Raw genomic sequence first — 144,179 nt, 5'->3', positions numbered from 1 at the left:
ATAAAATGAAGAATAAAAATCACATGATCATCTCAATAGATGCAGAGAAAGCATTTGACAAGATACAGCATCCATTTATGATAAAAACTCTGAGTAAAATGGGTATAGAAGGAAAGTACCTCAACATAATAAAGACCATATATGAGAAACCCACAGCTAATATCATCCTCAATGGTGAAAAACTGAAAGCCATCCCTCTAAGAACAGGAACCAGACAAGGATGCCCACTGTTACCACTCCAATTTAACATAGTACTGGAAGTCCTAGCCAGAGCAATCAGGCAAGAGAAAGAAATAAAAGGGATCCAAATTGGAAAGGAAGAAGTGAAACTGTCACTATTTGCAGATGACATGATTTTATATATAGAAAACCCCAAAGAATCCACCAGAAAACTTTTAGAAGCAATAAACGAATATGGTAAAGTTGCAGGATACAAAATCAACATACAAAAATCAGTTGCATTTCTGTACACTAACAACGAAGTAGCAGAAAGAGAAATTAAGAATACCATCCCATTTACAATTGCAACAAAAAGAATAAAATACCTAGGAATAAACTTAACCAAAGAGGTGAAAGATCTGTACACCGAAAACTATAAAACATTTCTGAAAGAAATTGAAGAAGACACAAAGAAATGGAAAGATATTCCGTGCTCTTGGATTGGAAGAATTAACATAGTTAAGATGTCCATACTTCCTAAAGCCATCTATAGATTCAATGCAGTCCCTATCAAAGTTCCAACAACATTTTTCACAGAAACCTTGTTTTGAGCTGGTATCAAAATTATACCACAAAAGTGGTCCCAAGGAGACAGCATTTTTGCTGCTCCTGGGTTCAGACACTACAGCTCACCCCCATCAACATCCCCAGCATGGGGCACTGGATGCTGCTCTGGGAACCTTGTCTACACTACCTAGAAAGTGGACGGGGCTGCTGCCACTCTCATTTGAATTGGGTTCACATAGCATTTACTCCTTCCATAATCAATTTCAGAATCTGCGGGTGTGTCTGACTCGCTGAGCCTGGCTCAAATGCTGGCTCCCTGGCAGCAAGGGAGGCTGGGAAAGCAAGTATGAATCTTTTCCTGTGGGAGGTGTGTCCTCAGAAGATGGGGTCGGGCACTCCTCAAATTCCGAATGATCAACAAACTATGACAAATGTCTACCTCATTGATATACTTAGGTCTCCCAACTAAATACCCTCTTACTAGCACCTTACTCCAACGTTAATTTCTAAGGGTGAAATCATACAATCCCATTTTCACAGGAGAAGATGGACACAGAGAGGTTAACAGACTTGTCCAAGGTCACAGAGCTCAATAAACATCAGATTAGGTATTCAAACTCCCAGGCCCCACTGACTCCACTGCCTTCTCCTACTCGTTGCCTCTGCTTTCCTATTCTTTATTATCTATGTCCTCATGTATATTTCCTTTTTGGTCCCATCTTCCCTGTTAGGTGATAAATTCCTGAAAGGGCTGTATGTTCCACTTACTTTATAATGCCATCCTTATCCTTGTTCTTCCTTCCATCTCCCCTCAGCCCACTGGAAGGGACCCAGAAGTCTGCAATAGATGCTGGTAGTTATCCACCCAACAACCATTTTCCCCTTCTCCCTTGCTAACAGAACTCTGTCCAGGTGACAATAGGCTGAGCCTCGGGAGTGAATGGTGATTAGTCTAAGCCAATCATGATAATCCCTTTCCCCTCTAGGAGTGAGTGGTCTAAGGGTAAGCATGGGACCCAGCTCTGGCTAATGAGATGTAAGAAGTGTGCCAAGGGCTTCTGGGAAAGCTATTCCTCCTGCATAAGAGAAAACATCCCCTTTCTAATCCTTTTCTTCCTGCTTGAAAGTGCATCCTGTAAGGAAAAGATGGCTGCCACACCAACTTGCCAATTGAGTAGCCTGGAGCAAGGCTGGACCAACTCGGCAAGGGTGTGTTGTGCACATGTGCTGCTCCCTGTATGCTTGACCCTCAGGAAACCTGGTCCTTCTCCCCACCTATCCACGAGTTCCAGCAGCTATTTGTCTCGGCCCTCACCACTCCAGCCTCCAGTGTGCATCTCCTTTGAGCTTCCATCACCCCTGATTCCCTGACCACCTTACCACCCCCTGCCACCTGATACCCACTCTGCTCTCACTTGCTTCATTCCACTCCTCTCTGGCCCCTGGCATCATACTTCACCCTTGGCTGTCCCAAGAACTCTTCTCAAGGAACCTTGACTCCAAAGTGGGCAAAGTTCCCTTCACACTTAGACAGAGGTGGTGGTTGTACAACATTGTGAATGCAATAAATGCCACTGAATTGTATACTTTACAATAGTTTATTGTATTTATGTGAATTTGATCCTCAAAGAGGGCTGTGAACTCCCTGAAAATATTTGCAAAATTTTAATCATTGTACATAGCGTTAAAAATATTTTAAAGGGGTCCGTGATCTCCAAAAATATTAATGTAGAACATTTATGTAAAAAAGAGGAGGAAATTGATATGTATTTGTATACATATGCATAGAATATCTAGGGCAGTGGTTCTCAAATTTCAGCATGCACCAGAATCACCAGGAGGGCTTGTTAAAACAGATTTCTGGGCCCCGCCCCCAAAGTTTCTTCTTCTGTAAATTTGGAGTGGGCCCTGAGAATTTGCATTTCTAACAAGTTCCCAGGTGATTATTTTGCTGTTAGTCCTGCTAGTCCAGGCTCTTCTGAGATACAGGAAAACTGTTAATATGATTGCCTCCAGGGAAGGGGGACCTTGGTGGCTGGGAGCAAGGGTGGAAGGAGTTTTCATTGTGCCCTCTCTTGTATTTTTTGAATGTCTGTCTATATGAATACATTACCTACTCAGAAACAAACTTGAAATTGGAAAAAAAAAAAGAAAAGAAAAATATCACTACCTTAAACCTGCCCCCCTCACTCACCCACATGAGAAGGGAGGGAGACAAGCTTTCTTTACATTTCTAGGGACTCTTCTAGAAGGTCACTAGCCTCTCTCTCTTTGTTTCTCATTTGTATGCTGTGTATCCGCTCTATGTTCTTTATTCAAATAACCCCTGCTGAGAGAACTCCTACTCGTGTTCACACTTTTCTCTCAGGCCTACCAGGGTTCATTGTTCTCAGAGGTTTTTAGCAGTTATCAAACTCATCTCTGAACCCAGTGTCCTCAACCTTGGGGAACTTCAGAAATTTCTCTTTTCCACAGCAGCCCCAGACCACCAAGGACTTATCTCATTGCTACTCTTCCAATCACAGCTGGCCGCCCAGTGTCTCCATTCTGTTAGCCCCCTGTGGCCTCGCTCAAATCCTTGTGGGATACCAGTGCCATGGACAGTCACTTCACTCTGCCCTAATGCCTAGACTCCCTTGTCCCTTACTCTTGTCCTATGCTAATGTCCTATCTGGGACTCCCCCCACCCATCGCCACACACACTTATTCTCTAGTCTCTGCTCCCAGACTGAAGAGGACAGCCAGAGAAAACCACAGAACCTACATGTGCATGCCCATTTCAGACAAGTACTCAATTCTGCCCCACAACCCTGTTTATCTCTTGTTGGATCCAAGGCTGCTGCCCATGACAGTTTCCTGCATCTTCTCCAGCTTTCCTAAGCCCCAGTCTTTCCTGCTCTCCCACCCTGCCTCCCCTCCAACTTTGCCAGGAAAGTCAACGCCATTAGGCACACTGCTTGTCTCCTCTCCTCTCCAACATCTCTCTCGCCTCCTAAGCAGCCTCCTTCCCTTCTTGCTCCCAGAAGCAGAGTCTCCCCAGCCTCCAGGCCACGTCATCCCCGGGATTCCTGCTGCCCTCCCCACCTGCTTGCATCTGGCCATCACTGTCGGGCCAATGATCCTCAAGGGCTCTCCAGTGTCTTCAGTTTCTCACATATTCCTCATTCTTTCCCCATTGCCAAGAAATGTACACAGGGGCCGGCCCCGTGGCGTAGCTGGTGGCCCCGGTTTGGATCCTGGGTGTGCACCAATGCACCGCTTGTCAGGCCATGCTGTGGCAGCGCCCCACATAAAGCCGAAAGAAGATCAGCCGGATGTTAGCTCAGGGCCAGTCTTTCTCAGCAAAACACGAGGAGGGTTGGCACAGATGTTAGCTCAGGGATGATCTTCCTCACAAAAAAAAAAAAAAGAAAGAAAGAAACATACACAGATGTTCATCTTAAAAACTCTTCACTTGACCTTGCTGCCCACATATTCCAGTTACTTTTCACATTTACAAAGAAACTTCTCAAAAAAGCACCTTCACTTTCTCAACTCTCAGTCTTGCCGCAACTGCCTGCTCTCTGGCTGTTACTCTTATCACCCTACAAAAGGACTTTTTCAAAGGTCTCCAATGACTTTGTAATCGCCATATCCCAAGGCCTTTTCTCAGTTTCTGTAAACTTCTGTCCCATTTTTTCCTCTGTTAACACGTCTGCCCCCTCTGACTTGCACTGCCCATCCTGGTTCCCCTCACCTTTCTGACTGATCCAGCTTTGGCCTCCGCTTGCTCCCCACCCTCCTCTCTACATACTTGCTCTTGTGACCATCCACTCTCAGTGCTTTAAGATTTATGCACACGGTTTTGAAATCTCTATCTCCAGCTTCTGTGTGACCTGGGGCAAATTATCTCACTAAGCCTCAGTTTCATTATATAAGTCACCTGTCTGACACCCCCATTAAGGTATTCAAATGCCACATCATAATCATTCTGTTTCATACTGAATCATCCCCTTTTCCCCAAACAACTCCTCCTTTTCCTAATGTTTCTATTTCTCCCCATGGTACCTAGATCAGTTAGCTTGGGCTAAATTAATCTGCTATAACAAAGAAGCCGCAAATCTCAGTGGTTTACAATAACAAAGCTTTACTTTCTTATATATCCACGTGGATCAGCAGGGGGACCAGAGAGAAGGTAATGGACCATTCTATGGTTCTTAAAACTTCTAAGAAGTGGCCACCTAACTTCTACTCACATTCCATTGGTCAAAGAAATCTGACATAAATGAGGTGGATATATAATCTTCCTAAGGGAGGAACCCATAGAAAAGGACAGCAAATGTTTTTAAACAATGATAAAATTTAGGCTTCATACACACCTCTGACTCCTACCTCTCCCTTGATTCCCACACTACTTCCTTACCAGGTATTATTAATTCTTGTCTCACAGCATCTCTTGAATTTAGCATTGATCGTGGCATTTTATATATGCTATAACTTTCATCATGATTATATTTTTTCAGTTGATTTCCCCAATTCCAGTCTCTGTCATATTAGCACTCAATGTACTTTTTTTTTCAATGTACTTTTGATTGTATTATTCCACTACTCAAAAATTTTCAATAGCTCCCCATCGCCTTAGGAGCAAAATACAAATTCATAAGCTTGGATTTCAAAGTTCCTTCACAGTATAAGCCCTAATCTATATTTCCAGGCTTATCTGTTATGAAGCACCCACTAGAGTCAGTTTAATCTACTTGCCACTCTGCAAACACACTGGATGCCTTCTTACCTCTGCCACCACCTCTCACTGGAATTCTTCCCACTCTGTCAAAATTCTACCCATCTTAACGAAGTCTGTGTCAAATATTTGGGTCTATTTTATTGCCCTTATTGCATTGTATGTTTCTTAAAGACAAATATCTTGAACATTTTTGTATTCCTCACAGCACCTTCCCCATGGTAGGGGAAGGGAAAGAAGTAAACATTTATTGAGCACCTCCTGTGTGCCAGAGACTGGAAATCATTTTACATATGTTATATCATTAAATCCTAATAGCGAGTCTTTCCAGTGGAAATTATTATTCTAATCCATCAATAATGAAATGGAGGCTCAGTGGAGTAATTTACACAAGGTCACAAAGCTCGCAATTGGTAGAGCCAAAATTTGAACCTAAGATATGCCTAATAAATCCATTTGAGGAAGGAATGAGCAAAGAATTATGTATGCTCACAAAAGGTAAATCACAAAAGAAACGCAAATGGCTAAAAAACACACAGAAAAATTCAGCCTTATCAGTTGTCTGTCTAAGAAAATAAAACAGTAAGGAAATACTGTTTACCACCAATCAAATTAAAAGTTGCTACAGGGGTGGGCCCGGTGGAGCAAGTGCGCGCGTTCCACTGCGATGGCCCAGGGTTCGCCGGTTCGGATTCTGGGCGTGCACCGACGCACCGCTTGTCAAGCCATGCTGTGGCAGCGTCCCATATAAAGTGGAGGAAGATGAGCATGGATGTTAGCACAGGGCCAGTCTTCCTCAGCAAAAAGAGGAGGATTGGCAGATGTTAGCTCAGGGCCGATCTTCCTCACCAAAAAAAAAAAAAGTTATTACATATCCAATAATATGTCGGCAAGGTTTGGGGAACAGGGACTTTTTGCAGTACTGGTAGAAGCAAAAATTGGATCATCTCTGGAAGGCAATCTGGCCTTTAAAACGTGCAGAGCCTTGACCTAATTCCACTTCTAGAAATATATCCTAAGGAAGCAGCAAGAGAGGCATAAAACATTTATAATTAAAGATGTTCACCTTGGCATGAAAAACCAGAAACAAACTCCATGTCCGACAATCAGCATTTATTAAATGTACTGTGCCCACATCCGCCACAGAACTCAGTATAGCAATAAAAAATCATACTATAAAAAGATACTTAATGACATGGGAATGTGCTCATGATGTATTAAGTAAAACACAAATCAGGTGACAAAACAGCATTGCAATATCATGAAATATGTTTAGAAGATTGTGAATATAAGATGACTCCAAGGATCTGTTCTAAAATGTTTAATAGTGGTCATCTCAGTACACTGACTACCGGTGGATTTTATTTTCATTGTGCTTATCAGTATTTTCAAACTTTCCACACTGAGTGTATATTACTTTTATAATAAAAAATTGGGGAGGATGGTTTGTGTTGATACTAACTTTGCTTGTATGAGAACAAACAAGACCCATCAGATATGAGGCCTTTGAAGGAGAGTCCTCAGGGAGCGCTGTCAACTGTCCACCCCTGAGACACCACACCCTTGGGCTGAGCGCACTTCTGGCAACAGTGGGAATTCCGGGGGCGAGAGCTCCTCACTCCAGTCTCCATTTCTGCTGCTGCTTGTCAGGACAGCACCCAGCGGCCTGTGGGAGACACCATGGTGATGCCCAGCCAGTGGCCAAGGCCCCAGCCCAGCCCTCCAGAGCGTTCAGTATAAGAATCCACTTGAACCGGTGGCTGGTGGAGAAACACAGGTGCAGATTCCAAGAGGCAGAGCGTGCATCCTGACCTGCATCCTAGAATGCTGGGTGGTTTGTGGTTAACCGCACTTCCAGAGCAGCAGGGCAGGCTTGAGGCCAAGTGAGAACAGAGGGTGGGAGTGAGTCATAGGAGTGAAAAAAAAAAGTGTAGTAATCAAGACCGAGACTTAAGTTGAAACAGAGTGTGGGAGTTGAGAGAGAAGGGGGTGGAGATAGACTGACTTCAGCTAACTTTGAAGGCGAACTAGTTTTTCTTTCACCAGGGAACTGGATTTTTCTAGGTCTTATGTATCCTCCAGCTCACATAGAGCTATTGTTTGAAAAAAACAAACAACTAATTTTGATTTTAAGAAAATGCCCAACCTGAAGAATATTCACATAATTCAGCCCTCATGGCAACTTTATAATATCTGCAAAGTCCCTAACATCTTTCTTTGCAGCCATCTTCCAAGGTAGACTAGCAATGGCATGATCTCCAGATTAAAAAAAAAACACACATACACACACAGGAGCCAGCCCTGTGGCCGAGTGGTTAAAGTTCTGCCGATCCACCTCGGTGGCCCGGGTTCACTGGTTTGGATTCTGGGCGCAGACCTATACCACTTGTCACCCATGCTGTGGCAGCGACCCACATACAAAACACAGGAAGATTGGCACAGTTGTTAGCTCAGGGGAAATGTTCCTCAGCAAAAAAAAAAAAAAAAAAAAAAGTCAAGTTTCCATAGCTCGACCATGTTGAAAGGTGATGCTATAGAATCTATGGAGTTGCTTGGTTCCCTGCTCAAGTGAAGTTCCCAATCCCAAACTCTGTGAACTTCCATGTAGCAATATCTTTTCTGCAAAGGCTGAAACTGTGATTTGGTAGAAGGAGCACAGGATTTGGAAGAACTACCAACTATCCAACTCTGCAGCCATCCAACTACCACCCAAGTTTGTGTTCTAGCCCCACAGCTGAGAGAGTCAATGAACCCCTTGAGCCATGGCTTCCTTGTGTGGAACGTGGAGAAGTTAACTCCTCCAACAAACATCGACTGGGCACCTGCATGTCAGACGCTGTGCTGGGCACTAGGGACACAACGATGGGCGGTTCCTGTCCTCGTGGGGATTGGCAAACCATAGCCACAGTCTGTCTTTGTACTCTGCAAGTTAAAAATGGTTTCTACATTTTTGAATTGGTGCAAAAGTAAAAAAGAAGAATATTTTGTAACTTGTGAAAAATTATATAAATTTCCAATCACCATGCCCACAAGCAAAATTTTCTTGGAACACAGTCCCATTCATTAGTTGATGTAGTGTCTGTGGCTGCTTCCGTGCTCCAGCGGCAGAGCTGAGCAGTTTGACAGAGACTATAGGGCCCACAGAGCCAAGAATATTTATTATCTGGCTCTTTACAGAAAAAAATTTGCTGACCCTTGGACTAAAAGAAGAAAAACAAGATAATTACAGACTCAGTAAAGTTCTCTGAAATTAAAAGGTTAGGGTGGAATTTTTCAGGGTTGTTATGAAGGTGAAGAGTATAGTGCCCTACTGCTCTGTCTAGCACTTTGTTAACTCCCATCACTCGAGTGTTTCCAGGTCTCTTGGGCTGTGGGTACCAACCCAGTGAAACCAACAGGTGTATCCAGAACTTCACTGGCTCCTGCCCCCACCTACGTGATGCAGGCCTTCCAGCCCCACTCAAGTCCTGCCAAGGTTCCCGGAGTCCGAGAAGGAGGCTCCTGTGCTCTCAGGCTGCCCTCTGGGAATATACCTGTATTCTTGCCAAGGGTGCTGTTTCTACTACGCCAAAGGTGTGGAGGCTAACATGGAGATACACTCCCCACTATCCTCACGTTCAGAGAGATGCTTTGCTGCACAAGGGCGTGAGGACAATGCCCCTCCTCCACTCAGTGTCCCTGGGAGTTACTTTGGAACCAAAGCAGACAGCTGTGGCCTCCGTCTCCCTGAGGCCCTGTGAAAACGGCTCCTTCAGTCTCTTCCTGCTGCCCCCTCCCCCTGGCCTGAGAGACAAGGTCAGAGATGGCACTGCCTTGTATCTATGCAAAACTCTCCCCCCTCTTCCTCTTCCCCCTCCCCTGCCTTCCCCCTCCCCTTCCCCTGTGCAAATGACTTATGCAAACGGGTGCCCGTATCAACTAACGAGTAAACAAGATGTGTATTTTGGTTTTGTAAAATCTGCCATATAATCTGTATGGTGTCCAGATGGCATTTCCTAATCCACCTCCCAGGTGGCCACCCAACCCTTTGTCTTTCTCCTACTACAACTGTCTCAAACACAAATACACAGTAAAGTATTCATTAATTTGATTTGATGGAACTTGGAGCCCGGCAGTTCAAGTAGTCAGCCCTAGACTCCCTAGGTCCCTTGCGGTCTCTAGACAGACTGGCAGGTCTGTTAGTGCCTCAGCTCCATGCCTGTCTTCAGGCCCAGTGTGCCGGGAGAGGCACCATGCAACAGGATCACAGCCTGCAAAGGAGGCTCCTGTCTCTGGTTGCCTGTGGGGCACACTGGCCTGCCCAGACTATCAGGTTGTGGCCCTGAAATCCTGCCTGGCTCTAGCCTGCCCCACCCCGTAGGCTGAACCCAGTCCCCTGCCTCCTCACCCCAGCAACTCCCACCTGCACGGACTCTGACTGGGACATCCTGCTGGGAAGGGTCCAGTTCTCCAGTTCTATGCCTCTCCTGCCACAAGGCCGTGTCCTCCCAACCAGGACTCATCACAACCATCACTAAACCTTGCCTGAGCTTCCCTTGCCTGCTGGGCCTTGCATACTGCATATTCAGGCTGGATCAGCACATTTCATCATTCTCTCCCCACCCAGGCTTGGGCTTCCTGACTCCCATTTGTGAAAAGCATCTTCAGCTACACTCTTTAGCCCAGAAACTCTCCCCAGCTTCCATGAGAGAGAGGATTAGGCATGGAACAACCCTGCTGCTCTGATGGGTTAACTTTGGTCTTTCCCATGCTGGCTTTCTTCCCTCACCCTGAAGGACCTGTGCCACCGAGGCTCCAGCAAGGCTCAGGGCCCAAACCCGCTTAACTATCATAGCAGCTGGGGTCATGGCTTCCAAGCTCTAACAGAGCAGAACAAAAGGGGGAGACAGGTGGAAAAGGCAGCTGTTAATACACATCCCACCGTCTCTGGGTAGGATCAGACACTGGGTGGGGCCAGGCTAATGGGAAAAGGCAGCCAGCGAGCGCCCCAGGAGGTGGGGAAGGCAGAGGCTGGAGGAGGAATGGCAAACCAGTCCTGCTTCCTTCAGCCAGGGCTAGTGGTGAGTTGCATTTTTGAAGTGAGGCAATGTCTACGTTCATTTCTGTACCTTTAAGTAGGCAAGAAAGCAGAGACAAAGGGGCAGAGGGAAGTGTGCACATGGGACAAGTGCACAAATGTCCCAAGTGATTAGCCAAATGTCCCTGGCTTCTCTGCCCCTACTTCCAAGTGTGTGGATGAGCCTAACTCCTCTGTTGTCTCTCTGCTCCTCCTAATCCAGGATATGATTATATTAAGTAGATTAAAGGAGTCTTTGACTATGTAAGTCCTGCTGCACTTCTAGAACTGGTTTTGCAAGAGTCCGTGTTCATTTTAATTCAATTAGCAAACTTCAATTGTTCACACTGATTTCTGAATCTCGAAGACAAAATGAAAATCAATGGAAAATTTTACAGGGAGTTTGTAACCTATGAAACTCTTTGTCCCTACAGCAATGCCCTTAAAAAGCAAGCTATCAGAGGCTGGTGACCAGGCATGTTTTAGGAAAAATCTTCCACTGGGTGAGAAGTTGGACAGGCGCCCTCCAAAGTCCCTTCTAACTCTACGCTTTTATGACTCTAAGGTTAATGAACACCAAATTACAGGGCAAGAAAAACCATCCAAGAAGAGGGGTTTAAAAAAGACTTGACAACGCGTTTTACCCAGAGCAAAGTGAGCCCAAACATTTCAAACTAGAGCTGTCAACGAAGAATGTGTTTGCAAACCACAGAGAATTTAAAATAAACTTCAGCTAGCAAATGATAAACCTTCCCTAAAAAGGTAATCAGATGGTGAGTGACCAAACTTTGGAAGTGATATTAGGGAAGATTTCTACACTGTCCAAAATGCTTTCACACTTTTAACTGCAAATGAGCCAGTGCACTTGTGTTGGGGGTCGAAAAATTGAAAAGTTAGGATTATTGCTTCCCATTCAGCAGGCAGCTGTGAGAAAGCAGAAGAAATGCAGTATGTGGTGGCTGCTCTGAAAAGGAAAGCAAAACAGGCTAAATCTTGAGGCTGGTGGTGCAGGAAGAAAGGGGCACAGAAGAGGCAAGCTGTGGTCCGAGGTCCATGAGAGCAGGAGGTCCTGGGGACACCAGGACACACCGCAGTCCAGCTGCTGCTGCCCAGGGCCTGGAGAGGGGGGACAGTTTGCCATTCTCCGTTCTCCCTGGTGCCATTCCAGACCATTGAGCCACCACGTTGAGCCCCATACCCTTTACCCACACTAACTTCTGCCTTTCTTTGGCATGGAAGGTGCTTTGGCTTTGGTTAAATTTTTTTTTATTGTGAAATAGATCATACTTACAAAATAATGTACATAACACTTATGATACAGTTTAAGAATGATAATAAAAACCAAGCATCCACGCACACACGACCCAGCTTAAGGAATAAAATATGACTGATACCTTGAAGCTCCCTCTGTGCCCACCCCTTCCCAATTGTCTCTCTCTCCCCTCCTACCCGTGCCAATCCACTGACCTAACTACATGTTCTTCACTCCTTGCTTTTCCTTACAGTTTCAATCCATTTGTAGTTGATCCCTAACTACTATATTGTTTAATGGTGCTGGGTTTTGAACTTCATATAATGAATCCATACTAATTGTAGTCTTATCAATTTGTCTTTTATGTTCAACAGTATTTTTGAAATTCGTCCATGTTGATGTGTGTAGCTGTAGTTTATTCATTTTCTCTGCTCTTCAGGATTCCAATGTATGATTATACCAGCAGACTTCTCTATTCTGTTGCTTATGGACATCTGGATTATTTCCTTTTTTAGTCATTATAAACAAAGCTATTATGAACATTCTTGTATGTATCTCCTCTAGAACATGAGCAAGAATTTTGTAGGGCAGAACTACTCAGAGTGAGGTCTGCAAATCCACTGCTGGTGCCCAAACTGCCACAGCTCTACGAGATAAGGAACTTGGGTCAGAACTGAAAGCGGCGGGGCTGTCACGTGGCTTAGCGGTTAAGTGCGGGCGCTCCGATACTGGTGGCCCGGGTTCGGACCCCGGGCGTGCACCGACGCACCACTTGTCCGGCCATGCTGGGGCGGCGTCCCACATACAGCAACTAGAAGGATGTGCAACTATGACATACAACTATCTATTGGGGCTTTGGGGAAAAAAAAAAGGAGGAGGATTGGCAGTAGATGTTAGCTCAGAGCCGGTCTTCCTCAGCAACAAAAAAAAAAAGAACATAAAGTAGTGATGTTAGTAAGTACGTCGCGTCGTTCAACTGGCATTTTTTCCATAGCAGGACTCCGTTGCGAAGGAGTAGTTGATTTCCATTCTGGCACAAGCTCCTCATTTCTTCGTACGTCTGGCGCTTTGGGGTGCACTTGGTGTCCTCTGCCTTTCTTCTTCCCTTTCATCTATCTACCCTTGGGTCACCTCTCCCTAGTGAGTGAAGACTTTGGCCCCTCAGTTTTGCTCAATAAAAATCTGTCGAATGGATGTATAAATGGTTTGCCCTTCCCCACCCACACATGCACCTCAGGAGCTTCAGTGTGCTTCCATGAACCCCGCCTCCCAGCTGATTTGCCCAGCGGGTGGGGAAGCACTGACACACAGCTGGGAGAATCAAAGTCCTTCCCAGCATTTTTCACCTGGAACCAAGAAAGGAAGTCAATATATCTCCAATGCAAAATCTAAGATGTCATTCACCAGGGCCGTCAGCAACCCTCTTTACCACCGTGGGAGGAAGCTGGTCTGCAGTGACAAAGAGTCAAGTGGAGGCACAGAGAAGAAGAGCAGAAACATGAGCAGGAACAAGAATCTGGCAGCACTTCAGTCCCTGATTCCCAGGTTCCTGGGCCTGGCTGCATCCTGCCCTTTCCACAGGGTCATTCAGCCCCGTCCTTGGCTCCTCCTTTTTGCCCAAGCTGGTTGGGATTGTGTTTCCACATCTGGAAAGAAAATGAGTTCTCCATACTTTAGCCCTAGTAAGCTGTCAAAAGCTGGAATCAAGATTGACTTTTGGACTGCAAAGTTGGTTTTTATGGACGTTTTTAAAGAATGATTATCAGTCCTTCGGATTAGCTTTGGTACAAACACCAAACCAAACAAAATGTCACAAGCAAATGGGAGATCTGAGGTCACCACATCGTAGTAAGGGTCATTCCCACCTTTCCCAACACAGCTCAGGTATCAGCTCGATGGTTTTGATGAGTGTACCCGTGACCACACGTATCTCAACTCTGATCTCACTAAGGCCTGCCGAGGCCTCTTTATCCAAGGTTTCCACTGTGGTACATCATGCGGAGTGCTATGTGATACCACCGGGAAGACTATTTTCCCACATCCAAATATAACCCACGTATATGTGGGAGCGAGGGGGGACTGCTAGACAGCACAACTCCAAGAATTTTTGACAGCAGCTGGGACAGCTGGAGACATGCTTGATAAAAGGAGATGGGAAGAAGCATTAAGCGAAGGGCTCTAAGAAATGGCAAAAGTCTCCCAAGGAACATTCTACAATCTAGAAATAATTACTTTAAAAGCCAGAAGGGGCTTTTAAAGCGTTAACCGCGGAAATCGAAAGCCCTTCGGGCATTTCCTCTGTCCCTGTTCAGCCTAAAGGTGGACTCCAAGCAGGATTACAGTCACTATTGTGGTGCCTGGAAGGGATAGAACAGAGCAGCAGGCCGCCCCACCCCACTCCTAGGGGCACATCCCAAGTGTTCTTGGGTCACATGGTTACAGCATGTGTTAGGATCTGCCCAACTCGGGCATGCCCCTGTAGTAGATAATCGTGGTTCTCCTCCCAGATTCTCTCAGATCTCTTTTGATGGGTTCTTGCTCTCCTTTCAGGGTGCTTTCTCTCTGTTTTAGAGGCTGCTTTTTGGCTACTGAAACCCCGCAACCAGAATAGCTGAAAGTGGCTGGCAATTTAACCCCCCACCCTATGGCCTTTAGCCAATGAATGGGAGTAGGGGAATATGAAAGCCCCTCTCTCCTAACTCAGGTTGGCACAACTCTGCCTCTCTCACTGAATGTATCAGGCAGGTAGTTGAGAACTCTAAAAAGTAGACAGTAGCAGGTAAACTGGGGAAAAGACCAGAATTCAAATCACCACCAAACTGGTGGGGAGTTTGTCGTTAGTTTTCCTCCAATATCTCCCTGCCTGAACTCAAAGCAGCTCACAACCCAGAAGTGGATGGTGGGGCACGGACTGTGAGAACTCCAGGGGAAGTGCTCTAGGAAGTATTCAAGTTCCGGCTCACAACAGAAAAGGGAACTCCTAATGATCAGAGAGTGGGCGAAATCTCCCATTTTAATGTTTTTATTTTTTTCCTTTCTGCTTCTCTCATGCTCCAGCCTGCAAGCAATCCCATGGCTACAGTGCCTGGTACATAGTACTGAGCTCAAGGAGTACTGCTAATTAATATTGATGAATGAATGATATTTATTGAATATTTATTGGCTCAAGACTTGTCATCCCGGGGAGGGGGGGAATGAATGACGTCAAAGCTGGAAGATAGAAGTTGGAAGGGAAATTCTACTTCTATGGGGAGTTTTAGTTCCCAACTCCCACTTGAGAGCATACCACATTATTTTCATTCCTCCTTCTTCTCCCTTAACCAAAAGAAAACGCGAGAGCCAGCCCTGATGGCCTAGCGGTTCAAGTTTGGCGCACTCCACTTCAGCGGCCCAGTTTGGTTGCTGGGCGCAGAACCATGCCACTTGTCTGTCAGTAGCCATGCTGTGGCAGTGGCTCACATAGAAGATCTAGAAGGACTTACAACTAGAATATACAACTATGTACTGGGGCTTCGGGGAGGGGAAAAAAAAAAAGAGGGAGGAAAATTGGCAACAGACATACAGACATTAGCTCAGGGTGACTCTCTCCAGCAAAAAAAGAAAAGAAAAGACAAGCATGTATCTGAGAGGACATGTTTTGTAGGAGTTGAGGAAGAATAAGACCCATTTCCTTACTGTCAGCTTCAAGCCCAGACTGAGAACACTATTAAATAAGTCACAGTTAACAAAAGCTGAAGGTTAATAGAAACAGCGCTAGGCTTGGAATCAGAAGACCTGGATTCAAACCACAGTGTGTCTCTCATTAATTAAATGACAATGAGCAACAATCTTATACTCCATGGCCTTCAGTATGACCTTAAATTGGGGATAATAGTATGTGCTTGAGGATTCATATGTTGACATCTGTGAAAATACCTGGTACATATTAGGTATAAATATTGTGGGACTTGGTATTAATTTTTATCCTCTAGGTGCTCAAAATTTAAGCTAGACAAAATGAAGGAAATTCTTAAAATATCAAATGGAATTTCAAAGCTGGAGTTGACGTGACCTCCCAACTCTGTGAGTAGAAAACTGGGGTCCAGAGAGGTTAACTTACCTAAAGTCACCTAGTTAGTTTTGAAGCTGGGACTAGAATCTGGTCCTCGCACACCTGATTCTCAGTGTCTTTCTATTACCACATGTCCTACTGCTGTGAATGAGTTTGGCATGGTGGCCACCTTCATGCCAGAGAGGCAGGTCTCACACACATGAACCAGGCCAAGTGTAACTAAAGCTGCAATATGTCATACAGCCCCAGCCTGCAGGCCATACAAGTTAAAAGGGTTCAGGCTCCGTGAGGACTGGAAGGGTTGAGAAGACTCCATGTGGACTGGAAGGCTTTATAATGAGCCTTACAGACAATTTGACTAGGAAGAAAAGATACTAAATACGTGTTGTAACTGATTTATTAGATGAGCTAGGCTCCTTAGGGTACAAGGAGAAAACAACTTCATTCCTTCTCACTATGGTCTTTTAAACCCTCTCTGTGAACCCCTTTCCCAGCCCTGAATGACAGCTCAAGCAAATCTATTAGTTTTCCAGTCATTTTCACAATTAAGTAATTGTCTTATTTTCAGATATTGAAAGAGCACAGTCAAACCTAAACCAAAACTTCCATCTCACATTCAGTTTAAAGCATACCCTATCTCCAGCTCCGTCCTGAACCTCAAACTCTGCAGACCAGCAGTAGAGGAGGAGACTATGGTTGCTCTGCATTCTTTTTGTACCTTTCTCTTACTCCACTCCCCCCACTCACCATAACGTCTCTGCCTTCTCCAGGGTAGTGTGGAGGGGGTTTTGGGTGGAGGGAGAGATAAGTGGGCCAAAAGGTCTTATTTAGCTGATGCTGTTCTAATCTGCGCTTGGTGAGCTCTGTGTGGCGAGTGCCCAAATGCTGGGTCTTTCTCAGAGAAAGAGCTCTGTGGGTTCTTCAGAGACCTTGCCCTTTGATTTACTCTCCAGTCCCTCTTCACTCCTCCGCCAAAGGCACACTGACAGAATCTCTTTCTGTTGGAGTCACCTTGTCCTTATAGGTCATCTTCTTGGGCTGTACCTTTCAAGGCAGCTCAAGCCAGATCCTCTTCCATTGGTGTCCACCATACTCCGGAATTGCAAGCTGCCCCCAAGAACTTTTTCAAGGTCTCTCCAGTAGCAGCCCCTTGCCACATCTCAGTCGAGCTGCAGGAGAAGAGCAGCTGGAGATGTCAGTTTCCCCTTATAGTGGTACCCTCTTCTGTGTTAATGGTTTTCCCGAATCCTCTTCACTTGGCTTGGGTGACATGGGAGAGAAGGAGAAGCACTCAGCACACTACCCACTGGGCCAACAGTTCTTATCCATCTCTCTGTCACTTTCTCCTTCTTCTGTATATGGGATGAAGGTGGATGCTAGACTAGGATTTTTGAAGATATCTTTTAGCAAGTCTTAGCATCTCTCTTTAGGATATAACAGTATATGATACTCCTCGTTCACCTGGGGGCCTTGCTAAGACCAAGAGTATCTTTAACATTCTGCCACACCAGATTTTTTACATCATGGAATAAGTGTAATTTGTGGGGATATAAAAAAAATCTGAAATTCTACTTCATCTGCCTGCTCCTTTCTTACTCACTGGAAAGGAAGGAATCACTGTGGATTATTTTAATTGGTTCAGTTAGCAGAAACTTTGACAGCCCTCCATGAGGAGGATCCTCTCTGATCATGAAACGTCTGGTCATAACAGGGTGGAGATTACAGGCAGTGTCTGTTAGAAATCTGTCCCCTTCTGCCTGAGCACAGAGTCAAGGCGCAAAGGACCTTGCCCACAACAGGGAGGCCGGGAGGGTCCATGTGCTGATCAATGAGCCACCTGCTCGCTTTCTTATTCCCAGTCACACACTAGGTTTAATACCTCAAGTTTGGTCTTTGTAAAAGAATCATAATGCAGATGCCCTTCTTGATATTCTTTTTTGAGGAAAGAAGGAATTAGGTTTATGAGATAATAATCTCTCACAATCTAAAGACAGGAAGGAAGGGGGGGAGGGAAAGACGAAAGGAATCTAAGATATAACAAGGACATAGAGAAATTAGCATGAGAAGAAAATAAACCTCATGAAGAGTAATAGTACTATTATCTCAATATGCAATGCAACGTTATACACTAGCTCCTCAAATCTTAACCAAAAAACCCAGCTTCACCTGATTTTTAATCTATTTCAGATATACACTTAAAATTCTCACTTAAGGGCTGGCCCCGCGGCTTAGTGGTTAAGTGCGCGCACTCTGCTGCTGGCGGTCCGGGTTCGGATCCCAGGTGGGCACTGACGCACGGCTTCTCCGGCCATGCTGAGGCCGCGTCCCACATACAGCAACTAGAAAGGTGTGCAGCTATGACACACAACTATCTACTGGGGCTTTGGGGGAAAAGTAAATAAAATTATAAAAAAAAAAGTTCTCACTTAAGAGCCAAGAGACTATTATTAACAATATTCTATTTTTATCATACTTTCTACTTTTTGAAGTGTTTTATCACTTTCCACTCTCACCCTGTGGGTAGTTAGCGCAGGCTGTCTCATGTTTGAAGGTAGTCAAGGCTCCGAGAGGTTAAATGAGTTATCCAAGATCACACAGCCAGGTAGTAACAGAACCTTGATTGGAAGTCAGAAATTCTCATGTCTGGTCCCGCGTTCTTTTCTCGCCACTGTGCTGCCTAGGTTCACTTCTCAGGAAATGCCAAAGATGACTCAAATGGTGCGAATTAGAATGTGAAAACAGTCACCCTTGATGTCAGTGTTGTGGGACAGCTATCAAAATGACAGCCCCAGGACTTGGGTGTTTTGTTACCAGCAGACACCCAAAAAGCTCCATGAGGGGCGGGGAGAGGCCTCTAGAACCTTAAGGCTGAGCTTTTCAAATTGGGGGTCATGAAATTAATTAGTGTGTTGACTAGCATTTCTGAATAGAATAGAAAATATCACACTGCATCATACGGTAAGATTCAGTATCGTTTTGCAAAACTTTTATTACTGTGTGTGTGACGTAAAGCTTTATTTTTTTTAACCATGGATTACTGTCAAAAATGTTTGAAAATTCTGCTTTAAGCAATAACTTCTAGCCAAACCTCTAGCTGTTACAGGTAAATGCTCTTACATTCCCCACAGATGTAAAATAATGCAAAAAATACTTTGTTTTTCTTTTTAATGCAGTCAATAAAATTTGGGGCTATTTTAGTAAAGATCCAATTAACCAGAATGCTCAGGGAATTTAATGTCCTGGTTAATTGAATCTCTGCATTAATGAGGACAAATCGAAAACACTTGTCAAAACACAGAATTATAGAAATTTATAGGTGAAAGAGACCTTGGAAATCAGTTTCACCAACTCCCTCACTCTCCCACTGGCAGAAGCTGAAGCCTAGTAGGAGGAGCTGGCAGCCCTGGGCCCTGGGCTGGCTGGGGTAAAGCCAGGACCCAGGCCCACAATTCGCCTGCTCAAAGCTCCTGTGAATTGAGCTGAATCTCAGTGAAATCGTCCTTAATCCTTGGAGCTGCTTCTTATAATATAATCCCAGCTGTAAGCCCGTCTTTGCCATTGGCTTTTTCTCATAGGTCAATGCAGTTGGTTTTTTTTTTTTAAAGATTTTATTTATTTATTTTTCCCCCAAAGCCCCAGTACATAGTTGTATGCACATCCTTTTAGTTGCTGTATGTGGGACGCGGCCTCAGCACGGCCAGAGAAGCGGTGTGTCGGTGCGCGCCCGGGACCCGAACCCCGGGCCGCCAGCAGCGGAGCGCGCGCGCTTAACCACTAAGCCACGGGGCCGGCCCTCAGTGCAGTTCGTTTTACAGAATTTAGCACAAACACCAAAGATCTGCTGGTAGCGTCAAGAGGTTGGAGTGGTCGAGCATCTCTCTGTCTTTTTCTCTCTCTCTGATTTATTAGAATTCATTTTTCTTTGTTTGCTCTTATCTTGTTTCTTCACATACTTTATTAGCATTCCACACACAGAGTGAGAACCATTTTTTTAAATATATTTTCTCTATTACCTGAGGCTGAGAGAGGTATTTTCATTCTTGGAACTCTCTAAACCATCCCTATGTCCACAGTTGGCTATTGTTCCTGCATACACGCTGTGATTTAATTCATTCTAGCATATTGAAAATGAAATGCATAGCACTGTCCTCCAATGACACACACTGTTCTCTGTGCACATTCATTCATTCAACACATGACTACAAGCACCTACTGTATACTCCAGACACTAGGGATGCAGCAGGGAACAAAAATGGAAAAATCCTTGCCTTTACAGGGCTTACATTCTAATGATAACAAATAAACAGATAGCAAACAAATACACAAGGAAGTATATAGTATGTCAGATGGTAATAAGTACGAAGGAGGGAAAAAAAGCAGGATGTCGGAGAATAGGGATTGCTGGGGGTGGGTCGTTACTACTTTATAGGGACTGATCAAGGAAGGCCTTGCTAATCAGGATACAGAGACTTGAAGGAAGTAAGGGAGTGAGGCATGTCACTCCCTGGGAGAAGGGAAATCCTGGAAGAGAAAAAACAATAAGTGAACAGCATTTATAAGTGTCAGACTACAAATGCCTTTCATCAAGTACCAATGATTTCTGACTTATTAAATCCTCCTCACCAATGACACAGCCCTAGAGGTTTTTAGATGTTGATTTAGGAATTAGACAAGTTGCATTAGTTCATTCCATCCACAAACATAAGTGCTGAGCGCAGGGACAATGAAAGATATAGATGATTCCTGCCCTCAGGATTGGTGACCAATCAAACAATTACTATCCACAATGGTCAGGGCTATGATGGTAGTTAAGTGTTGCAAAGGAGGGAGGTAACAACACGAAAGTCTTCCTGGAATAGGAAAGAAGGGGGAATTTCAAGCAGAGGAAGTAGCAGACATGAGGCACAGAGGTAGGAGAGCAGATGGTGCACTCAGGGGTCCTCTAGTTCTTTGCTGTGATTGGAAGATGAGTCTCAGGAAATTGGGACAGAATTGGGCAGAAATGTGGATGCCACTCTACTCTCTGTAACATTATTAAAATCTTTCCTGGTCACAGCCGAAAAAGCAGGATGCGTTGGAGGAGGTGGGGGTTGTAGGAGAGGAGGCTCTAGAGAGGTAGATAGGAGCCACATCATACGGTCACAGATTTTAATATTTGAAGCAGAGCAATGATATGATCGGATTTGCCTTTTATAAAGATGCCATTGATACACAGAGGATGAAAAGAGGGAAAGACTGAAAGCAAGAGAATTGATGAAGAGGCTGACTGGTCCAGAGTAATCCAGATGAGAAATGCAGACGACCTGCCCTAAGAGACTGATGGAAGACGAGGAAAGAATGCGGTGAAACTGAGGGCTGTTGAGAAGATAGGACTGACACGAATTGGTGATGGATTGGATAGTGGAGCACAAGAAAGGAGTTTAGGAGGAAAGGGAGTTATTCCCTCACAGAAGACAGAGCAAGGAGATAAAAACTTTTGTAGGCTTTTTGTAGGCTATTTGGAAGGCTTCAAATGTCATCATTATAATGTAGACAATGATTATTACTTTCACAGCTAGTAGTTGTAAAGGTTAAGTAGTATCTTTAACACAGTAATTATAGAACTGCCCAATTAATTTGAATTAGTAGATTCCAACTACAGAATATCATAAAATACAAAATAAGATATAAAATAATGAGGTTAATTCTCCAAAAGTCACACCAGGATTTACATATGCGAATGAATATTACCCCTTCCTTGTAAGCTAGACACTTATTCCAAAAGGCTGCCAAATACTCGGGACTTCTTTTGGCGACTTCCCTGTGTGACCATATTCCCAGCTAGAAAATCCTATCCTTTCAGGAAAAATTTAATTTTTAGAAATGTCATTTGCTTCAAACAGATCAGTGGTTGCCTAGGACATGGCATAGGAGGGATGGAATACAAACGGGCACAAGCAACCTTTTAGAGGTGAAGGATGTGTTTGTTATCTTGACAGTGGTGATGTTTTCGTGAATGTAGACATATGTCAAAACGCATCAAAATGTTCACTTACATATGTGCAGTTTATTGTATGTCAATTATACCTCAATAAAGCTAGTTTTTAAAAAGTTATTCATGGGGCCGGCCTGGTGGCGCAAGTGGTTAAGTGCGCGTGCTCCGCTGCAGTGGCCTGGGGCTCACCGGTTCAGATCCTGGGCATGGACCGAAGCACCGCTTGGCAAGCCATGCTGTGGCGGCGTCCCATATAAAGTGGAGGAAGATGGGCACAGATGTTAGCCCAGGGCCAGTCTTCCTCAGCAAAAAGAAGAGGATTGGCAGATGTTAGCTCAGGGCTGATCTTCCTCACAAAAAAAAAAAAAAGTTATTCCTTGCGAAGAGTAATGACTAAGGCTCATCATCATAGTGAGAAATACTCCCCTTTTTATTTCTTTAATGAAAATTTAAGAGAATACTTTTCTTGTGTGTCTTGCAGACTGACTTGAAGGCAATTTTCAATTGCAGCTTGTTGTTTAAAAAAAAAAAAATCATGGTAGAATCACTGAAGCGAGGATAACCCTCATGTGGGCATGTAAGTCCTAGAACATGTGTTTTTAAGCTTTGCAGGCAGCCCTGTAATCTAACTTGGAATCCAATGCCTTGATATCTTCTGGTTCTTCTACTCACTCTCCGTGACGGACAGCTCTCTGGGTCTCAGATTTCCCCATCCACATATGTATTTTTCCCTTTGCTTAGCTCACCTGGATGAAGGATTGGATAAGAACAAGTATCACTGCTTCCACTAGCTGTTTGGGTTTCAAATATCCAAAGCCAGCCTTTCAGAGCTGGGATCCCAGCAAAGTTTGCTTGCCATCCCCCACCCCATCCGACCCCCACCAAATATTGTCCTCTGACCAGTTTGCCAATGTCTAGAAGTCTGTCATTAGAGGATTCCTTCCTTCAGGTTAACCATTCCATTCTCCCAGAATCCCATCTGAAAATAGGATCCTGGAGGGCAGGCCTGGATGGTGCGCCAGAGGGGGAGACGGGAGGTAGCCAGGGGGCACTGTGGGGATGCTGTGGTGTCCCAGGGTAGAGGCCACCAACGGAGGAAAGGAGAGTCCTGAGAGGGGAGACAAGGTGCCGGAGAGGACCTAAACTAAAGCTACTTTTCCATTTTCTTAGTCATTTATTCATTCAAAAAGCATTTATTGAGCACCAATGTCCCCACCTTAATTCTTCTTCTGGACTTAATATCAGGCATAGACGTATAAAACAGGAAGTTGAGCAAAGTCGAGTAGCAAGCTAAAACTGCACTCGAAGCTCCGTCAACAGCGCGAGAGCCGGTCCATGAATCAGCAGTTGGTCCCACAATAGCTCAGAGGGCAGGTGCTCCTATCACACCTTTAGCAGCAGTTTGGAATTAAATGAGACAGAATATTAACAAATGGAAGTTTAAGAGAAGTATTAAAAACATGAATGCAAAGCAAGTGGGGATACTATTAAAATAGTTCATCTAAAAATAGTCTAATTCCATTCAGTGGCCAAACCCTATTAGGTTTCGTGTTCGTTTGGGTTCGCAGTTTGTCTGTAGCCTCCTTTGACTTTGTGGGGCCAACATTGGAAGGGAAGTAGGCATCCTCCATGATCAGTATACTAAACCACATACTGGCCCATCATTCAGAGCCGAGCCCAAGAGCTTAGAATTTTAGAGACCAGGAAGAAAATATTGAATATGGAGGTTCAGGAGCTGGAAACGGTTTGGAGTGATTTAGAAGGAAAGTTAGAAAGTCTTTTAAATCCTCCTTTTGATTTGTCTCCTTTAAAACAAACAAAATTAGAACCACAGTAGGGTTGTACATAAAGTTCCCAAACATTTGGCTTCTTCTGTGTACCAGGCCTTCATATAGCTAGGCCTGGGGGACAGAAAGGAGAATGAAGCAAGGCCCCAGAGTGGAGAAGGCCATATCACACTCAACTGTAACCCAGGGCAATGGTCCCCAGAAGCAAAAGCCTTCCTCAAAGCTCATTCATGAGTCTGGCAAAGGCACAGTTGCCCAGGAAATTCCACTATTGAGGGGAGATCATCAGGATCTGAACCCAGGAAAGGGGTTGTGGTAGGCAAGCTTCATGGTTCCTACTCCCCTCAGCCCTTTCTACAGCAACTGCCCCGTGACAAATAGCAGGGCCGGGGATCCTGGTGTGAGACCATCTGACCCTGCGCTCTTGCTATCCCCTCCACCACAACCGTCTGGGGTGAGGTGGCTCCGCCCAGCCAGTGACCCAGAACCTAAGGCTGGGCCACTCGGCTCTTTCAAGACAATGACAGCAGTTTGTGAAGCAGCCTCGCTCAGTTGGGTATCACCGGGAGAGTTTCATTTTTCGCCTAAAGTTGTTTTCACCCCTGCTCTGTCGAATGTCCCTTTCTCCTGGTCGTTTAGAGGAGGCCAAACAGGTCGTGAGTGGCCAAAGGCAAGAGGGAGTGGTCAGGGAGAGAAACAGCAAGGAAGCCAACAGCAGGGTAGAAAGAAGCAGAGAGGGCAGCTGAGTCCCATGGAAGAGCCTGGAAAGAAGGTCGCCAACGGCCACTGCAGGGTCCCTGGAGCCAGACAGGATCCAGAGCCAGGCTCCAGTCCCTCCTCTGTGAGTTCTGACCCTGGCTGGCTCTGGTCTCACACATCTGTGAGATGCTCCCTATTGCTCTGCCTGGAGCATTCCCACATTTACCCAGAACTCTGCCTACCCGAGTGGGCTCAAGGCTTCTGTTCCCTGCCGACACATGAGCCAAACACCAGTTTTGCAAGAGGTCCCCTGCCTCTACTGAGCACAAAAGGCCGAATGTACGATGTGGTCCCCTGGACCCCAGTGAGATCTCGGTACGAAGGATGAAGTCTCAACTTCGTAGGGCCTTTTCCCCTCGGGAAACAAAGAGGGAGAACCCATGGGCTGTTTCCCCGCTACTAGGTGCTGAATTTTTTTTTTTTTTTTTTTTTTTTAACTAATCAGTTTGCCAAAGTTTAGAGGCAGCAATATGGTGTAGCAGAAATAAAACTAGAACAGGGGTCACAAAATCTGTACCTCTCTTAATTAGCTGTGTGAGATTGGCCAAGCAATTTAAGTCAATGTCCTAGTTTTCTCATCAGAAATACAGGACAAATAATATTTGCCCTACCACCTTGAAGATTTTTTATGAAGATCACATAAAAATAGGCAAAAGAAGTCTTGGAAAAGGATGTATAAGAGCTATACTATTTCATGAAATGTAATTGAGGATGGGAGGTATGAGGTGGCACCACTCATGTCAACCAGCAAAGGTGTCATGACCACCTCCCTTCTGCCAAGCTTGATGTACTCAGCACTAAAGAAACCGAAAGATTAAAGTCTGAATCTCCCCGAAAATGAAGACTGTGGCTTCCTGCCTATACCCAAAGGTGCTGTTAATTCCACAAGGGACATTAGAATTAGAATTTGCCCCCTCCACCCCCTCCATCTCTCCTCTCCCTCTCTCTCCCTCTCTCGATGATAGATAGATAGATAGATAGATAGATACATAGATAGATAGATAGATACATACATACATACATACATACATACATACATACATACATAGATAATAGAGATAGATATCTCTCTCTCTCTCTCTCTCTCTCTCTCTCTATATATATATATATATATGTCATGACACTTCCAGCTGTGGGCAACCACACAACCCAGCTGAAAGTAGCTTAAACAATAGAAAATTATTGTACAGTTACCAATTCCAAGGTTTGTTAATTTAGTGGCACATCAGTTGGCAAGGGCTGCCTCAGGGCCACACAGCACATTCTGTTCCAAACACATGCACAAGCAGAAGGGAAGATCTTTCCTAAATGTCTCTTTTTATTAGGACAGAAAACTTGTCCAGGAATGCTGCCCCCCTCACACACACATGCCCAACATAGATTCAGCTGGAAAAGATGTCCAGCCTCTCAAGTGGAGGTGGGCACTGCCAGCAAGGGAGAAGTGGGGGGCAGAAGTGTGGAGGTGGCACAGAGGAGATAGCTATAGGGTTAGGGTTTGGGTACAGAGAATGGAGTTCATTCTCGCTAAATGAAGTAGAAAGAATTTGTTTCAGGGTATTAATTGGCCAACAAAATTGTTGAGGGGGCTGAAGAAGCAGATTCTGAGTTGAGCATTCAAGAAAGAGTCCTAAAGTCACCCTGCAAAAATGGGCCACCAAGTAAGCTGCTGCCTGGTCTGTGCTCAGACAGCCAAAGGCTCGAGAACTACACGTAGCCATGGCCATGATCAGGAAGCCAAGAGTACTGCTGCCAGCTGCTTGACTGTATGCTGTCTGCTGTGGTCCATACCAGCTCCACAGATGGCCCACCCAACACTCTTGACACCCACAAGGCCAGGGACTAGACACTGAGATCTCCACTATGGCTACTACAGAAAAACCAAACACCTCCCCAACTGAATTTGCTGACAGAATCTTGGCCCCACCTTAATTCAGTGGTCCAAGCTTCACAGGAGAGCATCCAATGGGCAGAATCAAATCATGGTAGAAATTATAGCTGCAAGAGAGTCTGGGAAATGTAATTGTTAGCTCTCTATCCTCTGCGATACCAGAAGGCACACCAGAAGGATGGAAGATACTGAGTTCCAACCCCATAAATCCACCACAGCAACGAACTCTGTCTGCCACACTCTTCTTCTGGCTACAGCCTCTAATTTTAATTGAGTCAGTCCATAGGTTTAGAGGGAGAGGGAAGGAAGTCTATCGCTGATTCCAGGGGGCAGCACATGATGATTAGCATATTTTATTCTCCTGGCCACAATAATTAGCTCAGACAGACACATGACTTAGGGCTTTTCAAGCTGATCAAACCCCGGGGCTTTTGCCCAGGCTCCTGGGAAAGAGGATTGCTGTTCCCCACTGAACATGAACCTGAAAAAGCTGGATCTGCTATATCCATCTTCCACTGCAAGAGAAATCCTTCCTGAGAATGCAGCCAACTGAGACAGGTAAGGCTAAGACACGGAGAGAAGCTGGGGTCTGATGACATTTTTGAACCCCTGGATTCAGCCATTCCTGAAGCCATCTGGGCTTTTCAGGTATATAAGCCAAAATCTTCTCTTTTTGTTTAAGTCCATTTTAATTGTCATTTGCAAAAAAAAAAAAAAAAAAAAAAAGATACAGCAACATTACCAAAGACCCACTTTGATCATTCCCCTGAATGTGTAGGAGGTGGCCACTGACTTATTGAGATTAGTCCCCCAGCTCCTTAAGAGTTAACTGCTCACACTGAAGTGAGAAAGTCCAGAGACAACGGAGAGATGTGAGCAGCTGGAGCAGGGCTGCAGCGTGGACAGCTGCTGCCTTCGCTTTTCTCCATTGATATAAAAAGCACTCCTGTTCCTGAATCCCCAGAGGACTGGGGATTTGCTTGTTTTGCTCAGAAAGGTTACAGGGGTCTTAACATTTTCCTTGGGGATCCATTTAAGAGTAATAATAATATCAGAATGCACTACTATATTTTCAAAAGATATTTAAATTTTTGCATTTTGGATGAATAAACATTTTCTTCTTAATCAAATAAACTTAATCAAATGAACATATACATTTGTCTTCCTGTCTAATATCAAAATTGTTGCACATGGGAACTGCTGAAAACATTCAAGCTGATATTTTTTAAACTATCTCCTAGATGAGGAGACAAGAGGCCCAAGGAGTCTGACGGTCTTCAGCCTGGAGTGCACAACATGGCAGGGAGACCCTAGGGGACTCAGTGCATGGGGCCCCTATAATATGCCCCCAGATCCCCCTTTAGGAATGGAAAGTTGATTCCCTCAGACGCCGGGAAGGTTGCCAGCTGATGGTCTCAGCTGTCAACCTTCTTTGGGGATTATCTTGGTTGAAAATTACTCCTCACCCAAGGTCACACCTCCCTCCAAGAACAGCCTCCATCAATGACTGAGCGATGGAGGAGAGAAACGCCAGGCTCCTTCGGCCCCCCGGGACAAGTGAAGGGCCCACTGTCACTGGCAGGCGCTGCAATCCAGCTTCTCCCTCCAGACACTCTTGCTCCCTTTCTTTCCTGTCCCCTCCCTTCCAAAAGTGTTGACCCCAATGGCACTCCCTAGTAAACGTCCTGCTCTAAACGTCCTGAAATCTCCATCTCAGAGTCGGCTTCCTAGGAAACCCTCTCTAGCATTGTGGTACAGGACAGCAGTTTCCAGACTTTGGGATTTAACCAGGAATAACAGAAAAGGATTCCAAACCAGCTTCCAGATTGCTCAACAGCATCTGTACCTGCTGCCCTCCTCCCTGCCCTGTCTTCTTGTGGAAATAAAATTACCATTATTCATGGTCCAGCTTCACGGCCCCCCTTCTCCATGAAAACTGCCCTGAACCCCCAAGCAGGAGTGGTCTCTCCTGGTCCTGAACTCCCATAGCATCTTGTGGGTTCCTCTTTCAGGATGCATTGTCTGCTTGAGTTTTCTAATTTTTGCATTTTTGGTTTCTGCCACTGAGTCTTCAAGTCAGTGAGGTACCTTCTCTGACCCAGTTTCCTGATCTGTAAAATGGGAACAACAATGCTCCAGAGGATTAAGTAAGCAAACAGATATACAGCCCCCACCCCAGTGCCTGGCCCTCAGAAAAAGCTCAATATGCCGATTTTCTTTCTCCTTCCTCTTAAAGGGGCCACTCCCTTCAGGAACAATGGGATGTTTGCTCTTTTAGGAAGGAGGGAAGCAGCAGGAGCCCCCTTGAGAGTGTCTGACCTCCCCACACACTGCTCTCCATGGGGGCTTAGCTATTTGCAAACAGAGTGACATCATTTTGTGGCTTTGAAGAGACAAAGGACTCACACAGGTATTCTTAAGTGGTGACACTGTAATCAGCTGGCCCTAGAAAATGTACATCTCTGTCTATTTTTAGGATCAGAGTTAATTTTCTGGCTTGGTATGAGCAGCCAGGCTGGGGGAGGAATTTAAAAGTGGATGGTGTTTCATCCTAGATATACAACCAAAGGAACTGAAGGCAAGGACTCAAACAGATACTTGTACACCAATGTTCATTGCAGCACTATTCACAGTAGCAAAAAGGTGGAAACGACCCAAGCTCCTCCAACAGATGAGTAGATAAACAAAACGTGGTATATACATACAATGGAATATTATTCAGCCTTAAAAAGGAATGACGTTCTGATACATACTACAACACAGATGAATCATGAAAACATTTCGCTAAATGAAATAAGTCACACACAAAAGGACAAATGTTGTATGATCCCACTTAGGTGAAATATCTAGAATAGGCAAATTCATAGAGACAGAAAGTAGATTAGAGCTTACCAGGGGTTCAGAGGAAGAAGAGGTGGGAAGTTATTGCTTAATGATAACAGAGTTTCTGTTTGGGATGATGAAAAATTGTTGGAAATAGTGATGATGGTTGCACAACATTGTGAATGTGATCAATGCGACTGATTTTATACTTAAAAATGGTTAAAGTGGCAAATTTTATGTTACATATATTTTACCACAGTTTTTTAAGACTAATTGTAATATATCAAAAAACATTGAATTGTACCTCAAATGGGTGAATTGTATAATATGTGAATTATGTCTCAATAAAACTGTTCTAAAAAAATAATTGACGTTTACTATAATTGTTCATTCTGGGGAAAATTCAAAGAGCTGTATAAATTCAAAGACAAAAAAAAATCCATAATTGGACAAGAGATGTGACATTTTTAGCTATGGTCTCCCTCTGGATTTTTCTCCCTGGCACCAGAGCCAGTCTGCTGGCTGCAGTCACTGGCCGTTTCTGGGGAAATTCTGTTTTTGTTGCAGACAGCACTCTCCCAGAATTTTGGTCATTTCTTCTGGCAGCTGAAGATCCCCCAGGGTAGGGCAGGCCTTGAACAGATGCTTTGGTATTAATCTTTCTCATGCCTTCGGAGTATAGAGAAGGGCTAACCCTTGGAGAGGTTGGCTTCTGGGTACAGTTGCAGTTGCGGGGAGGGACCCTAAGAAGGTAGCAAGTGCTCTCTTCAGTCAGGCCTCAGAGCCTGCTGGGATGGGCTGTAAGAACCCGCACAGTTTATGTGTCCACATCCCTTCTCTCATTTTAACACCAGGATCCATACCATCACCACCACACACACATCCATATAGCTCAGGTCCTGGGGCAGGCACGTCTGTCATAGTGTTCATAGAGCGAGTTCTAAATCATAGAACTCAGTTTAACATAAGTGATTAATTAGGGAACCGGATTTGTGTCCTACAGCAGTCATGAACCCTGGTACCTATAAGAGGCAGGTAGGAAACCTAGGTGAACAGAGCAAGCTTCATTCAGTAAGGTTTTAATATGCATTCCACTGTTGGCAACTATCTTGATTTTTAAATTTCCTGAATATGCCAAGCTCAGGCACAACTTCATGCCTTTATTCGGGCTGTTGCCTCTTGGCCTGGCTTGCCAAATCAATTTTTACCACAGTCCTTTAAAGTGAATGTTATTAACCCCATTTCTGCAAACAAGGTGTCATGCAAGATGGGTCCCTATTACCAGGGTCCAAGACACAGTCCATCACGTCACAAGGCATGGGCTAAGGAATATGCTATATCAGGGAAAGGGCAAATGAATCAAGTAAGGATCTACAAAATAAATGAAGGCAGCAGTCCCTCAGATCCACCCACCCTCCCACAGAGAGATGAGTGGGGCCCGGGAGCTGTTGGGCCGCATTGTGGGTCTGTGTGGCAATGGAGCTCCCACTGCAACTGTCATTCTTTCTTCACATAGTACAAGTGTAAGAACAAACTTGACAGTGGCGCCAGGCAGTCTGGATTTGTCAGCTGTTTATAGTTGTCTGAAAATGCCAACTGCCCAGACCTTGGGGTCCGTGGACATTAGAGACCCTCCTGTCAGGGAAAGAATCACTAGGCCCATGGACTAAGTTGAGACGCAGCGCCTCCTTTTGGGAGAAGGTGGGAATCTCCCACCCAGTCCCGGCAGGCTCAACGTCCAAGCAACCTACAGTAAGCACCTGTGGTCACTTTAGAAAATTCTGATCATTGCACCATATGAGGAAACTGATGCCCACAGAGTTTAAGGCACGTGGGCAAGATCACAATGCTGGTAGATGGTGGAGCCTAGATTCTAAATCTGGCTTTTTCCACCACACCATATCTCATGAGCATCCTGTTATCCAACCCGTGGTCCCTGTGTGTAGGACCTCCCTCTCTCCTGGAGCAGCCCATGGGTCAGCCCACCCGTAGGTATCTCAGGTTTATGGTGCGCATGGGGGGGAATCCTGCTCTCCCGGGTTCTCCAGGATCACTGGAGCCAAGAAGCCTTGAAGATACCAATAACACAAGCTCACTCTGTGCTGCCCGTCTCCTGAGATTTCTAGATGGCAAGGTAACTTGTCTTTCTCTGACCTTTTAAGTTTGATTTCTGTTTCCAGTGCCAGAGGCAAACCCTGAAAAAAATCTATACCAACTCAGGTAAATACAGATGCCATTAACACCTCATTTCCTTCTTTTTCCTAGGAGAACAGAAATATTGGTTCAACACAGATAATAATAAGATCCTGCAGTGGGTGTGTCCGTGTGTCTGTGTGTGTGTGTGTGTGTGTGTGTGTTTGTGTGTGTACCTCTGTGGGGTTCTGGGAGAGTTAAATAAATATGTCCTTACCTTTCATGGGATTCCCTGCAGTTTGGTTACAGGCAACCTACATGGGCTAAAGACTGTCATCAAGTGTACAACTCTAATAGAAGGCAAATGGAACACAGAGCAATTTACACCCTATACGTGCTGTCATTTCAAAGCGTCAAAAATTTAATATAGGGAAATCCCAAAAGTAGTTTAAAAACACAGACACACACACACACACACACGCACTTGTGAGCTGGTATTAAATCTGTCTTCCGCCGGGTGGGTCCAGGACATTTCAGGATTATTTGTATCCCTCCCCTTTCCTTCACCCAGTCCTAGGCAGAGTCTTTCACTGGCCCATTTGGCCATCTTGACCCTGTTCAGAAATCTTTGAGCCTTATCTCCAAAGATTCAGGTGTCCCACTGACTGGCCTCCATAACGGAGACGTTCTTTGGGTTCTGTCGTTTGCTGGAATTATTTTGCCATGTCTGGAAGTTGTCGAAGTGACAGCTTCACCTGTCCACTGGCTCTATCTCCTCTCACAGCTATGGCAATGTGAGCGCCCAATGTAAATGCAGTGAACGCCGTGGAAGAAATCCCTGGTTGGAGAGAACATGCTGTGAGATGAGGATGACATTCCAAATAGTGCAGAAGGCATTTGGAGATCCAGCCTGAGAAATTCTGGAGGACATGCAAATCTCCACCAGCTACAGAAGATTCAGGGACACATGGACAGATGGTCTGAGAAGGGGCGGATGACTTAGGGGTCATTTAAAGCATGTACTCTGACCCACGCAGAAAGCAGTTGGCCAGAGAAAGACCCAATGGGGATCCAATAGTGACCTTGTGGCCCTCAACCTTACTGCCTTAATAATGGATAGGTAACAGTCAAAATATTTATAAAGGAATTACTTTTCTCCAATGTGCATGCTTGCTCAATTTGCAAGTCCAGGGACAAGGCTTGGCTGTCTGGGATGACAGGGAGCTAAGATTCCATTCTCTAATCATCCTTATTTTTAGTCATGGGGACAAGGGAATTGAATTACTTTGCTCTCATCCCCTTGGGCTGAAATCCATCTGTTCCTAAGAATCTTAATGGAAAGGTTAGGCCTGTTTTTTTCTTCCATAACCTCTATTTTTGGAGAGTAGGTGTTCTCCAAAAACTACTGTTAAAAAATCCGGATTTGCTCATCTGTTTATAATCTTGTTATTTTTCGCTCTCGATCTTTATCTTCTCCATCATCATCATTACTCCCCAAATCACTTAAGTTTCCCCCACCTGAACACCTACAACATAGGGAATGTGGTTGTGAAAAGCCATCTTTCCTTTAATAGACAGCACAGAATAGCGAAGAGGCACTTGGCGGCGTGGAGGATTACGCTCGTCATGGAATTTGGAGAGCAAGCTTGCGTTTGGGAATTCAGCAGTCAGCAAAGGTGCCGGTCCTTTTTATGGAGACCTGTCAGTCCTCGGTTGAATGTCAGAGTACACTCCTGATCTGCCTGCAGTTTTCATCCTATGATTTTGACCTTTCTGACAGGGTGTGTTACCGCGGTAAGCTTCCCATTGGTTCAATGAGCCTCATTTGGAATCAGATGAGTAATTATGTCTTTTCTGGCTTCCCACCCATTCTAATTAGTGTGCTTTACCTAACCAGAGCCAGCAGGAGCTGCCTCAGACTCTCTGCATCCCTTTCTACTGAATCTGCGAAGGTTGTTTGACTAGACAGTAAATGTTAATTGCTAAAAGTAGCCCCGAAAGTGTTTACAGGCTCAGAATCCCTCCTCTTCCTTCCTGCCCTCTCCGAATCTTTCTTCTTCCTTGTCAATCAATGTGATAATAACTCCTTGATCTTTAATCATCCTTTTTATCTTTTCAGTTACTGTCACACCTTTGAGCTCATCTGAGAACGACTTTAGGGATGGGGTGGCAGGCGAGTCGGGGAGCCTGGAGGGCAGTGCGCTGTGGGGCTGGCCTGAGAGCACAAGTAGGAGACTGAGAACGATTTCGAGGAAGGGCAGCCTGCCTAGGCTGTTACCCTGACCCCCTTTCTGTGAGGGAAGAGAGGACAGAGCCCCGGTGAGCCTTCCTCAAAGTGGAAATGACTGAGATCTGGCCCTTGGGATGAGCAGCCTTGATGAAGGTGACTCCAGAGACAGTGGCCAGTGTGAGCCTAAAACCTTGCTCTCCTCTGTCCTATGTCTTCCCACTAGATCAGTGCTTCTCAAAAAGTTTTAGCAACAGAATCTTCACCTGAGACACAATTTAGGCAGAATCCACTGTTTAAAGCAGATAGAAGCTGAGTCTCTGGGGGCAGGGGATATGGGGGTACAGGGAATGAGCTTCCTCTTCACTCTCCCCTTTCCCCACCCTCTGTCCTTGCAGTATCCCCAGCAAACATCCTGGGAACAGTGTTTGGGAACTGCACCTCTAGACCACGCAGCAGCCTCCTTTAGGCAGAAGGACAGTGTAATCTCAGCCTTCCCCACCCCCACTCTCCCTGTCCTCAACCAGAGAGAAAGACAGATGCTCCCAAGTAAATGAGCTGAAATTCAAGTAACAGAAATTCCTAGGGGCTGTTTACTTGGTGTTCCATGCCTAACAGGTTCTAGTGTGCCCTCTGGCTGAATCATCTCTCTGGGGACGGGGGGCGGCACACAGTGCCAGGAGGCCTGGGCAGCATTGGGTGGCAGCGCCGCTGGCTCAAAGACACGTGGTGTCTGATACCTGCCCAGCTGCTTCATCCATCCTACATCTCTCCCTCTTGCAGACAGATTCCTGGCTCTGTTGTGTGGGGTTTCCTCGTGGCTTCTCACCCCTTCTGTACAGAGTCTGCATCAAATTAGGCAGTAAGAATTTGGTGGGAAGAGAAAATATGGAAATGTTAGTACCCAAGACAGTCCTGCCTTTTTTTTTTTTTTTTTTTTTAACTACTGGGCAGCACTTAGTGAGCATCCAGCAGAGCAGAGCAGATGGCAGACTCCTCCTTGACATCTCCTGGGAGCAGTAGGAAGTGTGCTGGATCTAGAGTCGGAAGCCGGGCTCTGCTTTCAGCTCTGCCACAAATGGTTCCAACAGCCCTGAGCAAATGTCTTGACTCTCTAAACTTGGCCATTCAATAAAGTTAAAAGGCAGTTTCTAAGGTCTTTTCTAGCTCTACCTTTGTGTTTAACAGGCCATTGATGGTTACTGCCTGGCAAGCCCTTAGCCCCTTTCTAAAGAAAGGGCCCAGGACGCTCTTTTGGTGTATTACTCTGGATAGTGTCCTGCATGTTGAATGAAATCAGCCTTGCAACCCTGCCCAGGACCACGTGAAACAGAGAAGATGCCCAGACCAAAAGCAATCCACACACTGGACCAAATGAGGCTAGCCACCAGGGAGGTGGAGGGTGGCCACTCTATCCAAAAGGGGCCCTCCTTATTGATGATGACCAGATCCTCAGATCCTCTTGTGTCAGGAGGTTCTCACAGAGAATATGCCGGAGCAACCACAGGAAGACAGAGTTCTGTAAACAAAGACTGGCCATTGTTCCACTTCAAGGCACTTGTACAGGCCAGCTCCAGGAGCACTGGGACAAAGCACAGCTGTGCCACTGTTGAGATGGCTTTCCATGGCTCTCACTTTCTCTCTTGCCTTGTAATCAACATCCATCACCTGAAGGCCTGTCTTGTCTTTGCAACCCAAAAGCACCTAGAGGCGATTATTCCATTCTATTCTGTTAGCAGGTCATGATGGGTAAGGCCTGGGTTGTAAATCACCTGACACCCTGAGTTCAGTGTTGGGCATGACTGCTCGGTCCTAATCCAACACATAGGATTAACTCCTTGTGGGTCAATGGAGCAAACATTTCTTCAAAATCAGGGGCCTTGAGTAGTTTATTACTAACTAGTAAAGTGACCTAGAGAAAGGTGCTTGGGGCCGGCCCCGTGGCTTAGCGGTTAAGTGCGCGCGCTCCGCTGCTGGCGGCCCGGGTTCGGATCCCAGGCGCACACGGACGCACCGCTTCTCCGGCCATGCTGAGGCCGCATCCCACATACAGCAACTAGAAGGATGTGCAGCTATGACATACAGCTATCTACCGGGGCTTTGGGGGGAAGATAAATAAATACATCTTTAAAAACAAAAAAAAAAAAGAAAGGTGCTTGATCTCTGTCTCAGTCTCCTCAACATCTGATGGGGACAATATTATTCAATCTACCTACCTCCTAGGGTTGTAGAAAGAAATCAAATGTGATCGTGTACATGAAACTACTTAGGTGTATACAAGGTGCTAAATAAATAGTCGTCCTTAATACCCAGACAGCACAGGGCATATGGAGACTGCAGAATGTGAAAATTAAGAGCACTGGCTCTGGAGTCAGGCTTGATTGGGCTCAGATCATGGTTCTGGCACTTCCTACAAAGGTGACTTCAAACAAATTACTTAGCATCTCTGTTCCTCAGTTTTCTCATCTGTAAAATGGGAATGGTAGCACCTGCTTCGTAGGGTTGTTCATTAAGTTAATGCATGTCAGATGCTTAGAAAAGTGCCTAGCACACAGTAAGTGCTCAAGAAATGTCTGTTATTATTAAGAGTAACACATTCCTCTGGCCGGAAGCACATTTTGTGGGCTCCCACAGCCCTCCTGTGCACATGGGAATGAAGCCTTTACTGCAGGCTTGGGAAGGGAAGGGAAGCCTGGCAGGTCCAGCACTCCTCCTCCCTCAGAGGTGGTGCTGGCCTTCTATGCAGCTGCATTTGTGCTCTGGGGCCTCAAGCAACACTCTCCTGCCCAAGAGCCTCAGTTTCTCCCAGAAAAGAAAGACAATCCTAAGGACCCGTCTCACAAACAATCATTCGGATTGCTTCCTTCGTGGTCTCCCAGAAGAACCCCTTACTCCATGATTTCCCAGGCATACACCCTACTGTAGAGGGGAGCATGAGCACACACATGTCACAGACTCAGGGAGAGAAACAACTTGGGGCCAAGAGCTCCATTGGAAAGGGACAGAGAATTATTTTTGCTATAAATACCTTTAAAGAAGTGATTCCTCTACTTTTCCTTTGCCTTTAATTTTCCTGGTTAGGGACACAGAAATCCCTCCACTCCTTGAGTTCAAAATGAGGTGGAAATTTTAAAAGGAGTTTTATTTCCAGAATGCCGTCTATTCTTCTCAGCAAAGCCCTTTACTGGGAGTAGCGGTCATTGACCCCATTGATGGGCCTAGGAGTGGGGAAGGCATGTGGCCTCCCTCTGCCATTTCCAAGGGAGCAACTTGAGTAAGTGAGACCCAAACCCTGGGGGCTTGGACCGGGCTGACCACTCTGCATGGCAAAGGGCTGAAGAGTCTCCACCATGCATCACTCTGATGTTTCTGCAGTGGTTCTAATTCAGACTTCCCAGAGATGATCACCCCGGTGACTCCTAGAAAGGTCCCTTCCAGAGCAGGAGGTCTGGAGAGGAAGAGGGTGGCCACTGCATTTTGAGCGACTCGGTTGTGTTTGGTTAGCGGCTGGTTGGATTTCCACACTTGGCTGCCGCGTCTGTCAATGACAGCATTCATGTCTGGCCAGAAAGACATCTTTGGCTCTGAGTTGGGATTTCTTAACCGCCAGATGTGAGCCGTGAATGGCATGCAGCAGTGACTAGTTCTTGGTATTTGCTCAGATGGCATGGAGACCTTTATCCTTAAATCAGATCTCAAGCCAGACTCTGCTGCCACAGCTTCAACAGGTGCTTCATGAGTGAGTCCTAACAATTGTTCTGTGCGATCAGAGGTAAGATATAGCATACCTCCATCCTCGAGCCTCACCAAGGACCCCAACATACAATCCCAGAAAGGCCATGGGTTAGGAAAACAATGACTGAGAGCACTTGCATTGAGTTACCTAGCTCACGCAGGCCCTGTCGTATGACATATGTCTTTTTCTTCCGGGAGAGAATTATTCTCTTTATACATGAGTAAGAGGAGCAGGCATTGAGGTTCTCTCTATGGAGGTCAAAAAAGTTTTGCAGATTTTACCTTTTTCAACCTCAACAATCTTTTTTTAATTTATTTTCTGAAGTGAAGTCTCCATGAGGTATGATATTGTTATTACGAATCCCATTATACAACTAAGCTAAGGCCCGTGGAACCAAATGAGCGTAATTCATTCTTTGCTTCAACAAATATTTGAACCAGTATAAAACTAAAATAGCCTGCTGAGCAATGCATAAGTTTTTCTCCCTAAAACACAGCCTGTAGTCACAGGTTCAGCAGTGATGGTCAGAGCCCAATTAAACCTTTAGAGACTGTCAATACAGAACGGATTAAGGAACTTCACCCCAAATAAAAACACCATATTGCATTTTTTTAAGTGTAAATGAAGGAGAATAAGAATCTGATTTCCCTCATGATGAATATTTCATTAGCAAATGATCTCCATCTCTCCCATCCTCCCACCCCCTTCCTTCACCCCTCCTCCCTCCACCAAATTTTCTATCTAGCCTAGGGGAGAGATGGTATGGGAGGGGTTGCATTTGAGTGAAGTTACTGCCTAGAAAGTGAGAGATCATCCCCAGGGGAGAGAGAGAGAGACTTCCTTATACTGCAAAGTGGTCTAAAGTAGGCCATGGCAGTTGAGAGGCAGTTTGCTGGGGGAGGAATGAGAACTCTCTGGAGGAGCTGAGCCTGATGCTGTAACCACAGAGTGGGGAAGAGAAGGCAGAGGCCAGCTCAGGAAGTCTCGAGGAAGGGACCTGAGGCTGTTGGAGCCTATGGGAGAATGATATTGGAGTGAAATCAAAGGGTAGACGTGGAGCCCAAGCAGAAAATTATCTTGACTCATCTAGGAAATTAAGAACAAAAGCAATAACTCAGTTTCCACAGAGAAATGCATGTGTTCTTGTGGAAAAGAAGGGGAAGACTGTTCATGGAGAGACACTTGCTTTTAAAGTCTGCTTTAGAAGACACTAGACTCAAAGTCGGGGTTGGAGGAGTAGAGAGGAGCGGGAAAGTAAAAAGTTTGGGAAATAATTCAGTAGTACTTTGGGTTAAAGCAAACTGAGGCTTCTAACTTCCAAATCCGATGGTCACCGTGACATTCGTCGTCACTTAGCTGTGCACCGAGAGGTTGGACACGTAGACATGTGGGTGGGGCAAAGTAGGAGGCAAGAAGGAGAAAGGCTATGAATCCCAGGGCACCCTCTTTGGAAAAGCCGTTTCTCCTTGACCTTGGATGGTTCTGAAAGAGGGTGACCTACCACACAAGGGGCAATGAAAAGTGTCCAGAGGCCCTCTATTTGTGACTGCCCTGAGGCCAGGTTTTCGCATAGTACCTTTTGTGTCTATTTGGTTTGGGGTTTTTTTTTTTTCTCTCTTTCTTCACATGAGTTTCTTTTTTTTTTTTTTTAAAGATTTTATTTATTTATTTTTGCCCCCAAAGCCCCAGTAGATAGTTGTATGTCATAGCTGTACATCCTTCTAGTTGCTGTACGTGGGACGTGGCCTCAGCATGGCGGGAGAAGCGGTGCGTTGGTGCACGCCCAGGATCCGAACCCGGGCCGCCAGCAGCGGAGGGCGAGCACTTAACCGCTAAGCCACGGGGCCGGCCCTACATGAGTTTCTTTAGCTGTTAGAAAACCAGTGGTTCTCAAAGCAGGAGTCCCTGGACTAGCAGCATCAACATCACCTGGGAACTTGTTAGAAATGCAAATACTCTACCTGACTCCAGACCTAAAACAGCAGAAACTGTAGGGGTGAGGCCAGCAAACGGTTTTAACAGGCCCTTCTGGTGATGCAGAGGCCAGCTTGTTTGAGAAGTATGGCTTTAGCAGAGTGGCATGCCCATTGAACTATCAAAGTATTAAATACTTCTCCCTTTCACTATTTATTGATCAATGTTTGGCTTGTGTATCTAAACATTTTTTGCAGAAATGTACAGGTTTCTATGACATATAGCTCAATGTTTCTGGGATTGTTATGCACATTATTGAGTCAATTATTTTAACCTTGAGAGTGAGGAGGAGGTACAACAGGGCCAGAATGTAATTTGATCAACTCGATCTGCATTTTTTCCTAGGCTGGGAGAAGTGCAGCAAAGTAAACAAAGAGATGCGGGGGGACCAAGCTCTGGCTGCATCTGGCTCCCTCTGAGGGAATTGGTGAGGCAACTGAGAAGCATCCTTAAGACCTGAACCAGCTGGTCCTTTCCTTTGGAAACAAGAGCTCAGAGGGCAGCACGTGGCAGGCGAGTAACAGCTTAAGATTGCTCACGTGCTTCCCTATTTCCTTTTCATTTTCAAGTTCAATTATTCTGGCATTTCCCAACACTGATTCCCCACCCCATCCCCAGGGAAAATGGAATATTATAGCCCTGGAGACTCAGCTACACATCAGCCATTCTTTAGCCCCACTCCCTCCCGTCCCTCAGCCACACATTCTGACTGGCTCTCTCTCTCTGGGTTCCAGGCCTGCCAAAACATTCCAAGACAGAGGCGATTCCTTCCCGCCTGGCTCACGTTGTCAAGCAAGATATATGAGGCCAAAGACAGGTATCTGTCAGGGAAGCCGAGATCTGTGATCCCTGCATCCTCTGGCGGGTGGAGATGAGGAGGTGACTGAGGCTTTTGCATAACGCCTGGAGACAGCTACCCGAGGACGAGAGGGGTTTGTTATGTAAGACAAGCACATGGGTTTGAGCGCTGCTATTCACCTGTTGCTAATTAGTGCACTGCCTGTCAGGAAAAATCTGCCTGCCTGTGCAAGCTCACCTAGCTGTCAGAGAGAAGACACCGAGACACAATCCAGAAGGGTTTGGTTCAGTTCAACAAAAACATTTATTGAACCACGTACTACTCTGTTAGGTGCTGGGGATACGGAAATAAATAAACCTGTGTCCCTGTTCACAAGGACCTCGTGGTCAAGAAGAGGGACACGGGCCAGTAAACAGTCCATTACAATCCATGTGATCCATAAAATGAAACTGTCTCCAGTGTACAAAAATCCTGCAGAAGTGCTTTGAAAGTTGAGTCAAGCAGACTGGCAGTTCTTTCCAGAAGGGCATTCCAGGCAGGGAGAACAGTATGTGCAAAAGCGGGGGAGTGTGGCTGGGGTTCTCTAACCCTGAAACAGGAAGTTAAGCTAAGGTTCAAATGCCAGAAGCAAAGTCTGGAAGGCTGCCTCCTTCCAATGGAGCCAAAACCTGAGTCGGAAAACCAGAAGGAAGAGAGCTGGTAAACACAGGTCAGGGCTATGTGGACAGAGGATGCTGGGGAGAACGGAGGTCAGGGAGATTGCACGGACAATCAGCTAGCACTGAGGCCGTGATGGGCCAGTGGGGATGCTGCATGGGAGAGCTGCCTAATTTAGATGGCAGGGCATGCTGCTGCCATGCAAATACGGCTGTATGCAGACTCTACTGTTCCCAGCCAGTAAGAGTGAGGTGCTTTGCTTGAAGAGTGGGAGCTGGAGCCCAGCAACATTTTAAAGCCCCTGCACGTGGCCTTCTGTGTCTGGGAGTGGATGGACGGGGATAAAAGGGAGAATCCATGAGTGCAGAACTGAAATCTGCCCATGTGTACACAAGAGAAGGTTTTGTAAGAAGCAAAGAGAATACAAGAATAGCAAGGTTTACAGAACAAAAAAGAATCTACTGGAGGGATGTTCTGTTCTGTGTTTCTACCTATACAGAGATTTTTCCTCAGATACCAGGCTCTGTTCTCAGCTCTCTTTTCAGTGTCACTCTCTGTGGGTTATCTCAACCTGGTCCCTGACTTCAATTACCAGTCTCCAGGCCAGTCTCTCTCCTGGCAGACAACTGCTTACTGGACATCTTTACCTCGAACCCTGTGGACACTCAAACCTAATGTGTCCAAAACTGAGTATGTCATCACCATCTCTCCTGCCCCAAGCCCTCTCCAGTGGACCCTGGCTCAGGGAATGGTACCTCAGTTCACCTTAATGCTTGACCCAGAAATACTGTGAGGCCTCTCTCTCACCTCCTCTCTTGAATCAAATTATTTGCTAAATCACTCTAGAATCTATTCACCTCATATTGGTTTCCTATTGCTGCTGTAACAAATTACTACAAATTTAGTGGCTTAAAACAACACAAATTTATTATCTTACAGTTCTGGAGGTCAGAAGTCTAAAATGGGTTTCACTAGGCTAAAATCAAGGTGTCAGCAGGGCTGCATTCCTTCCAGAGGCTTTAGGGGAGAATCAATTTCCTTGATGTTTTCCAGCTTTCAGAGGCTGCCTGCACTCCTCGGCTCTTTGCCCCTTCTTCCATCTTGAAGGCCAGCAGCGTACCATCTTCAGATCTCTCTCTGACTTTGACCTTCTGCCTTTTTCTTCCATCTTTGAAGGATTCTGGTGATTACCTTGGGTCCACCTAGATAATCCAGGTTAATCTCCCCATCTCAATATCCTTAATTTAGGATCAGCAAAGTCCCTTTTGCCTTATAAGGTAACACATTCACAAGTTCCGGAGATTCAGAAATGAACTCTTTTTTCTGCCATTTAGGTGATTATTCTGCCTAACACACATCTCTTCCCATCCCAACACCACTGCCACCAGCATCTCTCAGCTGGAGTCACCAATACATTGCCAATGCATAGAAGAATCATGAAGCATTTAACAAGGGGGTAGAAGAAGAAAGGAGGGAGAGAAGGAGGAAAGAGAGGAGGGGAGAGGAGGGAAGGGAGCGTCTTCGCATAGATTCTTTGACGGAAAGGATGCCTTCCTTCCCACTCTCTCACCAAGTCTCCCTGACCCCAGTATTTCCCTCCAAACCATTCTTGGCCATGCTATCTCCTATTGCCCTTGCTCTTTGACACCTTTCCTGGCTATTTGCTCTGTCTGGAAGGTTCTCTCTGTACCATCCTAACAGTCACCCTCACTCCCCTCTTACCCCCATGTAGATCACCTGGCTAGGTCCTGGTCCTTCAGGTCCCAGGGGGGCTGTCATCTCCCAGGAAGCCTTCTCGGACTTCCAGGTTTAGGTTAGACTGGGCTTCAGGGGGCACATGCACCCTGCTCTTATCTGTCCCAGCCCTTATCTCACCCTTGGTAACTGCCTGTTCACTTATCTGTCTTCTCCTCTGAGCTTTCCATGTCTTGAGGACAAGGTCAGAATGTTGTTCCATGTTGTCCCCCAAGTACTTTGTAAGGCTCAGTACATATTTTGTGAATAAGATTTTTAAAAGTGAAACAAAATATGGCCGGCCCCATGGCTTAGCGGTTAAGTGCACGTGCTCTGCTACTGGCGGCCCAGGCTCAGATCCCGGGCGCACACTGACACACTGCTTCTCTAGCCATGCTGAGGCCACGTCCCACATACAGCAACTAGAAGGATGTGCAACTATGACATACAACTATCTACTGGGGCTTTGGAGGGAAAAAAAAAGAAAAAGGAGGAGGATTGGCAATGGATGTTAGCTCAGTGCCAGTCTTCCTCAGCAAAAAGAGGAGGATTAGCATGGATGTTAGCTCAGGGCTGATCTTCCTCACAAAAAAAAAAAATTAAACAAAATAACGTTCCCGTTGATTGAAATTGCACACCCCAGCTCAGGTCTTGCTCTTTCTCAGTGCTTATTACCTATTGCTGACTTCACTGGAGGGTATAGAGACAAAGTCACTTTCCTATAGGAAGGGAGGGGCCAGTACACAGTTTCAGTGTTTGTCATTTAGTTCCAGATTAGGAAGGCAACTGGGGACAAGGCCCTGGCAGAGAGGCCTGGGAGGTTTTCCAAAGCTGGAATCCAGAAGAGAGGTTTCCCCTCTCGGGTCACATAGGCGAGGCTGGACCTGCTGTCTGTAATTTCATCACTGGCCAGGGCTGGATTCCTGCAACATCATAAGAATTCCAGGACAGCACACACAAGGCAGCAGCTGGGCTGTCAGCATTATGCTAGATGAAGGCAGGGCTAGTGTGGCAGCTCTCCAGCAGGGGGACACACTTGAGGGCCCCACAGCCCTCCGGCTCCTACCTCTCTTCTTCCCCCACCAGAGCTCCCTCCCCACCTCTCTCTTCTCCCGTTTGTATCCCAAATGCCAGGTCCACTCAAGCAGACATTTAAGAGAGTACCATCAAACATCTAGCAACTTCAACAGTTGTTGGGATTGATGAGAAAAAAATTAACAAATGACTCTTTTCCATCTGTCTTTAATAGATAAAAGATTTATAAAATCATGATTAGTCTCCTTCAGGAGTTAGTGTGGCCAAGACAAATCACGTCAAAAGTACTTGTGAACTTCGTTCCCGTAGGCTAAAGGATAAATAAGTGTCTCTTTTTCTCCCTCTTTCTCTGTTTTTTTAAAAAATGTTTAAATAAATAAAATAAATATTATTAGGACTTTTCACAGCCAAAAGTCAGTCTTTCACTTCCATTCTGTGTGGAAATTTTTGCTTTGGTTTATTTATTTTCGCAGCCATATGATATTCCGTGGCATGTCTATTCCACAATGTATTCATGCATTTTTCTCTTGGTGGACATTTAGGTTGTTCTGGGTTCTTTTCCTCTTTCAAATAATTTTGCCATATATTCTTCTGCATGTCTCCTTATGCACACACAGGAAAGTCAATTAAGTGGAATTGAAGGGTAAGTACTTCCTCATCTTTACTAAATGAGTCATTACTAAACTACTATCCCAAATGGTCGCAGCAAATTACACTTTCACTCAAGTGATATGCGTTCCTGTTGCTCCATATCTTCCCCAATACTTTGGCAAAAGGTTTTGGTTTTTATCAATCTTACAGGTGTAAAACGGTATCTGGTTTGCTGTAATTTACATTTCCCTGACTGCTAGTGAGATCGAGCATCTTTTCGTGTATTGATTGGCCTTTTAGATTTCTTCTGTGATTTACCTGTTCATATCTTTTGCCTAATTTTTTTTTTTTTTGAGGAAGATCAGCCCTCAGCTAACATCCATGCCAATCCTCCTCTTTTTGCTGAGGACGACTGGCCCTGGGCTAACAACCTTGACCATCTTCCTCTACTTTATGTGGGATGCCGCCACAGCATGGCCTGACAAGCGGTGCGTCGGTGCGCGCCGGGGATCCCAACCCAGGCCGCCAGCAGCGGAGCTGGTGCAATTAACCACTACGCCACGGGGCTGGCCCCTGCCTAATTTTCTATTGAGTAGTTTGTTTTTATCTTATCAATCTATAGTTTGTTTTTACATATACACTCTGGATACTAGTCCTTTGTTATTTATAGGACTTGTCTGTTCAGGTCCTCCAAGAAGCAGCCACCAAGAAGGAATTAGAAGTGCAAGACAATTATTGGGGGTAATGCTTCTGAAGCGGGGAAGGGAGCAGGAGTGGCTGGGGAGAGCCTTCAGACCCTAACGCGGATCTTGATACCTGTGAAGGGAGAGAGAAGAAAAGAGGATTGGGTAGGAAGATCCTTCGTCTGCAGAGCAGTTCTGAGACAGTCTCAGCCAGGCTAACGGGGAGTCTCAGAAGAAAGTTTGCCTTTTAAAGGAGTCTGACGTGGGGCAGGAACGGCTCAGCTCTGGTTCCCCTGCCATGCTCAGTCATTCGCGGGGATCAGGCCCGGGAGAGTATGGCCTCTGCCTGAACGCTGTGGTGGATCTCGAAGGTACAGCAGCTCCAGGTCATCAGCCAATCACACACCTGGCAGGTGCTCCTCTCTGGAAGGGAGACCAAGCAGCACACGTCGGTGGCTGCCACACTGCCAATATCTTCTCCCAGTTTGTGCTTGTCCATTTTGTTATGTTTCCCTTACAGCGTCTTTTGATGAAAAGAAGCTTTACATTTTCATGCAAACAAATTTGCCACTATTTTTCTTTATGGTCTGTACTTTTTGTGTTTTCAGATTTTATTGCCTACACTGCTATCTTGAAAGTTTTTTGTATTTTCTCCTAGCAGTCCTAAAGTTCCGCTTTTCAAATTTTTCACCTGGAATGTAATGGGTTGTTTTTGTTCTTGTTTTTCTATATGGGTTACCAAATTCCCAGTGCCATCAACTGAATAGTCCATCCTTTCTTGACGGATCTGCATCTCTCTGTCATATATCAAGTCTTTACATGTACAAGGATCTGTCTGGGGGGCTGTCTATTCTGTTCCACTGGTCTATTTGTCTCTTTCTGGGCTAACACTACACTGCCTTAATATAAAGTCTTAGAATCTTATAGGGCAAGTCACTCATCTTGTTTTGTTCAAAATTTCATAACTATTTTGGCACTTTGCTTTTTCACAGCAAGGTTAGAATCATCTTGTCTAGTTACACAAAAAGCCCTGCCTGGATTTGACTGGAGTCACATAGTTTACAGAGTAAATTATGAAAAACTGAAATGACAGTGAATCTTCACATCATGAACCTGCCTTATCTATCTATTGAAGAATACATAAATAAGTGAAGTTTTACAATTTTCTTCATAAAGATCATTCATACATTTCATTAGTTTTATTTCTGGTCCCTTATAGCTTCTGTTTCTCTTACAGATGTTAACTTTAAAAGTTTTTGTTTTCTGGGCCGGCCCCGTGGCTTGGCGGTTAAGTGCGCGCGCTCCGCTGCTGGCGGCCCCGGTTCGGATCCCCGGCCCCGGTTCGGATCCCCGGCGCACACCGACGCACTGCTTCTCCAGCCATGCTGAGGCCGCGTCCCACATACAGCAACTAGAAGGATGTGCAGCTATGACGTACAACTATCTACTGGGGCTTTGGGGGGAAAAAAAATAAATGAAATCTTTAAAAAAAAAAAAAAGTTTTTGTTTTCTAACAGTGATTGGTCATAAAAATGCAAATCAATTTTTGTATAGTGATCTATTTAGCAACCTTGATGCATTCTCTTATAAATTGTATGAGGCTCTTTTCTACATATCTCTAGAAAATCTGGATCCTTCTGTACCCAAGGAAAATCCATCAGCAGGTGCTTACCCCTCATTACCTAAGCAGTACAAGGCAGAGAGGCCATTTGCTGACTCTCCTGGCTAAACAGCAATGCCCCCTTCTGGAGACCTGCCAGCAAGACAGCACTCTCCCACGAGGTAACTGTTGTGCTTGTTTAGATCAAACAAGGATCTGGACAGAGTGGCCTAGCTTGAGGTCAGCTTTACTGTTACAAAACAGAATGATCCCCAGGCAAAAGGCTCAGAGCCAGCTGGGTTAGACAAGGGGCTGCCTGGATGACCTGATTAGAGGATGTCGTTTCTTGATTGGCCACATCCACTCTATCCTTCCACTCTCCCTACTTGAAAAGGCCTTGGGGACATCAGAAAGCAGGCCAGGAGGAGGAGGCAGCACTGCATCAAGAAAGGGAGTTAGAGGGAAGCCCGCCCGCCTGCCTACCCCTATCCTGCTCAGCTTTCAAGCCGTTCCCCAACTAGGTTCCACCTTAAGTGTCCATCTGGCCTGACTGCTAGAGGGCAGTTGGGTAGCTTCAAGAGACCTGTGTGAGGCCAGGAAGATGCATTCTGTGGACCGTTGTCTTTGAGGTCACTCTAAGTAGATACTGGAGAAAGAGAGAGAGAGGGGATGAAGAGGTGATGCCCATTTAGTGGACACAGGCCTCTCATCAGCCCTCAGTTGTCTCCACAAAACAGTCCCGGGGCAAGGTGACATAGCCAGAGATCCCATTATCTCTTCTCTCATTTCTCCATGGCCTACTTGGGTGTATAGGGTCCTGATGACTTAACGTGAAGGCCTAGGTTTTATTTTCACAGCTATCAAAGCTCTGAGCCAGTGGGGCACAGTGATAAATGAATATGCTTTGAGTCAGACAGATCTGAGTTCAAATCTCCATGTGATCTCAGGCATGGTACAGTCACCTCTTCTGAGCTTTGGTTTCTCCCTCTGTCTAAGGGAAAAGAAGATACCTTCCTTGTGGGGTTGTTGAGATGATTCAATTAAATCACGGACATCGCACCAGACTGGATGCCTGATAAAGCTGTTTAGGTCTTTGGAAGGTGAGTGGGAAATCGCTGAACCACTTCTCTAGTTTAATGAGGTGGCCAGTAGCTGCCAATCTCACCTCTTTTCCAGTGAACCAAGAAATGTGAGTTCTGTTGAAATGAGTAGCCGCTAAGTATGAAGCTGTGTGCTCGGGAAGGAGTTTAGGTACATATATGTTAACTCGTTTTATCCTTACAACAGCTCTGTGAGGTGGATAGAGTAGATATTACGGCCATGCTGCAAATGAAGAAACCAAGGTTCAGAGAAGCAACGTGACTTCCTAAAGTCAGATGCAGGATGTAGAAGAGCAGAGATAAGAAGCTGCATCCTTCCTGGGAACATTTGCTGCCTGGGCCCGACCAGGTCATTTTCTTTCTCCTGTCCTGACAACCTAGTCCCAGGCCTCGGGTAACCCCACGGTTTTTAACCGAGCTCCAGGGCAGTCCTGACCTCTCTTTTTCAGATGACAAATTAAGTATTTCAATTGCCAGGAGCAACAGTTCACTGACTCACATGACTCTTCTAGTCTCTAGTGTTTTCCTGTTACCACGAATTGACTGAAAAGCTATTGTTTTTCTTGTCCTTGCTTTTCATAGGAACTGCCATTGTGTGTAATGATCATGAGCTAGAAAGTGCAATCAGATGAAGGTAGAGAGGAAAGAAAGGTTAGTGGGAAGAAAAGAGGGGCAAGAGAGGCTATTGATAGGAATCAGCAAATCCTTATTCAAACAAAAAAATGACTGTTCTTGTTATAGATTGGCTTCATTATAATGATCTATGCATTTGTATGGCTCCCTCCGCTCATTTGTAAGGTTCTGGATGGGAAAGTGTGTGTGTGTCTGTGTGTCTGTATTTAATCTTTTACAACATCTAGCCTAGTGCCTAGCATATAAACAACTGACCTATAGAAGGAAGGAATTGGTGGCCCATCTTCCCAGAAATGTCTTCTCTTCTGGCTTTCAGTTATGTCTGACATTCATACCATGAGGCTCCGCCTCTTGTAGACTATTCCCTTTAGCTAGGTTGACTGGGTCCTACACATTGTCCACAAAGCACAGCAGAATATCATGGGAAAGGGGCCTTTGAAGAATTAAATCGAGAAAAGCTGACACATAGGACATTGCCAGTCCTGTGATGGAAACACTCCTGGGACATGGAGCGTGGCTCTGGCCCTTGTAGGAAGGAAGAGAAATCACTCCACAAAGAGGATCTCTAAGAAGACGAACATTGCTCACGCCATCATCTATCAGGACCAGTTTGACTTGGGTCTGACTCCACGTTGCAGCCTGGGCCGCAAGGCAGAGCAACACTAAGTGGCTCCCTGTGTGAGTCAAGCTGATGACCTTGGTGTCATTCCTTTTGGTCTCCATCAAAATGGGGCTGGATTACTACAGACCTCTGCAGAGCCCAAAATGCTTTTTAGAGCAGGGGATGCCCAGAGCCTCATTCCATCAGGACAAGTCAAGAGGCTACCAATGTATTTGTTTCTCATTTGTTTCACTTACTGTTTTCATCATTGGTTTATTCAGTCACTCATTAATTAACATACTTATCTCTGCTTTGTTACAAAATGCATTTAAGATGAAATCAATTTATCCAGAAGACGACATTTTTAAGTTAATTCACTTCCATCATCAATTGCATTCAATAATTTAATTCAACAAATAATTGTTAAATGCCAACTCCAGTAGCAGTGAGACAACATCTATGAAAAGACAAAGATGGGCCCTGCCCGAATGTCCCTAATAGTCTAGGTGCAGCTGTGGACAAGTAAGCAGACAATAACAATACAATTGCATGTCAATTGTTGTATGACTCTAGTGATCATGGCTAAATAGTCTTTCTTACCATCAGTCAGTCCCTAACTACTGCAAAAATTAGTTTTCACAGCTGTTCATATTTTATGTACTCTAATGACATCACACTAATTGTCATATCATTCCTCAACAACCAAAAGTTGCTCCCCAGATTAATGCTGATGCAGCAGCAGCCCCCTATCCTCCACTCCCAGCCTTTGCTATCCAACAGCCTGCTGCTCCCGCCCAGGCAGTGGCCGTTATGACGGAGCTCTCCCGTTATATACGGAAGAATTTACAAACAAATACATCAATGAGAATGAATGTAGGGCAATAAGTAGACAATTTTAAATGCAACTTGCCAACTACACATAAGCATGGGGAAGCAACTAAATTTGTAGAGATTTATTAGAGATTAGAGATTAGATTTATTAGAGATTAGAAATTAGAGATTAGTCTGGGTCTAGCTCTGTTTAGCTCACATCATCAAGCGTACTTCAGAATTAAATTTAATAAACTCCCACAAAGGCCTGACTAGGACTCAGGGGGTCTTTGTGCCCCGGGCACCCACGGAAGCCAGTCCTTCTCCAGTCTGGGATCGCCTGTGCCTGGCTCCTGGTGAGAGAACTGTGTTTTACTGCCTCCACCCCAAGTGCTGGTCCGGCTTCTCCCTTCACTGAGGAGCTGCTAGTGATGCAGGTCCTTCTCTGGGTTCACTCACAAAAGGGCCCTGGTTCTCTGGGCCTCCATGCTGCATGAACCCAAGCCAAGCCCATAACAGTCCTGTCCAGAGGACTATGGGAAATTCATTTCACGTCCCGGAGCCAGAGTTTCCTTCTGGGGCAATTAGGGATTCTGCTACCTGCTCTGCCTTCCTCCCCAGGCTGGCTGTGAGGCTCAGAGCCCTGTGAGGTGTTTAGCCCTGTGTAAAGAGACAGAGGGGTTCTACTCACTCACCACCTTCTGCCGCGATGCCTGGTTCCCTGTGCTCCACGCTCACCTGTGTCCTGGAGGCTCCGCTGTGGTCAGGATAAGTCAGGCCACTTTGCAGCCATGGCCACATTTTGCTTGCTTTTTGTTTTTGTTTGGCCTTGTTTTGTGTTAAATGACCCTGACACTTTTTCTTCCCACTTGCTCCAAGCATCCCAGATATTTTAAATGGAATATTTGGTGCCCCAAACCTAGATTACAATCTGAAGAAGAGTAGACACAAAACTCTGTATAAACTGACGTAAGAATGAAGCCAATCTCAGGTGCTGGGGCAGGAATTGAAATCCCATGATCTTCCAGCTGCAAGTGACATTTGAGACCACCCAGGCCAATCCCTGCATTTGACAGATGAAGGAATGGAAGCCTGACCACCGGCTCCAGGTCACCTCACAAGTTAGCGAAAAACCAAGACCCCGGAACTACAGTCTTCATCTCCCCACCTAAAGACCAAGTGTAATGGCCAGTATTTGTACCTTAAGCTTTAAACTTTTTCTGAATGTGTTTGAATTTATTCTGTCACTTCATCTTCTCAAGATGTCACATTTGGCAAATGAGGGGGAAATCAGTCCAGAGAAAGATCAATGATTTCCTTGTGGTCATTCACAAAGTTCATGTCTGGGTTGTAACTGGAATCCCAGGACCCAAGTTTCTCAGCACCTACTTTCAACAGTAAGTAGGACACTTGCTGTACCTTGTGAGAGCAGAGGTGCTTAAGGAGCCTGGTGATTTATGAGGAAGCCCTGGCATGTCAAGTGTTACTATTGTTATACATCTTAACTTGAAGTGAAGAAAGGTCTCTGGTCTGGGCTGAGGGCCAATCTACTCTTTAATGCAATGGAACGATCTAGCACAGTAGTTCTCAAATTGTGGTCCCAGGACCAGCAGCATCAGTGTTACATGGGGACTTACTGGAAACACAAATTCCCCACCCTCACCCCAGACTAACTGGGTCAGACACTCTGGGAGAGGGGCCCACAGTCTGTGTTTTAACAGGCCTTTGGGGGGATTCTGATGTATGCTCAAGTTTGAGGACGTACACTCTAGAGCAACATTCTCAAATTTTGGTCCTGGGACCCCTGGCCTCGGGATCTCCAAAGGGACCTTCTAAAATAGGTGATTTGAGGTGCAAGAAAATGAGAGAACCAAGGTTTACTCCTTCAATCCAGCATTTCCCTAACTGGCTTAATCTCAAGTATTACTGGGGACGTCTTAAAAAGACCAATGTCCTGGCTGCTGCCCCAAGGGATTCAGAATCAGAGTGGGAGAGAAGAGTTGAAACAGCCAGGCTCAGATGCAGATGCATCCCCTTGCAGTGTGTGGCCCACTCATCCAAATTCACTCGAAAATTACTGCTCTGGGGCTCCAGCAACCACCGGTTTACTTACAATATCCACCTCAGCCCAACACTTTCAACATCTAAGAGGGACTCACTTGTGGGTCCTTCGTTCAGCAAATAAATATTATTCAAAAAACTATCATTTTTTTAAGCCCAAGAGAATATAAAAAAATTTTAATACAAATTTCTGTCTCTGATCATTTTTTAGGTTACTTATGGATAGATCAGGCAAAGAGTAGCCCACAGAGACCCCTGAAAACAAAGCACTTGGTCAGGATAGAGAAAAAGACTGTTAACAAACTAAGGAAGAAGAAGACTAAGTGGGAGAGAGAGGCAAGGAGATAAGGGCAAGGGGCGGGGCAGAGAAGCTGAGATTTCATGGAAAACTAATAAAGGATGATTCTGGTCCATCAGATCGTGAGAGGGAGCCCACTTGGTGATTAAACACGTGGGCTTTTGAGGGTACTGAGTTTAAGTACCAATTCTGTCCCCTTCTAACAGGCAGTAGACTCAATCCTTTTGAGCCTCAGTTTTCCCACCTGTGAATAGGCTAATAATGGTCCCTCTCTTGAAGGGTCATGAATAGCAAATGCAGTGAGGTAGTTGGCATTTTACCAGGCTTTATCGGCTGGTGTGGCCACATTGATAGCAAGAAGGACTCAGTCAGTGGGAACCATTATGATTCTAAACCCCACCTTTTGGCAGAAATCGTTTCAACTTTTTCTCTCTATTTATCACCTCTTAGTCAAGAGAAAGGCTGTACCCTTATAGACCATCCCTATGATGACAAGTCCTGTTCCTGACTTTAAAACCAGACCACACACCAATAAGCGATGTTTATATGGCTCTTCTTGTCTCACTGATGAATGAGGAGAGGCAGATCACACAAGGGACCTACGCCCGTGATGGTGGTGCCCAGCAGCCCTCGTGGGCACAGTGGATCACACTGAGGCACGCTGAGACTCCCTTTGGGATCCGCTTAAACTCGGCAGGACTTAATCCCAGGTGCACCTTCTGCTCGTAGCTCTCAGCTGGGCTAAGCAGGTTCCTTCCAAGAGTTCTCTCTGCATCTCTTGCTGTTCGTAAGGCTGGTTCCCTCTTCCCCACCTCAGCTCACATCTCCAGGCAAAACAAGGTAAGTTCATTAGAAAAGAGACAAAGTTGACAAGAATTTTATTTTCTCTGGGAGACTTCCTTACAAAGGGGCAAGCCAGTGCTCCAAGCTAGAGCAGGTAATAGACTATTAATTGGTTAATGGGTTACTCTCCACCAGTGGTTCTCAAATTTGAGTGTGCATCTCAGTCCCCTGAAGGGCTTGTTCTAACACGGATTGCTGCACCCCATCCCCAGAACTTCTAATTCCGTAGGTGTGGGCTGGGGCCTGAGAATTTGTCTTTCTAACAAGGTCCCAGATGATGCTGATGCTCCTGGCTCCTGGACCACACTTTGAAGACCACTACTCTACATTTTGGAGGAAAAAACTACAGCTTATCAGAAACTATACATTACCATAGAAAAGTCAAATTCAAAAATAATCTTCCTCAAAGGCTAATTATAATGGGGGCTGGAGGGAAGTCTAAAATAATATCACTAAATAGGCATCAGATTTTCCTTATTACGTCATACTCGATTATAGTACTGGTCCCAATCACCAGTGCACAGGATTCAGTTTATTTCTTATGAGCATGATGGTCATCTTGGTGCTGAGATAGTGAGATGCAACGAAGTTCTTTGGGTAGGACCATGGCTAAACGCCCCAGAGGAAAATGAGACGGGTGGGAGGCACTTAAGACTTGGGTGTGAGGGTGGTTGCCCAAGGATAAAGGAGGAAAGGAGACACTGAACTCAAGTTATGGGGAGGTACTGGGGTACTTGCTGTTGTGTAACACCATCTTGATTATCAAAGGGGTTGCAAGATGCAAAAGAGAGGAGTAAAGGTGAGAGAAAAAAAGGGGGGTGACTGCCCCAAAGGGAAATCATTAATGACTTGGCTCCTAATCAGCTATGTATGCCCTGTTTAATTCACAGGAGCCTCATCTCTCCCTCGAGTACTGTCCCAGTTCTCGTCCCGTACCCAGGAAGGCATGCTTTCTGTACAGGTCATTCCACAAGCAGGCTGGGTCACTTATTTCGGGGAGGATGTGGTACAGGTCCATGGAGAGGGAAGACAGATGGCTCAACCTCAGATAGAAATATGTACCCTGAAATTTGAGATGCCTTTTGCTAATTCCCATGGAGACTAGTGTCAGGTAACTGAGGACAAGACTGTAAACACAGGCGCCTCTGTCCGCTCCTGTTTTGTCAGCAGCGTCCAGGGGGATGCTCTCTCCCTGAGGCAACCTGCTTGAGCCTAGAGCCAGTTCTTGGTATAGAAACCTTGCCTGGAAAGGAATATTTCTGTTGTGCAGGCTCAAAAGAGGCTTCTGGGTGAGCTCAGCGCCTTAGTGGACAGCAATGCACTCAAAGAGGGGGACAGATTAAAGCGCTGGAAAACGGGATAGATAAGGTCAGGCAGCTCAAAACACAGAAGGCTGAGGGCTACGCCAACAGAGGCTTTCAAATACATCAAAGAAGCTGATTTCCATAGCCTTCTGCCCATGAGCCAGGCACTTTGTCTGGGTTGTTTAGTCCTCACTGCAACCAGGCGAAGGAGCAAAAAGAGGCTCAGAGCTAAGTTACTTGCCCGAGATCACCCAGCTGATAGTGACAGAGCCAGGGCTCCATCTGACTTGAGACCCATGCTCTGTCCATCCCACCACGTGGCTCTCTAAGGGGGAACAACAGTAGAACCTGTAAGTAAGGGAGAAAAAAAGGTGGTACTCAGGTATTTTCTGTTCCTGCAGCCTGAGAGCATTAGGTTAGACACTAGGAGATGTTTCAAACAGAAATGGATTGTCTAAGGAAGTTAAAGAAATTCCTTTGGGAGATGATTGAGCAGTATCACCCTGTCCTGAAGTGGCAGAACACATAGTAAAGGGGGACCCTTGGCAATCCAGGGGCACCCAGAGGAAAAGGTGTGGCTATGGGGCCTGGATGTGGTTCTGGGGAGTCATAGAGGAGGGAGCTCCACAAAAGCCTCCCACCCCCACCAAACACACACACAAAATCAAAGAGATTAACCAAAAATTTGGGGGCCTTTTTTAATGCTAACTCTCAAAGGACTGAGACTCTAGTGACAGCAGGCGGTGAGGTGGCTGTTTTAGGCTATTAGACTTACCTGCCTCTCCCCCTGACTCCCCATGCCCCCCCATGAATGCCATTGCTTATTCTGATACTTGGAGGAGCAGAAGGAAGATTTGTGCCCAGAGGCCTTCTAAGCAGAAGCCCATCCAAGCCTGGGTGGTTGCCTCCACGGGCCCTGCCAGGCAGCTGTTGTGTTTCCCTCCGTGAGGGCTGGCTGTGTCTTGGTGCAGACCCAAGGGTCCTCACACCACAGGTGCCAGCCAAGAATGGAATGATTAAGAGCAACATCAAATCCAAACGCTGACAGTGTCTTTCCCCGTGGGCTTCAGCCTCTGCAAGTTTCAGCATCTGCAAGCAGTTTGCCACCAGAAATGAGCTCCTTGGGTAGGGGTTCTGTGTGTAACTGGATCCTCTGAAAGGCTCCCGGGCCCTGGCAACTAAGGACAGCCTTACCTCCTTTCAGGAGCAGACAGCTTCCCAGTCACAGACAACAGTGTAAGATGCTCAAGGCATTTCTTATTTGACCAGCTTTGCCTACCTGGTCCCCCAAAATCCCTTAGGGGCTCCCATTCACCTCTACTCACAATACTGCTTTTGCCTGGATGTGCCTCTCTTTTCTCCCTGTCAGTCTACGTCCTATTCATCTTTCAAGAACTAACCAGAAGACACTTCCTCCCTGAAGCCTCCAGGGTCACCCCTGCCCATGGAGATCTCTCCCTCCTGTGAATTCTTCTCGCTCCCTGTCTGCATGCCCATGGAGATCTCTCCCTCCTGTGAATTCTTCTCGCTCCCTGTCTGCAGCACTCATTTGACTTTTTCCATGGCCCTGCTCCCCTCAAGGTCAGTCGACTTGCCTTTTAGATATGTCTGTCTAGAAGATTATGCCTTTTTATTTATTTCCTCCAGCACATAGCATAGTTCAGTGTGCACCGTAGACACTGAAACACTTATTGTTTGACTGCCTAATTATGAATTATGGACAAACATCTTCAAAAAGATATTTTCATTGGGTCTGAATTATATCCTCTCAGAAATAAATATCCCAGCCTTCTGAGGCTCATAATATAGAAAGAATGTCTTGCTGAATACAAGAGAATTGAACAGGGCAAACCTAGTCATATAGGGGGAAAAAAAGAAAACAGAAAATATTAATAATCCCATCATCCAGAGTCAACCAATATTTTAGTGTTAGGATATATCCTTCCAAACGTTCATATATACATAGAAATTTGTAACAGCTTTATTGAGATATAATTCCATATCATACAATTGGATAGCCATATGGAAAAAGATAAAATTAGATTTATTTCTCACGCTAAACACCAGGATAATTCCAAATGGGTCAAAGATCTAAATGTAAAAATGAAACCACACAAATAATAGGAAAAAATGGGTGAAATATTTTATAATTCAGGAGAGGCAAAATCCAGAAGTAATAAGAGAAAAGATTAATAAATTTGGCTCCATGACAATAAAAAAAAAATCCTAAGTAAAATCAAAATCAAATGAAAAGCTGGGAGAGATAATTGCAAATTATATCACAGACAAAGAGTTAATATCCTTAACAATTAGAGAACTTCAAAGAAGAAAAAGGCCAATAACCTGATAGAAAAATGGGCAAGAGATATGAAGAGGCATTTCACAGAAAAAGAAAAGCAAATGAAAATATATTCACCGTTGCTCATAACAAGAGAATTGCAAATTTAAACTATACTAAGATACAATTTCTTATCTTTCAGATAGGCAAAAATCCAAAAGTTTGACAATATACTCTGTTGGTGAGGCTCTGGGGAAACAGTCACCCTCCTACATTGCTAATGGGAATTCAAAGCAGTACAATCTCAGTGGAGGAGGGTTTTGTAACATCTAGCAAAATTGCATGTGCCTTTCCCCTTTGACCCAGCAATCACAGTTCTAGGAGTCTTCTCTAAATATAACTCCCAAAACTGTGAAATGACATAAGCTCAAGGCTATTCATTGCAGCACTATCTGTAATAGCAAAGACTAGAAACAACTCAAATGTCCATCAATAGGGGACTGCTTGAATACATTCTGGAATGTGCACACAGCGAAGTGCTATGCAGCTGTAAAAAGAAGGATGGCCTCCAGAAATACAAAGTCAGAAAAGTAGGCATAGTATGCTCCTTTTTGTTGTTAGAAAGGGAGGAGGAATACAAGTACACATCCATATAAACAACAATAGGAGGATAAAGCAAAAACTAATTAAAAACCATTATCTCTAAGGCAAGGAAGAGAATGACGGCTGAATGGGGAAGGGGATGGACACAGAAGTTATACTTCTCTGCTTATATCTTTTGTATAATTTTGGTTTTCAGCATGTAGATATTTTGCAGTATTAAAAAACACACTCATATTTAGAAAAGGCAACCTCCATCAATCAAAAGCAAACTGAGACAAATGAAACCAACAGTGTATCCTAATCACATGGAGAAGAATTATTTCAAGTGACTTTAAAACACAGTACTTGATGGAACATCCCTAGTGGGGTAGAGCCTAGGGACAAAGAGAGCCAGAAGACATCTTAAACTATGTTTCTCAGTCTTCCTAGTCATTCCACAGGACAAATGACCCAGTTTCACCAACAAATAAAATGTATAAAAATTAAAAGGAAGACATTCTTTTATAGATTAGAAAAGTCTTAAGTGACCTACAACCAAATGCAATTGTGAAAAGAGAGTTTTGAAATAACCAGAGAAAACTGAACTCTAGTATTAGATGATATTAAGGAATTATTATTAATTTTATTGAGTGTGAGAGTGGTATTGTGATTATGTGGGGTTTTTTAATCCTTTCTCAGAGATTTTTTTTCCTTCATGTCTATGGATTTTTTTTTTTTTTTGAGTTATTTTTAACGGGGGGTTCCCGGGCATCTGGAAAGCAGAGCTAAGTGGTGATTTTAAGAGCCCCAGAGAGAAATTCCTAGGGCTCTGTGACACTAAGTCCACTCTCGAACACTGAAATCAAGGGTGAATCTTTCAGAAGGTACAAGTGAGGAATTGGAGCCTTCAAGGGAGTGACCTTATAACACATTCTGTTTGTTCAAGTTGACTGAGTGGAAAACTTTCCTGGCATGTAAAAATCAAACCCTCGGAGACCAAGACCACAAGCTCTAGAGCCAGGCTGCAGGTTTGAATTGCAGCTCTGCCACTTCCTACTCTGCGGTCTTGGGCCAGTGTCTTAGCCTCCCCTTGCCTCAGTTTCCCTATCTACAAAAGCAGAATGATATTAATACCCATCTCATAGGGTTTTTGTGAGGAGTAATTAAGTTAAATACATGTAAAGCGCTTAGAGCAGTGACTGGCATATATGAGGCACAATATGTTATTAAACACAGCAAATCTTTTTATTAAGCATTTAATTTGGGGAATAAAATTACTAGCCTTGTATATTGTTCCTTGTAGTTTTCCAAGGGAAACAAAGTTTATTGAGATTCTTCAGTAAACTGCCTAGAATTATTTTTGCACCTTTAAATAGTGCACGTGTTAAGTGGGGAAATACAACACAGCAGATATGACATCCTTCCCCTATCCTCCATCTCACAACTCTGAGCCCTCTTCTGGCAGACTCCGGAGAGTGCCCAGACCAGGCCAGGTGCCAAATGACCTCAGGACTACTTCCTCCAGGAAGTCTTCCATCATCCCTTGGTCCAGGTTAAGTGCCCTTCTTTGCCTTTTTTCCTTCTTGAAGTCACTCCTCACATTACACTGAAATTCTCCCCTTGTTTATCTCCCTGCAGGACTGCACGTGTTGAGGGTAGAGGTTTGTTTGCTCTTCTTTGTGATCCCTAGCACAGTGCCTGGCACCCAGAAAGTGTGTGATAACCACTTGTTAAACACCCGGTGGCTAAAGGGCCTGGTGCCTGAGCAGAGAGGAAGAGTTGGAAGAACAGGGAGGGAGGGAAAAGGGGCCACAGGCAAACTGCCATTCTGCATTTCTACTTGGGGTCTGCGTTGACCATCAAAACTTAAATCCCACCTCATTAAAAATATGCTTGCTGGGCCGGCCCCGTGGCTTAGCAGTTAAGTGCGCGCGCTCCGCTACTGGCAGCCTGGGTTCAGATCCCAGGCGCGCACCAACACACCGCTTCTCCGGCCATGCTGAGGCCGCATCCCACATACAGCAACTAGAAGGATGTGCATCTATGACATACAACTATCTACTGGGGCTTTGGGGAAAAAAAAAGAGGAGGATTGGCAATAGATGTTAGCTCAGAGCCGGTCTTCCAAAGCAAAAAGAGGAGGATTAGCATGGATGTTAGCTCAGGGCTGATCTTCCTCAAAAGAAAAAAAAATATATGCTTCCCTAGGGCCTGCCTTGTGGCGCAAGCAATTGAGTGCATGCGCTCCGCTTCAGCGGCCCGGGGTTCCCAGGTTCGGATCCTGGGCACACACCGATGCACTGCTTGGCAAGCCATGCTGTGGCGGCGTTCCACATAAAGTAGAGGAAGATGGGCACAGATGTTAGCTCAGGGCCATTCTTCCTCAGCAAAAAAGAGGAGGATTGGCATTGGATGTTAGCTCAGGGCTGATCTTCCTCACAAAAAATATACATATATATGCTTGCTTAATCACCCTCAGTGTATGTTCCATGCTTCAGTCCACTGTCATTTACTGAAGACCTCCCTGAAATACAATCCTGTCCCCCAAAAACTTCGGACTGGTAAAAGAGATAAGCCTCATCAAAGGACACAATCAACAGGGTAAAAAGGCAACCAATAGAATGGGAGAGAATATTTGCAAATCATATAACTGATAAGGGGTTAACCAGATTATATTAACCCAGAATATATAAAGAACTTCTACAATTCAGCAACAACCAAAAAAACCCAAATAACCCAATTTTAAAATGGGCAAAGGACTTGAATAGACATATCTCCAAAGAAGATATACAAATGGCCAACGAATATGTGAAAAGATGTTCAATATCACTAATCATTAGGGAAATGAAAAACAAAACTACAGTGAGATATCACCTCACACCCATTAGGATGGCTACTATCAAAAAAACAGAAAATAACAAGTGTTGGCCAGGATGCGGAGAAGTAGGAGTGCTTGTTCACTGTTGGTGGGGCTGTAAAAGACTGTAGCCACTACGGAAAACAGTAGGGAGGTTCCTCAAAAAGTGAAAAACAGAACTACTATATGAACCATGCAAGGGACAGGAGGTTTGTATCCCCCTAAGATTCACATGTTGAAATCCTAACCCCCAATGTGATAGCATTTGGTGCCAGGGCCTCTGGGAAGCGATTAGGTCATGAGGGCAGAGATCTTATGAATAGGATTGGTGCCCTTATAAAAGAAACCCCAGAGAGCTCCCTCACCCCTTCCGCCACGTGAGGACACAGCAAAAAGACAGCTGTCTACGAACCAGGAAGCTGAGCCTCACCAGACATCAAATCTGCTCACACCTCGATGTTGGACTTCTCAGCCTCCAGACCTGTGAGAAATAAATTTCTGTTATAGCAGCCCAAAGACTAAGACAATCCAGCAATTCCTCTTCTGGGTATTTATCCAAAAGAACTGAAAGCAGGATCTCAAAGAGATATTTGCACACCCATGCTCATAATAGCACTATTCACAATAGCCAAGAGGTGGAAGCAACCCGTGTCCATTGACGGATGAATGGATAAATAAAACGTGTGTATACATACAATGGAATATAATTCATCCTTAAAAAAGAAAAAATTCTGACACATACTACAACATGAAAGAAACTTGAGGACATTATGCTAAAGGAAATAAGCCAGTCACAAAAAGTCAAATCCGGATTACTTATATTAGATATCTAGAGAAGTCAAATTCATAGAACCAGTAAGTACAATGGTAGTTACTAGGGGCTGGGGGGAGAGGGGAATGGGGAGTTGTTTAATAGGTACAGAGTTTCGGTTTTGCAAGATTAAAAAATTCTGGAGATTGGTTGCACAACAATGTGAGTATACTTAACACTACTGAATTGTACACTTAGAAATGTTGAAAATAGTAAATTTTATCTTATGTGTTTTTTATCGCACTTTTAAAAAAGAGAGAGAGAAGCCGTGCAAAAATAATTTTAAACAGCTTATTGAATAATCTCAACTAGTTGGGGGATAAAAACATGATTTTTGGTCCTATAATTGCCCCTAACTGTCCTTCTTTTTCTAAATAGTGGGTTCCTTAATCACTTCTTTGCCATATTCCATAGCTTTCCAGTCACCTTTGATTATTTCAGATTTAAGACTCAGTCTTGTTCATCCTAGAACTTCAAACCTCCTCACCTCCCCTTACATCATTCAGGCTGGATCTGTCTGTGGCTCTAGCTTAGACTTGATCTTCTCTTTACCCATGGCCCCCTCCTCTCTCGAGGCCTCCAGAGTGTGTTGGCCATGAAAAAGGAGAGGTAAAGGGCAGGTGTCTCCTTACCTCAATGGAGCGAGGTTACACAGCTCCATTTTCCACCCTCCTCAAGGCGGTGGTTCTGGGCCCTCTCTGCTCCACAGTATCCCTTCCCTATCATCTCCCTCCCATCCTCTTGCCCGTGCTCCAAACCACAAGAGCAGATCAACAAGTCCACAGGCCAAGCACACAACCATCTGGGAGCACAATGCCTACTCCCCTTGTTGCAAACACCTCTGTTTTTTCTGATTCTCTTAGATCCCCGCCTCTTCCTTGGCTTCAAGGAGCGGAGTGACTAACTTCTCTCCCAAAAACCAGTCCACCTTCTCCCTTTTCACTCATCTTCTTATATCAACTGATGGGGGAGAAAGGACAGGATAGCTTGGATGGGTGGTTGGGGGCCAGTTCTGACTTCCCTCTATAAAGGGTGGGAAGTCTGGCTGACCCCAACTTCTGGGGGCTTAGTTGCACTGTCTGAATCGAGAGACCTTTGATCCCCACCACTAGAGCCTAACTCAAAAGAGTGGTGTCATAGGCAGTCAGAGGAGGGAGAGATCACTTTCAGTAACAGAGAATCAGGAAAACATTTTGGGTCTTCGGGCGAGGAAGATGGCGTCGGCCATGCTGGTGCTGGTAGTTCCGCCGTGGCCAGCAGCTCAGGGACTTCTCCAGAACTATTGGGAGCGGCTGCAGCAGAAACTTCAGCAGAGCCGATCAGGCTTTCCCAGTCCTCCGTGGGGACCAGTATTAGTGGTCCAAGGTCCAGCTATATTTACGGAACCAGCAAACGATACCAATGGAAGTAAGGAGATTTCCAGCCTTTTGGATAGTATCTTTTGGATGGCAGCTCCTAAAAACACACGCAGCATTGAAGTTAACCGGTGTAGGAGAAGAAACGCTCATAAGCTTATTAAAGTTAAGAACAATATAGACGTTTGTCCTGAGTGTGGTCACCTGAAACAGAAACACGTCCTTTGTGGCTATTGCTATGAGAAGTGTGCAAGGAGACTGCAGAAATCAGAAGACAGATAGGGAAACAAGGAGGGGGCCCTTTTAAGGCTCCTAATGTAGAGACTATGGTGCTTGCTGTACGTGGGAGAGACAGCCTCTGAACAAGATCAGGGCAAGAGGACCATTGAACGAGACAGGAAGCGACCGTCCTGGTTCACCCAGAATTGACACCAAAGATGTTCAAAGAGGATGACTTCACGTAAAACATTTCTCCTGAAAGAGAGGAAGGTTCTTTGTTTTTATGTTGGTTTCATGCTTGTTTTTAAATCACCAATATAGTTTAAAACATTCTTTATAAGCAATTGGTTTTGTGGTGGTAATTTGAAGAATATATCGTGAGTAAATTCTAAAAATGTTTGTTTATGCAGAGGATCAGTGGATTAATATGTCTGTTTCTATTACACTTAAGATTCTAAGTAAACATAACATTTTCAGGACAGAAAAATAAAACAATTGAAAATTCATAGCAAGAATTATGTAAAAAAAAAAAAAAAGGAAAACATTTTGGAGGGAGGAACATTTGAACTGGGCCCCCAAGCATAGGTCAGATTTGGCAAAGCAGAGACTAATGGTCTGCTGAGAGGGAGGGGGAAGCAGAGGGCATTCTAGATGGCAGGCCCAGCAGAGGCAAAGACCCCGAGACAAGGAGATGCAGGACTTATATGCAGTACCATCTAGCTACATCAGATATGCATGAAGGGGATCGCAGAAATGAGGCTGGAATATGCCCAACCATGCCCAGGGATCTATTTCATGTTGTTTTTGGCTCAGCCTGAACTCAGTCTGTCCCATGATGCTTTGAGGAGGGGTGAAGACAGCCGTGTGGCCGTTCCCAGGACCAGTGTTTGGGTTAGCACAGGCAGACTAAGCTGAGAGCACTGAAGTTCGCTTGTGCTGGCAAGGAGCTGTTTAGAATGGCTGTCAGCCTTGAAAGCAGGGTACATTTATGGCTTCTGTTTTCCTTTGTCTCAAGACACAAAATTAGCAAGATTTCTTCTGCAGCCAATCACATTTTCCTGTGGGCTTCATGCAGAAGCTTCAGCTGTTTCCCCGTGACTCGGATCACTCCACACAGCTCATTCTAACCTGGATGGCACGGCCCAAAATACCCTGGGTGTCTGTCCAGCCTGCCCTGAATTCCCATCACTGCACAGCCCCATCTCAGCATAAGGAGGCCTACTCAAAAAAAGAGAGCTGGAGTTGAGCTCTGACCACTCAATGGCCATGTGACTTTGGACAAGTTAGTCTCTGAACTTCAAATTCATCAAAAAAAATAGGGGTGAATACTATCTGCCTGACATAGGATCAAATGAGGAAAGTAGTGTGTGTGAACCTGCACTGAAAAGTGTCAAGTGACACATAAACATAAGAAATAGTGACAATGGTGTATGTCTTTATACGCTGAATGCAGCATTTCTCCTCCTCTTGAGACCCAAACAACATAAGTACATAAGAAAGCAGACAGTATTTACATTCCCGGGGGAGAAAGGCTGTGCACAGAGGACATGATACATAATACTGCCAGCTCAAAATAAACATTGGTGTCACAAAAACACTGCTTCCAGCCCCCTGGTGTTCTGGGTCCTTCCTTTCTCTGTTCTACCTCCCTGTTCTTTCCTTCTATTTCTATGGCACCTATCCCCATGGTATCTAGGTACTCAAATAAACACATTAAGTGTAAAACAGAGCCATATGTGGGAAGACACACTCCCCTTCTGAAGCCTTATCTCCTGAAGCTGAGCTTGGAGGAGGAGCAACAAGGTGGAACTGACTCCCTGGATGATGGAATCTTGAGATTTCATGTGGGAGAAGAAGAGAAGCAAATAGCAAATACCTATCAAATGCCCACAGGGTGTAACACCTGATTAGCTGCCTGGAGATTCAGAGTAATGATTCTGTGTTCCTTGCCCTCAAGGAGTTACAGCCTCTAAGGCAATAGCAGACTCTCCAAATATACAAGTAGCATAGGGACATTAAATGACACCAGGGCTTGTCCTTGCCAAAGGTGGATATACATACAGAGGAGAGCTCATCTTTGGAAAACCACCAGCTCAACCCAGAAGTAAGCTCTGTCTCATCTCATACTGTACCAGGGGCATCCCAAACCAACAGATAAAAGCCATCACTATGAAGATGTGTTAAAGGGAGGGGAGGATGAGTGGAAGAGCTGCAGAACGGAGCAGACAGAGCTAAACAGGGGAAGCTTGTTCCAAATCAGATGACTCTTGTACCTATCTCATCAGAGGAAGCTAGCCGCTTTTGAGCCAGAATTCATAAAAGTCTCTAATAACATCCAGAGACGGGGCCGGCACCGTGGCTTAGTGGTTAAGTGCGCGCGCTCCATTCCTGGCAACCCGGTTCGGATCCCGGGCGCACACCGACGCACTGCTTCTCTGGCCATGCTGAGGCCGCGTCCCACATACAGCAACTAGAAGGATGTGCAACTATGACATACGACTATCTACTGGGGCTTTGAGGGAAAAATAAATAAAATTAAAAAAAAACATCCAGAGAGAAGTCAGATCCTTGGTTCTAGCTTCCATTCTGCCACTACTTCACCAGGAAATCTAAGGTGATTCCTTAATCTCATCTGCTAAATAGGGAGTTACAGACCTTCAGAGTTGGATGAAACTCTATCATCTTGCCCATATTTTACAAAGCATGAGTCAGGATATGATTAGACAATACATCCTTATTCTGTTTCCAAAAGCAAGAGGCCTTGTAGAGGGTGTGGAGTGAATGTGAGCATACTGGAGTTTCCAGGACACGTGACTGTTTCTAGTCACCATCACAGGCAGAATACTGAAAATAGGACTGCAGAAAGCCTGCAACAAGGGCTTGCAGGAATGAGTGGGCTTCCAGCCAGGAGGTTCCTTCCTAGGGCACTGCCATGTGGTCAGCAGCACTTCTTGAATATCTCCAGGGGCTAGTTTTAATATTGAGGCAAAAATCCTAGTAATTTATTCCTTGTAGTAATTTATTTCTTGTAGTAATTTATTCCTAGTAATTTATTCCTTCCTAGTAATTTATTCCTTGGTCCCAATTTTGCCTTTTAATCCTCCACAGAATAAATATCTCCTCTTCCACTAACTTTCTAAATATTTAAAGAGAGATTGGTCCTTGAATGTCTTCTTTATTTGAAACCAAACATCCTTAGTTACTTCAAGTGTTTCTTGGCTCCCAGCCCTGTCATCCAGGATGCCCTTTTAACTAACTGTATGCTAATGGACCACGTATCATTTTAAAGAGATGGTTTGCCCAGAGTCATGGCACACTTTAGCCACGAGGGGAAGCTCAAGGCTCCCTTAATCTACCCAAGTAGAGGAGGCAGCTAGGACCTGGTCAAGGGTACAGAGTTGGGCAAATATTCTTTTGACCTTTTCTGCTCTCCTTGTTAGGATCTCTATCCCTGGGAATCACGTGCCTCTGGTCTTGCCAACAAGACAGGGACGGCCTCTTGCATGGGGAGGGAATCTGCCCTTGCCAGCAGGACCAAGGGGAAGCCAGGCAAAGGAGATACGGAGTGGTTGGCCTAGAGCTCTACTCTAGGCCGAGAGAAATGCTGGAGTCCCTTTACCCAGGCCTTCCATCAACCAGGTGAAAAGGTCAGATAAAGGGGGCCAAAGAGGCTTTTCACCTACCTTTGGCCTGGACTTGGGTTCAAGGGCAAGGAGTGCTTAAAGCTCACCCAGCCATGATGGCTGGCCACGACCTAGCCATCTGCCACTAGCAAAGAGTAACAATAGGACAATGCGATGATTCCATCCCTTGGCCCAGATGCTGTGCTGCTATTAATGCAAGCAAACATTCTGTTTACCTTCTTAACCAGTTTCTCTATTGGCTCATATTGAAACAATGGATTACAAGAAAAAACTTTTCCCTAAATAAAACTAAACCTAGATCCTGCAAGGTTTAGTGTCAGAAGAAGTCAAAGAAGAAGGGATGACTATCTAAGGAGCCCCAACTCTATTCCTAACCTTTGGGTTTTTTCACTTCAGTTACCAAGTCAACACCACACTGGTGCCCAGGGGCTACAGCCTACTATCATAGCTGTAGTCTGAATGTGGACATCATCTCTTCCCTCATCCATTGGTTTTCTCTTGGCTCTCTAAGCCTAAGTGGCTTTGCCAGTATGTGGGTTGGCTCCAATACAGCTAATCTGTCCCTAGTTCACAAGCTCTAACCCAATTCACTCACCATCTGAGAGACCTATATACTTGCCTAAAGGATCTAATACAAGTCTTCAGGTGCCCTCCTTAGGTTCCTCTTTCTAGAGGGCACCATCCTCCAGCCCAGCTCCCAAAAGTCCCCTCATTGGCAATCTTGACATCCTCAATCTCTGCACAAAGCAAGACCACCCACTCTGCAGCCTGCCCAAGTTTTCCCTGCTCAGATCTCAGATTCAGATTTGAGAAATGTTCTTCCTCCTTAATAGAGTGACATAATGAATGGCCTCACCCTGCAGATAAGACCCTGCCTCTTCATGGAGAGTTGTGCCCTTAAGTACAATAACACAGTACTCACAAAGTAAACTAGATGGCCAGTCTAGTCGTTGGCCAAGAAAGGCCTCCATGGACTTGGGCCTTCACTGCAGTATCTTCAGGCAGGTCTGGATAAGGGATGAGGCCTTGCCCTTGGAGGGCTGCCCTTCCTCTGTGGCATGTAGGACCTGCTGCATGTAACAGGAGGTGCTGAGCAGCACGTAGCCCGTGGCCTGTGTGCTGAAGCAGGCCCAGTGAAGAGCTTCCGTCAGGATGTGCAGTGCAGACCACAGGAAAGGGAGCATGTGCCATAGAGAGTTGCCTTCAGGCTCAGGTAGCCAATGAACTCCTGCGGGTTCACCTTGTGCAGATAGAAAGTTACACAGGCCTCACTGACCTTCTTGGCAGTCTTATGGGAGAGGGAGAGTTGGTACCTAGACTCCTGCTGTGATGGAGGCCGCACCTTCTGGAGCATCATGCCCTCTGCAGGCCCGGAAACTACTCTTCTGTCTCTACAGTGGGGCCATCTTCCTCCAGCACCGGGGGAAGCGCTTGTCTGCCAGCATCAAGGTGTCTCAGACCTTGGGCAGGAGGTCCTCAAGACTGGCCAGATACCCTTCCACAGCTCTGGTTGGCACTGGTTACTCCACAGGTGAGGGCTCTGGGGGGCCATCACACCTGTGCTCTTCACAAGCCTAAGATGACTGTCGTGAGGAAAAAATAACATTGTATGACGTAATTCTAGCGTTAATACCCTTTCTGGAAAGAACTGAGGATACAGAGAAATAAACATATGCCTATATATATAAATACATGAATGTTAAGTACTTGTAAATGTTCAAGAGCTCATTTTAAGAGTCCTTAGGCAAAACCACCCCCTTTTCAACTCAATTCCCACTTCCTCACAGGTGAGCCTGCCTGGGGCTGGGACAGCGGGCCCTGTCCGGGCGGGAGGCGGCCCCACGCGGGCCTGGAGGGAGCCCTCTCAGTCTCCCTGGCCCGGACTCCAGCTTGCCCTCCTGAGGCCGGCTTCGCGGGACAGGACGCTCCACACAAAGGGGAAAGGCCCATCTGCCCCGGGCCTGTAACTGCGAGGACTCCGACAGCCCTCTGCTTCGTCCCCGCGGGACGGCAGCCTCCGGGCGGCGCGGGCGGGCAAGAGCTCCCGTCCGACTGCCGAGGGCCGCGCGTGCCGCCCAGGGGCCCTCGCGCGCCGTGGAGGCGCCCGCTGCGGGCTTCTGGCCACCAGGTGGCGCACGCGGCTGCCAGCGCGCCCCTCCAGGGCGGTCAGGAGACGGAGGACCCGGAATAACTGGCCTTCTGAACCAACCCGCCCCACCTCCCTGCCTGGGCTCGATCACACCAGCCCCGTGCCCGGGGCCGAGGGGGACAGGCAGCTTCAGCAGAACTGATGAACAATCTTGAAAAAAATTTTCCACCCCACCCACCAATCCCAAATCAATTTAAAAATAAAAAATAAACTGTGATGAGGGAAATTGTTAGCGACCATGTAACAGTACATAACAGCATGGGTACAGGCAGCAACAGAGGGTGCTGTTTAAGGAGTGTGGGTTCTGGGGTCTAAATGACTGCTTTCAAATCCTGCTTAATGGCCTCGTGCGCGTTGTTTAACCTTCGTATCACCTCACTGCCCATCCGCAAATACAGATAATTTACATAGAACTTACTTCATGGGGTTGTTGACAGGAATTAAATGAATTGATATACGACATATATAATGTAATACCAACTTCACAGGGCTGTGAGGATTAATTACAGTCTTTTGTGTAAAAGTGCCTTATTAACAGTAATATAATTATTACTTACAAGGTCTGAGACGCCTAGATGCTGGCTACTGTTATTATTATAATACCAGAAAATAAGATAATCTTCTCCAAAGAAGCTCAAAAATATCCCAAAGTACAGCCTGATCCGGCCTCCCATCGTATTAGCATTGTTTGTCAATCAGACTGGTATGTAGTGACACAGCCATAATGCTGAATTTCAAAAACAGTTGAATGAGGACCTGATTACGGATCTGGTTTCTGTCTGTCTCAAAGAGCTCTTAATGTAAGGAATATTAGGCAGGGGTGTGTGTGTGTGTGTGTGTGTGTGTGTGTGTGTGTGTGTGCCTTGAGGAAAAAATTTGGTTAAAATTTCAGTGTGAAAGTGACATTGGCGCTGTAAGGAGTACTCCAGGGAGACAATGGTTCCTTCCCACCTCTGGAAGTTTTGAGTGTATATCCTAAAACCTTCAAATGTCTGGAGAAGTTGTTTCTTTCTTAAAATGGATCATATCCTGCTGAGTGCAGTAATCTGACTAATCAGGAGAAATCTCCTTCCCTGACTGTGATAATTCAGCCTGGGATGGGTCACCGTGGATAAAAGAGCACCCTCTGGAATCTCACTGGGAGGGAGCCAGTGGCTGAACGCAATGTTCCTTCATTAGAGAGAACACATCTCTTGAGAAGTGGAAATTCTTTTCCAGGAAAGAAACTGCTGCTCCAAAGTTTTCGTTACTGATTTAATATTCAGTTTCAATTTTTGTGTCAAACACTGGTGTGGAAAATGTTCTTGTGTCGTCGGAAACCTATGGACTGATGAATACAACAGATTGTGCATGGACGCAATATGAAATAAATGTTGAGCTTTAAAAAATACTCTATAATAGTCAAGTACTTACAAATGAAATGATATGAGATCTTGGATTTGCAGCTGGCTGGGGGAGGGGACATAGAGTATAGATGAAACAGAACTGGCCATGTGTTGATAATTATCGAAACTAGGTGATGGGTTCATGGGGGTTCATTATACTATTTTCTCTACTGTTGTAAACATTTGAAAATTTCCATATAAAAAGTTTACAAAAAATCCCAAAGGTGCAACTTTCTCTTGTTTGAATGAAAGATGTTTTCAAAAATTAATAATTCATAGAAAAATAAAATAAAATAATAAAATACAACTAACTTTATTGGTGCTCACTACGTGCTAGGCATAGTGTATAATATTATATATATTATGTATATATAATTATATTATGTATAGATATACATATATACTTTCATAAGTACATATATTAAATACACACACACGTATACCCATTTTGCAAAGGAAGACACTGAAACTAAAATGCGAGGGAGTCCAGGTGTACACACACACACACACACACACACACACTTTACTCTCAGTTGTAGTTTAAATAGGCTGAGTGGATTCTCTCACTGAATCAACAGTGGTATACAGATCTTAGTGCTGTTGTCTTATTATATTTATAAAGTGGGCATCTGTCTTCCTCTCATTCTCAAAACAGGAAAAATGTGACCATGTTAAATCAAGCAGAGAGACTATCTAGGCCTACGTACATTATTCCCAATTTCCTCCATTCTCTTTTAGCAAGCTGAATGCATTATCTAGCACAATTACACTTTTGACACTTGTGCCCCCTTTTTCTGATCATTATTCTCCAGTGTCTGGGTTAGAATTCCTGTAATGATAGGTCTCCAATTCCTATGGCCTGTGCACCTTGGGGATGAGATTCCTTAGGGATCAATAGAGCTGCACAGCAGTTGACTCTCTCCCAAGTCCTTCCTTCTATCAGGCTACAGGCAAGCAAGCCAGAGACACGAAGGTCCAGGAGATGATATGTCTTTTAGGGACCAGGACATTCACACACTTCCAGGAGAGGGACAAGAAGGTGACCATTATGTCTATGTCTATTGGTTGATAATCTGAAGTCCAGATCAAGAACTCCTCAAGATCCTCTTCTTCTTTTAAAATCCAAACTTTAAAATCTTGATCCTTCTAGGAGCCGGCCCCATGGCTTGGCGGTTAAGTGCGCACGCTCCGCTACTGGCGGCCTGGGTTCGGATCCCAGGCACGCACTGATGCACTGCTTGTCCGGCCATGCTAAGGCGGCGTCCCACATACAGCAACTAGCAGGATGTGCAACTATGACATACAACTATCTACCGGGGCTTTGGGGAGAAAAAGGGGAAAAAAGGAGGAGGATTGGCAATAGGTGTTAGCTCAGGGCCAGTCTTCCTCAGCAAAAAGAGGAGGATTGGCATGGATGTTAGCTCAGGGCTGATCTTCCTCAATGAAAAAAAAAAATCTTGATCCTTCTAGTAAGATGTAATCATCCCCTTCTTCTCACTACCATGATGATTCAGGCACATTTCCTATGCCCTTGCATTAGATTTGTTGATATACTTGTCAGCCTCCCCACTAGATGACAAACTCTATGAAGGCAGAGATCAGCCTGTTCATCTTTTAGTTTCTCTGTGTCCAGCCTCATAGAAAGTAGGTGCCCAATAATGTTGATTGATTTGATGATTCAGATCACTGGGGCAACTTGCTATTGCCTTGACTTTGCTCTCTTTTACACCATTTGCAAGTAACTTGCAAGTTGGAGTTTTTTTTACATCATTCACAAATCACCAGCGGTTTTGGTTTTTTGTTTGCTTTTTAATACAAATGCCCCAGATCTAAAGATTCTCTGCTAAGTGAAGGATGTGCTAACTTGAGGGTTCACTGGGGTATTATTAACTATAAAATTTAGGAACTACCACAGGTGGAGCTGGTGAGGAAAGAGTGGTTGCAAAATATAGCCCTTGACATCCGTCATCCATTTTCTCCGCGTTGGAGTCATTTGCCCTCAGGCTAAAGTGGAATGGCCTGCCTTGGTCACTCAAAAAGTAATATGTGGAAGAAAGCCCAAACCGACTTTCAGAGATCAGCATTCCCCTTCCTATTTGAAGCAGACCTTCTCCGTGTGACTGTAAAGCCCTGGCAACAACCACAAGTGGAAGATGTTATGGCCCATGGACTTATTTGTTAGAAACGGGCATCCCGTTGCTGACTGCTGCACTCTGAGGGGATCTGTTCCTCTTGCTGTTCCAACCAGCCCAGAGTTTGGTTGCCTTTCTAGAAGTGTCCCTAACTTTAGCATTTCTTCCCTCTATCGTGTCCCACTAAGGCTTGCTGTATAAAACACTCTACGTGCATGCCTCTGTCATTCATTCTTTGCCCATGTCCAGCCAGGACGATTGCGTTGCTTGTGAGAATGTGACGCAATCTCTACAGTGCTCAGCAAGTGCCACACAAGCTGGAGTGTCCCAGCATCTCCAGGTCTGCCTACTCCCTCCACACTTAGGTCATCTTGCACACCACCTTCAGGTCTACTTCCTAAAATGCCTACTCTCCTTGGGCCACTTCTCTTTCAGGAACCCACAGCGGCTGTCCACTGCCTACTGTGAAGGAAAGAGACGGCACATTTGGTGAGTACCCACTACCCTACGTACCAGGGAGTGCTGGGTGATTTACACGCTCTGTTCAAGCCTGTGAGGTAAGTGATATTCTTTTCATTCCTCAGCTGCAAGCTCTGCAGCTCAGAAAGGATAAGAAACTTGCTCCAAGTCATATACCTTTAAGCAGTAGAGCTAGGACTGATCCTTAAGTCTATATTCTTTCTTCAACACCAGTTGCCTGTGCAGGTAGAATACAGATTGGTAAGGCATCCTGGAATTCAAACATTTCCTCATTTGTCACCACCTCACCAACATGCCCTCACTCTCCAGTACTTTCCAAAGAAATACTCTGCCAAAGTCAGATCTTTCTCTGAAAGACCCTCACACACCTTGTTCATTCAGGCAATGAATTAATACTACCATCAAGAACTGATGCAAATATGTAAATGACTTTCTCACAACAACTGGGAAAGTAAATGGCGGGGTGGAAACTCCTAGGCCTCTGCCTTCAATGCCACTACACTGGTCCACCTCAGAGCCTGCCCCTTGTCAGTGCCCTCCTACCAAAAACCCCCGAGAACACACCTATAGTCAGCTGTGGGTTCGTTGACTTGTTGCAATGAGGAGACTGCATACTCTCAGTAAGAGGGTGTAAAAAAGGGTTTATGATAGGATTTGAGCTTGTGTTCAGTGATCCTGGGGAAGGTTCAAGGAAGTGGGGCTTCTCTGGATTGGATGTTGTCGGGAAGCAGGGATGATTCTATGATTGGTACCTTAATTCTCATCTATAAGGCGGGAGGAATGAAGCAAGCCTACAGCTGTAATTGGTAAAGAAGCAGCAGTTATTACTCTTACTACGCAGGATAGGGGAATGTTTGGTGGTCAATTTTGCGGTCTAGTCAATTTCTTGTTTTTGATTATGGTCAGACATAATTACAGACTGGTGTCGTTTTTGTTTTGAGCCATCACAGTCACACAATGGCCTTGTCTGAAGTGGATGTTCCGTGAGACCGTTCATATCTAACAAGAGTGTACCACAGACTAGCCAGTAGTGCTAGGCCAGCTGCTTTTCTCTTTCTCACTCTCATTCCACTTTCTTAATATTGCTGGCGTTAGGGTTCACACATTTGATGTCCCCTATCTTCACCCTTCCCCACAGCTCTGTTTGGACCCTAGGTCTTTCCCTTCACTGAATTTCTGCCTCCAACATACAATGTAGCATTCACTGTGTGTGGACATGCCCATGGAGGCTGAACCCATGTAGAGGGGCCCAGGCAATTCTGGAGAAGGATAGGAGCAGCCTAGAAGAGTTGATGTGCACAAAGAGCCCAAGCAGGCCCACTTTGGTGACCATCCAGCAAAGTGTGATGGGGGAGGGGGAGGAAAAGCATTCCCGTTCCTGAAGAACAAAGGTGCTGCTGGGACTTTGGGAATCTGAGGGAATATGGTGCCATCTTGTAGCTCTGACAGAGTCCTGAGCACAGATAATGCCCCCTCAGGAAGGGCATCGGCTTCTGTGTTGTGCTAAGGCCCCTCCCAAAACAGGAGAGGGCTGGCTTCAAAATCACAGGGTGAATTTTAGTGGGGGGCTAGGGGTACTGCAGAGTGAAAGATATAACCATTATATGATCCACAACATACATCCGCAGACTGGTGAAGCCTGAGGAAACATAGGTTATGTTTTTTTTTGTGTTCCACAAAAGCACTTTAAAAAATTATAATACACACTCGTTGTAACAATTTAAACAAACTGAATTACAGAAAGATAAAAAAAAAATTCTCTCTTCCTTCTCTGTCCAATCCCAGCCTCTTAACGTAACTGGTATTAGCATGTTGGTGTGTATCATTCCATACTTTTCCTATGCTTATACAAACATAGAATCACCTATTTAGAGTCTTGTTTTTGCATTCTACAAAAACATGATCATGTTCTTCATATTATTCTACCACTTGTTTATTTTCCCTTAACAGTATATCTTCTACACTTTTCCAACTCAATACATATAAACGTGGCTCATTCTATTTGATAGTTGCATAGTATGCCATAGAATGGAAGCACCATTATTTACCAAATCAGTCCGTCATTAATTATGGGTTATGGTTATATCTTATCAGCTTTGTTTGCTAATTGTTTTCTCTGGGCTAGTCTTGTTTTAGCTGTAGTCTCCTATAGCAGAGAACATGTCTTAAATACAAATTTCCTTCCTAGAACCTAACACACACCACTACCTACACACGTCACACATTTGACATGACATGAATATTCTTTGAATTTTGGAAATGCTCATGTCTTCTTCCCATTTGCTAAAAGGAAGGCAGTTCTTAGAATGAGAGGCTCATATGTGGCACATTTACTGAGCCAAGGGGAGATAATTTTTAATTTCCTAACCCCATATGGTCCAATTTTTCTCCATATGTCAATCTCCCTCTCAACATGTGCATCATATTTTCCCATGGAAATACCCCTATATCACTAGAGAAATCATTTAAATTCTACCTCCGTATTATAAAATTATTCAAGTTTCAGAGCAAGGCTGCCTAATCCAACACGCTCATTTTAAAGATGAACAAAGTGAAGCTTGAAGGGATTAATAATTTAGCCAAAGGCACATGGTTACTTGGCCGAGGGGCTGGGGCCAGGACCACTCCAGAGCTCTCTCCACTGCAGGACCCAGCCCCTCCTGGGCTTGAGGGTGCTTGGGGTACAGCACGTAGGCAATGGTATTTTTGTGTGTGTGTGAAGAAGATCAGCCCTTAGCTAATATCTGTCAATCCTCCTCTTTTTTGCTGAGGAAGACTGGCCCTGGGCTAACATCCATGCCCATCTTCCTCCACTTTATATGGGATGCCGCCATAGCATGGCTTGCCAAGCGGTGCGCCTCGGTGCGTGCCCGGGATCCGGGCCTGCGAACCTCCAACCCGGGCCACCACAGCGGAGCGCGCACACTTAACCGCTTGTGCCACAGAGCCGGCCCCGGCAATGGTATTTTTATTTGAGGAGAATTTAATAGTAGGTCATTAATTTCTCTCAAAGACTTTGAAACAGGTAACTGATTCATGCCACTTGCTACTTACCCCTCTGAAGAAGGAACTCTTTCTGCCAGCCCCCGAGTCTGTAACTTGTTTTTCCGCAGGAGGTCTGGTCGTGCTCCAGCTTGCTGTTTTCTCTGCATCCAGCGGCTAATGGGGTGGCAAATGCTCCTTTGTCCTTGCATTCCTGCAATATCCTTGGCTTTCCAGTGTGCCCTGGCCTGGAGTTGAGGCTGCTTACCATCTGGTTACTTAAAGGTGAAATCCACCAGTTGTAGCCAGAGAGGATTGTCAGGAGTGATCCAGATTTGTAGGGCCTAAACCTTATAAAGTTTTTGAGATCATCTTTAATGGGAAACAATACAGAAATATCTTATTTTTGCTATTTATACAAAAACATATGAACACATGCACTAGGTTCCCTCACAGTGCCTTAGAAAAGGCCAGGTTCTAGCAAGTGTGGGATATTGAAGCATAACTTCCTTTAGCTTCAGGATAAAATTGCCCCTGCACCTTGCATGGAGTAAAGTAGGACATACCTGGGGCATCCTTTCTAATCCCTCACATGTATTTGGACAGAGTGGCTCAGACCCCTCCGGCAGGAGGTAGTACACACAGTAACAGAAGCCCCTGAGTTTTCAGGACAGTCCCGATTTCAAATATCTTACCAGGCCATGTGTCAAAGGATGCATCTTGACTTTTCAAAACACATAGGTGAGAATGTTACAGAAGGAAAGTACAAAAGACAAAGAGGAAAAAAAAAAAACCAAACCACCCCCCACTTTCCCAAATGAGTACAAATAGGGATAGAAATACTAATTGTTTCCTATGGATGTTTTGTTTCCAGTCTCAGAATGGAAAGAATGAACCCAGGAAGGACAATAACAGCACACAGCCTCTGCAGAACACAGAAGTTTCCACCTACTAAGAAAACAGCAGGAATCTTAAAAAGGAAATCACCTTCCCTTATTGGGCAGCAATACTTATGTTGCCAAGAAAATCTTCTTAGACTTACTCTGGATAAGAAATAAAATGTACCTTGAAAGGATGAGTTTAAAAGACTGGAGAATCTCCCTCTAGTCCGTGTCCTCAGAACAAAAAGTCCCTGCCCTTTTCATTCCATAGTAATCAGACCTGGAGATTTCAGAGCACAATATTGAAGCAGGTGTGCTGTGTAGGGCTCCCATGCCCAAAGACTCAGGCAACTACTCCACAGACTTCGAAGGGGCTGTCAGGGAACAGATGTGCAGTGAAAAGCTGTTCACCAATTTATGAATCATCCATAAGGGTCAGGGACAAGGTGTTCATTTTGCTCTCCAGGAGACACCCTATCAGATGACACAAATAACACTTCCAGGGCTAGCACAGAGCATTCACTGCCTTTTTAGTAATGGTAATAGTAACCACACTAAGTCATAACTACTGTTTATTGATACTTATTATGTGCTTTAAATGTATTATCTCATTTAATCCTCATAACAACTCTATCAATATTCCTATTTTATCTACAAGAAAACAGAGATGTTAAGACACATACCCAGTGTCATACAGCTAATAAGTACTAAAGCTGGTACTCAAATAGTGCTATCAGAGTGCAGAGGCCATTCATTTAACCATTGTGCTTTCCTGTCTCCTTTAATGGGCAAAAGATGGGTTTCTGAGAGGTTCACTCAAGAAGAAAAGAAAAAAGCAAATTTAAACAAATCCTCAAAGATTAGCCAATCCCTGCTTAGTGGTGATGCCAACAGAAACAGTTCTGGGCCAAGCTCCATTTCCTCAGCTGTCCCAGCACCAGAATCACAAATTACAAAAAGGCTAATTCTTGGGCCCATTTCAGACCTCCTGGGTCAGAATCTCTGAGGATGGGGCCTAGGAATCCTCATCTTACATGCCCCACCCACCCACTCCCAGGCAATGCTGCTGCACACTGCAGTTTGAGTACAGCTGCTTGTAGGATACTCATTCCTCCTGGCTTGCCTGGAAGACCCAGTTTATACCTGTTGTCCTGGCATAAGCATCAATAGTGCCCCTCTTTATTCTCCTAAGTGTTTCAGTTTAGACAAACAATTTGCATATATATATTTCTGTATTTTTTATACCAAAACTCAGACCATACTGTGCATGTTATTTTATAACCTAGATTTTTTATTTAATGATTCCTACCTTTCCATATAAATAAAATTTTATCTTTTCTAATACCAATCCATATTCAGATTTCCTCAGTCATCTCTAAAAAGTCCTATACCTCTGGTTTAATCAATCCACACATTGCATTATAATAGTTTTCTCTTCTAAACCAGCAACAGTTTCTCTCTCTTGTTAACACTGACTTATTAAATAGATCAGGCCAGATGTGCTATGGGCTGTGCTTTCTTTTGGATTTTTCTGCATACTTCTTTATGGTGTTGATTAGTTTGTTCTCCTGTTTTCTGTATTTCCTATCAACTGGAAATTAAAGTTTGATGGAGTCCAGTTTGGCTATACGTCACAGGTAATGTTGTTTATCTCCGTATACCTCAGGAAACATGGAACATCTGGCTGACCTTCCATTAGTAATGTTAAGATAACCACTGGATGAAGGTGATGACTTTCTGATCCCATGATGGGAGACTTACATTTCTCTTCTCGCAGCTAGGAAGTAATCCGTATGGAATCACTTTGGCTCTCTATGAACAGTTTCCCATCACCTACACACCTAATGCTTTTAACACCCTTGCTCTTTGTTGCCTGAGTTAAAGATGTTACAGAATGTTGATTTGTTAATTCTATCAATCCTACTACATTACTGGTAAATATTCCTTGGTAAAATAGAGATATTTTCCTCATCATCTTGGGCCATTTGGTTACCATAAAAAACAGTTCCTATCGGAAAGGCAAGTTCGATGTTTCTTTTTTTCCCTTTACCATTTTCAAATTAAGGAGCTAGTTTAACAGCCCCTCAGGCCCAATTTCTGGGGTCCTTTTGCAATATCACCATGAAGAGAGTGAGCGCCTTCTAGAAAAGTTGAGTGGTTGTAGAGCTAAAAAATGCCAAAAAGTTTGGCCACATTGTGCACAGAAGTCATTGGCAATCAGAAATATTCCACTGGAAACAGTACATTGATGATTGTTGACCTAAGCTAACTACAATTTTCACAACTGACCCTTAATCCTATACCACATTTTTCTGAGCTAAGGTAGTTCTTGAAGAACACTTAGTTTATGATAGAAGACACTGCTGCCTCTCAGAAAAGAGCTTTCATTAAGCAGAGGCAGAGCTGTTCTAGTCAATGGGCTCTCAACAAATAGGAGCACTGTACCAAGCTATGGGACAATGATTCTTTGCGTTCTGAGTTTCACATGTGATGTAGACCTTTAAAAAGGGATAATAGGGCCAGCCCAGTGGCTTAGCGGTTAAGTGTGCGCACTCCGCTACTGGCGGCCTGGGTTCGGTTCCCAGGCGCGAACCGACGCACCGCTTCTCCGGCTATGCTGAGGCCGCATCCCACATACAGCAACTAGAAGGATGTGCAACCATGACATACAACTATCTACGGGGGCTTTGGGGAAAAAAAAAAAACAAAAGGAGGATTGGCAACAGATGTTACCTCAGAGCCGGTCTTCCTCAGCAAAAAGAGGAGGATTAGCATGGATGTTAGCTCAGGGCTACCTTCCTCACAAAAAAAAAAAAGGGGATAATATTTCCAAGGGAACACACATCATATACTTTGGCATGTTCAACAATATCTCTCATCCCACAAGCTCTTCTTACATTGCGACTTTGTCACTTCTGCAGTGAGAGGTGGGGTCTATGATCTCTTCCCTTGATTCTGGGCAGGCTTGTGGCATGGCAGAAGTGACACTGTGTATGGATATACCACCCTTTGTTTATTCATCCACTTGTTGATGGACATTTGATTGTTTTCAGTTTTGGGCTATTACAAATAAAGCTGCTGTGAACATTTGTGCACAAGTCATTGTATGGACATATACTTTCTTTTCTCTAGAAGTAAATGTCTGGTCATATGACAGGTGTATGGTTTAACTTTTAGGAAACTTCCAAATTGTTTTTGCAAGCATTGAACCATTTTACATTCCCACCAGAAGTATATGAGAGTTCCAGTTCCTCCACATCCTCGCCAACATTTAATATGGTCAGTCTTCTTAATTTTAGCCATTCTAATAGGTGTGGAGTAGTATCTCACTGAGATTTTAATTTCCATTTCCCTAATGACTAATGATGTTAAACACTTTTGCATGTGCTTATTGATCATTAACATATCTTCTTTGGTGAAAGGTCTATTCTAATCTTTTTGCCAAGTTTTAATAAGGTTGTTTTCTTATTATCGAGTTTGGGGTCTTTATATTTTCTAAATACAAGTCCTTTCTCAAATATATACATTGCAAACACTTTCTCCTTGTCGGCTGTCTTTTCATGTTCTTCCTGAGAGCAGAAGTTTTTAATTTTGATGAAGTCCAATTTATGAGTTTGTTCTTTTATAGATCATGCTTTTGGTGTCAAAACTAAGAAATCTTTACCTAAATAAAGGTTACAGAGATTTTTCTCTTGTGTTTTCATCTACAATACTTACAGTTTTAGCTCTTACATTTAGATCTATGACTCCTCTTGAGTTAATGTTTGTATATGGTACAGGATATGGATTGAAGTTCCGTTTTTTTTTGCATATGTATATCCAATTGTTCCAGCAACATTTGTTGAAAATACTAATATTTTGCCACTGAATTATCCTTTCATCTTTGTAAGACATCAATCATCAATTTATTTGTGGATCTATGTCTACACTCTTTATTCTGATCTATTTCTATCTTACACCACCATCCACTATCTTGATTACCATAGCTGTAAAATAAGTTTCAAAACCAGGTAGTTTTAGTCCTTCAACTTTGTTCTACTTTTTCAGTTGTTTTGGCTATTCTGGGTCCTTTGCATTTGATATGAATTTTTAAAATAGGTTATAAATTTCAATCTAAAAAAAGGCCTGCTACAGATCAATGTGGGGGAGAATTGACATTATAACTATATTGAGTCTTTTGACCCATGAACAAGATATACCTCTCAATTTATTTGGATCTTCCTTAATTTCTCTCAGCAATGTTTCACTCATGCAAAATCTCCTCACCTCTCTAAGAATGTAAAAGTTTTTGTTTGTTTTTAATTTTCTTCTACTCCCTGAATAGTCTGTTTTCTCTAGGTTTCTTTTTTTTTCTGTTTATTTGTGTCTTTATCTTTCATGTCAAAGGACTGATTTTTTTGGCAGTCTATTCATATTCAAGAGGGAGACACCAAGAAGCCAATTAGAAGCTCTGCATGCATGGGCAAGGATGGTTCACGAGTAGCCATCCCTGTAGCGTAACTGCCCATTTCACAAGAAACCCTAAAATGTCAGAATCCGTAATATTTTTGCCTTGAGCTAGACAGGTTGTCCAGAGAAGAATCCTCCAATCTTTTGCTCAGAAAGCCTGGCTGGAAGAAGTGGGAGGGGGCAGGATAAGGACTGAGGGTGGGCAAGTTTCAGGGTTCCATATGTACATTTTCACTTAATATTCATTTTCATGATTGTGTCTCAACACATCCTCTCTGCCTTGGTTCCTGAGTCTGATGCTCCTTTAGCTGAATTTCTCAAGAAAATAAACTTCCTTTCTTCTTCTGGGGTAAGAGAGAGGTAGTTATCTTGCAGGATCTTTGTGGAAAGGGATCTGTGGTCTCACTATTCTTTATAAAGTCTTTCAACAAATCATCCTGTTATGCGCCCCTCTCTCCCCTCCAGCTATTTGAGGGCATGGTGCCTCCAATTCCTTAACGTTTCAGAGTTCTGCTGTGCAAACTGGTATGCCTGTTGGCATTTTCCTCTATAGGCTAGGCCAGTTACCACTTGCCCCTCTGCTTCCCACTTTCCATTGTTTGTTGACATCTCTAATTTGATGGCTTCTCCTGTCCTATGTGAATTTAAAACATAACTTTCCTTTGCACAAGTGTGCAATCCACAACATTTATCTAGATATCAAACAGTTTTGAATTGCCAAGTAATAACCCTAAGTGGCAGCCTGACCCCTTCCTTCTATGAGAAAGGCTGTGAGGGGGGGGGGCCGGCCCGGTGGCGCAGGCGGTTAAGTGCGTGTGCTCCGCTGCAGTGGCCCGGGGTTCGCAGGTTGGGATCCCAAACGCCCACCGATGCACTGCTTGGCAAGCCATGCTGTGGCGGCGTCCCATATAAAGTAGAGGAAGATGGGCACAGATGTTAGGCCAGGGCCAGTCTTCCTCAGCAAAAAAACAGGACTGGCAGATGTTAGCACACGGCTGATCTTCTCACAAAAAAATAAATAAATAAACACTGAGAAAGGCTGTGAGGTTAAGTCTAAGGAAAAGAGTGAGGCTGGAAGGTGGCGTCTGGTTCACTCAGTAATTAGTAATTTAAAAAGAATATGTGGTAGACTATAAAGATATATAATAAAATGTGGATCACTATTTCTATAATGACAAACTGGTACGAAAAATTGCAACACCTATGTCAGACGGAATGACCCTAATATAAAAAGAATGTTTATAAATCAATAAAAAGATCAACACCCAATAGAAAAAAAATAAAGATGGTTAAAATATATGAAAATACATTGCAATAAAATGTGCAAATTAAAATAATATTGAGCTAATTTTCACTTATCAAATTAACAAAGTTTAACAAGGCAACCTTTCTTGGAGTGAGGGGTACAATTTGGCAATTCCGTCAAAATTTGAAATGTGAATACTTTTTGACCAGTTCAGGGAGTATCATGAACATATAAATGGGTGTTTGAAAAGCTATTGCAAAAACCCATCAGCATGGGATTGATTAAACAAGTTACCATTCTATCTCACAGTGAATACTCTGCAGCAATAAAAAATGAGAGCGGACTAGAGATGATTTTCCTTTTGTTTATACCTTTTTATTTTGACTAAACCTTTTGTAATAAGCATATCTTACTTTTATAATCAGAGAAATCAAGAAAACCATTTTGTTTCTATTTAGAAGCAACTTAGATTAGTAGTTAGGAGTATGACCTTGGGACCCAAGCTGCCTGGGTTCAAATCCCAGCACCACCCCTTGTTCAACCTTCACGAAGTTTCTTGATGTTCCTGTTTGCCCATCATTAAAATGAACATAATAATACCTATTCCTAAGATGGTTGTAAGGACTAAATAAATTAATATCTTTAAAAAACTTAGAACCTGCTTGGCACACAATAAGCACTTGATATGTATTAGCTATTATTATTTCATTTTGGAAAAACAGAGATTATTTAGTGATTCGTGTTTAGGCTGTGTTAAAATGTCTCAATCTCAAAACAGCTGATTCAAAATGCCAATAGTCAATGAGAAAAGACAAGAACAAAATTATAAGTTTAAATATTGGAAGGGAAGAGACAAAATGTAATTATTTGCAGATGATATAATTGCCTACCTAAGAAAATCCAAGATAATCAATTGAAAAAGCATCAGAATTAATAAGAGAATTCAGTAGAATGGAAAAATAAAAGATAAATATTCTTAATTCAATAGCCTAACACTATAGCAGCAATCACTAGTTAGAAAACATAACGAAAGAAAAATAGATTCAATTCACAATAACAAAAATATATATAAAATATCTAGGAGTAAGTGTCACAAGAAATATATAAGCTTTACGTAAAATAAAGAGTATCATAAAAATATGCTGAAAGATTTAAAAGGAGACCTGAATCTCTTGGATAAAATAATTAAAATTGGGGGGCTGAGGGCAGGGTGAAACGGGTAAAGCGGGTCATTTGTACAGTGACACAAACTAGACTTTTTGTGGTGAACATGACATAACGTATACAGAAGTCAAATTATAATGATGTACATTTGAAATCTGTTATAAACCAATGTTACCTCAATAAAAAAATCTCAATGGAAAAATAATTAAAACTGTAAAAAATACATTGATCCCCCTCAAATTAATCTAAAAATCTAATGCAATTCTAATGAAAATTCTAACAGGGTTTTTTTTTTTTTAACTTAACTTAATCCTTAAATTTATCTAGAAGAATAAATACTTGAAAATGGGCAAGAAAAGTGTGAAAAAATAAGATGAATGAGGGTGGCTTACTCTGCTAAATATCAAATTAAAAGCATCGCACTGCCTCAGGAACAGATGATCAGTGGAACAGATTAGGGAATACAAAAGCAGACACATCATTATGCGGACTTAGTATATGGGAAGGGTCACCAACTGGGCGGGATTATTCAGAAAACTGTGTTAAGATGATTGATTACACATACAAAAAAAATTAAGTTAGATCCTTATGTTGCAAAGTACACAAAAATAAACTCCCAGGTGGACCAAAAATCTAAAAAGAAAAAAACAAAACATTAGAGGAAAATATCTGTAGAATCTTAGAATTTGTTTTATCTTTCAAATCAAGATTCATAATCTATAAACCTTATGATCTATTTTTTATTCAGAAAATATACACATATACACACTCATGCAGATAGGTTAATACACATATAAACGAAAAGTTGGAGGAAGATCCTGGACTAAGATAGTGGTTAGGAGATGTGATTACAGTGGACTTCCATCATCTGTTTTACATTTTGGAGATGTTTGAATTTTGTCTGATTACCTTTGAAATCAGAAAAAAAAAAAAAAAAGCAAACCAAAAAAAAAATCTGTATTATATACCCTGATGAAATATACCAATACTCTCAGAGGATATTGGAATAGGACAAAGCTAGGTACTTGCAAAACGCATCAATTTCCAAAGTATTAAAATTTTGTGAATCCTAGGCTCATCATTTCATTCATCTTATGCTTGACTCACTTTAATTTGTTGATGACTTTCAAAATCTGGCATTCAGAATTGACCCAATTTTCCAGAAATATTCTGGCCAAATTACAAAACAGTAAGACATGATCTGAAGACTAATGCTTCTCTATCCTTATTTTGTTAATTTTGCTTTAGCCTCATCATAGTCTGGTTTCATATCTAGACTGGTTGATAAACGTGTCCAGTATTTTCCTTGTAAACATCTTTGCTGTAGACATCTTTGCTGCAAACATTTTCACCAAACTAATTGGCAACTAAGTCAATTTTGCCATAAAAGAAAAAATAAAAATAAATAAAATTAAAATTAAATAATAAAATGAAAGGACATGTATTTTTTTTATTGCAGTAATATTGGTTTATAACATTATATAAATTTCAGGTGTACATCATTATACTTCGATTTCTGTATAGATTACATCGTGTTCACCATTTCCTTGCTGGTTGTCAGGTGATGGCTGATCCCAGCTTCTAGATGCCACCGGCATTCCTTGACTTATGGCCTCCTTCCTCCATATTCAAAGCTAGCAACAGCAGGTTGAATTCTCATTAGAATCTCTCCTTCTTCTCCTATCTCCTCTCTCATTGCAGATAGGAAAGCTTCTCACTTTTAAAGACTCGTGTGATTAGATTGGGTCCACCTGGATAATTTCCCTATCTGAAGGTCAATAAATTTACTCACATCTGCAAAGTCCCTTTTGCCATGAAGGTTACATATGTACAGGTTCTGGTGATAAGGATGTGGACATCTTGGGAGATGAGGGCATAATTCTGAGGTCCATAGCAGTTAAGTGTGTGCAGTTTGGAATGCTCAGGTGTTGGAATCCTGGTTCCAGCACTTAATGGCTAAGCAATCTTGGACAGTTACTTTAAATTTCCCCATCTTTATAGTAATGGTATCTACCTCATCCAACTGTCATAAAATTACATAACATGTATATGTATCAGGATGCCTAACATAAATGTTCATAAATTTAGCTATTATTATTAAATATTAAATTTAAATGAGGAATCTTTTCTTATCTCAGTTAAGTTTCATCTTAATATTTCCAACTCAGGGCCACAGCCTGTCAAGATAGTTTTTAATCTTGATTCTGTGGTCTTCAGTATTATAATTTCCTTTTAGATTTGTGTTATCTTCCCCTTGATAAGTATGCTTGCTCCTTCACCTCAGTCACAAAGTTAGGCAAGGTCAAGCTGTGGCTTTCGCACCAATAGAGACAGCCCTCACCCGTGAACACAATTTCACATGAGAGACCCTGACTCCAGGGGTGCAGTGCTGAGAGGAAGGGGAAAACACAAAGGTTCCTGCCTTGGTGGAGTTCATCTTCTAATAGTCCCTTTCACAAATGAGAAAAATAATAGAGTCCTTGCAACGGCACCCAAGGCCCACTCTATGACACTCAATTTAGTTTTAAACGGATAAGTGAGATAAATAAGGGAGATATTAACATCCCAATTTTATAGATGAACAAACAACTGAGGCTCAAGCTGTTTTAAAGGATTTGTTCAGGCTCATATAGCTAATCAAGGGCAGAGCGAGGCCAAGAACCAAGGATTTCTGAATCCAAATCCTACACTCCTTCCCCCTCAGCACTCTTCCTTCTAAGGATATGGAAACCAAAATGGAAAACAGCTTCCTATGAACTGGAGTGGGTACACTGCTAGCATACAGTTATGTTTGCCACATCTCAGGACCTGAAAAGCCCTAGAAAGGGGATAACTAAATGACGGAAGAAATTTTGGGCCTTTGATGAAAGAAGAGCTACTTCATTAGAATAAACTTTAAAAAAAAAGTTGGAATTCTTCAGCCTAGAAATGTTACAGCTGAGGAAAAAACTCTATCAAATCCAGACTGACAGAACTAAGACTGACAGGCACTGTTTGCTATAATCTAGTTGGCACGTTTCAAACTCCCGTTCAACTACTTCTTCACAGAGCAGAAAAGAAATTTATCAAACTCTATACTTCCATGAAGTAGCACTAGCCAGAAATATTCAGGCAGGCAGTCTTCATATCAGTGAATTCCTGGAAAAAATGATAAGTTGATCTTTAGAAATTAAATTGTGTTTTCCCATTTACCGGCAGTATGATGAAGGGTCTTGACCAAGGGAGTATTACGTCAAATAAATCACAGATATGGCCAACATAGTGTTAAAATTCAATATTATGACTTCAAAACTCTGTATTCATTAAAAATAAAAGGGTCGATATGTACCACATCCTGGTTGGGTAAGAAATCTCCATTTACTATAAGACGCGTACACAAATACATATAATTTGTATATATTCAACAATAAAAGTAAACATCTATCATAAAGTTCTCTTAAACCAACGGTTAAAATAAATTTAACTTTGCCCACCTTTAGAATTTAGGAGGGCTTTGATATGAATGAGTCACGTCTTTATTAAAGATAAAGGCTGTTCACTATGGAAAACAGTATGGAGATACCTCAAAAAATTAAAAATAGAAATACTTTATGATCCAGCTACCCCACTTCTGGGTATTTATCCAAAGAACTTGAAATCAACAATCCAAAGAGGCTTATGCACCCCTATGTTCATTGCAGCATTATTCACCATAGCCAAGACGTGGAAGCAACCCAAGTGTCCATCAACAGATGATTAGATAAAGAAGATGTGGTATATATATATATGTTAGAATACTACTCAGCCATAAAAAGACAAAATTGTCCCATTTGCAACAACATGGATGGACCTGGAGGGTATTATGTTAAGTGAAATAAGCCAGACAGAGAAAGACAAACACTGTTATGACCTCTCTCATATGTGGAATATAAATTAACACACAGACAGAGAGAACAGTTTGGTGGTTACCAGGGGGAAGGGAGTTGGGGGGTGGGCACAAGGGGTGAAGGGGCGCATTTACATGGTAACTGACAAATAATAATGTACAACTGGAATCTCACAATGTTATAAACTATTATGACATCAATAAAAGAAAAAAAAAAAAGGCTGTTCAGATAGGTTGAAGTAATTTGAATTGCCAACTTGCTGAATTTTCTATTACCTAAGCTATACTACTCTTTAATCTATAAAATCCATTTGTATTACTGAAAATTTCTCAAATGGCAGCTAACCATGGATTCAAAATGGTTATGATTGGGTTGTGGCAACCAGTATTTCCTTTCCATACATAAAAGGAAACTAAGGTTTAAAATTTCCCTTAAATGACTTGCTTAAGGTCACACAGCTCGTTAGTGGTACAGCTGGGACAAGAAGTCAGGTCTTACTGAAACTGAGGATAAAGGAGTTAAAATTTCCCTGGATTAGGGTGAAACTGTGCCTTGTACTCACAAGGTTAACATGGAAAACAATAACCAAAGTTTCTGAGCTTGCCTTGCGGACCACAGGAGGACCGCTGATAGGAGAAGAACTTGCTAACAGCCCCCTGCCTGACTAAGCATCTTGCAGGAACACTGAGAAGCTAAGCCACCGGCCCTCACTGAATTCCTTTTCAAGACTTGGAAGCAGCTATGCATGCTACCACATGGGTCAGTCTAAGCAAAACTGGGTAGACTGGATAATCTCTTTCAAGGAAATTTGAGTACATTCATGAATATGTCTGCCTGCAGGCTGAGGCTCATTAAGTGAGGGTAGCTCAAAACCTAGTAACTGAGTCCCAGCAGAACATGAATTGAACAGCCAGTGCATCACTCGGTTTAGGAACCCAGAAAAATTCTAGTTTCTACTCATGGAATCTTCCCCTTCCCTTCTCAAATCCTTTTTCCTAATTGCTCACTGTGCACAAGACCCCAGCGGGCTCTCTTCCCTGACCCCAATTCCCTTGCCCCATAGTCCAGGGTGACAGGAGAACAGAAGCAGCCAGCCATCATAGCAATACCACCATAAGCCAGAATCATATCTTCTGCTGGTGTGAGGGTGCAACTAACCCACATTCCCCCCACACCCTTTTCCCTACGCGTCTAACCAGCTGCATTAAAGCCCTGAAGCACTGTATGGGCTCTTGTTTAAACTGAGGATTGCTGGGCCAGACTTTTCTCTCATTGTAGTCAAATACACATAACATAAAATTACCATGTTAACCACTTTAAAGTGTACAATTCCATGGCATTTAGTACATTCACAATGTGGTTAGCCATTACCACTATCTAGTTCCAGAACATTTTCATCACCCCAAAAGGAAATCCTGTACCCATTAGCTGTCACTCCCTATTCTCCCCACCCCCAGTCCCTGGCAACCACTACTTTGCTTTCTAACCATGTACCAGAGCAATTAATAGTTTGGGCTAAAACAGCTAATGCTTCTATTCACTGAGAAGGACCAATTTATTCAATGAAGCAAAAGGGCTTTTTTGTTTGTATAAGAATTTTGAGGATTAACATCTGGATCCAAGTCAAATTGAACTTCAAGTCATAATATCCCCATAGGTTTGTCTTGTTAAACTTGAGTACATCACAGTATCTGGGTCTGTCATCACTAATTTGTGAAACAGAATTATCGTACCTGCTTCCCTCCACACTCCATGCAGTGCTAATCACTCCTTGACCTCATTTTTCCATTTTACAGTGGAATTCATAAAAGCCAGAACAGATTTAGGTTATATTACTCAAAGATGAGATTCACTTATTAATTTTCAGTCCCTCCTACTTAGGAAATAGTGTTTTGCCTCCTATCTGAAAAGATGCCTTTGCCATTCTTCTGTTGTTTCCTTCATAAGCTCAAATTAACCTACAGACTTTTAAAAGCTAACTGTCTGCTTGAACTTTTAATGTCTGGCACATTTCATGCACTTGATGGATGTTGGAAAAACAAATGAGTTCAATGTCAAAAAAAGACAAATGGTTGCAAGTGACACTTCTGAAATGATTTTTGTAGAAACTAAGACTTTTTGGTTCAAACCGTCACTTTTCCTTTGCACCTCTAAGTTAAAACAAAAATAATCTTATCTACTTTACATTCATGCTTTGTGACATAAATCACAAAGATAAACTTTAAATGGAAATTAATGAATAATATAATTTACTTTGACTATTAGAAACACACACATGCACACACAGTCCAATTAAGTCAAAATCGGCAGATGGTCCAGGATATCTGTATTTTTTAAAAGCTCCCCACACAATTCTAGTTTCTACTCATAGAATCATCCCCACCCCAAATCCCGCAAATCCTCTTTTCTAACTGTTGAGAATCACTGCTAAATATTACTGTGCAACACAGGCATTTTCTACCATGTCCTTTTTTTCCCTCTACTTTCCTAAGAAAAGTATTCCAAACAAAATCATATCCAAAAATCATCTTAATAACCTAAGTTTCACAATCTTAAATTGTAATCAAGTTTCAAGCCGTAAAACTATCCCAATGGTATTCAGTTGTCTAATAAGCTACACTAAAATTATAGTAACAATCATAATATTTCAGGCCATTTACTGTTTATTTCCCAAGCTCTCAATAAATCGTAACTACTCTCCAGAAAGGGTTAATATTGCTCTTGATTTCTGTTGGTATTTCTGGGGAGAAACAAACAAAACAGGAAATAAACAAATTATCAAATCAACTCAAAGCAAACATTTAAGGTTGTTCAGCAGCTTTACCTATCTGATTACTGTCACATAAGGGAGCTGTGTACGTTTCCAAATCAGGAATTGCCACTAATTCAACTGTGCTTCTACTTAATTTAATTAAAAGTTCTATGTGATTTACATAAAAGGGTTGAGGTACACAATAGAATTTTTAAGTTGAGTATATATAAGCTTTCTGCTCTTGAAAAGAAAGTGACTCATTAACAAATCTACGGAGAATACTTTCATAGGCTTACAACTAGAAAAAAAATAAAAATATTTCAGTTTTAAAAAGAGGGCCCCCTGCTAAACAATCCTCAGTGCTCTTTCATTTGATTGTGTTGTTTGCACATTAGAACAAACAACTAGTTAAAGGTGAGATTCAGGCAATTGGAGATTCAAAATACATAATTTCAAACTGAAGAGAGAACTCAAGACAGGGGCCTACCGAGCATGAAATGATCAAACTAGCCTATGCTCATGGTTTCTGTCTAAATTAGGCGCCTTTAGTTCTACCCTCTTCTGTGTATCATTTTGTTTGTCTCAAGATAACGAAATGGCTATAGCAGTCCCAGGCCTACCTCACACATGCAGGCCACACCGCTTTGAGAGCGCATCTCCTCAGCCATTCTTCAACAAATCCTAGGCTTCACTGTCTCCGAATCAACCTAGGTATACCTGTTCAACCCAGAACCAGAGTTCCCAACCCAGGCAATCTGACACCTCTTTATTATGTTGAAATAAAACTCCTAGATAATATCCACCTACACACACACACACACACACACACACACACACACAGTTTGAAGAAAAACAAAATAAAACCCTAATTGTAATATAAGGGAGAATAAAACTTACAATGAAATGTATATTGTGATACATAAATGCTCAGGAATGGCTACACTAGAAGACGTAAAGAGATGTGACTGTTACAAATGAAAACTGACCCCGATGTGTTGTAATGCCAACTCAAATACCACTTTGATGATAGAATTTTCCAAAATGGTGGACAACTCTTGGAAATAGTCCAAACAAAACAATCATCTTTCCTTGATTTACAAGGTCGTTTTGTTCCTAGAAAATTCAGTGTACTGTACACAAAAATACTTTGTGTTTATATATACAAAACAGTTACGTTCTAGGATCAGATAATATCTGATGGGATACTGGAAAGTCATGTAGGACAAGGGACAATTCTTTCTGGTCTCTGCCCATCAAACAGTTGTAGTATCCCGCAAAATGTGAAGCACCCCTACAAATGGTCAAAATGTTCCCCAAGGAGGCGGTACCTCCCTTATTAAAAGTGCTGGGCTAGAGGAATGAAACCAAGTCAGTCAGGCTCACTCAAACCTTGATTACTCTACAAAATGGGGGAGAGTGAAATGGAAGGTGAAGAGGCAGTAATATCCACCATTTCTAACTTCCTCATTCATAAATTAAAACTAAGAATTTCAAGTGTTCCCTCAGATAAAAGGCTTTATTTATACTGAAAAAACTTTTATTAGTGAAGTCCACCGTATCTGTTCAAGTTTAAAGCATGTTAAAATTGAGATGGCTAGGAAGGTGATTAGCTGAAATAAAATATACCAGGTTTTAATTAACACTTAAATCCATTTGGTAGAAATGCTAGGTTTTAGGAAAAGGCAAAGATATCACAGATTAAATATCTACTAGATTTAAAATCCCCAATAACTTTTTTGGCTTAAACAGGAATCATTTTTGCACATTCATGTACTTTTTGGTTGATGTTGGAAATCATCATAGTAAAAAAAAATTCTGAAGAAATAAAACATGCTGAAGGACAGAATATATGAACATTTTTCATTTCGTCTAAGGCAACTGTTTGTTTGTTAAGGCTTAACTCTATGAGCAAACCAATGGTACTATGAATAAAAAGGCTTGCAACTCTTTACATGGCCTCTCAATGGACTAAAAGTCTCCCGAGCAAAACAGCCACATGGAGACAGGAAGGTTATTGTAGTTATTTTTCTTACAAGAACCTGTCATAGGAAGAACTTTTTAAGTGAAGCAAAGCTTCTTGTGCTTTAGATTCCTAATTATGGAATAATCTTCTACACTCAAAATTTCTTCATTCTAGAAGAGTATCACCGATAACTACTAAAAAGCAGTTGCCTAGCAATCTACCTATCCCTGCAGACAGCAATGTGAAGAAAAGGTGAAATGCAACGTACCCCATTTAGTCATTCTTATCCTCTTCTCTCAGTTCAGTCCTAGAATATATAGTTTAGATAACCAAATCACTAGGATGCTGCTAAGTCTCATGTCAGTTGCAACGGCAAATATTTATTTGGTGGGTAATACCCTCAGCAGGAAAGTGGGAATTTTAAAAGGCAGCTTATATTCGATACTCAGTTTGCAGATTTATTACCAAATATTTAATGGGATTTGGATATAAAAGGGAATTTCAACATTAAAAAAATAAACTCAAAGCTAATGTTATTTCTTGACAGCTGTAAAATCGGCTCTCTCAGGTTCTGAAAGCAGAAAGACAGCACAGGGAAGAATGTTGTTAAGGCTAAGGAAAGAGGGAGTGTTTCCAAAGCAAACTGTATTAACGGCGATGAGGCCCAAGTAAACTGTCAAAGGCATTACTGACAGCAACAGTATAGGGCTGACACACCAGTGCAAGATCAGCAAGGCGCAACTTACCAACGAGTTTATGCCTGAAGAATTTACTTGTCATTTTGGTGGAGAGAGAGCATTAAGACAAAGTTCATATCTAAAAGTAAATACCGCTTAACGCAAATATAAATTAAATAAGCCCTGTCACCATCCACAGATTTGTTTCCTAAAATCTTAGGCACAAAATAATCTATAACACTGACATCCTTATTAGTTTTCAGAGAAGGGGAAGGGAAGGAGACAACTATTACATATACTCACAAGTTACCATTTAAAATTAAGACACTCCAGGGGCTGGCCCGGTGGCGCAGCGGTTAAGAGCGCCCACTCAGCTGCAGCAGCCCAGGGTTTGCAGGTTCGGATCCCGGGCGTGCACCAATGAACCACTTGCTAAGCCATGCTGTGGCGGCGTCCCATATAAAGTAGAGGAGGATGGGCACAGATGTTAGGCCAGGGCCAATCTTCCTCAAGAAAAAAGGGGAGGATTGGCATCGGATGTTAGCTCAGGGCTAGTGCTCCTCACCAAAAAAATAAAAAATAAAATTAAGACACTCCAATTCCACAACAAATGTAGAAAGGTATTTATAGGGGAGGGAAAAAAAAGCTTTGTTTATTGTAAAGTTAGGTAAACTTAGGTATTAAATGGGCAATGAATGAGGAACATACACAGCCTAGTATCATACATTTACAGTTCATATACAAGTTAGCCTTGGCTTCACTTACTGGGTTCCATGATAAAGGTCTAAAATGCTTCTAGATTGAATTTAAATTTTTCTAGATATTTTTTCTTTTTTTGGTAAGGGAGATTAGCCCTGGGCTAACATCCATGCCCATCTTCCTCTACTTTATATGTGGGACGCCTGCCACAGCATGGCTCGATAAGTGGTGCATAGGTCTGTGCCCGGAATCCGAACCTGCAAACCCCAGGCCGCCGAAGCGGAGTGTGTGAACTTAATCACTACACCACAAGGCCAGCCCCTAAATTTTTCTAGATCGTTAAAGGGCTAAAGGGACATTGGTCTACTGCTGTCAAAATTCAAGGGGAGGGCCGGCCCCATGGCTTAGCAGTTAAGTGCGTGCGCTCCGCTACTGGCGGCCCGGGTTCGGATCCCGGGTGCGTACCAATGCACCGCTTCTCCGGCCATGCTGAGGCCGCATCCCACATACAGCAACTAGAAGGATGTGCAGCTATGACATATAACTATCTACTCGGGCTTTGGGGGAAAAAATAAATTAATTAAAAGGTTTATTAAAAAAAAAAATTTCAAGGGGAAATAAATGTTAACACATGTTTAGTTTCCATTTAAACTTTCTATTCAGCAGCTCTTAAATTTTTTTAACCCCTGCATTTCTAAAAGGATTAAGGCCAACTGCCTTTTTTACATTAAAATTCAAAATAAAGCTTTTACAAAAGATCTAAATGGAATTGCTATATGCAAATTCATTTAAAAGTCTCAAGATCACAAAACTGCTATTGCCAGCTAAAGACTTCACAGTTATTCTAAGTAGATAAAACATATTCTCCCTTCTTTTAAAGATGAAAATAAAATAGCTGTATCAGTTTTCTACTATAAAAAAAAGCTGTGAACTTGATAACAAGTGTGCTGTAGTCTCTTAATACCATGTTTAATCCTGGTATCTTACTTGCCTATGTATATGATATATTTTCCAAAAAAAAGAAAAAAACAGATCCAATGAGAGAAAGAATGTTTAATAAATGGTGTCGAAACAAATAGCTATCTGTTTTGAATAAAAATAAAATTAGATCCTTATACCTTGCACCATATAGAAAAATACATATATTACTGATGGATTCAAGAGTAAAAAATAAAAATGCAAGTACCAAAAATTCTACATACAATTTTAGGGGGTTTACAGACTCCCTAAAGCCCATCCATGGATCTCAGATTATCTGGAAGAGGAAGTGTTAATCATAACTTCTATTAAAATCTCAATGCCAAATATCAGACATGTTTTCAAGATCAAGTCACATGCAACAAATGAAGATGAATACATTAACTCATTGTTATAACTTTATAAAATCTCCAAACTGGAACTAGAAACAGAGGTATGTCAATACAAATGGACAATGACTTAAAAAAAAAAAACACCAATTTAAATAAGTTTGAGTGCATACTGTACAAGTGTATCTATATGTCTGTTAGCCTTTCAGAAATATAAAATCAGCTAAATCTGCAATACTTAAAATTTATTATGTGCAATGTTATTCTCAAACTTGATTAAAATACTTAATAAATACAAGTTATGTTTAATATGAATAACTGCAACATATTTAAAGATCTAAACATATAACAGGAATTCTATTAATAGTAAAATGCAATACTTTCACCTGCATTCAATCTCATACACAATGGAAAAATACTTGCAGATAATTAGCATTAAGAATGCAAATATATTTTCACTGTGGAAGAAAAATAATAATAAGATTAGAAATCATATATTTGCGTAATCTACAAGGAAGCTGTAGATAGTCTACATTATGATATTCTATTTTAAAATGAAAACAATTCAATATTTAATTTTACAACAAATTTACTCAAGGCAAAATATTTATTTATTACAGAACAGGATCCTAAATCAAAGTATGCAAGGCAACATTAGATCAACCATTTTAGATTTTTTTTAATGAAGTGTAGCTTTAAAACTGTAATAAAGGTGAACATAAATTCTAACATGCTCTTCTCGTCTTATAAATGGGATGATGTAGAAAAGCAAAGCTTCAATGTGTAGGGATTGGAACCATCTGTAAAAAATTTAAAAACAAAGTTAACAGTTCACTTCATGAAACTCTCAAGATCACTTTGAATTAGCAGACTAAATTATTTCACCTTTTTATAGTATTAGAAGCAGACACATAAGGAAGGAAAATTTCTATGTAAGGTAAGGGAAAGATTACTTTTGTTCATATCTACTAGCAGGTTAGCTCCAGGGAGGTCACCACTACATTCCTACTATTCTAAATATTATCTGACACATAGAAGGCACTCAATATTTTTTTAGTGAATTAATTAATCATTACAAATGAACAGTATCAGGATTACACCTATGTCCATCAGCAATGCTCACTTCGCAGAAAATATTACCAATGGTAATTCCTCTATAGAAGCCAATTCAAATACAGTTTGGGAAGTGAGACAAGACTGGAATGTACAGGAAGATATCAATGAGCTGAAAAAGTTCCAGGAGATCTAGTACTAAATAAATAGGATAATAAATAAGACACATAAATTCTAAAATTACACAATAAAACATTGGGTATAATCCAGGGCCGGCCCAGTGGCATAGCAGTTAAGTTCACGCGGTCGGCTTGGGCGGCCCAGGGTTCGCAGGTTCAGATCCCAGGCTCGGACCTACGCACCACTTATCAAGCCATGCTTGTGGTGGCGTCCCATATCAAGTAGAGGAAGATGGGCACAGATGTTAGCCCAGGGCCAATCTTCCTCAGCAAAAAGAGGGCGATTGGCAACGGATGTTAGCTCAGGGCTAATCTTACTCAAAAAAAAAAAGAAAAAATTGGGTATAATCCACAAAAATACTTCTGTTTTATACATTTTTCTTTAACTTTTCAGACCAAGCAGAGATAATTCTTCATCAATTAATTATGCAAAGAAACAATTTTGGTATCTTAATGTACTAGAATTTTAGTATTAAAAGCTATAGCTCCTCAAGGAAAAATAATTCCTATATAGGAAAAAGGATATACGTCAACAAGTATTTGCAAGACACTGCAGAGGATAAAAAGAGAAATAACTGTGCCTGTCTCCAAGTGCAATCTAGCAACATTTACCAAAATATAAACTTTTATGCCCTCCACTACTAGGAAATTGCCCTACAAACACAAAAAGTGCAACTATAAGGATGTTTATTACAGTAATAGAAAAAATAATTGGAAACAACCAGTGTTCATCAATGGGGAAATGGGTAAATCAAATAAACTGTGGTACATCTCTACTATGAATAGCTACTCTACAAGTGCTTTAAAAAAAAAAAAAAATGTACTTTGCATGTGCTGATATAGAAATAGCTCCAACATATATACGTGAAAACAGCCAGGCACAGGATAGTACAGATAGAAGAACCATTTAAGTTCTAAAAATGTAGATATATGTACACTGGAGAGGAAGAATAAGAGGAGACAAAAAGGTTAGAATTTGTAAAAGGCTTTAACTTGCATTTTGTACCTTTATGTACTGAGTTTTTTAACCATACATATGCATTGCTTTCTTCTAAAAAGATAAATAGGGATTATGGAAGCCAGTCTTCAAGATGGCCCCAATGATCCCTACCCTCCTGGTATTCATAGCCCTGTATGGTTCCCTCCCGAACCATACTATGGTTGGTCTGTATGACCACAAGAATACAGCATAAGTGATGATGGCACTTCCAATACTAGATTATAAAAGACATCGAGGTTTCTGCTTTGGTCTTTTGCTCTCATCTCTCTTGGATCCCTCACTCTGAAGGAAGCCAGCTACCATGAAATGGCCAATGTAGCTTGACTGGGCCTGCAAACAACCATATGAGTGAGCTTGGAAGTGGATTTTCCAGACCCTAGTCAAGACTGCAGACCCAGACAACAGCTTGATTGCAACCTCATCAGAGACCCTGAGCCAGAACTACCCAGCTAAACTGTACACAGTTACTGACCCTCAGAAAAATTACTAACCCTCAGAAACAGTAAGACAATAAACATTTGCTGTTTTAAGCTGCTAAACATTGTGATAATCTTTTACACAGCAACAGGTAACTAATACAAGGATTATGTGGGTTATGGGATTTATATGCCTTTTTTCCTTCATACTTCCCTGCATTAAAAAAACAAAAAACTAATAAATGTTATTTTAAATTTTTTTTCAATGTTTCTGATAGTAACTCCCATTGAATAATTATAACATAATTTTACTTACTTGGAACTCTTATCTGGTAGTGATTAAGTGCTGTAAGGGCTTCTACTGCATCAGTTTTGCATTCCCATTCTAATAGCCCAGAAAGTGTTTTGGCAGAAGCTAAAACAAAACAAAGAAACACAAATCCAGTTATTTGCTTGTCATTAACCAGAAAACTTAAAAAGAAGGAATGTGCACTTACGTTTTGCATCAAACACTTTATATTTGATGAATGTAAGAACTTCATGGTCATTACACAACTGTCAAAGAAATATAAAACTCTGTTAAAAATATGCCCAAAATAATATTCCTACCTTTTTTTTTTTAAGAAAGTAATTTTATGGCAGCATTTTAGTTTTGAGTCTGACATGAAATGAATGAATTAAAACAAATGTTTTTAGATTAATACACTGAACGAGAAAATCAATTAAAAATAGTGATACTCTATAAATTATGTAAATAATATGCTGTTTGACAATAAAACCACAGATTTGTAACTGAAATACATATTCTCAGAGTTGACCAGGATTTATCTAGTACCTAAGGTAGGCAGTAGAGTTCCAGAAAATCAATTCTTTTCTGAAGCATTTCCTACAGGTAGGGAAAAAGTCAGGGATATATAAAATTTTGTTATGGGTGAGATTTAAGGACATGGTAAAAGAACTTTCCGAATGCAGGAGTAAGGGTATTTCATTCTAATTCCAACTCTCAAAAAGATTGAGCCACAAACAACAAAAGACCAATAAAAATTGGACGCCAGAAAAGTATAATGGTCAAAGAATGAACTACATAAAGTATCAAATAAATAACAGAATACTAACAATATCAAAAGCAGAAGACAAACAGAGCAAGACTTTAAAAATGAGGCTAACTGGAATATTGAAATAGGAATAGGAATTTTTGAAATAGGAATATTCTACGCAATTTGTATTTTAGTGCCTACCTTCGTGAAAGTCTCTTCTGTCACACACAGTGGAACATTATAATAATGCAGCACACATGAGGGTGGCTGAATTATATTCTTAGATGCTTGGCCAGCACTTGTAAAGCGATTATTTTTGCTCATTGCAAAATCCTTGTAGCTACTTGTACCATCTTCCAGCTCAAATATTTGACTTGGAACAACTGAATGTTGTTTAGACACACTAAAGATTGGAAAGGAAAAAGGTACAGAACATACCTTGTTAGATAAAAAGCAGCAAGTAGGCAGTCTCAAATTGTTAACATATATGCTTGCATCAATATTAACAAAAAACACATATGTAGCTATTTACATACGGCTTAAATAGTTAATATTTTGAACATTTATTTAAATATTTAAATTTACTTTGAGTTATAATCAATCACTCTTATAGGTTAGACATCAATTAGAAAGAAAAATCTGTTGAATATATTCTCATATTAGAAAACATTAACATAAAAACTTGCCCATTTTAACATGCTGTTTTATCATCATAAAAACTAAAAACTAGGTATAAGTAAGAAAAATCTGAATTACATGACCCTAATACTTTGTCTAAAATGACAACACCATAGCTGCTAGTTTCAGATGTGCCCTTAGTTAAATTAAAATATTCTGAGATTGAAATTAATGTCTCTAATAAAAAAGATAAAGATTTTTTAATATTTTTTAAATTTATCACTTAAGATAATTACCAAACATTAAGTCTTTTCCCAAATAACTTGACATTGTTAAGGTGTGTGACAGCTCTTTCTACAGCATACTCATCACCCATTTCTACCAGTGCTGTACCAGGAATGGTCTTCATAAATTTTACCTGTAAATATAAAATCCCCAAAAGGCAACCATTTAGTTCCCTTTTACAGTAACAGGATTTCTAAAAGATAATATGATTTAAGTGGTTGATGTCAAATATAGAAGATTGCCTAGAATCTTAACTTTATTCTGCTGTGCTATTAGATACTCTTAACTCTTACCAAAATTCCATAAAGTTAAAGAGGAAGACTATAATTCTACTGTACAGCACATTGAACAGAGCACAGGCTTACCCTGGCTGTTATTTATTAATTGTGTGATTTGGGGCAATTTACTTCACTTCTCTGAGCCACAGACTTCCCAATAAAATGGAGATAATGTGGGCTAGCCCCGTGGCTTAGCGGTTAAGTGCGCGCACTCCGCTACTGGCGGTCCGGGTTTGGATCCCGGGCGCGCACCGACGCACCGCTTCTCCGGCCATGCTGAGGCCACGGCCCACATACAGCAACTAGCAGAACATGCAACTATGACATACAACTATCTACTAGGGCTTTGGGGAAAAAAAAAAAAAAGGAGGAGGATTGGCAATAGATGTTAGCTCAGAGGCGGTCTTCCTCAGCAAAAAGAGGAGGATTAGCACGGATGTTAGCTCAGCGCTGATCTTCCTCACAAAAAAAATTAAATAAATAAATAAATAAATAAACAAAATGGAGATAATGATAACATCTGGCAGGACTCATCAATATTTATTCATTCAACAAATATTTACTGAATGCCTAATATATTTTGATAAGCACTGTGCTAGGTAACGGGGATTTAATGGTGAACATAATAGACATGGTCTTCCTGAAGCTTATATTCTAGTAGGTAGGTGAGAAATTTAAAAGTAAATAATAATTACCAACTATTCAGAGTGCTGTTAAAGCAATAAACAAGAAGCTACATAAGAAATAATACAAGATGGCCTTGAGATAGCATTGCCAGTTGGAAGCCTTGTGCAAGGCAGGGGCAGTTTAAAAAATAGTCAATATTTCACAACTTGTCATGCTATATATCTTGGGCAGAAGCCATACTTATCCCCTTTTATTACTCCAATTTTAGTATACAATGCTCTAAGGGTTAGATAGGATAAAGTATGATAATCATTCGGCATAGTGCCTACCCCTTGAAAAGTCCCTAAATAGCTATTAAGTACCACTAACATTCATGACACCTTGAACATACTTCCTTCTTATCTGTTAACCTTTAAGGGATATTTGGAATGTATTTACACAACCAGTGCAACATAGCGTTTATATCCATCACTGCAACTATCAACTTTAATGGGCTATCCTAGCAGTTTTATACTATATGTGTATTGAACAAAACTCAGTTGTAGCAGAACTTTTCAGCTTGATTTGAAATCAACTGTCTTCTTGTGGGCAAAATTTCTCTCCCTTGATTTAATGCAATAGCATCCTACAAATCTAACAGTGACCAAATATGTTAAATATATAGTTCTTCTACTGGTAAATATCCAAGTTGGAAAAAAATTAACTATATGTTGGTCCTTGAAGGATTATGATGACATGAATAATGTATCATAAGGTATCATTTAAAATGTTTGAGAGAGAGTGACGTCAGCATCATGGCGGAGTGAGCTTTCCCGTGAATTCTTCCCCCACAAAATACAACAAAAGTAACAGCCACAGACCAACAACGGAATCCCAGACAGTCAAAAGCTGGAGCGGAGGGATCCACACTGCCGCACATCTGAGAGCGGAACGTGCTGGGCCCCCGGAGGAAGTGGGGAGAGGTAAGGAGAACTCCGCTCCCTCCCCATCAGATCAGCGATCCGGTCCGCGCGGCTCCCAGAGAGGGGGGAGGGGCGGCCCTCGGCGGGAAACTGTAGCTCTTCGGGCGCTCTCAGCCAGTGGGAAACTCCCGCACAGAGGGCTCAGAGGAGCCACAGGGCTACCATCAACATCTGAGCAACCCAGAGAGCGGATAAAGAGGGGCAAACGAGAAGCCTCCCACGTCAGGGACCCAGAGGGCAAAAGAGAGAGCTCCCCCCTCCCCGCAACCCGGAGTCTGCAGCTCGACCAGATCTAGCGGTCCGAGGCAGACCTGAATAAACTGGACTGGACCCGTGGATCGCAGTGGGGAAAAGAAACAAAACAAAACTGCGGATCGCAGCAGAAAAACTGGGGCAGAGTGCAGGGGGCTTAGACTACACAGCCCTTTACCACCACACAGTGGCGGCAGGTGGAAATTGCAACCAGAGACTTCCAGGATGAGGAAAATCAAAACCAACACAGGAACCACAATGCAAAAATATATGAAATCACCAGACCAGAAACAAAATGACAAGCACCCAGAAATCAACCCCGAAGACACAGAAATCCATAAACTAAATGACAGAGATTTCAAAATAGCTATCATAAAAACACTCAACGAAATACGAGACAACACAGACAAACAATTAAATGAGATTAGGAGTTTCTTCACAAAAGAGATTGAAATCATAAAGAAAAACCTATCAGGGCTAATGGAGATGAAGAACACAATGGAGGAGATAAAGGAGAATCTGGAATCTTTAAAGAACAGAGCTGACAATATGGAGGAAAGAATTAGTACTTTAGAGGATAGGAATACAGATATACTCCAGATGGAAGAAGAGAGAGAACTAAGACTGAAAAGAAATGAAGAAAGACTCCGAGAAATATCGGACTCTATTAGAAAATGTAACATAAGAATTATAGGTATTCCTGAGGGAGAGGAGAGGGAAAGAGGAACAGAGAGCCTATTCAAGGAAATAATAGCTGAAAATTTCCCAAATCTGGGGAAGGAGCAGGAAATACCAGTAAGCGAAGCCAACAGGACTCCTATATATATTAACAGACAAAGGCCTTCACCACGACACCTAGTGGTAAGGCTAGCCAGGGTCAACGACAAAGAAACAATATTAAGGGCAGCTAGACAAAAACAAAAAATAATGTACAAAGGAACTCCCATCAGGCTCTCAGCGGATTTCTCAACAGAAACTTTTCAGGCTAGAAGAGACTGGAATGATATATTCAAAATACTAAAAGACAAAAACTTTCAGCCAAGAATACTCTATCCAGCAAAAATATCCTTCAAATATGATGGAGAAATAGTAACTCTCCCAGATAAACAAAAGCTAAGGGAGTTCATGGCCACGAGACCGCCACTACAAGAAATACTCAAGAAGGCCCTCAGGCCTGAAAACAAGAAGAGAAAGGGAACACAAAGCTTGGAGTAAGGAGAAAAGTAGGTAGACAAAATCAGAGAAATAGTAGATCTTTACCGGAATAGGTTAGCAACCACTTAAATACTAAACTCAAAGATCAAAGGAAGAAATTCACCAAAAATAAATTTAACCTCATCACTGTAAACACACAGCCACAACACAAGATAGAATAAGGTATAACAAGAGCAACTTAGAAGGGGAAGAGGAAAGTGACTGAATTGACTTAGTATAAGGAAATAGGAGGCTATCAGATAATGGACTATCTCATACAGAAGATTTTTCGCCCAAACCTCAAGGTAACCACTAAACAAATAATCAAATTAAAACCACATATGATAAACAAAGAGAAAACTAGAAGAATCATAAGACAGAACAACCAAACTGAATTGGCAGTCCAAAACAAATGGGACAAGAAACAAAGGAAATGCAAAAGAACCAGAAAATAAGTGACAAAACAGCAACATTCAACCCTCATATTTCAATAATTACCCTAAATGTAAATGGATTGAACTCTCCAATCAAAAGATACAGAGTGGCAGGATGGATTAAAAAGCAAGACCCAACAATATGCTGCCTTCAGGAAACACATCTTAGCACTAAAGACAAGCACAGGCTCAGAGTGAAAGGATGGAAGACAATACTCCAAGCTAATGGCAAACAAAAGAAAGCAGGTGTTGCCATACTCATATCAGACAAAGCAGACTTCAAGATAAAACAGGTTAAGAAAGACAAAGAAGGGAAATATATAATGATAAAAGGGACACTCCATCAAGAAGACATATCACTTATAAATATATATGCACCCAACATAGGAGCACCAATGTACATAAAACAACTATTAACAAACCTAAAAGGAGAAATCAACAACAACACAATAATAGTAGGGGATCTTAACACCCCACTTACAGCAATGGATAGATCATCCAGACAAAAAGTTAATAAAGAAATATTAGACTTAAATGAAAAACTGGACGAGATGGACCTAGTAGACATATACAGAGCACTCCACCCAAAAACAGCTGACTACACATTCTTCTCAAGCGCGCATGGAACATTCTCTAGGATAGACCATATGTTGGGAAACAAAGCAAGCCTCAATAAATTTAAGAAGATTGAAATCATAACAAGCATCTTTTCAGACCATAAGGCCATGAAACTGGAAATGAACCAGGAAAAAAAAACTGGGAAAGTGACAAAAATGTGGAGATTAAACAACATGCTACTGAACAACCAATGGATCATTGATGAAATTAAAGGAGAAATCAAAAACTATCTGGAAACAAACGAAAATGATAACATGCCATATCAAACCATATGGGACGCAGCAAAAGCGGTCCTGAGAGGGAAACTCATAGCGATACAAGCCCACCTTAACAAACAAGAAAAAGCCCTAATAGGCAACCTTAAATTACACCTAACAGAACTAGAAAAAGAAGAACAAACAAAGCCCAAAGCCAGCAGAAGGAGAGAAATAATAAAAATCAGAGCAGAAATAAATGATATTGAGACCAAAAAAACAGTAGAAAGGATTAATGAAACAAAGAGTTGGTTCTTCGAGCAGATAAACAAAATAGACAAACCCCTAGCCAGGCTAACTAAGAAAAAAAGAGAAAAGGCTCAAGTAAATAAAATTAGAAATGAAAGAGGAGAAATTACAACGGATACCATGGAAATACAGAGGATTATAAGAGAATACTATGAGAAATTATATGCCAACAAATTGGACAATCTAGAAGAAATGGATAAATTCTTAGACTTATACAACCTCCCAAAATTGAACCAAGAAGAAATGGAGAATCTGAATAGACCAATCACAAGTAAAGAGATTGAAATAGTAATCAAAAACCTCCCAAAAAATAAAAGTCCAGGACCAGATGGCTTCTCCAGTGAATTTTACCAAACATTCAAAGAAGATTTAATACCCATCCTCCTCAAACTATTCCAAAAAATAGAGGAAGATGGAACACTTCCTGAATCATTCTATGAGGCCAACATCACCCTGATACCGAAACCAGACAAAGACAATACAAAGAAAGAAAATTACAGGCCAATATCGCTGATGAACATTGATGCAAAAATCCTCAACAAAATATTGGCAAACCGAATACAACAATTTATTAAAAAGATCATACACCATGATCAAGTGGGATTTATACCAGAGACGCAGGGATGGTTCAACATCTGCAAATCAATCAACGTGATACATCACATCAACAAAACAAAGAATAAAAACCACATGATCATCTCAATAGACGCAGAGAAGGCATTTGACAAGATACAACATCCATTTATGATAAAAACTCTCAATAAAATGGGAATAGAAGGAAAGTACCTCAACATAATAAAGGCCATATATGACAAACCCACAGCTAACATCATACTCAACGGGGAAAGACTGAAAGCCATTCCTCTGAGAACAGGAACGAGGCAGGGCTGCCCACTCTCACCACTCCTGTTCAACATAGTACTGGAGGTTTTGGCCAGAGCAATTAGGCAAGAAAAAGGAATAAAAGGAATCCAAATAGGTAACGAAGAAGTGAAACTCTCACTATTTGCAGATGACATGATTGTATATATAGAAAACCCTAAAGAATCTGTTGGAAAACTGTTAGAAACAATCAACAACTACAGCAAAGTTGCAGGGTACAAAATCAATCTACAAAAATCAGTTGCATTTCTATACGCTAATAATGAACTAACAGAAAGAGAGCTCAAAAAGATAATACCATTTACAATTGCATCAAAAAGAATTAAATACCTAGGAATAAATCTTACCAAGGAGGTGAAGGACCTATACAATGAGAACTACAAGACATTATTGAGGGAAATCTACGATGACATAAAGAAATGGAAAGATATCCCATGCACGTGGGTTGGAAGAATAAACATAGTTAAAATGTCTATATTACCTAAAGCAATCTACAGATTCAATGCAATCCCAATCAGAATCCCAATGACATTCTTCACAGAAATAGAAAAAAGAATACTAAAATTTATATGGGGCAACAAAAGACCCCGAATAGCTAAAGAAATCCTAAAGAAAAAGAACAAAGCAGGAGGCATCACAATTCCTGACTTCAAAACATACTACAAAGCAATAGTAATCAAAACAGCATGGTACTGGTACAAAAACAGACACACAGATCAATGGAACAGAATTGAAAGCCCAGAAATAAAACCACACATATACGGACAGCTAATTTTCGACAAAGGTGCTAAGGACATGCAATGGAGAAAGGAAAGTCTCTTCAATAAATGGTGTTGGGAAAACTGGACAGCCACATGCAAAAGAATGAAAGTGGACCATGTGCTATCGCCATTCACAAAAATTAACTCAAAATGGATCAAAGACCTGAAGGTGAGACCTGAAACTATAAAACTCATAGAAGAAAATATAGGCAACACACTATTTGACATTGGGTTTAAAGGAATCTTTTCGGATGACATGCCTACCCAGACTAGGGAAACTAAAGAAAAAATAAACAAGTGGGACTTTATCAGACTAAAGAGCTTTTGTAAGACAAATGAAATCAGAATCAAGATGAACAAACAACCAACCAGCTGGGAGAGAATATTTGCAAAACATACATCTGACAAGGGGTTGATCTCCATAATATATAAAGAACTCACACAATTGAACAACAAAAAAACAAACAACCCGATCAAAAAATGGGCAGAGGAAATGAACAGACACTTCTCCAAGGAAGATATACAGATGGCCAATAGGCACATGAAAAGATGCTCAACATCACTAATCATCAGGGAAATGCAAATCAAAACAACACTAAGATACCACCTCACGCCCGTTAGAATGGCTATAATCACCAAGACAAAAAACAACAAATGTTGGAGAGGATGTGGAGAAACAGGAACCCTCATACACAGCTGGTGGGAATGCAAATTGGTGCAGCCTCTATGGAAAACGGTATGGAGATTCCTCAAAGAATTAAAAATAGAGATGCCCTATGATCCAGCCATCCCACTGCTGGGAATCTATCCAACGCACCTGAAATCAACAATCCAAAGAGGCTTATGCACCCCTATGTTCATTGCAGCATTATTCACCATAGCCAAGAAGTGGAAGCAACCTAAGTGTCCCTCGACTGACGATTGGATTAAGAAAATGTGGTATATATATACAATGGAATACTACTCAGCCATAAAAAGACAAAATCGTCCCATTTGCAACAACATGGATGGGCCTGGAGCGTATTATGTTAAGTGAAATAAGCCAGAAAGAGAAAGACAAACACTGTATGATCTCACTCATATGTGGAATATAAACCAACACATGGACAGAGAAAACTGGACTGTGGTTACCCGGGAAGTGGGGGTGGGGGGTGGGCACAAGGGGTGAAGGGAGTCATATATGGGGTGATGGACAAACAAAAATGTACAACCCAAAATTTCACAATGTTAGAAACCATTAAAATATCAATAAAAAAAAAAAAATAGTGAAAAAAAAAATGTTTAAAAATTTTTGACATGTGGAGTCAGAGAGACTAGAACGGTTCAAATTACAGAAAACTTAAGTTTTTTTAAACAAAGTAATTTGGGTTTCTAAATCATGAGACAACTGTTTCATATCACAAAAGACAAAGATCTACTAAAGATGTTGATCAAATTGCCTGATTCTGGTTGTTTACAAATGTGAAAAGCACCAACAGAAAAGTAACACCATGTAAAGAAGTTTAAAATATACATTAAATCCATTTAGTTATCAAGTCTGCAGTTCCTAGACCTTAACTAAACACCCAGGTGTCTAAGATAAATGTCTGTGAAAAAATCTGAACTATTTTTCCCAATGTTGCTAAATCTGTCACATGTATACTTAACTAGTTATACAAGCAGATATATCCCATATGTTATCCCCTAGATCAAATGTGGAATTTTCTTTTTTTTAAAAAAATATGTTGAGGAAATTCTTGTTTCAGAGATTTTCTGAGTTGCTTCTTCAGATCAAGGTGGTTTTAGAATTAATGGACTAATAACTAAGAGTACCAACGTTTCAAGCCATGCTCCCCCTCCCACATAATTATGACTCACATGCTTATACTTTTTTATTGTTGTGAAAAGAACACTAAAATCAGTTAAAACAACAGGGAAAAATAACATTAGTACAGTATTGAAACTCAAATTAGCAAGTGCATCAAACAATTGTTAACTTAAGACTACCAAATCTCCAGTTAAATTTTCCACGATTCTTTCAAAAATAGTTTAGCATCTACTTTATGACAGGGATTATTCTAAGTATTCGTGAGGTATCAACAAACAGAAAACATCACAGACCTGGGGAAACCATAGAGTTATCTGGTAAAAAACAAAGTTAGAATTTTAAAGATCTTCAAAATATGTAAAGCTTAACTGTTTTGCTACTTTTTGAGTCTAAGCCTCTGGACAGAGAGTTTTGGACACATTCTATCAAAGTGGGTCAGTTTCAAATACCAATCAAGTTAAAAGCACACTGTTCCTCAGAAAGATACTAGAACTCTAGTATTTGGGAGGCAAGTGTATAAATCTAGAACTCTCCTCAAATTCATGACTTGTGGCCAAGCTCTGAAATACATTTATGTATACCCAGCTCCATGAAAGTCACTGCTCTTTCAAATTTCACAGTTCAACATGTTAAATGCTGGAATCTTGTTGAAATGATAAAATATATATATATAGGCTTTATGCCTATAATACTCTAGCAATTGATTAAACTACAATTTTGGACTTCTATTTATACTAATAAATTATTTAAAAAATATTTTTAGAACCAACAACCCATTCTGATCACTTACCAACAAAAAATAATTTCTGGAGTTCCTACCTAATGGAATTTTAGCTTCTGCGGGTAACTACTCAAAGAACTTGCATGTTCCTAACACAAGGAAAAACATATATTTGCAGCCTTTTCAGATTTCCCTACTAAATATCCCAGCAAAAGAAACTAATATAAAATGAAACTTACCTTTTCAATATTTCCATATAAGCAGAATAGGTTGAAAACTCTCGAACAATTCATTTTTAACTGATGTAACCCACTAACCATTACAACTGAACCAGAGGGATTTCCTCCATGCATGTAAGAGGAAGATGCCTGTGGTAGTGGATAGGCAACAAGCTCCGGTGTGTCTCGAGAGCCCATTCTGTAACGACTTGGTAAAGGCAATAATGGACCATGGGACCCTATAAAAACGATCAAAACAAAAAAAGAAAGAAAACACAACTGTAGCAGATATACTTTGCCACACAAAAAATAAATTCTTAACATTAGCTAGTTTGGTGTATGTCCAAGGAAAACTCAAATGTGTGAATATTCAAATATAACCTGTGGGAATTAATAAAATCTATATTTATTTATAAATCCAATATACACTGACCTGCACACACCTGCATACATCAGGCTTTATATTTTAAAAAAGTAGTAGTTTAATCAGGCCATGGGGGTGGGGAATCAGTGCAAAACTTTGGACCACTGTATATAAATTATACCTCAAATTTAAAAAAAACAACTTCTGCCAACGTCTTTTGGAGGATAATACAATAAAATATACAGTGAAATCTAGGAAACTATCTCTATACGGATATAACAAAAAGAACATCTTTAGTTCCACTGAAAAGCTGTCTCCTTGAATATATTTTACTATAATGTACTTTCAAGTTTAGTATTTTATTCGTCTAATTCTAATTTAGGAAACTAAAACCCTAGATTTAGTTAATATCTCACCTACTCAGAGGTGTCATTATGCAGCAACCTCCATGTTTTGAAACATCAAGAACCCAGAAGAAAATAATGCCCGAGTATCTGAAACCGTTGTCATAGAAACACACAAATCTATCTCATACTGAGAACCCTTATTAAGAATCAACTTGCTAACTTTAGAGTAGTTCTAAACAACTTTAATTTATCTGGTTTTCCCATCCATAACAGATTAGAAGTAACAAGAAAAATAAAGCTAGAGTGAATGGAATAGATTATAATGAGAGAATCTGGAGAAACTGTAATGCTAAAAGCAGGCATAGGGCACATTTACAGCAGCAAAAAAGAGGCGTAAGAACTCAGAAGAAGCAACTAAGATGGAGACACGTAGCTCAGAAATAACTCAGGTGCTCCTGAGTTAGTGATTATAGAAACATACTCTAGGATACATGCAAAAATCCTCCTGATGTGTAAGAAACACAAGTCCTTTCCTTGTTTCTCAACAAGTAAAGCATATGTAATGCTACTGACTTTCATTTTTAAGTAAGACTAAGGGACACTTGTCATCTACTAAGTGAGTTACTAAGAAGTACGATATTTCGTTACCATAGCATGCTTTAAAGCTCATGTGGACTCCAATGCAGTATTCAGTATTTTAAATATAGCTGCCATTCATAACAACACAGCAACACCACCATTGAGCACACTGAGCAAACACAGTGTGAAGTGTTGCAATTTTATGGAGGTATACTTTATCAATGCATCATCATCAGTGTTGCCTTAAATTGGTCATGGTTTTCAACTGCTCTTCTTGCTGGTAATCGTCGTTTATCAAAACAATCAATATAGCTCATGGTGAGTTACTTGTTAGTAACCATATATATTTTGGCCTCTAATTTAGACTGTTATACATAGTGGGGTCAAGTATCACTCATTCTTAAGCAAAAGTACATATACATATTATACTACCCCCTTACTACTACCATTTGCTTATATAGTAATGACACTTCACTATTATCACTAAATTTTCTTTTTCATGAAAAGTACAAAGATGTATAGTAGATAGCCAGTGGCAACTTCCTCTCTGCTCAAATTGGCCAAGGTCCAAAAACTTTGAGGTCCACTGCCATAAGAATAACTGATGTTTGTAATTATGACCTTGAGCCATCACAATTAAATTATATTACCTACACTATTTAAACTGTTAACCTATATTGTTTAAGAAGATAAGAAAAGATATGTCTTTTGATGAACAGACAACCCACCAGCTGGGAGAGAATATTTGCAAAACATACATCTGACAAGGGGTTGATCTCCATAATATATAAAGAACTCACACAACTGAACAACAAAAAAACAAACCACCCGATCAAAAAATGGGCAGAAGAAATGAACAGACACTTCTCCAAAGAAGATACACAGATGGCCAATAGGCACATGAAAAGATGTTCAATATCACTAATCATCAGGGAAATGCAAATCAAAACAACACTAAGATACCACCTCAAGCCCCTTAGAATGGCTATAATCACCAAGACAAAAAACAACAAGTGTTGGAGAGGATGTGGAGAAACAGGAACCCTCATACACAGCTGGTGGGAATGCAAACTGGTGCAGCCTCTATGGAAAACGGTATGGAGATTCCTCAAAGACTTAAAAATAGAGATGCCCTATGACCCAGCCATCCCATTACTGGGAATCTATCCACCGAACCTGAAATTAACAATCCAAAGAGGCTTATGCACCCCTATGTTCATTGCAGCATTATTCACCATAGCCAATAAGTGGAAGCAACCTAAGTGTCCCTCAACTGATGACTGGATTAAGAAAATGTGGTATATATATACAATGGAATACTACTCAGCCATAAAAAAAGACAAAATCGTCCCATTTGCAACAACATGGATGGGCCTGGAACGTATTATGTTAAGTGAAATAAGCCAGAAAGAGAAAGACAAACACTGTATGATCTCACTCATATGTGGAATATAAACCAACACATGGACAGAGAAAACTATACTGTGGTTACCAGGGGCAGTGGGGGTGGGGGTGGGGGGTGGGCACAAGGGGTGAAGGGAGTCATATATATGGTGATGGACAAACAAAAATGCACAACCCAAAATTTCACAACGTTAAAAAGCCATTAAAACATCAATAAAATAAAAAAATAAAATAAAATAAGCTTTCTACACTAAATAGTTCATGCAAAAAGTTTTGGTGCTTAAAAAATTAATGCTTCAAGTATTTAAAAAATTCACTTATGTGGAAAAATGCTACATAAATGGCATTATTAACATTTCAAAGGCATTTCCCATTTTTGATAATTTAAAATCCTTGGTCCAGGGGCCGGCCCGGTGGCGTAGCAGTTAAGTGCACACGGTCCGCTGCTGGCGGCCCAGGTTCGGATCCCGGGCGTGCACCGATGTACCGCTTGTCAGGCCATGCTGTGGCGGCGTCCCATACAAAGTGGAGGAAGATGGGCACAGATGTTAGCTCAGGGCCAGTCTTCCTCAGCAAAAAGGAGGACTGGCATGGATATTAGCTCAGGGCTGATCTTCCTCACACACACACACACAAAAAAAAATCCTTGGTCCAGGAACCATATCCAAAGATGCTAGCAATTAATATATAAACTTTTCTTAGGCTCACAGCAAATAAACCTATACATTCATTTTTGCCACTTTTCAAGTATGAGGGCTTCTACCAGTTCATCTCACAGGGCTGGGCTTCCCAAATTAAAAGATTCAAAGAATTCTGAAAGCAGAGATTTAAACTGTTAATATAAACTAATGAATAAAGTTAATCTAATTAAATAATTAAACCTTCTCTATTCCCTCTTTCTCACATACCATCACAAAGAAAAGCCTCCTGTAATGACACCAAAATGCGAATAAATCTGTTTTGCTGCACTGCTGATCTAAAGAGACAGAGCTATGATTTGCAGGATTTGTAAAAAGGCTCAATATCACTAGCATCCACTCCTAACTTCTTTGCTTTTTCCCCAATTTCCTCATCTTACTTCTCTTCTCTACCTCTTTTTATTCCTCTCTCTCTCTCCTCCTATACCATATTCTACTTACTTCCCTAAGAAAGCAAAACAAATTATCCTCAGAGTTAAATGTTTCAGTGGATATAGCTCAGAATGAACACTCCTACACAACCCTACCACAACCATTCCTTCTCAGGACTCTCCAGAGCATGAATGATCCCTATTTAAGAACTGTCACTCCAAAGAATTTTGCACCTCTCTTTAAGTAAGCTTACAATTTAAAATTTACACACACAAACATGCTATAAATAAATTAGGGCATGAAACTGACAGAGAATTTCCCAATAGGCTTTTAAAAAATAGAAAGTTATTCTAGGGCACATAACATTTTTGTTTACAATTTTTTCAGTAAAATATATTTTATAAAGGAAGGAGAACCTGAAAACTCATTCTGAGAAAACAGTCTGTGTCAACACTACTACAGTAGAGTTCTGTCCTTCATTTATGCTTTCATAGATTTTTCTAGCCCCCTTTTGGCAAAACATTTAACCAAATTTTAGCCTTCAGCTGACTGCATGACACATTTATATACTCCATAGCTACACTACAAACTTGTGATTAGCAATTCTTTTGTAACCTTCCATTGTGCAAAGCACAGTGGGCTCCTAAAAAGTGTTTCCTTACTCCAGGACCAGAACTACCCACAAGACTATATTTAATATTTACTCTGTTAAAGAAAAAACTAAGAAAAATGATCAAAGAACACACTCAATAAAATGACTGGAGTAAGATTTTCATTCTGTACCACACTGACTGTTTTGATTTAACCTAGAGATTGTCTCAATCTCTTCTGCCATATAAACTACCATAGAAACTGGAATACACACACACATACACACACACACACACAAGTAACGAACTCCTGGAGTTCAAAAAAACGAGACTAGGGAATACGCTAAAAAACAGTCAAGAATGGTCATCAAACATGTAGGCAATTTGAAAACATTTCTGACAATATGCAACATTGGGGCTTTTCGATGATAAATCTCAAGAGTACAATATAGCAATTTCTATTTTCTACCACTTCTAATAGCATTGCACTTCAACTTTAAACCACAGAATAGGTAGGGTCAATAACTACTGCTAAAAACCAAAAAACATTTAAAAACACAAAACGTATAACCAGTTACAAGTTATCAACAGTAATTCTTAATATCTACTCACAAAGAGAATAGTCTGATACCCAACTTTTTCCTGGGAAAGATTATTATTCTACGTTTCATAATCTGAACTTATCAACATAGCAGATATTAAAACTGAAATACAAACAAATTTAATCAAAGCAGAAATACCAACTGTAGAGCTAAAAGACTCAAGGATCTAACCAGAAACATGTTTCCTTTTTCAACAAATACCCCATTCTTTCTGCCTTTATTACTCAAAATTCCTCTTTGCTCATAATTGTTAGAATGGAAGAAAATACACTTACTGAGCAATAATACTTCTTTTTGGTCCTCTAACAGACCAGAACCCATTACTAATCAAAATCAAAACAAAACAAAATATAATAAAAAAAAACCGTTTTCAATCCCCAACCAACAGTTCTCATTTATCTCAAGGATTATATGGTATATCAACATCCTAAGAAAACAAAGGGTTTTAGACAACTCCTTGGGAGTACATTATAAGGGACTGATCCCATATAAACCAAGTCAAGTGAGCAGGAAAAATAGAAACAAGATATGTGCCATTCTTCATCAAAAATGCAACAATTCTAATAGTTCGTCTATACAACCTTCCTCTGCCTTGACAAACTTACCATAGCCATCATGTCTAAACGAAGAAGGGTGTTCTCCCAAAATGGCTTGTCTCTGGCGACCCTTTCCTCTATCTGACACAAAAGTAGAAACATGGTTTTAACAATTTTGACCGCAGTACTTAACAGAATTCTCACATGGGAAAACACCCATTCAAAACATCTATTACAATTCATAAAAGAAATATGATTCCTGGTTATCTTTAAACATCCATTCATATCCAATTTAAATACAAACACCAAAAGTTTAAAAAAGTAATTCTATCTAACAAATTCCACTTAACTTGAAAATATCTTTTTGGCAAATGCCAAATACAATCACACTTTCATATTTAAGGAAAGAATGGATACTTTTCGGAAAAATGAATGTACACAATGCTAGTTTGACACTGTACAGAAGTTTTTACCAATACATGTCTTTAAAACAAGCTGTAAGTGCAGTACTTTTGAAAGACAGTACCTGAATCATACTATTAGCTTCAACAGCAACACATTTTCAAAGTGGGCTTCTTTCAAGAAGTTCAGCATAAGCCAACAACAACCTGTATTACATGGTTTCACAATCAGTAAACACAGAGTATTTTGTATGTATATACACATATTTACAAACACCTACTGACTTGAGAGCTGGAAATTTGCACATCACTGGCCCATATCATATCATGGATTGGTCATTGTCTATAGACCTTAACACCAGGCGGGACTATGAGCACCCCCCAAAGTTTAAATATGCCAAGATAAAGCTAACCAAGGGGGCTACATTATTGGATGAGAATACTACAATACTCCTAAAGGAAAATTTTTATTCTAGCTACATTTTCAGGGAAGGCATGCCAATTTTCCCAAATCTAATTTGAGACATCAATAAAAAAATGACATGTAAGTTTCTAAAATAGCACTTCCAATGTTGGTTAGTAAATTTTAGAAATCACTGTATAATACTTATAGCAAGTTTGCTGACCAAATTATAGCATCTAGTAAGATATTTTAATGTATCTTAAGAGTCTAGTCATTCTAATCTTTGAAAATTCAAAGAAAGAGGCTTTCTACAAAATCCTTAGTCACCTAAACAAATGAAGTTTATGGGAGATGAGAAATACTTTAATTTTCACTTCAGTCTAGAAGTATCGTTTTAATGACCTATTCCAAGTTATCATAGCATTGAAAGAAACCTAGGAGGTCATCTAGTTCAACTTTGATTCAGTATATAAATTCTCTTTACATCATCTCTATCAATTAGGACCATCTAGCCTCTGCTCACCCAACACCAGTAACAAGGTACTCGCTACTTTCCCTTACATTTTCAGTTAGTCCTAAATCATGAGAAAATTAATTTTTATACTGTATAGAAATTGGTCTTCTACTCATATTCTATCCCGTTTGGGGCCTCACAGACAGTCTTTCTCCAAAAACCCTTTCAAATGCTTAAAAGCTATTATGATCCTCCCTCCATTTCCCCAAAGTCATTTCTTCTCCAGTCTAAATGTTCACAGTTCCTTCTTTCTGTTACATGGCTTCCAGTATCATCATTTAAGTCTTACTTCTCTTGAATCAATCCAGTCTGCTAATCCATTCTAATGTTCCTCTGCTTAAGCATGACACCAAACACTAAATATAATTCCTTATCTGATCTAGGAATCTTAAACAAAAACTACCATAACGTCTCCATGGTTCATTTTTACTGAAACAGTTAACTGTGTGCTATAAAGGAGAGAGCACTGGATTGGGAATCAGAAGATTCCAGCTTAACCACTAATTCGCTGAATAATCACAGAAATAATCTTCATTCAGAAAATGAAAGCATTAGACGATCTCCAAGGAATCTTTCAGCCAAACATTCTCATTATTAATAATTCTCTTTATTTGAAGCATTCATTACCTAATATAAGGTCACATAAAACAGAAAAAGTGTGCGAAAGAGTCAAACGCTGACTATATCAGTCTAAAAATAGTGGTTTGTAACCTTTCATGGATTCATCTGAAATCTGATGGAAGCTATGAACCTTCTCCCCCAAAACATACACATATACACAAGTTTTGTTTAAGATTTCTGGAGGGATTCTCTGGAGTCCAGACTAAGACTCTTCTGCACTAAAATGTAATTTGGGCTGAAAAGGACTTGTAAAAATTCTTTTTTTTGGTAGACAAAGTTACAATTCAACATCAACTTGAGTGGAAGCTGAAGTCACTACAAAAACAAAAATGTAAACTGCTATAGTCTTGCCAGACAAATATCTATCTGCAAAGAATTAGAAAATAAGACTTCTTTTCCCCTGAAAACATAAACAACTAAAATTCTGTTTTACTTCCTTCAATTATATTTCACTATATAAATACCTACCTTACACATTTCTAAACTTTTCTGACTGTAATTCCTTGTACGAAAAACTAATCTAAGCTAGCTTTGTGTAAACTTTAGACCTTTTAAAAGAATAGATGTAAACACTATTAAAATAAGCTTATCTATAAACATTTTCAGAGACATTAAGAAAAATGTAGGCAAAACTCACTATGTCAAATGAGTAAAAAAAACCTGAGTATTCAATAACTGACTGTAATTTGACAGAAGTAAGAGATTTCTCATCAACCACTGTTCTGTTGTTTGAGTACTAAGGCTTTGTTTTCTAATACTGTATTCAACTGCACCAAGCCTATGCCAAGCAGATTTCTGTGAGTAGTAAAAAATGTGGGGTCCAGCCAAAGCTGCATTACAAGACAAAACTGTTTGCAACCCCATGCATAACGCAAGATGATTTCCTGGGAATTGAGAATTAAAGAGGCCACAGATCCAAAAGTCCTAAATATGTGGACATGCAAAGGATCATCGCATTGTCTTTTATTTTTTCTTTTGGCAAGAGTACGTGCAGTATAGAGTCCCTACTTCCCAAAATAACTTGGATACCATAAAAATTTTTCCTGGTTTATTGACTTTTACATACTCATCTCAGTGAGTTCTTCCAACACATGGTTCAAACACTGATATTGTAGTTGAGATGTAACCAATACTGCAGCCCCCTTGTTTTTACAAGATCCACATTTTAATTTGTATACTATTCCAGAATTGCCACACAGTTAAACAATTTTATCAGTCAAATCTACGCTCATGAAATCCAGCATTTGTAAGTTATAGGTGAAAATGCATCTCAAATGAAATGCTCTTATTTTCAGATTTATCAAGTTTAAATATATTCTACCTTGAACAGACACGTTACTTTCACCTACATTTGAAATGTCAAAATTTCTAGTTACACAAATTAACATGAGTGATAACCTTAAATTGTTACAAAAAGTGACAACTTATAAACAGCCACTTTACAAAAGTCAAACCACATAGAAAATCATCTTTTACATAGAATGCACCTTTTCATTATTATTTTATTCTATTTAATGTCCACGATTGAGGGAAAAAAAAGTAAATTTAAGTGCAGCAAGTGTGCACCTTTCTAATCCTTTTATCTTTAATATCTGTGTGAACTGGTTGAGCATTATCAATTCCCAAGACCTGTAGATAAACTGGCCCTGGTTATTTGCCAATTAACAATTTGAATCTAAGCTGCAAACAGTTACAGTAATGGGCATTAAGATTTACAACATTGTAGATAAAGTCTAGTATCCGTTAGTGTAAAGCTTTAAAAGCTACAACTGAAACCTTAAGGGAAATCAGACCAATATATACATACAACTTGAATAAATGGGCACAGTCTATCATGGTGTTCATCCCATGCAAGTCTGAAGTACTGTTAAGTGTCCTCCTTTAAAAACTTGGGGTGATGGTGCATGCAGTATGCAGTCAAGGTGAATTGCAAGTCTGAGTTTTTCAGAGGGCTTTTTGCTGATGCCGATGTTGTGCATGATGAAGTGTAGAGTCAGCCTGCTGGAGTCCTCTATCCTTCTTAATGCCTTGTCCAGCTTGGGGGAAAAGTCCTTTCCATAGAGAAGCAGTGTGCAAGTCTGCAGTTTGTAAGGAATATTCTGAATCAGTTTCCTCTCCTCCAAAGAGAGAGAGCTGCTTGGAGAAATGCAAGTCCTTGAACTGCGGGCGTGCCTGTATGTGTGGGCTCCTTGTTGAACTAAATATAAATAACTTAGTACATACCAGTAGGGGGCACTACTGTTCAAGGTTATTTTCCAGCATTACATTGCCTTTTGCAACAAAAGCATTCACCAACAAGGTTTTCATTTGAATGAACTAGCTCATCTCAGGAAAAAGGAATCTAATTGCATGTAAAAATTTGTCAGCAAATGTTAAGTACATTCTAAAATGCATAAAATACTTACCTCGTCTTCCCAAATATGGTTTAGTGTAGTCCCAACTGTCATTGTCATTCCTAATAACATTTAGACGAGTTGGCTGTTAAGATTAAAAAGAAAGTAAGTTCAAATTGTATATCCAAAGCATAAATATTTCTTTGGTGAAATGTTGAAAAAAATATTTACCCTTGCATATTCGATTTTTAGTGTGCAACATCCAGCATATATATCTGCTCCATTGAGTGCTGCTTTAGCTTTCTGGGCACAAAGGACTGATTCAAACATAAGCTCTATTAAGGAAATTTGGTTTAAGGCATCCAATATTTAATCATTATTCACTCCCTAAGAAAAAGACTGAAAATAGCAAGAAATAATTCTCTCACTTCTGGAAATGTTTTACCAAATAAAATTTCTAGATGAATTTTAGTAGGAGAATTTATTTTTAAGATCAAGGGTACCAAAGCAAACATAATACAACCAAACTCTCTACATTAATCTAAGACATCAGAAGTACTTTATAAATTTAGGGAGAGAAGAAGAATGGAGCATGGTCCCATTCCCTAGCAAAGGACAGCTTGCTATCTTGAAACAGGAAATATTTTACTCTTAAAGTAGGAAGAACATTACAAAAAAACTAAAATAATATAAAACAAATATTTGATTTTTATATATTTCTGAGAAGACAGGGTTTTATAATCACTTAACTATCTTCATTGTATTGGTTTTAAAAAAATCACTTAAGGGCCGGCCCCGTGGCTTAGCGGTTAAGTGCGCGCGCTCCGCTGCTGGCGGCCCGGGGTTCGGATCCCAGGCGCGCACCGCCGCACCGCTTCTCCAGCCATGTTGAGGCTGCGTCCCACATACAGCAACTAGAAGGATGTGCAACTGTGGCATACAACTATCTATTGGGGCTTTGGGGGAAAAATAAATAAATAAAAATTAAAAAAAAAATCACTTAAGTCTTAATTGTTTAAAAAAAAAATCAAACCACAAAAGTAATTAAAAAAAAAAAAAGCAAAAACATCTTGTCTATCATAACTAAGCACTGTTAAGACTTTGCTGTGTATCCTTACCTTTTTCTATGCATACACATGTACACATAGGTTAGGGTTTTTCTTTTAATAATTATTTTTTTAAATGGGCTTGTACTATATATACTATTTTACAATATGCCCTTTTTACTCAATGTATAACAAATTTAACATAGAGAAGTAGTTCTTACATAAATCATGACCATTTAAAAGATTCAATAAAGAAAGGTAAGAAAGGTTCTATTGACTAAAGTTTTGGTACTTCCAAACTACCTATTTTAAGGAGAGATTCAGAAAAGTCCATTTGGGATAAATTTCAAAAAGGTACAAGTGTATATATTATCAAATAGTGTTATTTCTTCCCCATTAAAAAGGCAAAGCACACTGTTAAGATGAAGCAATGGACTGTTGTACGGTAGCATTCTTATCATAAATAGTAAAATTCTCTATGGGTACCGAAGTTTCCTTTTTTAAACCTATGACATGGGCCGGCCCCGTGGCTTATCGGTTAAGTGCGCGCCCCGCTGCTGGTGGCCCGGGTTCGGATCCTGGGCGCGAACCGACGCACCGCTTCTCCAGCCATGCTGAGGCCACGTCCCATGTACAGCAACTAGAAGGATGTGCAACTATGACATACAACTATGTACTGGGGCTTCGGCGGAAAAAAAAAAAAAGGAGGAGGATTGGCAATAGATGTTAGCTCAGAGCTGGTCTTCCTCAGCAACAAGAGGAGGATTGGCACGGATGTTAGGTCAGGGCTGATCTTCCTCACAAAAGAAAAATAAACACAAAAATAAACCTATGACAAGTAGATTTTTGGGGGAGAGGCGAGGGGGAATAAACACCATCTGTCCAGAAATGATTGATTAAGCAGGAAAAAATAAGATCTATATTACATAGCATTCATACACATCAATAAAAAAATCTACAAATAAAGGATATTCAACCATTGCTTGTATCCCATTTCTCTTGAATATAACAATACGTTGCACTTTTCCAACAGGGTTGCATACAGTATATAAAACATCCTATGAAAGAAAGAAAGGATTTCTTCGCATTTTATATTCGGAAAAACATTAAAGCTACGCTGTTTTGTTTTACTAAAAAAAAACAACTGTCAAGATGTCATTTCTATCAATTACTAATTAAACTTTTTAAAATTGTTACACTTTAATAAATCTAAAGTTACTTCCTCACATACACAATATACCCACATTAGAGACGTTCCAATGAAACATCTGACAAGCACTATCATCTATTTTACCTCCTAAATGAATCCTCAATTTTTATTTTCTTCACAGGTGCCTAAAACAATCTCTGACAATACACAATTAATAAACCAAAACTGTAATCAATTAATTTATCTTTTTCCAAATGTGACTCTGAAACATTTAATAACATCAACACGAATTATACTAATAAATATTTATTAAGGGGTAGCAGGAGAACATTTCACTATTTATTTTTCAAGGGACAATGGCTATAGAGAAAAGACTCAGGGAAGATCATTTATACGGTGTTAGATGTCATAGAACAAGATGCCTGTATCATCTAAGAGAGAACCTAAATACCCACTTACTAACAATTCTTCAACGTTCAAGAAATTTCTGGAGCACCTAATTATACAGCCACACCATTAGGTATTAGGGATACAACAATAAACAAATCAGAGAACTTATAATAGATTAGTTATATTCTTTTTCCCAAAACACCAAATACTATAAATATATTAATACTGTTAATAAGTCTATAAATATTACAAAAGTAAATAGATACATAATGTCAAATTAAATTTAAATTTTAAATTAAATTTAAAGTTTAAATTAAACTTCTGCTTTATTTTAAGTTTATGTCACATCACCACATACCCTTACTAGAAATCATACTCATTAAAGCTTCCCTTACTGTGATATTCTGTTCATTACAAAAACCAACTGTCCTTGTCACTCGCTTATTATGAAACAACATGTGATTATGAAGTAGAAAACCCAATTGGTTCAGGACATGAATCCTTTTTAAAATTCTACTAATATCACTTTTTTAAAGGGTGAAGAAGCAAGGATAAATCAGGCAGGTTTTTAGTAAGCTATCTCAAAACAGCTTATAATGATATACGCATCTTACTGTACTATGGGATTCTGTCATTACCTAGTAGATGCTCTTAATACATGTACTGGCATATGAGTGAGAGAGATTTCTTGGATGATTTCCAACAAGGCTGTCTAGTCCTTTATTATCAGAAACAGAGTTAACACTGATGCTAAATAATAAAATTTTCTAAATGTGCTTATTTAATTATGACAACTATGTTTCTGACCTTTTTAGCTTCAGTGCTCACCATTTCTTTATTCACTAAACTTCATAGGCAAAACTAAGATTAATTTTAATAATTCTAAAAAAACTACATTATTTTCAAATATCTAGATGGCAGTGAAGAAAACTATGGGTTAGTCACTCTAGAGGCAAATTCCAAAACCACTTTTATTTTAGTTTGTAATATTACTATACATACCACTGTAATTGGATAAAGAGGATTCTGAATTGATAGCAGAAGAACTTTGTTGCCTCCTGATGGATCATCAGTATTTCCTGGCCGAGTGATTCTTTTGCTTGTAGAATAGTTGAAAAAAGCCTGTTGACCAGCAATGTACACGGGTTCATCTGCGGCAAACGTCACACATTCTTTGGCACTATCTATGTTCTCAAATTCCACTAGAGCCTGCCGTTTAAATGGCATCATCATCACATAGCTGAAAGGGAGGATGGGAGGGAATACCCAAATATAGTAAGTTCAATTAACATTATTTGTTCTCAATGAAGTAGACTTTAAAAAAATGTGTCAAATCATACAGACTAGTATTCTTTACTATCTATATCCAATGTTAGTCAACTCTCTTAAATCATCCAAATAAATTGTGGTATACCAGATAGATGGTGCCTATTTGAAAGCTTATCCTCCTGTGATTGAAAGCTTATCCACCTCATGCCCTCCTCAAGCACAATTCTTTGTTGTTAGTTCCACCTCATGCCCTCCTCAACCACGATTCCTTGTTGTTAGTTACTAATGACACCACCCACTTTATTCCTCAGGCTGCCACTCCCAAGCAGGACTAGAAAATATCTAAATACAAAAACCAACAGAGATAAAACTCAACAGAAGGTTAGCAGATGCGACCCCTAACAACAGAAATACTACCTCTATTGAATTTTCCAAATAAATAAGTACCCACATTAGTAACTAAGAATTGACTATACTTTCATTTATCTTACTAAAAACAGAGAACCAAAAGATAAATAGAAGCAACTGCAAACCAACCAAATTTCATACAAATAATCTCCTCCAAAATATTTTTCAATATTAAAGAATCCATGAAAAGATGATTGACTAGAATATAGTAATCACAGTTGCCTATGGGCAAGAGGGTAAAGTATTTACTTTTCATTGTATACCCTTTGTGGGGGAAATATATTCTAACACATGAAATGAAAAATAAAGAAATGAAGGAAAGGAGAAAAGAGAGAAATAAGAGCACATGCATCACAACAGGGGAAACACGTCCTCTATTCACAGAAACAAGGACTTAAAAATATTTTAAAATACAATTAACATGGTTTTCATAATAGCAGAAGGCCAATGAAATAACATCAAATCAGGCACTCAGTGACAGCACTGCTTCTCAATCAGCCATCCAGGACCTACCACTACACTTTAAAAATTGGCCAATGGTTTCTTATTAATAACAAACAGACCACTTTTGTAGCCTGGCAAATTATGTAATTTCTTACGAATTTCAGCTTCCTCATTTATACATCTTGGAGGAGTAGTGTCAAGATTATAAATTGCTTGCCTTGCCTCATTCATCTTTGTATCCTCAGAATCTAGAAACAGAGCCTGGTATACAAGAAGTATTCAATCGATATTTCTTGGTCTATGAGGCTTGTTAGCGCTCCCAATCCACATCATTCAAAATTAAAGAAGAAAATACAGAAACAATAACAACTTGGATTTAAAGATTTACCAAGTATAAATGCAAGACATAAATCCCAGTAGAGAAACATTACTTTTAGAAACGCAGACTCCTTGCTGAAGTTCTAAAGTCTTGCATACAAAAAAACAGAAAACCCTGGAATCAGGTCTATGCTAAAGAAATTAAGGAAGAATAAATATTCTCTTCTTACAAATGTAAGTTGGTTTAATAGCTAAATGATACTACCAAGTAAATATGTTAATAATGCCCTTTGGCTCTTTGGAAACACAGAAAAATTATAAAAATTCAAAAATAAATTCTTTATTGGTCTATTATAGACTTGGTCATAGTAAAACTGCTTTCTGTAACCATAATAAGTGAGCTAGAAGTTACAGACTTAAAAGTTAAAAAGATCACTCAGGAAACTGACATCATATGAAGATAGAGAAGGGAAAATTAGAATGTTAGCACATAATGTTTTAAAAGTCTTTTTTATAAAGCATTAATATGAGGAAGATTGGAAGACCAAGGAAAGAAAAACTAAACAGAAAGGCTAAGAGACATGGTAGGGTCAGTGCTTTCAACTTATAGCTTGAAAGACGTTTACTAATTTTTAAATAAAAACAGAAAAGAGCAAAAGTTGTACTACACAAATTAGGTGCCAAAAGTTTTGTATTAAAATTTTAAACTGGTATAGCTAATCACTACCTCTCCTTTAATGGGAGGGGAAAAGAGCGGAAAAAAGACTCAGTATATATTTTTAAATATTCTTTTGCTTATAATGCATGAATACACTACAGAATAAAGACCAAAAAAACCCAGCAATTTTATTATCCTGACACAACCAGTCTCAACACCTTGTTACAGTTTCTCCTGAACTTCTTTCCTATACATCTAGTTTTTAGGTCTAAACTTACTATATATTGAACTTGGCGACTCACCTTTTTAATATAAGCAGTTTCTCTATAATCTTTATAATCCCACACACACTCACCACTAAATAAATAAACAAACAAATAAATAGGGAAAGGTTCTATAAACGTAACATTTTGAATCAAAATATCTACTCCTCATTGGAGGCTGTCCAAAGTTCTTTCAGCTTTAATAGCAGCCACCTCTTATTCAAGATCATTTCATACAACTCAAACTCCTATTATATATATTTATGCCAATTAATCTCTTAATTATACACTAATTTGTTCCAATTATTTCACAACTTTTCTATCCACATAACTACCAATCTTGAGGGCAGAATGATGTACTATGCAAATTAACTGAATAACACTCACATATGGAACACTTTACCGTGGACTAAGTATCCAAGAGTATAGAGTCTAAAAATGGACAGGCCACCCAAAAGTAATTTAAATTACTCACAAACTTAAGCAAATAGTTCTATTTCTTTAATCCCCAACATTCAGGTCATAGTCGTAAATAACATCAAAATATCAATATAGTTAGTATTTCCCTAAAGTTTCCAACTGTATTTGCTCATCAACTTGTTTCTGACACTGCTTCTGTACTTCTTGGCTGTAAGAAAATAACTTAAAAAGCCCTATATATATAAGAACAGAAGAAAAATAAACTATCTCTTTATAACTCCACAGGACAACGCACCACTTAGAAGGTCCTTACAGTGCCAACACACAAGTCTAAATAAGGTCTAAGGAGTCTGCTTCAATACATAACTCTCAAGACAGACTTAATTTCCAATATCCACTCCAAATGACTAAAGAAGTGATACAGTCATCTTAGAGATACTTCAAGAAATGGGCTTTCTTATGCTCATGTGGATTCCCAATTTGCACCTCCAAGGATAAACAATATGTAACAGTGGTTTCTCTGGTACATAAGTTGAGGACAACAGGTTTGCCAAGTCATCCACCTCTCAATGAGGTCACTAAAGAAATTAATAAAAAAGATGCTGGAAGGTGTCAACTAACACTACTCCTACTCCTTTGAAGCAATCATTTCCATTCTATTGGACATCTCTGATCGTTCCCCCACCATCTATTTATGCATCATCCTTTCAGAACTCAAAAACTCCACATAAGTTTTTTTATAAAATTAAAACAATCAAGCTATCTCAGCAAATATATTGAAATTTCTCTCCTGTTTATGTATTTTGACTTAGTCTGGTTCTCTGATGCCTATAACAAAAACCCCAAACATATTCACCACGGAAAAAATAATAATAAAATCAAGTCTAGACTATCCATACTAAGAAGGGAACAACAGCCAGGCATACTCCAAAATAATTTAGAAAGAATTTTTGAGTGTCTATTTTTGGCAGCAGATTCACTTTTCTAATTACATTTTCACTTTAGTGGATACTGTTAAGCATACACCAGCTGTGGGAAGAGAAAGGAGGAGCCTAAGTGAAACACAACACAAAAGGAAGGCAAGCTAGGATAAAAGACTGACTGCTCATGATCTGCATAAGAACTCACCTAAGCAAATAATGCCTACTCTTAATCTACCCACTTTTAGTTGCCGATTAATTCCTAAATATTCCAAAATAAACCAAAAAAACCCCGAAAATCAGTATTTAAAGTACCACAACTTGAAACTCTGAAGATGAAGGGCATAATCAACTCATTGGTTTAAAGCAGTGTTTAAGAAGGAATCGTGGACTCATTTGGAAATCAGATGAAAGATGCAATAATCAATTTTACACACAATCTAGGTGGGGAGTGAGAGGTGAGCATGGATCCACAAAAATACATCTAGGCATCATCCCAGAAAGGTAAAAATAATAGGCTTAAAAGGTTCCAAAGAAATACAGTCATAGGCAAACTTAATATATACTACGGTTAAACACCAAGGCTTGCAGCAAGCAATCAAGGCTTGTTCCACCATGCTGTTTTCAATCTGCATGAAGTCCCTACTGTCCTTACCATATTGTACCAAATTTTTCCAGAGCCTCCACAAGGTCTGCTTCCACCACAGATTCACAGAGTCCTCGAACATGGACAACAGGTGAAACAGAAACTTTATGATGACTTCCACCTGTCTCCTAGCAAGAGAAAATAACGTCTGGTTAAAAACTCTCAAAGTCTAAATTGCATCTTTTAGTAAGTTAAATTCTGCATTAAAAAGAAAACATTTAAAAGAAAATCCCAGGGCCAGCCCCAGTGGCCTAGTGGTTAAGTTCAGTGTGCTCTGCTTCGGCGGCCCGGGTTCGGTTCCCAAGCGTGGACCTACACCATGCGTCTATCAGTGGCCATGCTGTGATGGCAGCTCACATACAAAATAGAGGAAGACTGGCAACAGATGTTAGCTCAGAGAGAATCTTCCTCAGCAAAAAGAGGAAGACTGGCAACAGATGTTAGCTCAGGGCAAATCTTCATCAACAACAACAAAAAAATCCCAAACCAAATTGCAATTCACAAGTTAGCAAAGGGTCCCGAGAGTAAGATCATCAATTAAATGTTTGGCATGGGGGCCGGCCCAGTGGCGCAAGCGGTTAAGTGCACATGCTCCACTGTGGCGGCCCGGGGGTTCACAGGTTCAGACCCCAGGCGCACACGGACTCACTGCTTGTAGAGCCATGCTGTGGCGGCATCCCATATAAAGTAGAGGAAGATGGGCATGGATGTTAGCCCAGGGCCAATCTTCCTCAGCAAAAAGAGAAGGATTGGTAACAGACGTTAGCTCAGGGCTAATCTTCCTCGCAAAAAAAAAAAAAATGTTTAGCATGAAAATTTTCACTTCTTAAAAGGGAGCATTCTCTCTCAATAAGAAGTACAAATAAGTTATTTAATTACCTATTTCAACTTCAAGGAGATCTCAGAAAAAATTTCAGCATGCTAAAATTGGAAATATTTTATACTCACAATTTCATTTTACCTCCATAAAATCAAAATCTCAAGTAGTCCAAATGAACATAAAGTCCCAATTTAAAATTTTTCTTTAATATAAAGATTATATACTTTATTTTTCCTATATTATAGATCTATATACTTTTTGTCCCTGTTTAATTGGTTATCTAGTCCCACTACAACTTGAAGTCATTCAATTAGGAGTACAGTTGACAACTTAAATTTATACAAAGTACCATCTTTACTAACAAACAAGGAGTACTCAAAAATACAAGCCTTCCTGGGCTTCTATGGAGTACTGTGTATCTTTGAGTACGCCCAACAGGAAGTTTTAAAATATAAATATATGCTCTTAAAGTTTATTTTAAAAGGGTCTATGTATGTGAAAGTTAATTTGAAAATGAAAACAGCTCTCTCATTTACTTATTTAAGTTCTATTAAGACAAAGATCTACACTTAACAACTAGCCACTAGGCACCTCCCTTGCATCACTTCAGAAATGACTTCCACATATAATCTATATATATACCAAAAAAAGTCTATTAAATGAAAGGTTTTTTCCTCCCACAAACAGACTAATCTAAAAGCACTAATATTTACCATTAAAACTTAAGAATCATTTTAAGAAAATTAAATCCTTTTATGGCTATTTTAAAAACTCATCAGTTTTTCTTTATTATAAAGACTGTTAGAAAAATATAACAGTCTTGTGCCCTGCCAATAAAAATTATGTCAGAGTTTAAAGAAAAGAAGTGATCTAAATACAAAAAGTAACCATGGGACTACTATTACACTACTGTCAAGTCCAACAAATAAATTCAGTCTTTTGCAAATATTAATTCAATCCTCGAGATTGCATTTGAATTGTTTACGCTGAGTCTCTTCTATGGTTAAACAGATATTCATAACATGCCACTAAGTTCGAAACGAATCATTCTGACTGTATGCTATGTAAACCAACACTCTGCTAGCAACCTTAATAAACGAGACTCTCTGCCTAGGTGAAACTCAACAACCAAATATGTATTATCACCATTAAGCTCAAAAGAAACTGGATGACAATAATGCAGGAGAAGAGCTCTACACAATACCTAAAAACCTAATTTAGAGCATACATTTAAAGTATAAATAACAAGTTTTACTCTAAAAATAACTAGACAATAATAAACTGCAAGAAATAACAGTCATCTTAGTTGATCCTTAGAAATCATTTGGCAAAGGTAAAAGTACAAAAGAAAACTATACTGGCCTGGACTCTTCAACAAGTTACTATCAAAAAATAGTGGGAGGAAGATTTCAGATTAAGACTAAACAGAGACAACAACCAAATGCAATATGTGAGCATTCATTTTATAAGAGACAAAAACTGCTTTTATAAAAGATATTTTAGGGACATTTAAAGAAATTTAAATACAGACAGGATATTAGATTATATCATGGAATTATTTATTGTCTTGGAAAAGAATATCCTTCTTCTTAGGAAAGCTGGGATATTTAGGGATGAATTGTCATGATGTCTGCAATTTAGTTTCAAATAGTTTAGGAAAAAAAAGTATGTATATAAATATAGATATACACATATAGAGATAAAATCCTAAATGGCAAAATGTTAAAAATTACTGAATCCAGGTGAAGCACATATATAATTGAACATTTTACATAATAAAAAGTTGGGCAATTACTATATAATATTTAAGACCTGCAAAAAGGTATGACGAACAATACAAAAAATACTCATTAACTGGCCATCCAGTTTAATAAATAAAACACTATCAGATGAACACATTTCTTCCTCCTACTTCCCTTCCTATCATGGATAACCACTATCTTGAATATAGTGCTAAAAAATATGACTATTTTTCAAATTGGTCTTCTCATTAAAAAAATGGATTACAGGATATTTTTTGTGTGTGTGTGTGAGGAAGATCAGCCCTGAGCTAACATCCATGCTAATCCTCCTCTTTTTGCTGAGGAAGACCGGCTCTGAGCTAACATCCACTGCCAATCCTCCTCCTTTTTTTCCCCAAAGCCCCAGTAGATAGTTATATGTCATAGCTACACATCTTGTTAGTTGCTGTATGTGGGACGCGGCCTCAGCATGGCCCGAGAAGCGGTGCATCGGTGTGCGCCCGGGATCCGAACCCGGGCCGCCAGTAGCAGAGCGTGCTCACTTAACCGCTAAACCATGGGGCTGGCCCCGGATTACAGGATTTTTAAAATGGATTTTAAATTACAATTTAAAACTCCCTCAAAAGATCTGATTTTAATATGTTATTATTTAATTATATTTCCCAAATGGAATCGATCCAGACTTAAGTCATTCTTTAAAAGCTGGAAGATGTTAAATGCAATCAATACGGTACTTAGGGGAAGAAAAATTATCTTAACCTCAAGGTTGAAAACGTACCCCATACCCATATTTCCCTTATTCCCACTCAACGAATCTGCCATTCATGAGTTTACCTACCTTGATATTTCTATCTTTAAATTATGTCCTTTTTCCTTGAACTTAAAAATTTCTCATCCTTTCTCTATTTTATTTAAAAAAAAAAAAAAACCTAGGGTTGTTTCCAAATATGAAACTGATATATTAAAAGATATCGGGCCGGCCCGGTGGCTTGGCGGTTGGGTGCGCGCACTCCGCTACTGGTGGCCCGGGTTGGGATCCCGGGCGTGCACGGACGCACTGCTTCTCTGGCCATGCTGGGGCCGTGTCCCACAGGCAGCAACTAGAAGGATGTACAACTGTCTACCGGGGCTTTGGGGCAAAAAAAAAAGGAGGAGGATTGGCGGTGGATGTTGGCTCAGGGCCAGTGTTCCTCAGCAAAAAGAGGAGGATTAGCACGGATGTTAGCTCAGGGCTGAGCTTCCTCACAAAAAAATAAATAAAAAAAATAAAAGATATCTTTTGGGGCCGGCCCGGTGGCGCAAGCGGTTAAGTGCACGTGCTCCGCTGCGGGGACCTGGGGTTTGCCAGTTCGGATCCCGGGCGCACACCAACGCACAGCTTGGCGAGCCATGCTGTGGCGGCGTCCCACATAAAGCAGAGGAAGATGGGCACAGATGTTAGCCCAGGGCCAGTCTTCCTCAGCAAAAAAAAAAAAAAAAAGAGGAGGGTTGGCAGATGTTAGCACAGGACTGATCTCCTCACAAAAAAAATAAATAAATAAAATAAAAGATATCTTTTTAAACTATATTTTCACCACCCCATTTCTTTCCCCCCAAATACTAATGCTTTTCTTAAATCAATTAATTTCTTATCTCTACCTATACTACACACTGGTGATAAAAAATCTGAAATCATCTGCAGAGCTTCTTTTACCTACCCTAAAATTACCTCTTCTATGCATTTGGTGAGTAAATCAATACTGTTTACCCTCTCCATATATTAATACTTTGATCATCTCTTCTCCAGCTTAACGAGTTTTTTTTTAATCCTTTCTCATACAGAAGGCCAAATTCTTTCCATTTCAAATGTTTAGTTATCTAGGCTCTCTCCTGGTCCATTTACCAGACTAGAAACAATATTCCAAGTGAGCATCCAGCAAATGAACTCACATCTGCAATTTACATTAACTTTTTTTTTTAACTTTTTTTTGTGTGTGCGTGTGTGAGGAAGATCAGCCCTGAGCTAACATCCAATGCCAATCCTCCTCCTTTTTTTTTTTGCTGAGGAAGATTAGCCCTGAGCTAACAACCGTGCCCATCTTCCTCTACTTTATACGGGACGCTACCACAGCATGGCTTGACAAGCAATGCGTCGGTGCACAGCCGGGATCTGAACCTGTGAACCCCAGGCCACTGCAGCAGAACCCACGCACTTAATCGCTTGTGCCACCGGGCGGGCCCATAACTTTTTTTTTTTTTAATTACTCAATCCCTTCTTCAGGTAAACTGGGTCAATTATAATGAAGGCATTATTTAGTCCCCACTGCATGCTATAGACCAGTCTCATCATAACCATTCCAAACTCCCAGCCCCTCAAAGGCTATCTCAGGGACAAACTCTAATAATACCAATCTTAAGTACTAATTTTGACTATTGCAGATTGAAGACCTGGCTCTACTGAAGAGAAGGGAAGCTCAGCAGAGTATAAATGAAGCTTCTATCTGAGAGGACTGAGAATTCCCATTTACATCTCTTCATGTAGTAAAGCAACAATTTAACTGAAAACTCATATGTGCTCTACAGCCATTGAACAACCTTTTCTGCCCTCCTATAATTAGAGGATTAAAAAAGACCAGCCTCAAATTCAATAACTCATCCCCCAACACCAAACACACACAGACCCACTGCCAAGTGATTATCCAGCCTCTCCTTAAATACCTCCAATGACAGGAAACACACTACCTCATCAGACAATCCATTATATTTTTAGGAAGTTCTTCATAATATGCACTCAGATCTGTCTCCCTGTACTTTCCTATCCAAAATGGCCTTTGGAGTCAGACCAGCGTTTGAATCTCTGGACATTTACTGGCTCAGTGAATAGGCTAACTACTTAAACTTTCTGAGCCTCAGTTTCACTATTAAAAAAAGAAAGAAAGAAAGAAAGAAACCAAAATCCTTACTATGCGAGATTACAATAAATAAATGGAACCACAAATATAAAACGTCTAGCACAGTGCTGGATGTAGTTATTGAACAAGGGTTCAATAAATGTTAGTTGGCACTCCCTACCTTTATCTACATTTCTCTCTTCTACATGATAACCTTCCAGTTATTTGTAATGATTTCTTAAATCACACCTAAGCTTACCCTTCAGGCTAAATATCCCTCAGGTTCTTCTGTCACTCCTCCTACAGTGTGATTTCAAGTGCCTTCTCCTTCTTTCTCTGGATACATTAGAATTTATCAACACAGTACCAAGAAATGAATACGGTATTTCCAGATATTTAAGATTATCCCCTCGTTACTTTGGATACTTCATAGAGACCAAGATCAAAGTAGTTTTAAGGGGCAGCTGCAAATATTTTTTAACTCACACTATGCTTAGAATTAACTACATATTTTTTCTTACTAAATTAAACAATCACTTCTCTTTACTTGGTCTTTTTCCTTTTTTTTTTTTGAGGAAATAATACAGCAGATCCAAAATATGGGAAACCCTTTAATTTTTCTATCCACAGTTTTTAGGTACATTTGATCACATTACAGAGCAAAGATTAAAAATAACAGCCATATGATTCAAATAACTTTTAAAAAATAATCTTTATTTTTTTGCTAATGTAGTAGAAAGAAATCTTTTGGTTTTGCCTACCCAGAACCCATTCCCCCTTCTTCTGGTTACACACAAAAGAGAGAGAGAGAAAGGGAGAGAGAAAGGAAGGGAGAGAGAGAGGAAGGGAAAGAGGAAGGGAGGGAGAGAGGGAGGGAGGGAGGGAAAGAAAAACTCCTCAACTCCATATTATTCCACTGGTATTCTCAATCACACAGTCATGCCTCCACAACTTCAGAGGTAGCCCAGTGATTAGCTGATGGGAGGGGGAGACAAAAAATGGTTGATCAGAAGGGATAGATATGGACACTGGGGGAGAGAAAGTGTTCTCTTTATTTGCTAGCTATAAGAATGTAAGCCTAGCTTTATCACTACATAAAGAAAATAGGCTGAAATATGGAAAGAGACCGAACCAAGTCTCTATGACATAATCTAAATCCCTGGATCCAGCCACGTCTGAAACTAGTGCCACAACTTTGCTTTCCCAGTTACATGAGGTAATCAATTCCCCAACCCCTGCCCACTTTTTGTTTTGCTTAAGTTCATCTGAGTTGTTGCTGTGGCTGCAACTGCAAGCTTTGAAAGCTGTATTCAACTTTGTAGAGTAAAAAAAAACACTAAATGATGCATAATCAAAGATTTTTAAATATGTAATTTTTTTTTACTATTATTTCCCCATTACTAAGAACAGCACCTAGCACACAGTAGGGGCTCAAGTATTACTTTTTAATGAGTTAAGAGATCACAGTGATCATCTAACCCAACTATCTCATGTGATAGGTACCAAGTTGAGTTCCAGAGAAGTTAAGCCACAAAGTATGTTGGTAGCAGAGCCAAGATACCTGCCTTGGTTGGGTTTATGGCTCTACTGACAGCTCCTTTCACTGTATGTGCTAACACGAAGAAATATCGTCACTTGTTAAAACCAAAAGATAGTTAAACCTACAAAACCAAAAGATAGTTAAACCTACTACTTTTCATTTCCCAAAACTAGGCCTGAAAATCCTCACTCTACCGCAGCAGTTTAGCTGAAGGAGACACAGGATATTACTGCTATAAAAGCCTCAAGGCTCTGGCACTTACCTGCAGGGCACACATCCTTGAACTTTTTTATTCCCCAGAGTGTATTACTATACTCAATGTCACAGTCTCTAAACTTTTGCTGTGGGACTACACTAACAAAGTGACCTCATCCCATCTTCCATCCCATATTCATCCAATAAGCCATCATAATATTCCTATCATCTCTGTAATTTAGATCATTAAAGTATAATAGTGTATCTTAAATTCAAACTAGATTTTCTACATAATGTATATTCCTTTGTTTGGAAATCCTAGGATCTACATTTTTATCTTGGCATTTTGCCATCTTACAAGTCTATTTATTAAGAGTTGAGAAACTTAAATTTTTTACCTCATCAGCAAACAAATCACTTGAACAATCTTTGATTTGCCTGTTTCTCACCAGCAGAAGAGAGTAAAAGAAAAACTTGCACGTCTCCAAAATGAACTGGCACTCCATAAATTTTTATTGATACCCGTCTTTTTAAAAGCAGATTTTTTTCTAAGTAACCTCCCAATTCAATTTCTCAATTGGTTTTGCCAAGTAAAACCCTAATATTCGGAAGTCAAGCTGTTTTCTTAAAAGCAGACACAGAAATTTACTATTAATATGATCTTGAAGGTCATGCCTACTAAATTTAAAGAACAACACTCCCTGAGAAGAAAGTAATTTTATAAGACACAGCACTGACCTCCATAACCAAGGTTTGTTCAACAATGCAGCCCAGTGAATCTGAAACACTCTGAGAGTTTTTGCTCTTCAAAATAAGTGCCAGAAGACACAAATTTGAAGGGTGTCTTATTTCTCACACCCAAACTACTAACTCATTTCTCTTTACACCTTAAAAACACCACAATCATTCACAATGATCAATTCATCTTTAAATTAGGAGTATTTGTAGAAACACTTTTTATTAAATACTCACTTTCCTCTTTAAATTTAGTTAATATATTATTAAAGCACTCATGAAAACTTAATTAGGAAAAGCCAAACAACGTAAATCTTTGAAGTCTCACTTTACACTTTACTAATTTCCAACTTAAGTTGAGAAGATCGCCCATCATTGTACCTAATCTGCATCTACTTTTAACAGTTTGACTCAAAGGTATCAGTTCTCTGGCTATGCTGAAGGACCACTGAGGTTAAGCCAAACCCTTTCAATTAGTTGGATAACCATATTTCTGGATGATGACGCACTAGACAGCAAACTTCTATCCAGGGAATTCCTAACGTAATAGAATTTTATTATGTACAGGTTTCCATAGTTGCAATGATTTCAAAATACTACCAAAAATTACATGAAGAAAAATGTTTAAAAACAGGAACAATAAGCCTTTATTAGATTTTGCGGTGCAATACTGGTTCCACTGTTAAATAAAAGCAATTCACCCTCTAAGAAACATAGCAGTAAGATAAACAAAAATTAGAATTTGTAACTCAATCCGTATATATATTAGTTCCTGCCTGGGTAATTTAAAAGCTGTATTACGTTAATTACTGAAGTACAACTTCAGGTATGGAAGGCATGTAGCTCAACTTTGACATTTTACAGATTAACAGAACTCAATAGTAGTTAACTGACTTTCCCAAGGTCACACAGATTGTGCTAAGACTCCTGACTCTCCCCAAGCCCTGCCCCAGAGCTATTTCCATTGCTCCATACAATTCACTTTGGATATATTAATTATATGTTATTTTCTTCCCAGTATCCAAAATATTACTACTCACTTAACGTTTAATGTCTTCAAAAAAAAATTTTTATAAACTGCTTAAAGTACCTTTTTAACATACTTAATGAAAGACATTTCATGCTGCTGCACAAAAACTCAAGCAACACTTTTGGCAAAAGAAATACACTGATCCAATACATCTAAATATCAGTTATAATATTCCTGTTTCCAACTTCCACAATGGAGTTGGATTTGAACTAAAACTTCTTAAGAAGAAATGTACTTCCTTTATTCACACTTCCAAGGTACGTTTTGAATATTCCAAATAAACAGACAATAAAATCAAAGTAATATCTAACCATAAGGAAACGATTTTATTTAGAGGAAGAAAAAGTTCCTTTTTTAAATGTGTTGCAACCTGATCTGTCACAGTATTGTATTTTGAAAACACTGGGGACTGTTGACCAGAATCTTTTACATAAAAAAATCAAACAATAGCTAAAAGGCTTGCCTCTTATAAAGGATGAGAAACATTTTAATCTAATAATAGAATACATGTGTATAATTTTGTAACTTTCAGGTAAAGTTTGCTTTAAAAAAAAATCACAAAATGTGTTCAATGTTTAAAGAACATCTAAGTCATTACGAGATAAGGCTTAGGGCACCAAAAAAGGGCAAAAACGTTTGCTTTGCTTTGTTTCCTTACAGTCTCCATCCAACTGAAGCTGAGTTACTACTTGCTCTGAATAAAACGATTTTCACATTCCTTCTGCCTCCAGCTAACATTTTTGATGAAACAAGAATCTAGGAACGTGTGTTTAATGCAGTCCTGAGTTCTGTTCCTTCTTTCGTGGGGTAAATGTGGAACAAACTCAATGAAGAACTGAGCTGATCTTAAGATCTGTTTTACTTGGAAGTAAGGGTGTGCCAACACCTACCAACACATTTTTTTTTTTACCGGAAAGCTAAACACGGTACTGAGCCGTAATCATGAAACTGGGTGGCAAAGCGTGCACGCCATGCCTACCAAGAGGGAAAATTTTTTAATTAAACCTTTAGGAGAACTAGGGTGGGAGCGCCAGGGCGTAATCTGTCATTTAGCTACGGCTCTCCTCTGGACCCGGGCGAGGAGAGCCCTCGGCGGAACCGACGCCACCATCCTGCGATCGTCACCAGCGCGCAGATGCTGCGGGCGGAGGGGCTCAAGGGTCGTCCCGACGCCGGCCAGCGGCCGCAGGACTTAGACTAACAAAGAGCTAATCGCGCACCAGAGCCCGGCCCAGTGGAAACAACGCCTCCCCGCCGCCCCCGCCCCGCGACCCTCCCCAAGTTCAGGGCCGGCGGCCGACTCGCGGCGGGGCCTGCGGCCAGGCCGGGGCCGGATTCGCGGTAGGGATGCGGGAAACAGGTAGGGCGAAGAAGAAAAGCCCCAAAGAGCAAAGCCGGCGCTTCCCGACCCGGGCAGCACGGCAGGAAAGGGAAACGAGGCGGGCGGGAGGCCCCCGAGCCGAGTCCCCGCGCCGGGCCCTGCTTCCCCGGGGAGCCGCCAGGCACAGCGGACGGGGCGCCGCGCTTTGTTACCGGCTGTGAGAAGGTCCGGCCGCCGCCGCCGCCATCGCCCCCGCCCCGGGGCGTCGCTTCCCGGCGGTTCTCGCCTTCCTCGGCTGAGTAATCGATCTCCCCCTCCTCGGTCTTGAGGCGCTTGGCCTGGCTCTCGTACTCCCGGTCCTCCTCGTACGTCTCCCTGGGGGAGGATGAGGAGGAGGACATGGCGGCGGCTGGAGGGGCCGGCTGGCAGGCGGATGGGGGTGGCGGCGGGGCGCGGGGCCTCGGACGCCGCAGGCCAGTCCCCGCCGCGGGCAGCGCCTCTTCAGCAAAGGTCTGCCGGCCGGCCGGCCGGTCTGCGGGGGCCGCGCGCCCTGGAGCCGGTGAGTGCGGAGAGCGGCCGGGATGGCGGGGGCGCCCCGGGAGGAGGCTCCGGAGCGGCCGCTCCCCTTTATCACGGAGCCAACCCTCAGCCTCTCTCTCCTCCTCTGTCTCCGTTCACCAGCCCAGGAGAGCGAATCTAAGGATGGGGACGCGACCGTGGCTTCCGGTTTTCCCTCCTCCCCTAATCCCCTCCCTGCAGCCCAGGCCGAGCCTCCACCCCCGCCGCCGCTGCCGCCGCCGCCGCCGCCGCCGCCGCGCAGGATCGAATCCAGCCGCAGCCCGCGGGATGCGCCCCCCCCCCCCCAGCCTGGGCCTCGCTCCCTATTGGTAGGGAGAAAAGTCGACCAGGCTTCCAATTGGCTGGAATGGCTGTTCGTCAAAAGCCGCCCACAACCGGCCTTGCCCCCTGCCCTGCGCCTTCTGAACTCGCCGCTAGCCTCCGAGTCCCGACCGCGCAACGCTCCCCGCGCGCCGCCCAGGAGCCGTTGCAGCGCCGCGGCCGTTAGCGCTGTTAGGCTAACCTGAGGCGAGGCGCGGGGTGAGGCCGGGCGGGCGATGAGACATGCAGTAGGGCCAGGGCTGCGGGTGTTAACCACGCTCCCGCTAATTTAAATGCTTTTATTACTTCTCTTCAAAAGAGGATGAGGAAAACCTCTAAAATCCCTGTAGATACACCTCACACAGCCCTGAAACTGCAGGGGGTGAGGGGAAAAAGGATTTGCAACCATGAAAGGAGCCTTCTCTCTATGTCGTTTGCAAAATCTGATGGAAGTGGGCGGACTCTCTCCTTGTCCCTAGCTAGATATTCGAGAACAGCAGTGAACATTTACTGAATGCAGCAAGGTGCAAGTCTGAAGAAAATGCTCCACATGGGCGAATGTTAGTTTGATCAGTTAGCACTCATTTCTCATCTGGACCCTTCTTTCCTGACAATTATAGGGGACTTATCTATGTAAGTTCCTGCTCCAAGTAAATGTCTTTTAAACCTTCCATATGAAATCTCATCCTTCATCCCAACTCTTTCTCTTCTGGGCAGTCTGTTTATTTCACGTTGTCATTTATTTTTGAAACATACGAAAGCCTTATCAAAATTCTATTTGCCCTTCAGACCACAGCTCACTTCCTCTGTGGAGCCCTGAAGACTCTTCCAAGCTTTTAGTTGCTGCTTTCTCTTTTTGCAAGAGGGCCCTTTATACCTACCTCTTAGGATGTTCTATTTTGTGTGTGTGTGTGAGGAAGATCAGCCCTGAGCTAACATCCATGCTAATCCTCCTCTTTTTGCTGAGGAAGACCGGCTCTGAGTTAACATCTATTGCCAATCGTCCTGCTTTTTTTTTCCCCCCAAAGCCCCAGTAGATAGTTGTATGTCATAGTTGCACATCTTTCTAGTTGCTGTATGTGGGATGGGGCCTCAGCATGGCCGGAGAAGCGATGCCTCGGTGCGCGCCCGGGATCCGAACCGTGGCCGCCAGTAGCAGATGGCAAGCGCTCAACTGCCAAGCCACGGGACCAGCCAGCATGTTCTATTTTAAAGACTAGGAGTGCTTGAAGACAGGAACTGTGTGTGCTCTTTTCATCTTTGCAAACCCAGTTCCTGTACAGTCGGTGGCACTATTTAGGTGCTCCACAATGCTGAATGAGTGATCCCTGGGAAGTAAATGTCCAGTATATCTTTCAGGAGAGAAACTGGCAAATCTAAAGCAACCTAACTGCCCTCTGTGACGTAAGCCTTGGACAATTGCCTAGGATCAAGAGTCTCTTAAGTGTTTCCGTTGTCCTTGTCCCTCAAATGCTTCCCTAAAATGTGGCTCTTCCTTTCCTAACAGTGTGTATTGTTTCCTCCCCCAGCCTACTTCTCTCCTTTCCAAAGTTATTTCCTCCAGAAAAGCCATTTTTTTTATTATTGACAATGCTTTAACATACACTGTTTTGTACTTTATAATTTACACTGCCTGTCATTTTGGAATTCAATTGCAAAACTTTTTCACAGCGCTCTACGGCTATAATCAAATTTGTGTGTGGCTGCAAAGGTACACTGACAAAATAGAACTAAAAAACAATTAGAAATTTATTTTTTAAATTAAGATAAAATGGAAATGGATAGAAGAGGGAGCTTTGGAGCTGGCTACAGATGAGGAAGAGCATTAGGAAGAATGAGAGAAGGCAGAAGGCCTTATACAAACTCTCCAAATATTTCGTGTGATGGTGAAAATATTTTAAATTCTCAAAGCCTAAATCCAACCTATGGATTATACCAGGTTAAAAATGCAACTCTCACATCAATTAATAAGGAAACCCAGCCTTGCCGAACCTTGCTGCTGTACTCAGCATTTACTTCACTAACAGTAGGTAGCAGTCAATATGTACCAATTACTAAACTTAATTCTTTTTTCAAATAGCTCAAATCAAACTAAGTAGAAAAACTGAAGAAGTAAAACTTAAAAAGCATGTTTAAAGGACATAGGTCAGAACATTGACCATGAGTGACCTTTGAGCTTGTTGCAGATGAGTTGTTCAGTGACAGTGACAGTAGGTTCTTTGATATGGAAAATGCTAACTTACTCATCGCTATACCAGGGGAAGAGCTAAAGAAGGAGGGCGTAAGTTATATTCTGCGTGATTTAACTCAGATGAGATAAAGAAATTACACACTGCCTAGTAGCCGGAAATACCGAAGAGACTCGGAAACAGCTCCTAAATGCCATGAGAATAATAAGTCAGTTATTTAATTCAATCTAGAATCTGTTTTGCACTATATATAGCCTCAGGCCTTTGGCCAATTGTCTGAGTGCTTGATTCGATTGGCTGCTGTTGATTGAGGTAGGCAGCAGCCGTGAGCTCTGGTTCCCACAACTCAAAGGGAATTTGGCAGTTATACTAGAGTAGGAGACAAGTCCAGGGCAGGCCTGGGGAAACTGAGAGTCAAGGTCCTTATAATCTAGCCCCAAATTGCCATTTAGTTTTAAATCTCATTGCTGACCTATGTAAAGTAATTTATAAGACATTGTGCTAAGTGATGAAGGGACTAGAAAACTATATGAGCTGGTTCCTGCCTTCTCAAAGCTTGCAGTCAAGTTGAGGAAACAAGTCACATACCTAAGAGATTGGCTACAGGGCACATATAATATATATGTAATAATAATAACAGCCACTTACAATGTGCCAGGCACTGTGCTACCACTACAAGTGTCATGTCAATAAATTCTAACAGAAGCCCTCTAACAGACACATTATTATTACTATACTATGCCCATTGTACAATTAAAGAAACAGTCTAGGAGAGGTTAAGAGACTCACAGTAAGCTAGAGAGACAGAATTGGAACCCAGGCAATCTGAGTCCAGAGCCTGTATTCTTCATCATGAAGAATGATGATTTAATTATTGTGTTATTTACTGCCATGGACATACAGATCAAATTTACAGTCATTTATCAATACTTCATATCAATAATTCATTCACTAATTTCTGCCAGCGTTTATACAGCAGTAATTCTGGGAAGCGGTGAATAGATTATAGTTTTCACCATTTTCATTGGTATATGCTTCTGTAGGAAATTACAAATATAATGCACTGTTTTAATGTTCATTTTTAAATTTCATTTCTATAAGAAAGGCCCAGAAATCATAAGAAAAGTGTCACCATTTTCTGATGGATGCATGATTTGAACAACTAGAGATGCAAATTATGAGGTTTTCATACCCAAACTCAATTTTCGGTATAGCTGCTATTTCATTGAATATACAAAACTTTGGTTTCCTGCTTCAGCTCCTGCAAAAAATAAAATAAAACCTTCATGCACACCTTACTTGTGAGCCACATTTCTAAAGGATTGGAATCGTAGAAGTATATTTTAATTAAGACGTGTTTAATGTGAAATCCAGCTTAGACCAAAGTCCATTCAGAGACAAATCAATTAGTTCCTACGAAACATTTTCAAATCCAGAGTATACTATTTGTGATGATACCACTTTCTTGTTTGACAGAGATCCCCAAAAATGAGCACTGGCGTGCTGTTACCCAAACTAGCCCCTTTGATTCAATCCACATTTGGTTAATTATGGTGAAAAGAAGCCCCTGTTCCAAGAGGATGGGCCCCGCAGGAAGTGCCTTGAGCAATATTAGCTCCCTGTGTAGTCAAGTGTAACCACAGTGGTATTCGCCTTCAGGTGCTATCTTCATGCATATCCGCCTTGGGGCTAGAGTTGCCACCATGTTTGACCTCTTTAAAAAATAATAATTTGTAATAAATCTGCAAAAATAAAGTAGATTGACCTTAGAAGGACTGGCTCATATACCAGATAATGACAGGTAAAATTCAGATTCTTGTTATCAGTTATAGCCACTTATCTTAGTTTTAGAAATATTTAAACTATTTTCATTTTTCTCTCTGACACGTGTGAATTGATTGTGTTTTAGACATCTTTAAACATAATTTTAATAAAGAGTGAAATCATAGCATTTCTGTCCACAGTTGAGAGTAAATAGAATTTATCAAAGTAAATTCATCTTGCATGTGAAAATATAGATAAAACAAAATTAACAAGTAGTTGCTACCACTTGAGCTCTCAATTCTTCTTTTCTGTCTTTTTTAATTTGACTCTATTTTAATTTCAGAATAAAAATATCTTGGAACAGCCCACCTCATCCCATCAAGGAAATTTCCTTGGTAAGCAAGTTATGAATTCGCTCATTCATCTTTCTTGATCTTTGATGCTGAGACCACTATAAAAATGACAAGGGATGCTAAAGATAACACATAAATCAGGTGTTTTAGACCTTGGCTTTTTGACCTTTGCTGTCTTCAGCTTTCTTGGCCGTAGCAACATCTTTGCGTTCTGAATATTTTAGGGGGCATTTGAATCGAATAGAACAGATTGTAAACAGAATTGTGTAATTGTTTCCCTTGTTGCTATTTACTTTCCTAAACCATTGCAGTATTTTCCCCACCCCTCACCTCTAAGACCAGGAAATTAATAGGCCACCTTTATTTTAAGACGGAAGAAAAGTGTTTTGCCTATGCATCCTTCCTTTGGTAGCCACAAGTCTGCTATTGGGTTTGGCCTAGACCTGTGCTGTCCAAAAAAGTGGTCACTAGTCACATGTGGCTATTTACATTTAAATTAATTAAAATTAAATGAAATGTAAAATTCAGTTTCAGAGTCATACTAGCCGCACTTTAAGTGATCGATAGCCACATGTACAACTGGCTGCTGCTTTGGGCAGTGCTCGACTGGACTGTAGGATAGGGAAGGACTGTACTTCATTCGTCTTTGTATCTTCATCACCTAGAACAATGCCTGGTACATAGTAGGCACTGACTAGACATTTGTTGGTCTTAATTAACCTTCTCTTTCTCATAGCTCAAGAAAAAGAAGGGGCCAGCCCAGTGGCTTAGCGGTTGGGTGCGCTCCGCTGCTGGCGGCCCGGGTTCGGATCCCGGGCGCGCACCGACACACCGCTTCTCCGGTGATGCTGAGGCCGCGTCCCAGATACAGCAACTAGAAGGATGTGCAGCTATGACATACAACTATCTACTGGGGCTTTGGGGGAAAAAAATAAATAAATAAAATTTTTTTAAAAATTTAAAAAAAAAAAGAAAAAGCACGTAAAACAAAGCATGTAAATTTTGCAAATTATGTCTATGCAGGTTTCTCAAGACTAATCTACAGTTTGATTTGCTCCTCACTCATATTTGAAATGAGATGATTTTAAAAATATAATTCCATTTTTCAAACAACTAAACAAATATGGTTCATTTTGTGCATTAGATGTACCAAAATGTATATAATTTTACAAATCAATTGTATTAAAGGTGAGATAGGCACATTTAATGAAAGATTTCCTATTGTGAGTATTTTTCAAAAGTGAAAATTCTTTTCACAAAGTGAGTAGTGACTCTCCAATTTGTCTTTAAGAACACCATTATATGAAAATCAGAATTTTCACTGAATTGAGAATTAGGCAAACAAAAATAGTTTTCTTTAAAGGTGGTATCATAAGCATCTGATGTTGAAAACTTTGTGATAAAGTTACTATTATTACTAATTATAAATAAATAACCAGCATTGTGTAGCACTATACTATGTACAAAGCAGTTTCACATACATTGCCTCATTTGATTCTCACAGAAACCTTATGAGGCAGACAGGGCAGGTCCTTACTGTCTCCATTTGGCAGATGAAGTTCAGAAAGACTAATCGTTTGTCTCAAAATTCCCACCTTCTTTTCACTGTACTAATGAGGACATATGAACTATCAATCGTGACTGGAAACGGAACTTTTAATTTTTCTGCCCTATTTGGATGGAACTACTTTCCTAGGAATATAATTTTTAAGGCAACATATAATTTGTACAAACTAAAACTACTGTTTTATACATCTGAAAATATATCTATATATCAACACCTGTTCAGAGAAGGCCTTCAGTAAATATTTGCCAATAAATCAATGAATACATGAGTGGTCCTGAAAACAGATAGAGCAGACTATATCAATCAAAGTTCAGTTGCAGAGAACAGAATCCACTCCAGTTAGTTTAAGCTGGAAGAATTAAAATACTTAAAGAATAATTGAAAGTATTAATGGAGTGGTTCTCGAAACCATACGTCAGAACTAGGATACGAAAAGAGCTGTGCTTTTCCTTGTTGAGAAACTGACAGCTTCAGAACTACACCCCCACAGCCACTGTCTGGAGGCCACCAGGATCAGGAAGCTGCCACTTGCACAGCCAGCTCCAGAATCACACCATACCATCTGCAATCTGAACCAGCAAAATGGATACATTGCCCCACGCTGCCTGATGTTCCTGAAGCTAACGACTGAACAATGGGACTTCTTGTATCTCTGCTACAGAAGAAAAAAAATGCCTCCACAACTGTGCCTGTCAGAGAAACAGACTTCCAGATCTTGTGTGGAAGCATCTGGTTGTTGAAATCTAAGTACTTCCATAATAATAGCTGCAAGAGAGTCTGAAGGATGTGATTTTTTGCTTACCAGTCTCTGCAGTACATGAAGCATACTTGAAGCTTGAAGGAAGATAAAATGGCTGTTAGGTGCAATCCTCCTTATCCTCCACACTCACCTAAAGAAATATGCTAGAGAACCTCCATGATGACAGAAAAGCTATAGCTCAGTTATAGCTCAGTTCTCAAACCTCAGATCCCAGGCAGTGCCACATTAGTACAACTTCTTCCAAGGGAAACAAACATTTTAATGATTTGCTATTTTGTTAATGCCCAATAAGTGCAACCTCCCATCTAGTAATATTACCCCGTATTTCTAGATTGGTGCTCTCAAATTTTAATGTGTACATAAATCACCTAGGAATCTTAGGAAAATGCAGATTCTGATTTGGTAAATTGGGATAGAGACTGCGATTCTAAACTTCTAACAAGCTCCCAGGTGATGCTTATGCTGCTGATGTGAAGACCACATTTTGAACAGCAGTGTTTTAGATAAGCTCTCTCCAACCAGGCTGCCCAATAAGTGGGGTGTGCTAAGATAATGATTCCCTTCAACCCTTGGGGAGCTAGGTGAGCCAGATGCAGGCAGAGTCTCCAGGCTAGTTGGCTCCAGCTTACATCAGTGTACAATACAAATATTAATATTTTCTACCTGTGCTGTGATGTGGCAAGCATTGCACTATTTGAATAATATGTCAGTTATTGAGTTTTGGTCAAGTATTGGCCAATACGTGTTCTCTTTTTGGAATCTTTTATTAGTAGCAGAAATTTTTTTAAATATTAAATATTCTTGCAACAAATTAAAAGAGCTAAAGATAGCAATAATCAACTTACATATCACCAAATCAACTCTTGTAATAAATATTTACAATGAGAAATGATAGTACTAATACTTCATGTTATCTCAATCTAAAAGGAAAGTCTCTAAGATGGCTTCAGCTGTTCTGCCAATGACACCAAAATGACCATAGGAAGGGAGAAGAGAGAAAGTCAGTCTGCTTGATTGTTTCCATAGTGCAATACTTTTTGCAGAAAAGAAGTGAAAATGTACAAAAATGATATTTGGAAATGTTTCTGCATAAATACCAATGTGCACATCTGCAATTTAGACATTTTTTTGTCCTGCAAA

At 41.3% G+C, this 144,179-nt stretch overlaps 1 protein-coding gene, 1 long non-coding RNA gene and 2 pseudogenes across 3 annotated transcripts; 2 read left to right on the top strand and 2 right to left on the bottom strand.

The window, feature by feature from the left end:
* Positions 1–61,588: 61,588 nt before the first annotated feature.
* Positions 61,589–62,266, top strand: LOC131411684 (large ribosomal subunit protein bL32m-like; annotated as a pseudogene).
* A 4,318-nt stretch (positions 62,267–66,584) lies between these two features.
* LOC131411683 (lipid transferase CIDEC-like) lies at positions 66,585–67,079 on the bottom strand (annotated as a pseudogene).
* Positions 67,080–93,464: 26,385 nt separating this feature from the next.
* On the bottom strand, positions 93,465–136,314 carry HNRNPLL (heterogeneous nuclear ribonucleoprotein L like). Of its 2 annotated transcripts, none has more exons than XM_058551401.1 (13): positions 135,740–136,314; positions 125,284–125,402; positions 120,931–121,168; positions 119,361–119,446; positions 117,574–117,670; positions 117,415–117,487; positions 113,140–113,211; positions 107,600–107,817; positions 98,333–98,454; positions 97,620–97,821; positions 96,879–96,936; positions 96,698–96,796; positions 93,465–94,533 (listed from the first exon to the last, which is right to left on the bottom strand). In XM_058551401.1, the coding sequence occupies exons 1-13, from the start codon at positions 135,926–135,928 to the stop codon at positions 94,478–94,480; spliced, it is 1,629 nt and encodes a 542-aa protein (XP_058407384.1). In that variant the 5' UTR covers positions 135,929–136,314; the 3' UTR covers positions 93,465–94,477. The 2 variants fall into 2 exon arrangements, with proteins under 2 accessions (XP_058407384.1, XP_058407383.1); XM_058551400.1 differs by having other exon boundaries at positions 117,574–117,675; positions 119,366–119,446.
* LOC131412042 (uncharacterized) lies at positions 135,326–143,514 on the top strand. The gene is made up of 3 exons (XR_009221693.1): positions 135,326–135,566; positions 140,703–140,754; positions 141,449–143,514. It is a non-coding gene; the product is annotated as an uncharacterized LOC131412042 (long non-coding RNA).
* The last annotated feature ends 665 nt before the right edge of the window (positions 143,515–144,179 follow it).

This window comes from Diceros bicornis, chromosome 12, assembly GCF_020826845.1.
Source record: "Diceros bicornis minor isolate mBicDic1 chromosome 12, mDicBic1.mat.cur, whole genome shotgun sequence".
Taxonomy (NCBI): domain Eukaryota; kingdom Metazoa; phylum Chordata; class Mammalia; order Perissodactyla; family Rhinocerotidae; genus Diceros; species Diceros bicornis.
This window is presented reverse-complemented; position numbering and strand designations above follow the sequence as displayed.

Coding starts and splice junctions, on each gene's coding strand:
- HNRNPLL (XM_058551401.1), bottom strand. CDS start 135,928: ATGTCCTCCTCCTCATCCTCCCCCAGGGAGACGTACGAGGAGGACCGG. Junction 117,488..117,573: donor TAAAAATCGAATATGCAAGG/GTAAATATTTTT, acceptor TAATCTTAACAG/CCAACTCGTCTAAATGTTAT. Junction 96,937..97,619: donor CAGAAGAGACTTTCACGAAG/GTAGGCACTAAA, acceptor TTTCTTTGACAG/TTGTGTAATGACCATGAAGT.